We start from the raw sequence: 144,179 nt of genomic DNA, 5'->3' as shown, positions 1-144,179 counted from the left end.
TATAACATCAACCTTCCTCAAAGTTTCAAGGTAAAAGTAGATGATTTTCGTTGGTTAATCATCTATTAACCTGATCAACAAAGTACACTGATACCATATCACAGGGAGGACATTTTCTTCTCAGTGAAACAAGCATTGTTGTAAATTTTGTACTGACATCTCGTCCTTATATATCATTCAATGTTTTCTTTTCGATAGGAAGACAAATTAAAATACAATATCGTAATCAAAGATTTGGTTTGGTTAATACGACACTTGCAAAGGAAAAAAGTCACTGTTCAAATAGAGGCGCCTTGGTCAGATCATCAATATATCAACATTCTGTCATAACCGTCGGCACAAACTTTGCATCATGTCGGCAAAGATTGACAAGGGAAGGCCTCTAAAAGGTAAATGTCTATCATAGACCAGAGCGTTCTATCTTCATCCATGTTTCAATTTCAACAGCATTTATAAACCTTGTTCTAATTCAACAAAATCATTCTAGTTGTGCACATGGTAGAGATCCATAACATAACCAAATGAAAAGGAGTGATTGTCATTTCTCAACCGTTGTTGATGTATCACTGTTCTTTTTCTTATAATTTGTCTGGTCATTGGTCAAGATTTCGGTGAACTTAGAATCATTTGAATGCTACTTATCCAAAGCAGAAACATGTATATATTAGTCATATACTATAAATATGTAAGACTACCGACATGAACATGATGGATATAAAGAGTTCTGAAATATCTTGTTCCACCAACACACACCTGAAACAACCTCAAGAAATAGATCGGTATCGATATTTATGCCAAGAAAATCTTTCTTCATGTTACTCTACTGAATGAAAAAGAGGACACCATTGATTCTTCTAATCTAATTGCAAAACATCAAAGAGAAACGTGTTACCTTGAAATTAATCATTTCATGATGCCTATTTAAACATAAATTCTTTGTTTACCCTCGAAAACTCAAGGGTTTTGAAGTTATACGAAACTCTTCCTTTGGTCTTTTCTGTGTTCAAACTGTTGATCCCACAAGTAATAACCGTCCTAAAACTCTTTCTTAATGTATCCGAACTTATTTAACTTTTTTGGGACAATTTGAACAAAACCCTTACATTTCTCTTGTTAGCACAGCAAGTCTCCTGTTTATATGTTGAGGCTGCCTTTTATGTTTGGATATGAAGAAAGTTATGATTAGCAGAAACATTGTGTGCACTCTAACTTTGGCTCCAGATGCATAGCATATAAGAGAATGGATACACCAGTTATTTGTCATATACTATAGAAGAGCTTAGATACATACATACGAGAGATCCCGAAACTTCTACAAACAGCCAGAAATAGTTTTTATGCATCGAATACAAATCTGCCGCAAAAGTACCCCAAAAGGGCAACAAACCCCACACATGTATAGAATCGTCTATGTATTACTAAGGAGAAAGAAAGACCCATGATCAAAAGTAGAATCCTTCTAGCTAGGTTCCCCCAACTGATTGGACCGTACGGAACTACGGAACTACTACGGATCTAACAAACAACGGATCACATAAACCATTCCCTAATAAAATCGTTGGCATCTCTCACCAAACCCAGCGATGATGAGAGTAACCTTATCTCATTCCTTGACCTTATCCCATTCCATATACACCTCAAAGCAACTTTCCCAGCAGGAGCCTTCAAAACCAAAATCAGCTTCAACCAACAAAGAGGGCAAACCAAAACACAGACGCTGACACAAACACCCACCCACACACACTCAAGCATTTTTCTTTTGTAGGAGACAACAAATATCCTCGTAATCCCGTGGGAGCCGTTATCTTGAATATTCAACATACTTAAGACTGAAACTTATAACATTACTTGTAATCTGGAACAACTTGCGTAGGTTGATCCGTGGTCGCACAAACTCAAACAAACAAAAAAAGAAATTACCTTATACAAACAACAAGAAATCAATGATCAGAGGGTATAGCTCCAAAGGTTATCTCCATCAGAATTGGCAGGCGAATCATCAGAAGAAAAGGAAGTGATCCTAGGGGGACTAACCTGCATTCCCCTGGCCATGTCATCAAGCAAATTCGGCATGTTCAACAACTCATCCTCATCATAGTACTCGTCACGCCTCTCCGACTCCTGTCCCATATCAGGGTTTACCACTTGCCCACCCTCCAGCGGCGTCCTCACGAGCCTAGCCTGCGCTGCTGCCGCAGCCGCCGCGCGAATATCAGTGGCGGACAATGACGCGGGAATCGGGTAGGAGAGTATGGAATTGGGGAAGTTAAGGGGCGTGTCGGGTCCCTTCAACGCGAGAGCCGCGACATCATAGGCCGCCGCAGCCATATCCGCTGCCGGGTATGTCCCGAGCCAAATGCGCTTGGTTTTACGTGGCTCCCTTATCTCCGACACCCACTTACCGCTGCGGGAGCGCGTCCCGCGGTAGCGGAAGCCGGCGGAAGGAGTGGGAGACGGAGAGGACGTGGTTGGGGTTGGCGAAGAGGAGGACGAGTGAGGGAAGTTATCAGGGACTTGTATTGGTGGGGGTGGCACGTTTCCAAAAGGGTTGCCATCCATGTAGAAGTAGTAGTAGTAGTAATTGTTGTAGACAGGCACATAGAAGGAACTCGTTGGTTGGCTGTGGTTGTTGCTGCTGATGTTATGTGGAGATTAAGGAAATTGATGAAAGTGGATGTGGTGCGTGGTCGTTGGTAATAATTAAGGGTTAGAGAGGTGAGAGAGCGAGCTGAAACGAAACCTGAAAGCAAAGGTGGTTTTTTTCTGGATTGGGGGGTTAATAAATTATAGTGATGTAATAATAAAGCGTGGGGAAGTCGCGTGGCGGAGGAAGGGGGTTTTGGTAGGATACGTCGTGCGTTGGGGTGAGGCCACACTATGAACACGTATTAGGCACACAATTGGCAACAAAATTAATTCTAGCTGTTTAATTGCTGGTCGATCATCGGGGATCATGGATTTCACTTTTTTTTTTTCTACACATGGGGATGGGGTCTCTCTTTATGACTAATAAATTTTAATGACCACATTTTGTGTACTGCTATACGAGTCTCACCCTCTCTTTACTTTCACCATCTCTCATCATCCATCACTTCTACACCCTCTTATGTGTTTATCGCTTTTTAATTACTATTTTTATCACACTTCATGCTTCTTAGTTTCGTTTTTCTACCATAACAACGTGACCACCTATTAAAATAGGAAAACTATTGAGGCCAAGTTTTTTTTTTAAACTATTTAATCAAACACTTTAGCTGTCACCTATTCAAAAGCTTGTTTTGACCATAGCTTGTATGTAGGCATGCATTTTTTTTTAATGCAAAAATTGTATTAAGTTACAATTTAGGCTTTGGCAAACTACACATCAAAGATATAAATTTTTAATAGGCTCTTTTCTAAAACTAATATACACTTATATATATACTCATAATTTTTAATATGCACCAAGTTATTTTACATGTTACATTTGATTTTTATAAAACATAATTTAATATGTTATAGTAAAGCACTATATTTCCAAAAATTGAGTGTACACTACACATTCGTATGACTTGTTTAAATGTATTATGAATGACGAGCATGTTAGGCAAACATGTTAATTACAATTGAAAAAAGGAAGGATAAGAAACAGATTATTTTTCGGAAATATTAGCCTACCCAGAGAAACTGGAATTATATTACCTTGACATATTAATTTAACTTATTGTCTCCATATATCGACTAACATGGTATTATATACTAAATGCTGAATTTTAAATATACATGTTTGTCTTTTTTAGATAACCTATATTAATGTATAGATTATACATGCCAAAATATGCCTAAAATATAATATTTTCACTAGCATAAGCAATAATGAATATGATTTTACTTACAGTAATGTATACACGGTTAGATTATGTCCAAGTTTATGTCCCAATTGATATGATTGGACTCATTATGCATCTCAACAGAGCCAAACATAAAATTCTGCTTTAAAAAACCAAAACAATAATGAACAAAATGTAAAAAGTTTTAAATTATTAACATAATAGCACATAAACCTTCGCCAACAACAAATATAAATATGTCAACTAAAGTTTTTTTAATCAGAACCTCTCTTTAAAGTTAGGAGATCATTTGTCTTTGGTCATATATATAATCATGGTAACTTTATTTCCCAATCAAGAATTTCTTTTATTTTTCACCTCGAAGAAGTCGAGGAAGGGAACAAATTAAAAGAAATAAACCTAATCATTGATTAAAAAGTTTATTTGAAAAACTCAATTTTAAGACATGAAATTTAAGTTTGGACTAATTCTTTGATGAATCAGCAGAAGAGGAGAATGATCTTTGAAATAGTGTATTTATTATTTAATTTGCTTACCACAGATTCTGAGAAAACTGAATTCAACCCATATTGGCGTTCCCATCATTGATTGATGGAAAAGGAAAGATGGATGAGTAGAAGTTCAATTGAGAGTTCTAAGAAGAAATTGCCTCTGAACTCTGGAGCCAGTTAGAAAGTAAAGAAATAAAAAAGGAGAAATATCTTTATTCGAATTCCGACAATGAATAACACTTGCTCATGCTTTCCATGCCAAAGATGAAACCCAATGCGTAGTTGAAGGAAAAAGGAAAAAGTAAAATATATATATATATATAACTATTAGTACGTAGTGGCTTCATTTTGAAAATTAAAAAAATGGCCCTTAATAATAAAATAGTCAAATGCAAGTTTCTTTTACATGATGAAGATAAGAATATCATTAATAGTGAAAATCAAATATCAATATTATGAAAAGGAAAATTATTAAGAAGTCATTGGAAGGATGTGAGTAATTAGGATTTATACCCTATAAAGTATTAGGTTTGTATTTCATAGTAAAAATTAGAACTTGTGAACACTCATATAAATATTAGGTTGATATTTCACAGTAAAAGTTAGACCTTGTAAACACTCACTTGAAATCCTATGTTACTGGGACACAGAGGGATATAATGATCCACTTAAATCCTAAGTCACGAGAATATTTAAATCCCTATGGAAAGACTGATGAAAAATATATATGGCAAGCTGTGAAAATGTATGGCCTTATAAGAGGAGACAATTATTAGCTTTTCTTTTTTTATGTGTACATAGTACTATCTATATAGTTTAGAACAACTCATTTGCTTTTATTTAATATATTTATTTTTGTTAATAAAAAAAAAACAACAAAAGGACTGGCATGTTAGTATAATAGAATAATGTGTTCTATTATTTAATTTACTCATGTTACCTGTTTCTTTTACTAAGATTTTTTTTTTCAAATCTTAAATAAATCTGATTCTGACTAATAATCTCTTTATTTGTAAAGATGTATGTGAACATTCACATTTAATTTATAATAATTCATTTATTTTATTTGTTCTACTTTTAATTTTTTTTCTAGTTTATTTATAACCACTAAAAATATTTATTGATTATATATATATATATATATATATATAATATTTTGAAATTTATGAATAAGATATTGAGTGTTTTAGTTTTACAAAATTTCTATCTCTCTACCACATTTTCTATAAGTTCTCTCTAAAATAAGTACATTAAAACTCTACCAAATTGTATATTTAGTAGAAGGAACAAAAAGTTGATAGAAAAAGGAGAAATTCTACTTAATGCTTTTGTAAACGAATAAGTTTAAGTCTATTTATTCTGAAGAGGTTTTATGGGAAGGATTTATATTTTCTACGATTTTTTCGAATTGGATTTTGTTGTAATGATGTCTGAGATTTTGATATATAAAGAGAGTTAATGTTTCGGTCACAGCATTCTTATTTGAGGAAATGAAACAGCAAATCCATATTAGAGAAATTAAATTAAAAAACAATAAGATAGAGATATGCAATTGTCATTGTGACTATCATGTGTTATGTTTGTTGGAACCTTGTTTCTGTACAATTTTGGATTTTTAAGTCATTGTTTAATTGTTTATTGATGATTATAAAGATGAGAAACCAATAAGATTTACATAAAAGAAGTAGAATACAAGATAATTTCTATTTATAAAAAAATTGGAATGTAAATCGATAAATAAAATTTAAAAAAATCATTTTTTGTTTATAATTAGTATATAATTTTTAAACTACCATTAAACGTAATTATAATTTTCAAACTGTTACAAAAATTATAAAGAAATGATAACATTTTTAATGTTTCTATTGTGAAAGAAATAATAATTATATAGTAATGAGGTTAATATTTTCTCAATAAAATTCTTAATTTTGCTAGTGTCCAACAATATTGTGCATTGTCTTCATCACTCAAGTAAATGGGGCATAGAATAGTAGAAGCAAATTAGGGAGAGATTTTGTAGATGAGAGTGGGGAAATCTTCTAGTATATATGCATTAGTATGAGTGGAAAGAAGTTTAATGTGATTGGCTAATTTCATTATGTTGGAAATGTGGTTATAGTGTGCCTGAGACAGTGCTTCTAGATCAAAATGCTTATGTAAAAAACAGTTTTTGGATAATGCTTCTTTAAGCATTTGTCTTAACTATTATATCTTAAAATAATAATTCATAACTGTCAGATAACTTTCTCCTACAAAAATGCTATCTGGTTTTGTTGTTTAGTTTGAGTTTTCTAAGAGAAACATTCACCTTATTTGTTACTCAGATAGATGTCGTGGATAAAGTGTTATATAGTTAATTTCTATATAGTGTTTCCTCTATTCATGTTCTACTTTTTTTCTCGTCTATACTCGGTTTTTATTCTTAATATCAATATTTTATTTCTTATGTAATAGTATCTGTGGTAATTAAAGTATTGTTTAGTACTTGACTTCTTCTTTTTTTTTTTCTCTATTCTCATTTTATTTAAAGATCTTAATGTTACAAACTTTACGCATTCAAACCTTTTTTAGATTTATTTTCTTTGAAGAATCTTTCTTTGACTTTCTATAAGAGAACAATGATGAACCCAAAGAAGGAAGGGTTACAGTTCTTCTTGCGAATTCTATTTACTCTTTCCATATTAATAGTTAGTAATATAATTTTCCCTTTTATATTGTTAGAGTGCATGGCTAATTTATTGTATAAGGGTTGCACTACAACTTCCTTGAGAATCCTATAACTTGAGATTTTGATTCATTTATACTTAATTGGTTACTTTATTTAATTGATAAATGTGTTTTACAGAATATGGATTTTTGAATTGTTTTTAATCCATCAATTTAGCTTGACCAATTATAATTAATTGATGGACTACTAGAAATTATAAACTTTGTACAATTAATCTTAATTTCTATTTCTATTTCTCTTTATATTCGAATTTGTTTTTAGTATTTTTCTAAATATTATTTCTATTTGATTAGTTAAAAACAAATCTTAGAAAAATATCAATATTTATGACCATAAGTGATTAAATCATTGTTTTAAATAAATATATAATACTTATTTAAAAACAAACCTAAACTTTTATTTATGATTTAAATCTTTTAAAAACATTTTTTATTAATTTTTTAAAACTGTTTCTACCTTTTCAAAATCGTTTGAATTATAAAATAACATCTCTCCGAGCAATATCTATATACATTAAGAAAATAATATGTTCTAGTAAAAATATACTTATAAATGAAACGATAATAATAATTTTTTCTTTTTTTTCTTTTTTATATTACTTCATGTGTGATTTGGTAAATATCCACTTAACAACCAATCACACAATATCTTTTTACTTTCAAACAAATAAGACAGTGTTTGAGAAATAATTATGATTAAATGTTTGTTTCTTCACTTCTATTTGATTCTTATTATGAGGTCTAACCAGGACTTGATGTTTTAAAATATGAGTTTTACGATTTTAAAAAATTAAAATATATATAAAGTTATATTTTAAATCCAAACTGACTTGTATCTCATAATTTACTTACGTTAATGTATTTAAAGTTATATATTAAACCTAAACAATGAATGACAACAAGTCTGTGTTGTCTAATTTTGAGGAGTCATTACACTTGTTTTTCTTTAATATGCATCTCTTATGTTAAATTAATAAATTTTTTAAATCATTTTATCATCAAATGAAAGTGCTTATCCACATATTTTTGTAGTGAATGAAAAGAACACTAATTAAGGACGGACAAAGACCATTAACTATAAATGGATAAACAAGGAAAAGACCATTAAGGAATCCTAAACAGGTTTATTGATCTTAAATTATTTAAAGGCTAATCAATCAATCACATCACTATTATACCGTTGTTAGGAAATGCAAAAGCAAAATATCTTTGGGAATATAACTTTTTATTTTGTTTGTTTTGTTGGGTGTGTGTGGTGAAATCATAAAAGATCTGCACTGTACATTTTGCGATGATTTAGAGCTTCTGCAATTGGTTACTGAGTTTTGCCTCCCTGGTCCACAACCAGTACACTCCCATTCCCTTTTGGATTATCCCTTGTCGCTAACATCTTTGCATTTCTGGTTTCACCCCTAGTTTTCACTTTGCACCATCTAACGCCTCATCAACAACAACTAATATAAAATAAATCTCGGTGTTCACAAAATCTAAATTATAAACAAATCACGTTTAAAAAAAAAATCATATTAGCACCTTTTTATGTTTTAAGGTGTTAAAATTAAATTTTAAATCTAAATAAAAATAATTTATAGGTAAAATTTACACTGATATATATACTCTAAATTGATTTTATATTTAGTTGGTGTGAAACTTCCAACAGACATCCTTCACACTAAAATATATAGATATCGAGCATGAGACTAGACATCGATGAAAAGTTCGATAACAAGTTGAATTACATGTCCAACAAACGACAAATATTTCGAATTGTGACACAATAAATAAACTATAAATCTCATTAGAATACTTAACTCAATCTTACAAAACATGTTTGCACTTATATAGAATCTAAATTAGTCATATTAATCTAAATTAGTTTTATTTTTGATTGATATAATATTTTTATTATTAAATAAAAAAATAAGAAACATTTTTAGTCGACATATGTTTTTATATGTTTAAAATAACATTTAATCAGTATAAATTATATCTTACCTGTATATTCTAAAGGTATTTATATGATAACTCAAAATTAAGATAAATAATTAAATTGGAATAATGTGTAGAAATGAATGTAGATATATCTAGTAGTACAACAAATCTGTTATTGCTCCATTGGTAGTGTCCCCTTACCCACACCCTCGTCACGTGGGAGATCACGTATGGCCATTTGACACTAATTAGGTTAAGATGGAGGGCCACCCCAAAGAAAGCAGCAAAAGAAAACAATGTTCAGGTCAAGCAAAATCAGGCAACCTGCGACCTCGCAGTCTTAAGATATCTGCATAAAGTAACCGAATCATCTCTTCAAGAGTCCCTTTTCATATATACTTTTCTATTCCCTTCCATTTCTATATTATTGAATTATTAATATTCGCATACAATTTTTATAATCTATATAAAATCAGAAATTAAATCTCACTGTAATAATCTTCCAGAAAAAAAAAATTGAAATGGTTTAACTATGACAAAGTTTTAAACATCCATTTTTTTTAAATTGTGAGAATCTGGAAAATAAAGATATAATAAAAGAAAATGAGAACTGAATGGCTGAAAATATGGAGAGCCAAAAGGTAAGTTAGCACAGGAGTATTGCGTTCCAACCAATGAGCACTGATGCTGTTTTGTCCGTATCCAAAAATCTCAACCAATTACCAGTTTGTCCTGTTTTTATTTAAGATAAATAATTTTTTTTATAATTTGATGTATTATTTTTTAAGTGATTTTTTATTTTTAATATTTAAAAATTATTTAAAAAATGTCATTTCATATTATAAAAAAAATTGTTAAAATTTAATCGTTAAAATATCATTATTATTTTTATTATTTTTATTGTCTGACCTGATGTTTTGCTTTTAAAACATTGATAGTATAAAATAGTAAAAGAGATATGGAGAGTGAAGTAAATCTAATTTATGGAGAGAATCTAACCAATCATTTCTGTTAATAGTGTGTGGCACTGACTCACTCACCCAAGTGGATGCCAAATTCATTTAGCCACCAAATATTGGTCCACCACCCCAAGCATCTACATTCTTCTTTTTTTCTATTTTCCTTTTCTTATTACAACAAATCTTTTGTCTACTTTATCTCATATATTTTATATTTCATTTTCATGCTTCATCTAACGTGACCATCTCATTGTTGTACTTCAAAAATCAACACTAAATGTTTGTTAATTGAATTTAAAATATAATTAAAGTTTTTAATAAATTTATAAATTTTCAATTGAGTTTTTAATAAATTTTTATAATTTATTGAGTAATCAATAAATTTAATTTTTTTAATTGAATTCTTGTTTTTGCTAATTTAGTAGTGCAGTTTTTGAGAAGCACACATCATTATTATCTTATCATAGGATTGAGTTGTTGTTATAATTTTATTATTTTAAAATTTTAAATTATAATTTTAAATTTTTATAATTCTATAAATTTATATTTTTATAATTTTATAACTCGTGATTCTCTTCTCCTCTATTACAAATCTGTGATGTATCTTTTCACTTAGTGAAGATGAGTGAAATTTGTCTTAGTAAAATTTCTCCAAATTCTGAATGGGATGTTTGCAAATGCAGTACTATTTATAGTATTTTTGTGAATTTTTACGAGTGTAAATTGATACCTTAGACAATTTAGAATTTTGTTTAGTATTTTTTTTGAAAATTCAACATAATAAAAGTATTATACTGTTTTTATAGTCAAAATATCTGTATTGATATGATTTCATCCTAAGTTAACAATATTATTTCGGTTATATATAAACAATTATATAAGATGTGTAGGTGATGAAAAAGAAATAAAGACGTGGAAGAAATAAGAATGCGATGAGAAATTAAGGAGATGAAACTGAAAATAGTGAAATTTTATACACTATTTTTAAAAAAATACTTTCTTTATTATCCCATTAATAACAAAGTAGGAAGAGATGTTTGGATTTGAACACTGTGAATGGAGAAAATAAACTGTAAGAAATATTTGAGATCTAAAGACAGTAAAGGCAGAGTTACATCCAGTCTAATACTGTAGAAAAAGTAATAAATATTTTGATAAATTAATGATTTGGAATAAAAAGACAATTTTTGACACACACTCCCCTTGAACTAGTAAAGGCACACAAATAAAGATATCCGTGTCTGCCATGTTATTTGCTAAAAGAAGATTCAAAACAAAACATGTATTGTATAAAGCCATTTCTTCGTCTTCAGTGTTTTGACCAATGTTTCTGATTCTTCTGTGTTATTGTTGGACAATAAACACAAATTCACATCTCGACCATGATCTAATTAGTTAATTAATTACAACCGATTCAAAAAATAATAGCTAAAGAATTTTATTTTATTTTAGTTTCTCAAAATTCTATTTAGTAATGCTTTAAAACTAAAAATTCAATCAAATCAAATAAAACCATATATATATATATATATATATATAGATATAAATATAAATATATTTTGGAATTAACTAATTACTAACAAATATGAAGGGACTGCATTTTTGTAGGATTGTTTTATAGTCTAATTTTATGTTATTTTAATATATTTATATTTATTAAAATAAGATGAAAATTGTTTTGTGACTTTTAATTATAAAATTACGTAATTTATATATAAATATAAAAAATAAAAAAATCAATGCTGATATATACAGTTATACGAAGTGAATTCTTTTTTTTATCTACATTCATTTTCCAATTTTACTCTTTAAATATTTTTTTAAATTAAAATAATTATTTGAATAATTTAACTTTTTTAAAAATTTAATTAATTTTTTTAAAATTTAATCATTTTTTAATTATAAAATAAATAAATAAAAACTATTCACAATAAAATTATAAAAAACATTTACATTTAAAATAAAATTATAAAAATTATTTATATTTATATTTTTTACTGGTAATTAATAAAAATAATTCACATTATATTCTTTTGCCATATTTTAGTATAAAAGTTTTACATTCTTTTGAAAAAAGTTTAATAATTTTAGAAAAACAAAATTCAGAAGTGCATTCATCAATTGAATTTAGTTTATATTTTATATTAAATTTAAAATTATTGAGAATAGTTTACGTGTGAATCAAAAGTCTCATATTGGATAGATTAGATAAATTTAAATATTATATAAAATCAAAGGTCCATAATCATATTGTTTTAAAATTATCAATAACCCTAAATCACATTATCTTCAAATTTTGGGATAAAAATAGTATTAAATTATATATATATATATATATATATATATATATATATATATATATATATATATATATATATATATATATATATATATATATATATATAAACCCAACAAAAAGTAACCGCATATAGTGTATATATATTGATTTGAATGGTCATTATTTAGTGAAAAACTCATACAAATCTCTCTAATTAACTTTGCCATCTGTGTGTAACTGTGAAAGCCTGTATAATCATGGGAACTTTGTGTACATGTAGAATTTTACAGCGTCATTTATTTACTTATTTGATTTAATGTCATGCTTGTTTATTGAGATTATTAACTGTCTTAATGTATGATGACACGACTCATGCCATCAAAAGTTTAAGTTGTTAAGTTAGAAAAAAATATTATAAATATAAATCGAATTTAACTTGATTTATTTAATATATAGAATAATCAAATTTACAAATAAAATAAATCATCGACAAAAATATGATTTGACAATGTCGACATAATGCATTAGGACATCAAGAATAAAAACATTGGTTTCAATAATTTTAACAATAATATTACACATTTTTTCTATCATATGATCATGTTATATTCCATATTTTTCAACAACTTAGAAATTATTTTCCTTTTGTAATAAAATTATGTAATATTTTTTTATTGGATAACGTGATAAGGAATGAGAGGATATAAAAAGGAAAAAATATATAGTTATTTAATTGAAAAGAAGGAAAATGAAAAATAAAAAAAATTATCTACTATTTTTAATAATTATTAACTATTATAATAAAAAATTCATAATTAATTATGTAAATTCAAAATTAACATAAATATTAATAAAATACCTGTGATATAATCGATCATATTTTCTCATTCTCATGCAAACATTTTGATAAACTATTTAAATTATAATCCATTATATATAGTTAATAATTAGTTATATAAGTTTTTTGTGCTTTTTGTATTCACTTTTACCAAAGTTTTGGTGTTTGTTCTTTAAATAGATATATTTTCATTTTAAATATATTTTATTTCTCATCTTTCCTTGAACAATTTTTCACTAAGAATTGAATTTGTGACCTTTATTTTGATACCAATTAAGCACTTATCATTGAACCAAAAGCTTTAACTAATAATTACAGTTCAACTATTTATTCTTAAGATTATAGCAACCAAAGTGTTATGATTTATGATTTGATTGAGACTTGACCCAACTACCCTCCACCACAAGACAATTAATTCATCTTATCATCTTACAATGATTTAATTAGGTCACATAATGTTAATTTAAAAATATCTAAAATTAAATTATCACAATTTTAAAAGTGTGATCTAAACTATCCACATTTTAATCATTGTTGTCTATAACTATTAACTTTTTCTACCATATTGCTCAAAACAAATAAACAACATTTTTTTTGTATGTTCTCTAGGTTTGAGGCAAATAAAACTCATTATATAAGCAACAATAAAAAAAAATTATTCCTATTTTACGCAATGGTGTTGCCTAATCTATATGTATGAAGAAGATTCATAATGTATACACAAAGAAGATACCACACTTTATTTGTTTTGTCCATATTTTTTATGGACAACTTTTAAAAAAATGTTGCTTAAATAATCAACATTTTATAAAATGTGGCCTTTAGTAGTTTTAAGTCACACTTATATATTTGTGGCCATTTTTATGTTTAGATAACACTTTTATACATATAAGCTAATTCAGTATGATCTAAAATAAAAAATGGTGTAATATTACACTATATGTCAGAGTTAGAAGTCATTTTATCAGGATGATAAATTTAAAATATCATACCATACAATATGCGAATCAACAAATAAGAGTATTTGAAAATTTTTCTAAGAAAATATTAACAAATTTTATTATAAATAAATATTTGCAAGAATTTACTATTAATTTTAAAATAATATTTTTTTACAACAAAATTTATAAAAAATACTTACGAATTTTATAATTTTGTAAAAATAATTATGAAATTCTTAAGAAAAATAATAATAAAAAATTACAAAAATTTCATAACAGAAGAAATTTTTTTATGAAAATACAACAACTTATAGTAATGAATCCATAACTGAATAAGAAAAAGATAGAAGAAAGTAGAGAAGCAATAAGAACCTTTCAAAATGAATAACATCCTTTATCTTGGAAAAGAAAAATAGAGCTTATGGCACCAATATGAAGTTAGCTAAGTTCCAAAAAAAGAAGCATAAAATTATAGTTGGGAGTCATAAAATCCAAACACCGGTTACAGCACCTCACATCTTCAACCATGAAATGATGCTTCCTTTGGCACAACCAATAAGGAAATAATCGTCCTTGTCACGGTCTTTAACATCATTCTTTTCTTTGTGCATTTCTTTCTTTTTTTGGGTCATGTCATAGTGCTTTTCAAAACAATTATTACAACCAAGACCATCATCTTTCAAGCATAAACTTTTGTCTATCTGTAAGACTGTAACCGTAGTCACTATCTTTCAAACTTTGATTCTCAATCAAAAGATAAGAAAAATACTCTTAAATATTGCTTCTTTTCTCACTCTCAGATTCTCAAAGCTAAACTATTTTTATTCCAGGTTTCTGCTCTACCTTGTCCAATGCTTTGTCTTATGTTTTCTTTCAACATGCTATATGTCCGCGTGTGATGCTAAAAGGAAGCACAGAGAGTACGTTGTTGGTAGAAAGTCACATTTCGGGAAAACTTGTGTACTCATTTTGCTGGAACCATGTGATGGTAGGTAAAATATTTAAATTATGTGAATAGTTATAGAATCGGAACATGTTCAATGTAACAACACCCCCTCCGAATCTTAAGCATGTCTATCACATAGTTTTGTAGTATCATCACTGTGGACGGTATCTGTTGTTCTTCTAAATATAAACATCGATCTTTTTCTGTTATTTGCACAACTCAATCAAACAACAAAATGACTTAACATACGAAGAAAGATTAGCGAGAAGATTTTTCTGTGTGTGAAAGACACAGTAAAACCACTAAAACAAAGTTTAATACAACTTGAATATGATTAATGTAACTAAAAGATATCAAAATTTAAAAGACGGATTAATAAGAGATATTAAACCAATATTAACATTGAGAAGTGTGTGTCCTCCAGTGTAAGAATGTGACGTAGGAAAAAAAAACAATGATTTCCAGCATGGGCCTAGTTGATACGATTAAGGCCTAAAAACACGCTATACAGTACATTTAGATAATGCAGAAAAAGAATGATATTACAGAGTAGGTCGTCGCAGCAGAGGATTCATTCTGTGATTTTTCTCAACAAATTACAAAAATGGTGTTAGAATTTACAGATTAGGGTAAGCGATGCATGCATTTTCGGCTTAGAGAGGCATGCGTTTTCAGTAACAGCAACAATATTGTATATGGTATGGAATATTATAACCTCACTTGTAGCAACCATGATACTTTAAATCGAATTTTTAATATATGGGTCTGAATTTTTATGCTGAAACAAGTTGAGTTTTGATACCCATGATTCCTGCAACTTCGATATCTTCGTCTGTATTCTATTACTTATTCGGAATCTATGGTCAATTTAAAGTTAACTATGTTTAGATAAAATTACTTAGATTTCATCTTGTTTACAAACCAAACGGTATGTTCAAAGAGAATATCCTCACACATTCATGAAATCTATTTGTACAGATATGTCTCACATTTAATAAGTTTTATGACATGTTTCTCAATATTTGGCTAACCCTTTCTCTCGCTTCCCTTACTTTGTCGTTAACTGCTATTGGATCAGACTTGCACTTTTCATGGATCCACATGTTATGCCAATGCAAAGAGCACTGTGCTCATTGGGCTTTGTTTCTTCAAACTATTATGCATGAACCGAAGTCTTTTGAAAACTAGATAATATATACATATTATTTAGTGCGAGTCTTTCACAAATGATTAATTTTTATTGAAAACTTTGATTGATCATATTTAATATTTTTTTCTCCTAATATGTATTTTTCATTTGTGAAATTTCAATCTAAAACTGTATCTTTGAATTTAGTTATTTCAACTAATGGCTTCTTGATTATGTAGTCTTTGTTGAAGAAATGATGAATTTGAAATACTGAATTTGAATGGATCAGAGAGAGTGAAAATAAAATTGTTTGGATTAAAGCTTTGTTCGCACCGGTGGATAGTCACAATCCAATGATTTATGAAAATGAAATATGAAAATCTTTTATGCTCCATTGAAAAAATATGTATATAAATACCATACAAGCTCATCCCTTTGATGAAACGTATAATTTATATATACAAATATATATATATATATATATATATATATATATATATAATAACGATTATAATAATGATAATATATATAGATAAACAAACATTTAACTTTTATAATTGCTAAACAGTCAAACATATAATTTATATATATATATATATATATATATATATATATATATATATAATTATTATTTCTTTTAATATTAATAATAATTATAATAATTAGTATTATATAATAATAATAACAATATTATTATTATTATTCAAATAAATGCATTTTATATTAAATAAAATAAATTTAAATAAATGTGGAGATATAAATTAAATAGTCTATATTATAAATTATTTCAGGTTATTAATTATAATATCAATAAATTATATTTTTTTAATTTTAAATAACATTTTTAATTTTATTTTAATATCATTTTTTTCTATTTCCATTGAAGGGTAAAATGGTAATTATACAATTTATTCTATTAAAATTTATAATTTATTAAATTTTATCAATCACATAATATACAAATTTTTATAAACTTTTCACTCATATCCACTGAAATCATATTATCTCTCCCTTAGTTCAAACAATCTCATCTTTACCTACAAATCAACGTAAATTCACTCCCTCAAATCCACACTCCAATCTAGACATAGCATAAGGGTGTGTTCACTTGTGAATATTTTATTTGGGAGAGAGGGAGACGATGAATTTGAGTAGATTAGAGGATGCAATTTGGATTGTTCTTTTTAAGGGGTTTAGATGTGAAAGTGAGTGAATTTAAAAGTAAAGTTTGTGAAAGTTGGTGAGTGATTTGATTGATCTGATAGATTAAAAATTAAATTTAATGGAAGATTACCAAATTACCCTTGACATTGAAAGTAGTCTAAAATTATGTTTAAATGAGTTAGATTTATTTTATAAAACTTATTTAAATGAATAAATTAAGAACTTTTTTTTAATAAAAGTAATAAAACACAATATATTTACTTCTTTAACTTACCTATGAAGGTTTACGTAGGTAACTTGAGTTATTTCCTACAACTATTTTCGTAGATAGAATTACCTATGAATACACATTTCTTAGATAAAGTTACCTACAAGTTAATTACTTACGAAATCTGTTTCGTACGTAATTCATAAATAACATCAAATTATCTACGAAAATTGTCTATTATCTACGAATTATTTGTTTAAATTATAGTAATATTTCTTATAGTGATTGTTGTAAGCGTAATTTTAAAAGCTATATTTTTATATTATTATCATAATTATGCAATATTATTAGTGAATTAAGGAAAGGGGAAATGAATTGAGAGCATAGTTGTAATATTCCTCAAATCATCTCACATGAGTATAGATGCAAAAATAAGGAAATTCCCTTATTCTTTCCTTTCACTCTCTCTCAAATCCTTATAAGTGACCACCTAACTTACCCTCAAATCATGTCTCTCTAATCCTTTAGTAAATCCCTTCAAATAAACACAACGTAAACCTTCGTACACATGCAAAATGAATAATGTTTTTTAAACAAAAACATCTTGTTTTACATGCATTTTAACATTGAAAATCTAACTTCCTTTGCAAATAAGTGCAGATTGTGTTTCCGCCATGCTATCCAAACACACTAGTATTGTGTATTTAACAAGTACTTTCATTTTGGATGATCTAAGTTTTTTCAAAAGGTTTATTTGAGTTTTAAGTATATGATAAATTTAGGTATATTTATTTGAGTTCTTAATAAATATTTTAGTCCATTAAGTACTCAAAATGTTTATATTTTTCATATGAGTTTTCGTTGCTTATTTCTTCTATTAACTAGATGGCATGAATGTTATTTTGTCTTATCATCTTGTTTACTTGTCTTCACAAATTAAAACATGTGAGTTTTTTTGTTTATACAAAATGATATTAGAGACAATTTAAAATGATGGATGACTTTTATTACTTTTATTAACAACATTTTGAATAAAGGGTTTCTCATCTTCTTCGATAATTTCATTGTCATCAAGTAAAATGATTAAGAAACTATTTTCATCACCACAATTCATGATATCTTTACTCAACACACTTTTAATAAGAAAAACAAAAGTAACTAGTTATAACTAAAACTTAGCTAATATTATATATCAATTTAGATTATAATTCACAAACTAATTACAATTTTTTTAAATAATAAAGATTATTTTACATACTAATAATTTTTAGTTTATAAAACGATATTTAATTTAGTCCACATAATGATTAATTATTTTGTATTTTTAAATTTAATTGTTATTTAATTATTTTTTGTGGTGGTTAAAATGCACTTATGTATGTGTCTCGACTAAAATATATGAAAATAATAAATATTTACAAATTCCATTTATATATGTGAGATCCCAGTTTAATAAAATAATTATAGTAGATGAAGCATCACACAATTATAGATAATCATAACACGAGACATGAATTATAGAGGATTAGTTATTACAATTATCCCATATATACTAAATTAGGAGTGGGTACTAAGGCACAAAACAATGTCATCAAACACCTTAAACATAAACAGTTGAACATGAAACCGCTCCTAAAGAAAGGAATTACAATTAAAAAAGAAATGTTCTTCAATAGACTCAACATGTTCTTCATCACCATGGTTATCAACAGGAATTTCCAAATCTGCTCACACCAAAGATGTGGTGATCATCACAAAAAGGTAAACCAAACAAGAAATAAACACAATAAGAAAGGGTAAGCTAGTGATACAAATAATTTTTCATCATATATATAAACAAGCATATTTTAAACAGATATTTCAGTAAGCACACAAGACATGTGATGTGATGGCAAACAATAAAGACCCTCTGACTCAATTATCCGGATAAATATAAAAAGATCGGATTCATTGGATATTTGTACTTGTGGTGACTTGTAATGCTTTGCAAAACCATTATCGATGGGTCTCACCCTACCATGCACAAGGTTAGTCCATAATCATGTAAGGCCATTATCCTGCCAAAGACTAGGACCTTTTGCTACTCTCACCACTTAAATTAGTCTACTCTATGTGAGTATGACCGGTTCTTTAGAGTTTCAAGATGCAACTTTACTTGAATCCTTATGTGATTATATATACTACAACACCACTATGAAATCTTGCCAAGAGTCTCATGGAATTACGTCTAACTCATACCATATCCATGTTTCTCACACCAAATCCACATGTTATCTCAAAACATCAAAATCTCATGCCAATGCACAACCAACCAACCAACCAATTCATGATTTATTTCATACCAAGCACAATAAAAATCTCAGTCCCATTATATCACATAAAACATACATGGCATTGTACTTCATGCTTTAAGGTAAATCACTCAAAATCATGGAAGCAACCAAGTAATTGAAATTATTTTGTTGTCAATCTCGCTTAAGCTAAAGAGCCCTCGCTCAAGCGACAAGAGTATTTCACTCAAGCGACAAGATTCTCTCGCTCAAACGACAAGAGTCTCTCGCTCAAGTCAGAAACTCTCGTCTAGGGGAGATTGCAAACAGAGAGCACCACGAGTTTTCGCTTAAGCTAACTCATCTCACTCAGGCGAGATTACTCTCGCTCAGGCGAAAGGCCTTCCCTTAGGCGACAACTCGAGGCGGAGAGCAGGGACGAGTTTCTACTATTCTCGCTTAGGCGAAAACTTCTCGTTTGGAAAAAAAATCCCTCGCTTAGGCGAGAACAACAGATTCCCACCTGCACTAACACATGCAAAGCCCAAAAACCAATGGAAAACAAACATGCAATTGATTTCATTCCATGCTATCATCAGTTTAGTATAAATCAACACCCAATATCAAGCAAAAATCAGCAAAAACACCAATGTAAAAGCTTTTGAATTCTAGCTTCCCTTAGCTCTTGACTGAAAGACAACTTAAAGAGAAAGAATCTCGTAGCGGAAGGAGCACCATGACCAGGAACAACTTAAGGAGCTGAAAAACAGAACCAAGGGAGACGAAAATGAGACCATAATTGAGACTCACGTGGCACCAGAGCAACCAAACAGAAAAGAAACGAAAGGATAGATATTTAGAGCTCTACTTCCTCGGAGGAAGAAGAACGTTCAGTAAGTTCAGAGGAAGAAGAAACTTAAGTCCTAGCTGAACTCATGTCTCAGAAGAGGAGAAAGGTAAGTAAACTGTTTGGGTGGATGACACAAAATCGGAAGTATGTGGACAGTTGAGAGGGGTCCTGAAAAAACAAGTGGATTGACCTTTGTCCCTCTAATAAACTAGACCCAAAACTTTTAAGACAGAGAGTGGATCTTATCATATCAATCTTGTTTAATGTTATTACTTCAAATTATATTTAAATCTTTGCATAGTATATTATAATTACAATATAGTATAATTTAAAAACTACAACTCTTTATTTGATGAAATCAACCATAAAGTAAATTTAACTAATTTTACAATTTTTAATTAATTTATAATTCGGAATAAATTAATAAATTATAAATTATGTATTTGTTAAAATTCTTGTTTATAAATGTTCTAACTTATTTAAAATATAATAAAAATAGTTTGATAATAAATAATTAAATTATCTGTATAATGTATTTATTTCATCATTTTAATCCTTAATATTGAAGTTTATTTTTAAATGACAAGTAACATAAAAAGTATATAACATAAAGTTGTTATATATCATATATGTTGTTCTAATGATGTGTGTATGAATTTATATCAAATTTTGTTCAACTAAAACAAAAATAATAAAATTTTATATTTCATAAATTAAAGTAAAAAAAAAAAAATTAAGAAGCAAAATGGGGAATACATATCAATAGCCTTCATCGAAATTCACCTCCACAAGCTGCTCTTATCGTCATCACTTGGAAATTGCTTCTCTTCCACGAACTCCACTCCTCAACTGCGATGAAGTCAATCTTCCCAGTTTTCAGGAGCAACCCATTTTCCCTCTCAACAACACCTCTGAAACCCTTCAAGGTTTCCGTGAAACCCCCACCCCCAGATTTTGATTACAGGCGAGAGATTTCGGAGGAGTCCAGAGCCGCCATAGCCGAATCTCACCCCGAGTTGCTGGACTTAGCCGACAATGGGAGCTTGGTCTTGGTCCAGAAGAAGAGGTTTGGCCCAGTCCCTTCTTGGAGGACCGAATTCGTGGAACCTGAATTCATTTGGCTGATAGGAACTTCCCATGTTTCCAAGGATTCGGCTATGGAGGTACAACGCGTGGTGCGCGCTTTGAGGCCTGATAATGTTGTTGTAGAGCTCTGCAGAAGCAGGTAACTACAACCACTGCTGTTATCATATTCCTGCTTCATTATCTTTCATGGAAATCATTCATCGTGTCTCAACAATTAAGGCATCTCTTGATGGGGAATGGTGTATGCGTGACTCTGTGGGCCTGTAGTTCCACAGCTCCGGGAACCGTTTCTAGTGGCGAATTAATCATAGTCTTGTTTTGTGTGTAGTTTTTTTAAGTTAATAACATAGTGGCGTGTTGGTTATCTTATAACATGTAATTAATTTAAACACTGTAACAACTTTTAATTGTTATGTTCAAATTCATTATTTTAAAAGAAAATGTTAACTGTTCGAAAGTTGAAAGATCACAACACAATTAATAAAGATTTTAAAAAATATCATGTTTTTTAAATTCTCCATGGATGGAGAAATTATGTTGAAAAATTAGTATCTACATATGTTCATATTTATGAGAATCAAACTCTCTATAATAATAACACACAAAAATGGCTTAGATCTTGAAACATGGTGTAGGGAAATTTAAGAAAATTAAGAGTTAATAATGAGAGTATCCGTAAAAGATTGACAACATATGAAGCAAAGATCAATTTGTAAGAAATGAAGAGTGAACTATGAATGAAGTATAAATCCTCTCAAAGTAGTTGGGGAGTGAGAATCTAATATTGTGATCGATGAATCGGATGTGAAGTAAGAAAGACAAAAACATGAGTGGAAAATGTATACTACAACCGGAAGAAAACGTGAAACGTGACAACATTACATGTACTAGAAAAGAATGACAAAATTGCAAGTGCAAAGAGAAGATGGAATGAAAATGAATAATAAAAGGTCACAAATGAATTTGCAAATAATTTCTCAGAGATACCATGAGTATACACTATATTGGTTATTACTGGAACTGTACTGATGTAAAACTTAACTTGACAAATATAATATTGTATCTCATATTTTTCCTTTTCCCTTTCTTATCTTTTTCCAAAATCGAATGTACAGGGTTTTCTTTTTCAACTTATACTATCCACATTGTTTATTCCACATCTTAACTTCAATTGTTACAGATCTCATTTCCAGAGCTGGGATCATGTATGTTTCTGACGATGAAGAGCCTAGGAAACAATTGCGTTCTAACATGTTTTCCTTGAGTGGCACCGGTTTTTTTGGAGCTGTTGGTCGTAGCATAAACCTAGGTAACTTCACAATTTTTATCTCTTATAATATCTATAAAAAAAAACTTATTTACTGTTTATCTAAATATCAGGTGGTCAAACTGCATTAGCGTTGCGATTACTTTTGGCTGCCTTTTCATCAAAGATTTCTTCGGATATTAATCGCCCTTTCGGTGATGAGGTAGTTTCAAAGTACTATAGATTTCTAGTACATGGAAGTAGAAAGTCTTTTAATAAATGTAATATCTATAATGTAGTTTCGTGCAGCCCGAAAGGTTTCCGAAGAAGTTGGTGCACAAATAGTTTTAGGAGATCGACCAATTGAAATAACGGTATGTAACTTCAGATTTTCTATCGGTCATAACTTGCATTAACACATGAAAGCTTGATAAGTATTTATGTTAGTTGGGTTGGGTGCAAAAGTGTTGGGAATAGTCCAAGTGTGAGTCAAAAAGTCTCACATTGGATATAATAGACAAAGTTAAACACTATATAAGAATAAAGACCCATAACAACATTGCCTTAAGGTTTTGGTGTAAAAGTGGTGTCTAAGGTTTTATATGTGTAAGACTAATGTCATATAACCATATAGAACCACAATCTCTCAATATCCATAAACATGCTTATGACCATAACCATATTATATATGAAAATATATATAAACCCATCAAAAAGTTATCTTCACAATGAGGCTAACTTGATAATTAGTGAAAGATAATTCTTTAATGATACAACTAAGTGTTATGTGTATACACTCATCCTCTCCCTCAATTAAACTTGATGTATTGATTTCAAACCACGTAAAAAAAAAGGAGTTAGACAGATTTATATGATGGAATTTATGATTAAAAAATCATTTTTCCTTGTTTATTATCTGTTTTGCAGCTTCAAAGAGCATGGAAGGCTATGAAATGGAATGAGAAACTAAGTTTAGTGTTATCAATTTTTCGTGGGATAGCATTTTCATCAAACATTTCTGTAAATAAGCTAAAGGTTAGTTTGTTTGATCAAGATACTACAAGTTTAGTTTATATTATTTTTTTCCATGCTAAATCTCTAGCTTCTATATAATGAATATTAAGGAATGGGAGAAAAAAAGGGACTTTGACATTGTTCTTGCAGATAGCTAACCATCTTATTGAAATAATATTTGATGTAAGAACAAGCTATTTTAGGAATGTCTAAATGATCTATGTATTCCTTTGATTTTGGTTTTATAGTTTGTCGAGGGATTCACAGACATGTGGTGAATCGTTTATGCATTATTTCATTTCTTCAATTTAAATGAAAAACTGAGTCATTGCTCATCTTATGATTGGATTGATATATGAGCAATGATGATTATGAGCAAGATTTTGTAGAGTGGGAAGTGTACAATTCATGCGAAAAAAAAAATTGTACAGAACTAGGAAAAAGAGAAAAAAAAAAAGTGTGTATGTATATGTCTGTAAGAGAGAAATATGCATGATTCATTATGATATTCAATCACACAAATATACGTCAAGGTTTGCCATATAGAAATTATTTGAAAAACTATAGACTGAAATAATGGTAGTTGCAGGAAGCAAGTTCGGATGATGATAAATTACAACTTTATGAGCAGTTGAGTTTTTCATATCCTTCCTTATTGTCACCTCTGATACACGAACGAGATACAGTAAGTGTTTCTTTTTCCTGTTTCACTTGCATGTTTTTTCCTTCAAAGACTAACATAAATATGTTTGTTTTTTAAATGTCATATCCGAAAAATTGGTTTCATGCGCTTAACTAAGATGTTATGTTACACTTTTAGTATCCTTTCATATGCAAATGCAAGTATGAATGGTGTATTATTTTTGGTGCAGTATCTTGCATGGTCATTGAAGAGAAGCAAAGCTGTGAATAACAGTAAAAGGGTTGTGGGTGTGATAGGAAAAGGTCACATGAAGGGTGTGATATATGCATTGTTATGCGACACAGGAAATTTGAGGTTTAGGGACCTTGTAGGGAAAGATTCTTCTGGTGACTGGATCAGTGGCCTAGTCAAGAGTTTAGTGAGGGATACAATCATTGGTATCTTCTTATGGGCCTTATATGAATTCATAAATGGAGGAACATAGAGCAAGCCCATTTATATTTTTCATTTTTACTGGATTGTCCAAGTTTCAAAAGCAAACCACTTTGGACAATTTAGAAACAAAAAAAAAAAACTATAGGTATAAAAAGACCATGGTTGTACATCATATCTTTTATGGGCGTATATGGTAAAGCAGTTAGTTTATATTATCAATGAAATTATTTGATAAAGTTATTTTATTTGTGTTTGATAAGGTGTTTTTTTGTCTACTTATACTTTTTGAACATATTACTTAAAGTTTTTCCATTGTGTTTTTATTGTTACACGTTTTTTTAAATTATTGATTTAATATTACACAACATTTATTATTGTTTTAATTATTCAATTGTTTTTTTTTTCAATAAGTATTTGTTTGTCTAGAAAGGATAACTGTTTTAAATTACAGTGAACAATGAAATATTACTTGAAATTTATAAAAAAATTAGTGTATAAAAAAATTAAAAAATAGAAAGTTATAAGTATATAAAATATTTAACTGCATAATATTAAAAATTATTCAATAATGAATTATGTTTTTATTTATCATTTTGAACTTTTGTTTAGTTTTGTCAAAAGCATCATTTTTCAATTTTTAGCATCTTTTTATCTAACTTTTTCCAATTTGTTAAAAAAGGAAACGGAAGATTGTGTCGGATTAATTGTTTTTTTTTTTCAAATAGACATTTTGTGAAGGAGTAAATCTTTTCAATTATATGAAATATTTGAAAACATAATAAGTTACATAAATTTATTGGCATTTTTATAATAAACTAAGTGATTTAGAATGTATTAATGAAACAGAGATTATCTCATAAAATTATTACATAAATTAAAACAATTAAAAATATCAATGTAAATTTACATCATAATAAATAAGAATATGGTTATAATTATTTACATTTAATTTACTATAGCTGGGCTAATTAACCGAATATTTTTTTAAAGACTAAATATAAGTAAATAAATTACAAATTATTGTGCAAGTGATGGATACTTTAAGGAAGGATTAACGGAGCTATGTATTATTAATAAGAGACCACTTTAATTCACACATAAAAAAAAAATAATATTATCTCCAAAAACCTTTAATTTTGATCGTCACATAAACGGATTTGAGTTGGGTTGAAGGTATGTTCACCTATAACCCACCAACAACAACATTTTGTAGTATTTTTGTCATTTTTATAAGTTTTTCATCAAAAATACTTAATACTTCTAATTATATAGATTTACAATTTGATATTTTTAAGTACTACAATCAATAATATTTTGAATAGTTTTGATGTTTATTTACTTGTTTGTCTGATTATATATGTTAATACTTTAATTTTTAACTATTATTTTTATAATAATATTTAGAGAATATTGATTTGGTAAAGACTTTGATTATACTACTAAAAAACTTGATTGAGTCAATCCACTTTTATTGTAGTATAATAAACTCGCGAATTAACTCGTTAACTTGGACAAGTTTACGTGTTCACCCAATGCTTCTAAGTTTACTCGAAAGCAAACTCAATCTTGGAATAGAATTGTGGGATCGAAGGTGGAATCTATTGAACTTATGGGTTTGCTTTCGATTTGGTGAGTTTTGACAAGATTTGTTTTTTCCATAAAACAAAATCATGTTATGGCTCACTTATCATATTAGGGTTATAAACTTGGTTTTCCTGGTTTTTGCTTCCTTCGCCTTTTGTGAATTCATCTCGTTATTGTATTGTCTTTGTCTCTCATTTGGTGCCAATGTCACTGTCAATCATCGTCATTGTTGTGTTGGTGGTTTGTTTTATGGATCTTCATGTGTTGCCTTCCTACTGCGGTGACTAAGGATAGATAGTCTTTGTGTTTGAGTTTAAGATTTATGTTGCTGACCATTTGGGCCTTAAAGTTAGTTTGTGGATGTCAACGTTTATACATTTTTTTTGTAAAATATTAAATATGTTATATGTTATATGTTGGCGACTAGATCTACGCATTATTTCGTCAAGAGAAGTTCCTATCGAAGTTCACTATGAATCTTTAGGCACCTATCATGAAATTTATGGGCATTATCTAGTAGTAAGAAGTACAAAAAAACAAATTCGTTCTATTTACATTCGAACCAACGTAGGTCATATTTCTTTTTATCGAGAAATCGAAGAAGCTGTACAAGGTTTTTGCCGAGCCTATTCATATGGTATCTAATCATATAGATGGTTGTATCTAAGATAAACAAATTTATGATACTGGTGTAAATTCAAATCTTCATGATTTAACATTTAACAAGGATCTTAGTTTTTTAATTTCTCAATTTCTACACAAATTAAGATAAAGAAAAGGCAGTTTTTCAATCATTGACTCAAATCCATTGTTGAACTGAATGAATCCCACTGAGTGGAATAGGGAGGTACTTATGGCAGAACGGACCAATCTAATGTTTCACAATAAAGTGATAGGTGAAACTGCCATTAAACGACTTATTAGCAGATTAATAGATCACTTCGGAATGGCATATACATATATATATATATATATATATATATATATAATTAAAATTATTATAAGAAAAACAGTTAAGAAAATATAAAAAAAATATAATATGATCAACTAATAATAATAATATTTCAATAAAAATATAAAAATTATTTATGATATCATATAATAATAAATTATTGTAATTTTTATAAATATTTTAATATTTATTTATCTAAATTGAACTCTTACGAGTTTATAATCCAAGTTGACTAGGCTCTCATGAGTTTACGTAAATCATTCATATATAAATAAATTTGAAAAGTAAAATATTTGTAAATAAGTTAACCCACTAACCAGTAACTCGTGGTGAGTCGAGCTAGATTAAAATTTTTTGACTCACTAGAAAGTGAACCAATTTGAGCTAACATTTTTTTAGTTCAAACAGTGATAGGTCAAGTTAACTCACTTTAACATCTTAAATGAACTACAATATAATCAAGAAAATTACAAACAAAATAATTAAAAAAGAAATATCACCTGAGTACTATTTCACAATAAAACAAACACTAGCCAAAGAGCAAAACCCCTAACCTTTTATTTATATTAAAGACTCAAATAATAAAATTGGTAAAATAGTTCTTTCAATTTAAAAGAAAAATGTATTTAAAGTATAAAATTGGAAAACAAATATGACACCGGAAAAAAAAATCTCTCATATATAGGTATAAGTAATTATAAAAAAATTAATATATTATTAAACGTAAATAAAAAAATAAAAAATATATATCATTGAGAGAAAAATAAATAATAAAAATAAAAAGATAATAATGAAAAGGACATTGTGTTATTATAAATGAAAGGTTTAAACTATCTCTTGGTCTTTTTGTCCAAAAATGTTAATTAAGTCATCAAATTATTTTTAGTCTCAATTTGGTAGTCATATTTTAAAATGTGTTGTAATTTGATACTTTTGTTGATATATTACTAACAACATTAATTGATGTGTAACGTGTTAGTATCAAAACTTCATGATTTTCTTTTATTGTTTTTAAAAATTGTCAAGTATTAAATGAGAGGTTCGATCACATGGCAAAGACAGAATGACATGACACTGACAATGTTAGGTGTTATTGCTGACACAAATGTCATGTGAAAAATCTATATTTAGTCTCTGTATTTATTATTTTGTCTCACTTGAGTCACAATCTTTTTATTTTTTTAAACTTTAACAATTTCATCTCTTTTCAAATTGAGATCAAATTTAAATTTTATATAAATGTTATTATGATATTTTTATTAAAATTGAAATTTTTAACAAGATTAAATTTATTTAAATTTTTATTTTACATTGAAATTTATTTTTTTTAATTTTAAATAAAAATATTTATTTACTTTTTTATAAAATTGTTTTAAAATGTTATATTTAAATTTATAAAGTTATTATTTTTAAATTAATTCTAGCATGTACACGTTAATGAAAGTTTGAAAAGTAATCATTTTACGGATGTTCTAAAACTCGTGATATGTTAAAGAAAGTTTCAAAACTTACGGTAATAAATCAGAGTTTTAAAGTCGTACAACTTGATAAAAGTTTTAAAAACTTCATTAAATACTATTGTCATTTTTGAAGATTCGTAAAATTCCAACAAATACATCTTCTAATAATGATTTAGGGTGGGAAATTAGGACCTAAGAAAATAACTCAGCAGAAATTTTATCATTGAGTAATGTAAAAATAAACTTTGTTAAAATATTTTTTCTTGTACGGAAAATTATATTATATTATATATTTTTAATAATAAAATAAATAGATATATATTTACGCACACTTTAGTTCAAAATCTAGTAAAACAAAATAACAAAGGTTAGAGTAGATGGTAGAAAAACATAAAAATATAATTTTGTAAGAAAAATAAGATATATTAGGCTTTTAAATTATATAAATAAATCTTACTGTCTTTTATTATGATAAATGGGATTTATCTAAATAAACAACAAAGTTTTATACATTTAATTGAGTTTGTTTATCACATAAAAAACACAAATTTTAATCATGATAAACGAAATTGTTGTGTGTAAGAGAATATTTAAGGTATTTTACTTTAATTTAAACAAACATATAAATGTGTTATCAAATAATCAGTTAAATTAATAAACGAATCTTCATATTTTGTTTACTAATAAACAAAATTTAGTTTTGAACTTGTTTTTTAAATTCACATGTAGAACTAGAAATACTAAGTAAGAAACAGGAATACATGAAGTTAAATTAAAACTTAGTTATTAAGATGTTAAATTTACTTATTTTTATTCAAATATTTTCATTTTTTAGTAACTCTTATAATTTTAAATATTTTCTAAAAATTCATACAATTTTATTAATTTTTAAGTATTTTTAATAATAACTTTTTTAATATCTTATAATTTATAATATTATTATATAGATTTTTACACTTATAAAACATTTTTTATTCCCATCTTATAATTGCTCGCTAGAATCTGGATTTTCAATTCAGTGTGAATTTTATTTAAATCGGAGGTTTAAAATTGAGTTTCATTCAGAACAATTAAAGTTATTTATTGGTAACAAAGACAAATTTAAATTCTCATCTTTAGCTCTTAATTTATCATGCAAACATTTTAGTTGTTACAAATTATAAAAATATTTCATAAGTAACAATTTAGTTGTAAAGTATTAATTTATTTATAAATGTTAGTAAGTACAATAGAAATGAGTTTTGCATACAAATTAGTTTAAATATTTGTTTTCTTTTTTTTTTATTACAAACCAATATATTGAATATTTCTTTCAATTTATATTTTAAAACCAATTTATTGAATTCTAGTTTATTATGATTGTGCATGTCAAACTTGAATTCTCATCAAATATTTTAGTTGTTAAATTTATTTCATATTTTGTGTAAACCTAAATACTCAATTTTAAATTATGAGTTTTAATATAAGTCTCAGTGAAATTAAATATAATTTGAATAATTTTTTCATTAAAATTAATTATCATATTTATTTTCCTTATTTGATATGTTTATTCCAAAATGATACATATATTTCATTTTACTTTGTAAGTTTGAAATTAATATATTTAATATTATTTGACTGAGCTGTGTAATTTAAACTCGATTTTCATTGTGAACTACTAATTTACATGCTTATACAAGAAGCAAATATGTGTATTTATTAATAATCTTTTAGAACTTATTAAAACTTCAACTACATATATATATATATATATATATATATATATAATCTATAATCTATTTGATTTTTTTACCGCAGTAGTACGCTTTTGCTTTTTAATTTCCCAGACATCACTCCTAATATATACCTCAATAGCATGGTTTTATTTGTAGGTAAAAATTCGGTCTCCTGGGACACGAATTCTACCTTACAAAATGTAATTTTTTTTTGTATCCCGGTCAGTTCTAAAGTAGGTTTTTTTTTCATTTTTTAAAATAAATAAGAATTAACATTTTTTATTTTTTTGAATAAAATATTTTTAAGAGTTAATTTTTCTTTTGTGAAAAATGTTACATTAGAGGAACTACTCATTGGAAGCAATAAATTTTGTCCTGAAGAAGACAAGGAATTTGCCAATTTCATCCATAGTATTGGCCACGTACACCAAGTGCAACACATACTTCACGAAAAGAGGTAGGCAAATAACTGCAATGGTCAATGCTGGTCATGTGTACTCTGAATATGCGACCAACTTCCTACAAGATGCGGACTCCAAGTCAAACACGCACCACGTCGTTGAATTTGATAGAAATACCACAAGATTCAGAGTGGAGGAGATGGTGAATCCTAGAGAAATACGTCCTGCAGGAAAATTTGTAGTCAGATTAGATGAAAGGTGGTGCGATTGTGGAAAGTTTAAAAAAATACATCTACCATGTTCACATGTTATTGCAGCTTGCAAGCATGCACATCACGACTTTTGTACATAAGTCCCCATTATAGGTTGGATGTCGTCATGAAAGTATATGAAAACAAGGGTCACAGGTTTGGCCTCATCCTGCCACAGAAAGAAGCGAGAGGGGTCATCCTAAATCAAGTAGAATTAGGACTGAGATGAACATTAAGGAAGGAAGACAATCTAGAAAGTGTTCCTATTGTAGAACTGAATAACACACAAGAAATCATTGTCCTAATAATCCTGCACTTAGATGATCCATATCAACCACTTAGTTTATGTTGTACTTTTAATTGTGTTCAATAAATTTATACTTGATTCAATTCAATGCTACATATTTTCTTATTATCTTTTATTGTTACTTATTTTACATAAACAAAAAACAAGTAACAAAATTATTTAAATTCCAATAATGAAATGGTTATAAATTATTTTTTACAAATTTTCAATGTTTATAATATACAAATTTTAAAAATTATCCAAAACTAAAACATAACTATAATTTCAATATTTATAAACATCCATTAAAAATAATTAATACTACACAAATTATAAAAAAATTAAATTAAATTTACTTTAATATTTTCAAATTACACATAAAATAACTTACTACACAATACAAAATCTATTTTAAAATCAACAAACAAAAAGACAAAAAAATTATTTATTTTTTCATTGTTTCAAATAATACCTAAAATAACTAAAAACACATTATTAAATATATTTTATTTTTAAAATAATTTTAACCTCTAATGTAATATTTTTCACAAAAGAAAAATTAACTCTTAAAAATATTTTATTCAAAAAAATCAAAAATCTTAATTCTTATTTATTTAAAGAAAATGAAAAAAAAAATAAAAAACCCAGTTCAGAATTCGGGTCCTTGGGACTGAATTCTGACTGGGATACAGAAAAAAAAATTACATTTTGTAAGGTAAAATTCGTGTTCCAGGAAACCGAATTTTCACCTACAATTAAAACCATACTATTGAGGTATATATTAGGAACAATGAGCTGTTTGGGAAATTAAAAAGCACAACCGTCCTACTGGGGTAAAAAAATCTAGTCTATGTATCAATATTACATGAAAGATGTGTATGAATACTAAAGTCTATCTGGCTAATTATTTAAGCAATCAATTTTAGTAAACATGTTTAATAATAGTATTCTTTCATAAGGGATATATTTTTAGAGTTTAATAACAAATGCATAATTTATGCTTTTAATTTTAAAGTAAATTGTTTTTCTTTATCAAATTTTAAAAAACTAATCTATGTAGACATAAAATAATATTTGCAAATTTCCCGTAGTTATTATGTGGTCGGGGGAATAAAAGGGGTAAAATTAGGGAATAGTTTGCAAAACATAGAAAGATAAGGGGCATTTAGGCAGAAATAAAAAAATTGATTCTATATATAGGTATTTTCCTGAGATCCGCATCTTTGTCTTGGTCAACCAAAAAAATATCTGTTACTCTCTGCTCTGCTTAGGGTTCCAGCCCAATACTTATCTTTCTCATGCAAGGTGATCCATTGTTTTCCGATTCATTCGATTCCATCTCCAATTTTTATGTTTCCTCTGCGTCTCTCACTCAAGGTTATTTCTTTTGGTTTTTTCAATTTTTAGGAAAAACCAAGATCTGAGATCTGGAACCAAATTCAAGTTCTCGATCCACTGTTACACTCTGTTCTTTGAGATTCTTGCCAACCAATCGGGTTTGAATCCTTTCTGTTGTACAAAGTAAGCTTCTTTTCTATCTCTTTGTATGTCCATTTTCTCTCCATTAATTAAATTTAATCCCTTTGAATTTTCTTTTTAGATTTTAGATGTAATAGCCTATGTTTCAAATTTTCGGAAGGTTCTTTTCTATGTGTCTATATTTTCATAAGTTTTCTTTTCATTATTCACGTGGTTTAGTGATGGATGTGGTGGTGTGGAAAGTTCTAATGTTTAGGTTCATTATTGCCTTGCATCCCTTGCAGCATAACAATATTATTCATGTAATTTTTGTTTGTTTTTTTGTTATTTATGCATATTCATGTTTGCACATGGTGACTTTGAGTGTTTTTTTAACCTGCGTTCAGGGAAAATGAAGCCTATTTTCTGTGGAAATTTTGAATATGATGCCCGGCAGTCAGAGTTGGAGCGGCTTTTTAGACGATATGGGAAGGTTGACAGGGTGGATATGAAGTCTGGTAAGTTTTTTCTTTTTTAATTCTCTTTTGTATATGTTAGGGTGGACGAGTTATTAGTTTCCATTTCTTTTTGTCGTTGGGATTGGATGGGGATTATCCTGGAGTCAATATTTGAGGTTAAACATGAATATTTAGGTGTATATATAGCATAAAATCTTGAAAGTTTTGAAGACGGATTTTCTTTGAGCAGATTGCAATTTTAAACATTGAGTTTATTGTGTGATAGCTATTTATTTTTCGTGAGTTTTAGATTTGATTGTGGCTTCGTGTGGTTGGGAACTGTGTAGTGAATTAATAACTATATTTTTCCAATTCAGTTATTAAACGTAAATTGTGTTATATTTATACATTCCCCAGAGAAATTCAAACTCAGGAAGAGTAACTTGGTCTAGAATGAAAACTGTCCTGTTATCTGGTAGTAAATGTTTATAATAACCAATTGGTTGATTTATAATTCAAACGTTTAACTTGCCAAGTGGAGAAGTATCTCAATCATTTGTCAACCTTAACATTAAGTTCAAGACGGGAGTAAGTAAACATCCGCAAGTTGCACCTTTGCAATCAGACCTTTAAGACACTCAGCAGCATGGGAGCAGCACTTTTGACAACCTGTGGTTCAGACACTACATGGTGTCTGCTGGTGATTCTGTTTCAGGAGTTGGACCTTGGTGTACAGCTTCTGGTTGAGCATTTGTGGGGGATCAAGATATTTTTGAGTAAAAAAATCATCTTTTTTGGTAGCATCGACCCCCATACTCAACGTTTTCTTTGACGCAGGATTATCTTGGCATATCCATTTTCTCCCAAGCTAATGGATGGGCTTGTCCGAAATCCATTTCCTGCCTGTGATGCACATCTTCTTTTAATGAAGAATTCTTCAATTTGATCCGCAATGACACACCTGTTCCACGTATTCATCAGTCACATTTGCCTTTCAATTTTTGTGCCTTTGCCCAGCCCTCTTTTGGACATGTTTCGAGGTTGAAATATTGCCAACCTCACAGGAGAGGCAGCAGAATGATGGAGAAGGCACTCATTTTCCATTGACCCTCATGAGACATACACTTTTGGGTTCTTGTTCTTGACATCAATTTGTTTACTTATCAAGGTCTGTTGCTAATTCTATTGGTCAAATTAGTTTATAAAATAAGGAGGTTTGCCAAAATTTTAATTTCCGAGCAGTGTTGATTGTGCATGGCAGAAAGGCCGTTTTATCACATCAGACGTCAAGTGTTTGTTGATTGGTGTAATGGACAGAAACGTCTCATTTCAGTTTTTTGATAAGTTTAATTTAGTACCTAAATGAGAAAAGTTTACATGATCTGTAGGATTTGCTTTTATCTATATGGAAGATGAAAGAGATGCTGAGGCTGCTATTCGTGCTCTTGATAGAGTGGAATTTGGTCGGAAGGGACGAAGACTCCGTGTGGAATGGACAAAGGTAACACATAATTAGTCTCTTTGGGTTAGAGTGTTGTTTTGATCCATTATGTTTTCATGACCAATTCACATAATGTATTGCAGCATGAACGTGGTGTTAGAAGGCCATCTAGTTCAAGAAGACCCTCAGCTAATGGGAGGCCATCAAAGACCTTGTTTGTAATTAATTTTGATACATACCATACCAGAACAAGGGACTTGGAGAGGCACTTTGAACCATATGGTAAGATAGTCAGTGTTAGGATCAGAAGGAATTTTGCTTTTGTTCAGTATGAATCGGAAGATGATGCTAGCAGAGCACTGGAAGCTACAAATATGAGGTAATTTAATGTATTTGGTAAAATCATTTTTGTTGCAGAATTCTGCTTTCAAATCTGTCATTAGCCTCTAGTGAATGCATGATTACTGACAAGATATTTGACATTTTTTCTCGGTCTTTCTGTTTATCTGTATACTTTAGCAAGTTAGTTTAACGAATAAATGATGTTTATCTTGTTAATTTTAACTTCCCAGTATATTTTATAATTGGCTTATTAACATTGTTAATAAAAGTTTTTCTTTTTCTAAACAGTAAGTTACTGGATCGAGTTATTTCTGTTGAATTTGCTGTAAAAGATGATGATGATAGGAGAAATGGATATAGCCCTGAGAGAGGACGTGATCGTCAACGTGATAGAAGCCGTGATGGAAGACGATCCCCTAGTCCTTATAGGAGAGAAAGAGGTAGTCCTGATTACGGTCGTGGGCCCAGTCCATATCAGAGAGAGAGGGGCAGCCCTGACTATGGCCGTGACCGAAGCCGTAGCAGAAGCCCCCCTAGGAGGGAGCGAGCTAGCCCTGCATATGGGCGCAGAAGCCCCAGTCCATATAGAAGAGAAAGGGAGGATTCTGATCCTGTTCGGGACTCCAGCCGCAGTCCTTATCACAAAGAGCGAGGGAGAACTGACCATGCCATTTCTCCTTCTCATAGTCCTGAAGAAAGAGGGAGGACAAGTCCTCAAAATGGTCGTGGTTCTAGCCGTAGTCCTCGTGATACTGGGAAGACTAGCCCTGAAAATGGACATGGCTCTGGAAGTCCCAATGAAAAAGGGAATGCCAGCCCTTACAATGGTTATGGAAGGAGCCCAAATGCTGTGCCTGATGCTAGGGACAGTCCTAACTATGGTGGTCCTGAAAGTCCCATGCATGAAAGATATCGCAGGTTTGTAAACATATATTCTGAGAGTTTGTTATTACTGCTTATTTTCTCCTGTTTGGTATCTTCATCGTTTATGTGTTCATTTTTTATAATACAGCCAATCTCCCCCTGCGGACGAATGATTTCAGTCTTTGATGGAAAAGCTGATGGAAGGGCAAACTGATTGTAGTTCCTTTTCATGGCTGGACTAAATTTAATTTCAGCAAATTATTTTAGTGCAGTAGTGATAAAGCTCTGAAACTTGTGTTGTTGTGACAACTTCCTAGTTCTTTATTTATTTGGTTAGTTTAATATTTCTAAATCAACTTAGTATTGTAGAATCTTTGGTTACAGTTAAAAATGGTACTATATCTTTGATCAACAACATCGGCGAGTAACGTCGCTATAATCCTTGTGTGCCCTTCAAGCACTCCTAAATAATTGACTGCTATTCCTTTGTATTGCTCATTCCTGGTATTATTCTTTCAGTTGAATCAGCTGAGGGTGGTCGAACTTCGCTATCACCCTGAAATCCAGTTAATGGTGGATGCGACTAGAAACATGTAGAACTGGTATTTTGTTTTGGGGCAGGGGTATGTTTGGCTGAATCTTTTTAATAACTAAGTGGGACCATGACATATTTAGGAAAGTATTTAACTGAGTCGGTATGTCTTACAATTTTAAGTCCATATTATTGAGTAACTAAGTTTTTATTCTTTTGTATATTTAGGAGATGAATAAAGTCCTGTACTAGTTTGGACTAACAAATACAGTGCTTCTACCCAATTAGAGCATCAAACTTTAACGATGTCGCGGTTTTGCATCCCAACGCGCTGTAAGATAAGAATTGCAAAGTAGATCATAGAACCATTGAGGTAGTTCTTTATTTTGGGTGTCTCTGTTTATTTTCGAAGAGAAGTCTATTGTGTTTAAAATCGGACTTGTCAATTTATTGGTGTGAAGATTGTGACAACCAGTGAACTTATACAAATTTAACAGGAGATTATGGTTTAGAAACGACATAAATAAGCAATCACTCTGTTAAGAAGTTGCATGTGTTGTTATTTAACAAGTTGAATGTTTGAATCCAATTGATTTAAAACAAATATATTTTGAGTAATATTGAGAATAAAGTTTTTTGAATTAGGAGAAAACTTGTTTTTTATTCAATTAAAAATAAAGCCTAGTACTGTTTTGAAACGGAAAGAAAAAGATCAAGTTTTTACTAATAATGTTGAGTTTTGCTAGCATAATTTCTGCATTAATCGCTTAGCAATTTAAATATGCCTAATGGATCGTAGGCAATATTAATAAGTAGTATCTAGTGATATTTTTGCTCAACAAAAACCAATTAGGTTACCAAATTTCTCTTAGCAAAATAAATTTTCACTTAAACGCTTAAAAGAAGAGAGTTACTACCCACAGATGCCAAAAACAAACAACTTAAATTTTGTTTAATACTCCAATATTTTAAATATTTTTGTTACGTATAGTTTATATATATATATATATATATATATATATATATATATATATATATATATATATATATATATATTAGTGTATGAATAAAAATACTTTTTTTTTAAATTTTATTATATTTTAAGAAAATTGACTCGCCTCTCCAAAATCAAATGAAATATATTTACTGAAGATACTTTGAGCTCAAGTCAACCAAGTGCGTCATATATTATTAAACAATATAAAATAGTTAAATTACATCATGTTTATGGGCTTTTACATGATTAAACCCGATGCAAGTGACTAATACTATAATGTGCTTTAGCCATTGTCTCACATTCTTCCACTATTAATAATTTGACCAATATGATGTCGTTTTAGTCGAGTATATTTAGGTCGAGTACATCTCAACTCAAGTGATTTCATAAGTGAAGATTTACAAATATAAAAAGTGTTTTACAATTTTAACCTTATCATCTTTCATCTACGTGATCTTTCACATGAAAGCTCGTCTACTTTATCATCAGCTCAGGTGGTCTCAGAACTATTTTATACTCTTGATTTTTAGTAAAAAATGAGTTTTTGACATTTTTTTTTGACAAACTTAACAAATTTTCTATAAACAAAATTAAAATAGATTAATTTTTTATTTTTTAATTAAAATGAAATAATAAAGTAGTACTTTTTTACTTAAATAAGTAGTTTGTCAAACTTTGTCAAAGTATCATCTTCTTTTTCTAGTTTTGATCTTTATAATTCAAGTAGTATTCGGTAATCTTAAGAGGGTTTGCTATATCTTAATTTTTGAGTGTTTAATGTATTCTATTTTTGGAGAATCGGGATAGTATTTGATGGTCTTGAGAGAGTGTGAGTTTATGATCTTAGAGGAAATTATATATATTTCCAAAGCCAAGCATTGAGATTATTAGCTTATTTATCTAATCTTTCATGGGCTTTTACATAATTAGACTATTAGGCTTGGCTTGACATGCAAACTCATTTATTCCTTTATCGTTATTAAAAACATTACTTTGTGATCGTATAATTAACGCGCTAATTATATTATCATAATTGTCTTTATTTGTTAAGTATCATTGTTAGTCTTAGATTACATAATGTTGCTGTGTTATCCGACCGTTAACTAAAAAGTTTTCGATTTTAAGGTCGAAAAGATCAGTATATTATCCGACATTACTTCCCAAAAATAATCTATGAATACTACAATAAAGTATATATAAAGTATAACTTATATGTATATATATTGCACAAAAGTATATATGTCTGGCCATTAATATTTGTTTTAGCAGCAGCTGAGAGGCGGTGGAGGAGAATTCAAAACCAACAACACATGGATGGTACAGACATATAGCAACTAAATAGACAACACATGCGTAAGGGTTTACACCCTATTTATGGACACTTTCTCACCAATTTAATGAGAATTACCTCTACTCAATAAAATACAAATTTAAGGTCAACATTTTTTTTTTCTTAAAAAGAAAAGTCAGATCATAGACAATCTTTGTGATTCAGTATAAGATTTAAACTACAAAATTATGGAGTAAAAATGCGACCAATTCAATGTACCATTGTTTTTGAATGTGAGATGTAAGCAATGAAAAGACATATAAAAAGCTGTCACAGAAAAGTAAAGAGTAGTAACATTGACAGGTTGGTCCCACGGTTGGATATGACAGAGCCGCCAGATGAAAGTGCGGTATAACAGGACACGTGTCGGCTTGTGGTTGCACCGTCCCTTGTGTCTCCTAACCACCAGTATCCACCTGCATTTGCACCAGATTCTCCTTTTTGGAGTCAGTTTAACTCACAATAATTACTTCCCTCAATATTAGGTTTTAATAAGTTGTTTTTCTTAAACAAGTCTTTTGCAATACTTTTTTAACAGATCCATTATAAACCTGAAAGAATTAACGATCCAACACTTTTGTAATGTTTCTTATTTCTCGTCTTTCAAATCATCATCTTCTTATTATCTTCTAATGTTTTCCTATTTCTCATCTTTCAAATTGTTGTCCTTTACTTTTTATGCAGCAAAAAATTGATGCTTGTTTATTTTCTTTTCATAAGTATATTGGTAATATTTTTAAGTGTTAAGATAAAAAATATGAATATTATCTTGTGATATTAATCAAAGTGATTCTAAGGAAAATTGTTTCAATTGTAAGTATAGTGTAAGTATTAAGTTTGAGTCTTGAGTATAAGTCATTATACCAACCTCATATATTCATAATTCATATAGAGAACGAAGTTTAGGTGATAAGAATAGAAGGAAATCTTTATAGAAACATATTAATTTGAAATATAATCATTATAACTAGGATATATAAGATTAACTCTATTGTACATGTGAGCCAAGTGGAGTTAATGTTATAACGCTCGAATCCATTGTAGAGATTAGTATGACAGGTGCATGAGTGAAGTGTACTCCGTTAGAATATTTGTTATTCTGAAAATTGAGTTTAGATTGTGTTTATTATCTCGCAAAGTATTTGTTTTAATTGAATGATCATATGTATTAAAAATTTGAATGCTTATCTACTATAAGAAAACTCTTAAATAATGATTAATTTTAATGATAAAAATATGTTTAAAGCCTAATTTAGAAATCAATTTCTTAATTAGAGATATTTTTATTTTTGAAGCAAAAATCTTGATAACTAAAAATATTAGCTACCAATTAATAATAGAAACTTTCTTAGTTACCAATTTAGAGACCAATTATAAATTTTTGAAATTATTTTAGTTGCTAATAAATTTTAATTTATAAATTAGTCACTATACATACTAATTATTCAAAAATTTTCTTGTGGTGATTTAAATTGGATTTTAATTATATATATATATTAATATATAAAAGGATATATATGTTTTATATCTTATGTAGTTGAGAAGTTAAATCTAATTAATTAGGTGTTACATGAAATGGGTAATATATAAAAAAAAAACTAAAAAAAAATTGTTTTAAGATTTTGTAATAAAGAATAATGTTGGGTTTCTTATATGTGAATTCATTCATAACATGATACTTATTATATTCATAACTTCTATATTTTATATGGACTCTATTAGGATAAAATTAACAAAAAATATCTTTAAAAAATCATATTACTTTTACTTCTTTCAAAATTTAAATACTTTTATTTAGATTTCTTCAAAATTTACACATGACTTTAAATTTTTATTAATACACAACTAAAAATTATTAAATAATAACTAATTTTAAAAATTAAAATAATTAGTTATTATATTTATTAATTTAGATATATTTTATAAATTAAAAATTATACATATCTAAAATAGTCTTCATTGTAAATAAAATCTATAATTAATTTATTGATAAATGTTGGATCTTGCAAGGATCACTGTGAGACACAACACCAATGAGATATGAATTTAACTCACACATAAGGATTGACACCACTCTTAACCCAAAACCTTAAGAGTGTGTTTGGATAGAGTATTTTAATGAAGCAATTCATTTTTTTGAAGAATTTAAATTTTTTTGTAATGAAATGCTTTATTTGGATAGAGAAATTAAAAAGCATTTCAAATGCAAGCATTTTTTTGAAGGATTTCAATGAGCTAAATTAGTAGAAATTCAAATACCCTCAAAATAGGTGAAATTTGAAATTCTTCTCACTCAACCTCACATTCTAGACGATCCAAACGGGCATGACAACTCGGACGTACCCGACGACTCGAACGGGCCCGACGACCCGGACAGGCCCGACGACCCGGACGGGCCCAACGACCCGGACATGCCCGACAACCCAGACGGGCCCAACGAACCGGACGGGTCCGACGACCCAAATGGGCCTGATGACCTAGACAGGTCTGACGACCCAAACTGGCCCGACGATCCAGACGGGCCGGATGACTCAAACAAGTCTGACCTAAACGGGCCAGAAAACCCGGACGACCCCAACGACTCGGACGGGCCCGACGACCCGGACGAGAACGATGACTCGGACAAGCCCGATGACCCGAACGGTCCTGACGACTCGTACGGGCCAGACTATCCGGACAGTCCCGATGACCCGGACGAACCTGATGTTTTGAATGGGCCCGTACGAGTTGTCAGGTCCGTCTAGGTCGTTGGGCCTGTCCGGGTCGTCAGATGTGTCCAAGTCGTTGGGCCCAACCGAGTTGTCGGGCCCGTCCGGGTCCTCGAGCCCATCCTAGCCGTCGAACCCGTCCAGGTCTTCGGGCCCGTCTGGGTGTACGGGCTCGTTCGGGTCGTCAAACCCGTCCGAGTATTCGACCCTGTCCGGATTGTCGGGCCCGTCCAGGTCGTCGGGCCCGTCTAGGTCGTCGAGCCTTTCCGGGTCGTCAGATGTGTCCAAGTCGTTGGGCCCATTCGAGTTGTCGAGCCCGTCTGGGTCCTCGAGCCCATCCTAGCAGTCGGACCCGTCCAGGTCTTCGGGCCCGTCTGGGTGTACGGGCTCGTCCGGGTCGTCAAACCCGTCCTGGTATTTGGCTCCGTCCGGATTATCGGGCTCGTCCAGCTTGTCGGGCCCGTCCATGTCTCGGGCTCGTCCAGGTCGTCGGGCCCGTCTTAATTGTCAAGCCTGTTCGGGTCGTCGAACCCGTTTGGAGTATTGGGCCAATGACCTAGACGGGTTGGACCGGGCCATATTGACGAACTTGACGACACAATCGTGCAATATGGGCCGTCAGGCCTCTAGATCATCGGGCCATCCAGCCTGTCTGGGCTTCCCAGTCGGTCCAGCTCAGGTGGGTCATCGGGTCTAACCAATCCGGTTGCGTAGTTGGGTATGCCTGACCCATCTGGGTTGTCGAGCATGTTTCCAAATTTATCATGAACTAAAAACATAATTAAGCGTAAAATAAATATTGTTAAAATTAAATTTTATCTCACAATAAATTCAATTTTTTTTTCAAACAAGAAATTGAAATGTCAAGTATTTTAATTTCCTTATCCAAATAAGTTATTTAAAAAATGAATGGAATTTAATTACAAGCAATTCAAATACAAAGCATTTCAATTTCTAAGCATTGTTGAAATGCTCCATCCAAACACAAGGTAAAGTAATGGTAATATTATCAAGATTTTTGTTACTAATAAATTAATATGTAAATTAATCTATGATTATTTTTAATTCTAAATTATACATTTAAGTAAAATTACTTTTAATTATAAAAGTTGTATGTTTAAGTTTCTATATACATAGTAAATAACAAATAATTATAATTAATTTAAAACACATGAATCTTTCCAACCAACATATATAATATATTTAAAGTTTTGCATGACACATTTTACCCTAATAACAATTATGTCTGTCATAAGAGTACCAAGGAAAAAATGTTACCACTAGATTGCTAATGATGATTTTCCATGATGGTAGAATGAAAGTTTGTGAAAACTTCCAATTATTCTAGAGAATATGTAAATAATAAAGGTAGAGGGTTGAGTACCACTAGGTGTGAACATGATAAAGTGATATTTATAATATTTTTTTAATAGAAAACTTTTAGCGATTACTTTTTTTTCCCAAGTAGGTTAAGACTGTAGACTTTTGTGACGGGTACTTTATAAAGAAGATTGATATTAACATTTAACATATAATTATGTTAATATTTTAGTAATTGAAGCGTTACATGTCTTACTTGAGTTGATTTTAATGGGATATACTTTTTTCTTTGATAGGTCGATTAACTTGTAATGAAGTTATTTAACTTATTTCACATGTGATATTAATGAAGTTATTTAACTTATTTCACATGTGATATCATCGAACATTAGTTATTTACTTATCTTTGAAATAGTGCATGATACATTAAACTAAAGGAGTAGAATATTATTTATTTTCAACAATGTGAAAATGTGAAAATTACTTTTAGGTATGAGTATGAAACTTATGGTGTTGACTGCTATTTTAACAACTGATTCGTTGTTATGTGAACTAGAATCGCAATAAAGTTGCTTTCTTTATCGTATTCAAATTTGTCACAGAAAGTTGATGTAAATATTAACTTTAAAACTGACGTGTTATATATGAATCCCATCAAGACCAAAATGGAGATATCATTATCGTGAGAAGTCAAGAACACGTGAAAAACTCATGCTAATCTAACAAATTGACATGATTATCTGATAAAGAATCATGGTTAACTTTACATTAATTATTTTAGAAGTCGTTCGAAAATTTTAAATACGATTTTTATAAGTGTAGATCAAACTCTTTAACCATGAAGCTTATATTTATACCTTTAAAAAAAAATAATGAAAGTGCTTAGTTTCGATATACATTGATATATCATATAATAAGAAAAAAATATTATTTTGTGGTATTTCGGCGTTTTCGGTTAGGATTTGGGTGGGCTCCAAATTACATAGTATGGTGGTAGTAACGAATCTGGATCAGTCAACTTTGGCCCACGATGAATCTTCACGGTCCATTGTTTTCGGCTTTTACCCATGATTTTTTTTTTCTGACCAATGCACGGAAGATTATGATCAAATAATAATAATAATAACTTGTGGAAAAGAGAGACCATTAGATGGATGTTTATGGAAAACTTTTGTAATTATATAAAATAAACATATTTAATGTTAGTCATACAACGCACATCAGTATTTTTATTGTCTGGTTGTTAAATAATGAAAATGAATACGATATTATTCGTATCTATGGAATCTGTGAATTGTTAATATAAAAATAAACACACATATTATCCTCTAAATCAACTCTAAATTTTATTCTTTAGTATTTCATTATAGTTTTTGACAATAATATTATTATATTGATTGTTAGCATTTTTTGTAACATTTTCTTAAGGATCAATTGATCAGAGGAAGTTGTTGCATAGGAAAAATTCAATAATTTCATTTTTTTTCTATGTTTTTTCAACGATCAATTGATCAAAGTGAAGTTCACAAGGCAAATTTCAATAATTTAAGAACTGGGTTAGAGTTATTTTTACTGATTTGTGTATTCTTATTTAGAGACTTGTGAGATTAAAACGGATTTATAAAGATTAATTTTTATAAAATTTATGCTCCAAATTTACGTCAAATTATATTTTTAAGAGATTGACTTTATTTTTAATTATTTTTCGAATTTAATTTTATTCAGATTGTTATTTTATTTGAGTATATTTTAAACATGTATTTGAGAGGAAAAGGAATTTTATTTTTCCGATGGAATAAATAACCATTACTCAGTGTTGGTCTAACCCTAGGCAATATCTTCCTTTTTACATTTTTTTTCTTTACAGAAAAGAAAGAAAATCGCAAAGGAAAATATGAACAAGTCATTAATTATATAATAGTTGAAGATCAAGAAATCTTATTTAAATATAATATTATATATTTAAAACCAATTAAGAAATGAGAAATATACATAAATTGTTTAGTTAAAACTATTTATTGATTGTATTTTATTTATAATATATTTATATTTGTTAAATATCCTAACGCATTTATATTTCAATTTTAGCAATAAAATACATTTATAAATACAAGAAAAAGTCAAAGTTATAAATATTATAATAATATAAAAAATTTGAAAACAACTTTTACTTGACAATTTTTTATTATAAACTGTTTAACTTTTTTATAAATTTTTTTTTTTACAATTATATATAATAGTTGTGGTTATCAGTAGGAAAAAATGAAAAGAAAATGCATACGGGAGTAAAAATAACAATAATAATGATAGAAGTACAAAGAGAGGATTGAATGTCTTATTTTATTATGTTTTCTTGGAGTATATAGTAATATCTAACATGATTTATTTTGAAGTTTTATTTTATTACTTCCAATAAATGATAGATTTGATAAAAGAAAAATATGAATATTTTGATATTATGTTTACAAAAGAAAAAACTTTAGAAATTTATGTGTGTAAGTAGAAAAAAATCGTGGTGGCATATAGCCCTAAGAAACTCTGCCCGTTCTTGTAATTCAGCTTAGGATAAGAAATGAACACAATAACTGCATAACCTGATGAAAGATTATATATGTCAGTGTTTCAAACCACTAATTACTGCATAACAGAATAATTATTCTATTTTATCTTATTGACCATCAAATCAACAATGAGGAGAATACAGCTTAATCATGATTACTCATGAAAAATAAACCACATAAAATGGTAAAGGTTAACAGAAACAAAGTAGGGAAAGTTCTAACTATATGTTTACTTTTTAAAGTTTGAAATGATGAGTGAAAAGTCAATTATTAAGGTGAAAAAGATACTAGTTACATTCTTGCATGTCTATCAGATTAATTTCACTTCTTTTAAGTTTGTGATATCTAAGAAAATTTTTAGATAAATGAATAATTTTAATGATAAAAAATAGTTAACAATCAGTGATCAATTTATATACCAATTTATAAACTATAGCATTATTGATAACTAAAATAGTTTCTAAATTAATATATAAATTGGTCATTACATTAGATTTTGGCTATTAAAAAAATTTATATCTAATAGTGACCAATTTAGATATTGATTCATTTGGTAGCTAAAATCTTAACAATTAATATATTGAAGAACGCATATTCACTGGATCAAGATTAATGCTTTATTATGTTTTATCGTGTGAGAATCATAAATTTTAAAGATCCTTAATTAGTTTTACACTATGAATTCCGAAAATATTGAGTCCCATAAATGATTAAAATGTATTTATAACAAACATTTTAGAAAATATGTATATAAGTTTATCAATAATTAAAATATATTTTATAAAAAATATGCATGAATGATATTTGTGGATTAAATTTTAAGAAAAGAAAAGTATTTTTGACAAGACATTGTAAGGTGACATTCTCCAAAAACAATTATTTGCATGGAAAGAGAGTTGGCGAAATGAAAAATAAATAAATAAACAAATGAAAGTGATTTTCATTTCAAGTGTGCAATGATTTGTATTGAGCAACGCCACCATGGTAGATACCCACTTCATCGCATATTTGGACCCTGCCACTTCTACCATACTTTGCGGAAATATGAAAGTTTAACGTTAGTTTTTTAGATTCTTTTTTGCTTTTGGTTTTCAAAATAATTTAGAATTAAGAGCTTCTAGATTGTGATTCCCGTGGTTGCAGAAAGTGATCTTGGTTGATGAGGATTGTGTAGAGTGGGGGTCTATGACACGTACGTGTTGGCAACATGGTTTCCCAAAAGAAAGTGTAACTGAAAATTCGTTGACGACTATGCGTGATTGTCGCTGTTTCTTTTACCGAAAGAGAAAAAATGCAATTCTAAAATATGGATTGCACTAGATTTGGGATAAGCCCTACCACCTCCTTTTGTTTTTCACTGTTTTGTATTTGCATACGAAAAGGAAGAGCCACATGAAACCGCTCCCCCCTCCTTATTTTACGTCCATCATCGTATATCGTCAATGGAATGGGAGGAAATAAAGAAAATAAGTACCACATATTTCCATGCAAAAATACAATTTTTTCTTCTTCAATAAATCCATTTATTTATTTCTTTTCAAATAAACATTATCAATATTATTTACCAAAATATACAGGTTTACTAGAGAGAGTCAAATTCACATGGTGAAATAATATAACAGATTCAGTTGGAATTTGTTTTGTATTTTTTCTTCTGAACTTTTTATCTCTTTTCTCATTAATTTTTTGTAAAAATAATAATCAAATATATGATTGAAATTGTCATCTCTCTAATGCATGAATTCATGGTGGATTCTACTATTCACAGTTGGGAATTTATTCAATTTTTTGGAATCAACTTCTATCGGGTGAGTTTCCGCCACTCACCACCACTCGTCACATAGACTTGGAATTTTGTTCACTTCATGGAATTTGACTCTTGTTTACATGGGTTGAAATTTGGCTATGTTTCACATGGGTCGGTAGAAATCTCATATATCACACTTAAAAGTATATTTATTAAGATGATATTAAAGTCATTCAAAGTGTATTTTAAAAAAATTGTTATTATTATTGCAACTATTATTTCGTTATTGTCAAAATATTTGTTATTTATTTGACCTATCATGTCACTTATTATCGAGTTACTATGAAACACTATTAATGTTTAGTTTCACATTCAATATATATATACCTTGTGAGGAAGTGTGTTGGAATAGATAAGATGAGTTTACAATATATAATATGCAAATCACACCTTATACATTGATTTTATGAAGTTGTATTAGACTTAAAATTTACTTTTTAATATAGGTCAAGATAAAAAATGTCTACATGACCCAAAAGGTCACAAATAGTCAAATAGGTCGTTCATGTTAGGTCTAACTCATATCGAAGGATGAGGTGTATCAGTCTGAATAGAAGAACAAGTTAAGTCGATCCAAGCCAAAAATCAACCTAAATTGATTATACATAGAGTGAATTTAAGTCAATCTAAAATCAAAATCTAAGCCGAATGTCTATATACTAGTATTATCAATGCTAAAATAAATGTAAACTTTAATGATATAAATAATTCATAACTGAAATTTCCTTTAATTAAAATTAAAATTCATGTAAAAAGAATTTGCTTGAGAAAGTCACTATCAAAAGAGAATCTTGCATTATTTAGGTTTTTGTTTCAGAGACCAAACTTTCACTTCAATAAAATATTTCAAATGAGAGTTCTTTTTTATTCAAATTTTTTGTTTGAATATAAGTCAAAATCAGACAAAAATCCAAAAGATGCTACAAATATAAAACTTGCCCAACATTGAACAGAGCCATTTCTCACCAACTCCAATTACTATTAACAAGTTTAAACCAAAAAATCAACAACTTTTTAAATCATTCAAAATATAGTTCAATGAAGCTTTTTCAATTAAAACCTTCAATATAACATCCCATCCAATTAAATTATCCGTTCTTCAGGATTAAAGTAACAACATTTTTAAAAGCAAAAACAATCTTATTTAAATTCAACTCCAAAATCCTACTACAACTAAAATAAAGTATAATTGCATTTAATCAAACTTATTAACTTCTGTCATAACTCATTATTATATATTTTAATTCGCAATAAAAACATATCAGTGTAGAGTTAAACTCTACAGATTCCAAGAAAATAACTAACTCAAAAATATAATTTAATGGGTTCACATTGATTCAATCTCTATCATCTGTTAAATTTGACTTTTATTAGAGAATGATGTAAAATGATACCATAACTCCTAAGAAAGTTAGACAAAATTTAAGAAAATTTTTCTTGGAGATATGATAGAGTTTTATAAATAAAAACAAGTGATTAAAATTTTAAAATACCCATATCAAACGTATCTTAAATTTTAATTCTTATATTTTTAAATATTGGATTTTGAACATAAAACCGGGTATTACACAAAACATAATTCTATACTAATTGAAGTTTTTATTAATAGAAGTTCGATGAAAGGTAGTACAAAGTTAATCAAGTACTCATAACTAGTTATAAACAATAATTAACCATAATATTTAGATTTTAATCTTAACTGTGTAAATATAATCTCACAATCTCTAATTAATACTACTATTTTCTATAATTACCATAAAGTTCTCACGTTATCTACTTCAGAAGCATATGTTACAATAGTTCCATCATCTATAATTTTTAATATGGTATTTACCTAACAAACGCAACATTTGCTGAAGTGATGACCTAACATCACATCTGAGTCAGACTCGCAAACCTTTCAGAACGAAATGGGAATGGCTTTTTCTAATGAAACTAAGAGACAAAAAAGTGGCAACAAAAATGCCTTTAATTATGATGACCGAATCAATGTAATTTTAAGATCTACACTCCAGAAAATTCAATGATGTAAAAACAAATTTTTTAATTAAGTTTTAAATTTACTGTAAATTTGATTATTTTTTATGAAGTGTGTAATAAATTTGTTTAGACTATTAGATATTTAAATATTTCATATTTTTAAATGTATTTTCATGGTTTAACTCTTTAGTTCATTTTTTTATTCTATTCGTTATTTTACTTACTTATTTTTACATATTAAAAAAATATAAAATTTAATAGTTAATTTAAGATTTTTGCCATCACCTATATCAAAAGTGTGGACAATAATAATTGTATGGATGTCTAGATAATGATGATACAAAAGTTATATATTAATCAATAAATTGTATTTTTTAAATGTTTTAATATATAAAGGGTTAAGAAGGGAATTTCAAATTTAAATTTATCTTATAAAATTAAATTGTAAGGTGATATTTATATTTATTTATATATTCTAATTTATTCACTTATATATTTTAATTTTTTTATCTCACGTGTTAGATTTGTAACATACTCCTTCCATTATGATAATTATAATAAGATGACAAAATAAAATAATATTTAGTCTCTCAAACAACAAAATTTAAATATAAGATTTATAATACTCAATAATAATAATAGTGATTAACAATAACTTAATTAAAAAAATATAAATTTTAAAAAAAGTTTAAAACTTAATTAAATAAAAACATTATTAATAACAATATTGAAATTTTGAGAAGTGAAAATCTTGGATAACATCCCTTAGTTCGACCAATGAATTTGTGACATATAAGATCCCAACTAATATTTTTATATCATTCTATCTTTGATTTTCTCGAGGATTAGAAATGTGTGAACAACAACTTTGTAATAATGGGCAAAACTTTCGTTAAGTTTATCATCTTCCTAGGAAACCCTTGGATATGTCTTTTCATTTTTATCCCCTTTCAACGTTTAACACTAAGGATAAGATTTTATGGCTCACACATGTGGTTGAAAGAAAGGAAATAAAAAAACTCAATTATTTTTCCAACTCTATAAATTAACTACATTTTAAACTTTATCCTTTAGATATGAGAATTCAATCAGCTTTTTAAGTGCGATGACGTACGTCTTAAGCTCTAATTAAGATTATCATACAAAAAGCAAGATTCTTTACATACTTATGTCGATTTTTTAGATGTGAAAAATTAAAATAATGATATCAACTCTTTATAAGCCAAAATAATTTTATATGTAAACTAAAAGTCACATTTTAGAAAAATCTACGCACATAAAGGTCTAATAATGAAAAAAAAAAAAAAATTCCTCCAACAAATTTGGAATCGCCTCTTGATTTTTGGTTTAATTATTGATGGGTAGTTTTATATGAGTCAATATTTTTAATGTAATTATATATATATATATATATATATATATATATATATAAATTAACCAATACTAATGTATAAATATTCTCAGTAAATACATCGGCAACTTTGATCGTAACCCTGTCAACAATTTTACTTTTATTTTATTTATAATGTGTTTATTTCTAACTCTCTCAGAATTTAGTTCACGGAAAAATGAATTTGAGACGACTATAGAACACATCTTACTTTAAAAATTATCATTTTTTAAAAATAATAAAAAAAGATAAAAGAGTTTAAAGAAAAATAATCAAAAAATAAATTCAAAATTTAATATTGGAATTCTTTTTCTTCTCAATTTAACAACATTGCAATTTCTTTAGACTTAAGGAGGTGTTGAATTCTTCTTTGGTCTAATTAGAATGTTGCAAGGCTTTTAGTAAATATATATTATACATAATAGAGAACGTCTTGAGTGGCTTGATCTTAGATCATTTTGGTTTGCATCTATTCGGACAATATTTCGATCAAGACATAATAACACTCTTAAGCATGATTAAATTAAGGTAATAATTAAACTCCTTAAGTAGACTACTAAACAAGTTAAAGTAATGAATCATGTGAACCATATTCATCTAGGTAAATGTCTACAAACACAATAACAATAATAGTACCATTCAAAGTTAAATTAATTGTGTCATATTATTACTGTATTTATTACATACTGATGTATATTATTTACTTGAACGTCAAAAATGTCTTCTCAAGTACACCCACTTTCAACTTTGGAGAGACTTATATCTAGGATATATAGACTTGAAAGTGTGAAATTATCCATAAAAATCTTTGCAAGATATATTAAGTTAGTATGTATTTTATTTATCGTTGTGGGATATGTATAATGTAACACCCCTTTTAATCAAGAGGGACATGTTAGGTCTGCAGCCCAATACACCCCAACCCCTCACCCCTCAGACCACACAAGGACCACCAGGTAGGTTGTTGCCAGTCGGGGTCGAACCCCAGACCTGACCTTTAACACCCTCTCAATTGATTAAGAGGGGTGTTACAAAAAAGTGCAGCACAACTGGTGACATCTCTCTTGTTGAGAGGGTGTTAAAGGCCAGGTTTGGGGTTCGATACCCACTGACAACAACCTGCCTTGCGAAGCATGTAATAAGTTAAAAACACTTCTAATAGATGTTACAAAATAGTTTTAAAAGTCAAATAAAGAATTCTGATAAAATATTATTTTTATTTTTGACAACGATATACCAAGCATGGAAACTGAAGTAAAGATATTAATAAAAAACTGGACCAACGAACCTCATTTGACATTATTTTTCCTTCCATAGATAAGGTGGTTGGCATATTACTAACCAGCTCCGAACCTGGGAACAAGCTTTCTTTCACCTTTGCTAAAGACCAATCTGCATTAATGGAGTTTTGGTTTATATGTAAACGATTTTTATTTTGTATAGTATACTTTTGTATACTATATATATGTAAACATATTTATACTTTTGTATTATCTAATAACGCCAAAAAAGTAAAATTAATCCGAGGGATAGAAAACGGAATGCTTCTTACATACAAAATAACATCTGATCCATGCATTGGAACATGATGCATGCATGCTTTTCTCTCTCAACCTCATGCGTCGGGACACTTGAAATCATGGCCAACTATTTCAACTAACGTAAACAAACACCTAGTCATTCTTAGAAAACCTTATTTGCTAATCCAATTTGCTTTTTTAAACATTATCGAATTTTTCAAAAGTTTTCTAATACATACATTAATTGTTCCTTAGATTATGGTCGGAGGATTAGTTGTGAAGAAAGACCTTCCTTTTACTTGTGGAAAGCCACTAGGTTCATCCACTTGTTCTAATTTTCGTGCTATATGTGTATATATACATATAATCTCAGCAATCTTATCTGGAATTGGGAATAGGAAACCTGGTATACAATATTTAAAACAAGTGTTAAAGAAGACTTTACATAAACATTATAAATAGTTTTTGCAAAGATATTGAGGGCGAAATCATTCCCAAAACGTGAAATTAAATTTTCCTTTCCTGTTTCTAATTATGTGGACCCTCTGAAGATAATGGAAATCAATTGTACACCTTCCCACCTTGAGCCAAGGTTTCCTTCTCCCTCCAATTATGTTTGTTTGATTTACAAAAGAAAGTTGAACAAAAAGAAAATAGGCACGATGATATGATTTCTTATATCTCAAGGATGCATAACTAAACTGTCCAAGGACAACCTTTGTCTGGAACAACAACACTAGCCCTTAACACAACAAAAATGCACACCATGTCTTTTAGCATTTGATTTTGATCTTTCAAGAATGAAAAATAGGTGCATATGTATGATCTTTAGATTTTGACCTTCTGATGTGGGCATGGCCTCTCTTCACACCGCTCCCCAAAAGCGCGTTGAGGTATCTTTTATGAGTTTCCCTTTTTTTCAGCAAACAAGTAAATAATATAGAAATAGAATACCTGGTTACGTTCTTAAAAAAAGGTACGTAATTATCTACAGCTATATATTCCCTTTCCCACCGAAAATCACCTATAAAACCTGCCTGAGAAGCCTTTGCCCAACCCTTCAAAAACCTCTCTCTATATATATATATCGAATTCAACCTTCACGTGTTCCCTAAACCACCACTCTTCTCTTGACACAAAAAGGAGATACTATGTGTCATCTAACTCCCCACCTCCCCTGCAAAGCCAATTCAAACCAAGAGTATCTAGTTTCAATGAAACTCCAAGAGACAGAGCAACCGGGCATGACGATCACCAGCCCCTTGATCCACAAGGACTCGGCACCAATGCAAACCCATGTTTTCAAAGAAGTCATTTCCATAGCCAAAATTGCTCTCCCCATGATCCTCACCGGTCTCTTACTCTATTGCCGCTCAATGATCTCCATGCTCTTCCTCGGCCACCTCGGAGAGCTTGCCTTAGCCGGCGGCTCACTCGCCGTTGGCTTCGCAAACATCACCGGATACTCAATCCTCTCCGGCCTAGCGGTCGGAATGGAACCCATTTGCGGACAGGCTTACGGTGCCAAAAAGTTCACCCTCCTCGGTCTCTGCCTTCAAAGAACCATTCTCCTCCTCCTCTTCACTTCTCTTCCTATCTCTCTTCTTTGGCTCTACATGAAGCGTATCCTTCTCTTGTGCGGCCAGGACGAGGACATAGCCACACAAGCACAATTCTATCTTCTCTACTCCATCCCCGACCTCATAACACAATCATTTCTTCACCCTTTACGAATTTACCTTCGAACCCAATCCATTACTCTGCCTCTCACCCTTTGCGCCACTCTCTCAATTCTCCTCCACGTCCCCATCAACTACCTCCTCGTTTTCCACCTCAATCTGGGAATCAAAGGCGTGGCTCTCAGCGGGGTGTGGACCAACCTCAACCTAGTTGTTTCCTTGATTCTCTACGTAGTCTTCTCCGGCACGCATAAGAAAACATGGGGAGGTTTTTCTGTGGAGTGCTTCACGCAATGGAAGTCGCTTCTCAATCTGGCCATCCCGAGCTGCATTTCCGTGTGCCTCGAATGGTGGTGGTATGAGATCATGATTTTGTTATGCGGGTTGCTCGTGAATCCCAGAGCAACCGTCGCCTCCATGGGGATTTTGATCCAAACCACTTCCTTGCTCTACATTTTTCCGTCGTCGATAAGCTTCAGCGTGTCTACGAGAGTTGGCAACAAACTGGGCGCGCAAAAGCCCTCAAAGGCGAGACTTTCTGCCATAGTTGGCCTCTCTTGCAGCTTCGTGTTGGGGGTTTTAGCTTTGGTTTTTACCATTGTGGTTAGGAACATATGGGCCAGCATGTTCACCCAAGACAAGGAAATAATAACTTTGACCTCATTGGTGTTACCGATTATAGGACTTTGCGAGCTTGGAAACTGTCCTCAAACAACGGGGTGCGGGGTGCTGAGAGGCACAGCAAGGCCTAAAGTTGGTGCTAACATTAACTTAGGTTGTTTCTATCTTGTAGGAATGCCTGTGGCCGTTTGGCTTGGTTTCTTTGCTGGGTTTGATTTTCAAGGGTTGTGGCTTGGGTTACTTGCGGCTCAGGGGTCTTGTGCGGTGACCATGTTAGTGGTTCTGAGTCGAACGGATTGGGATGCTGAAGCTCAAAGAGCCAACAAACTAACCAGTGTTGTTGTTGTCGATGATGATGACAGCAAGAAGTTTGGTGCAGAGAAGCCACCCAAAGCTGAAATCAAGGAAGATTCTTTATCATCATTAGCGGAATCAGATGAAGATAAACAATCGTGGGTTTAACTTTTAGTAATCTCGGTTTTTTGGACAGAAACAAAAACCAAAATGGAAAAATCAAAGAAGACAGGGAGAGAGAAAGAGATCTATAAGCGATTTGTCTTTAGCTGTATAGGGAAGGAGAGGTTAGTGACAGAGGATGACTTTTTTGTTTTTATATAATTTTAGATCACATGGGACAATAATGTTAAAATTTTTCACGTAATTATCGTCGCTACCTCTTTTATTCGTCAATTCAAATCACTTACAAGCAGCTGTTTCAGTTAATTAACTTGCACGTTATATACAACTAATATTGCTTATTTAACTCGAGGTGTTTCCTAAATGTTTTGTCTTCTTTCCTATGTTTGGGGTAAAAATGGCACTGTACTGACAGCTACAAGTACACTACACATACTTGTTGCTTCACCAACCTATTCTATGCTCTTCTGTTTTCTAATGAGCAAAGTACAACAATAAAGATTTCAACAAAACCCATACTTAAAATATGTCTTTCGCTTCACCCAATAGGAATTTCTTAATGCCCTAAAGCTGATTTGGAATTTTCCACTTGTTTTATCAATTTGATAAGCGCAAGCTCAAGCACAGCTTTCTGTATATGTTTGGTAGCGTCAAGAGCAAACTCAAGTTCATTCCTTCGATGAATTAGTCTTGATTTCCGACTCGGAGATCCAAGGTTAAGAAAGGAGTAATATTAATTATATCCATGTAATCTACGCCACCGTGCAAACGCGTTTCTCTATTTTAATTTATTCTCAACACTAGCAGCCACTTTTAAGGCATGAATCACTCATTATGGTAACCCTGCACGTCACAGGATATGAAATAGGACATTATCTTACCAATGGAAAGTACAACCTTTTTTTTTTTTTTTCACTTTTTTCAGTTTGTCACCCATTCAACTGCTGATTTGTTTCTGCAAAAGACTAAAGGAAAAATGAATCTTTCATCTTTCTACGTTTCACTCCATTTTCATTTATATAAATGACTGTGTATTAGAGCTATGACAATGTGTCGATGTGATTTGTGATTACAATTTTGAAAGAGGAGATAAGAAAAAGTATAAAGTGAGTGTGATAAGTGTGAAAGAATAAGAACTCAGACTAAAAATCTTTGGTCCTACCATCACAATGCCACGAAACTTTAAGCTGATACAGATTAGTGCATTATTACGTGTAAGAAACTGCTGAGAAAACTTTGCACCTCAACACATGGTTGATGACAGAATCACATAGAAAGCACGTCAAAAGAGAAATGATAGACATCGAATTCACATGATACGGTACCTCACGTTCACTACCACAAAAATAATCAAAAACAAAGATTTATTACTCAAATAAAGGTTATAAACCAAAGCACATTCTTTACAAGCTCCTTGAGGGAAATTAATTAACCTTCGAATTTTGAAGACATTAGAAAATTGACACCTCTTCATTAAAAAACCGAAAGTATTTCTATTACAAGAAATAACCACAAATATTAATATAATATATTTGTATAAAACGAAAAAGACAAGAATATATATCCTCCTTGTACATACTATTTGGACATATTGGTTGCTTTTAACCCAACAGAGATGGGAGTGAAATAAATTATGAGGGATATACAGTGAGTGATTTCAGATTTGGGCCATTTGGCATTGCAGCCAGAAATATCTCATCTGCCGAATCTTGTTGGGAAAAATAAGATGGTGGTCATAGCAGAAGTGGGATCACGGACAAGGTAGAGTCTTGGGGCAGAGAGTTTGACCAGTTGATGTAAGAATTTTGTATTTGTTCAAGGCTCGCCATGAAAATGACATTAAATGAAGTACAATATGAAAATGTGTGCTTCAAAGCTCAAGGGGAAAATTTTTGTCGCCAAGTTAACAAGTCCAACTAGTCTCCCAGAGTCATTTGAGAAAGATAAGGTTGTTTTTGTAGAACATGTTTAGAAAACTTCAAATTCAACTCTTCCTCATGGTTAGGTCAGCAACCAGCAGAGTATTCTAAGCACAAAATTGGGTAACCATTGCCGGACGCCGGCTGGTAAAGTGACCTCTCATGACTTACTTTCCTATCTATAATCTATGGTTAATGTGCCTTATGTGTGTGATCATGTGTTATACTATTATTAATGTATAGAATAAGATAGACATGATTTGCTGTTTTTATATTATTAAAATATAGAATAAGATGCATCACAAAACCAGGGATTGTACACAAAATGAGATGTCAAACTTTGTGGATATATATAGCAACAGATTCTGATAGAAGATTAATTAAGCTAAATCTGCTGCAAAACTAAGACAGAAAAACTATGATGAAGAGGCCTTTTCTGTTGTTGGAGATCTAGCCATCTACATAATATGTAGTGTTGGAATATGGGAATCAAATTTAACAATTGCTTTCTTTTATCTGTTACTTTCTCGAAAAGACACTGAAGATTTTGAAGTAGTGGATGATCGATTATGCTAATTCCTTTTCTACGGAGCTCATGCGAAAGGACAAGTATATATGCTTTCGATATACATTGGCATGTTATATGATCCTAATCATTTGGTTCGGTTTGGTTTGTTGTCCCTTTTGTAAAGTTTTTTGTGCACCAAGTATTTACAAAGCATCTCAATTATATAAATAACGAAACTTTAGTAAGGTAAATTGGCTAAAGTTTGGTGTAAGTGGTGGTTCTGGACCATGTGCGATAAAAACAGTTATTAATTTTCTTTCATATTATATTTATGGACTTTGTCCGCCATCAAACGACAACACTAGCCTGTTTTAATCACAAGGTTATCAGTCACATGAGACTGATAAGGTAATGACGTGGAATTTTTCTCATTTTTTAAACTTCCTAAATCTTATCAGAAACAGAAAATTGTTAATGTGTTTTTTTTATTAGCTATAGAAATTATGAGTGAAAGCATTAAGTAAGAAATAAGATTTAACTTTATGATTTAAAACAAAATTTAACTATTAATAACAAACAATATAAATGAAAAGAGTCTACTAGAGTGTAAGAAACCAGTTGCTGCTTGGGAAGATTAAGAAACACGTAGAAATAGTTTATTTGTTGACTTATTTTCGTTCCAATTTAATATACTATAACTACTGGTACAAAAATAATATGCGGTGCCTGTAAATAAAAGAGTCAATTAAATATAGACTTATATAATATATTTATCAGATATAAACGACAAAGAAATTCGGTCCAATGATTGCTTCGAAGTGGTTGAAAAATTACAGATTGACTCTTGGATTATTTGTTTTATGGCGATGAATACAAATAATCTTAGTCATTCAGCATGCTTGTGTTGAAATTAAAAGCCTTCTAACTGAAATTAGGAGTACTGTGACATTCTAGATTTCATTTTTGACCCTGACAACAAACCCAACAATGGAAGGTCAAATACTACTTCCATTCATAATAAAAAAATGGATGAACCAAACCCTAATAAAGAAAAAAAAAATTCTTTTCAGAGAGAGTTATTTGAGATTTTGATATCAAGGATAAAACTTTTAATGAAAGATCGTTACACAATATTAATAAATACGAATCTAACTCATGCATAAATAAAGAATTTTATAAACTTATATTTATATTTCGAACATATTAATTATAATATTAAAAAAAATCATACCTAAAAGTTTTAAATATTTTTTATGGATACAACTTTTGTAACTCTTTGAAGAAATGCAACAATTAATTACTTTCAAAAGAAATTTAGTACTTTAATGTTTTTGACCATTGCGGAGATGATCTAATTATGCACTCCTATATTCAAGTAAGGGGAAAAACATACTGGAGTCGTTGAAGTGACAAAGGAATTTTTATTCAGTTCAAAGTCAATGACAACGGCAAGAGATTAGTTTTCATCACTATCTACGTAGAGCTTATAATTGCGAGGTAATTAAAAATCATTAAATATATAATTATATGATAGTTATTATACACATAAATATTTTAAACTTCCAAACACACATATTATCCATACATGATATACACATAAATATACATAGATATAATTAAAGACGGATACTTATGACATCCTTTAGTACCATGTTGTGAATAGACAGATTTAAAATTGAAGATTTAACAATATAAAAGCTATAACATATTATATTTTTATTTTGTTACCGTCCTACTAATATATATATATATATATATATATATATAATATGTAGAGAAAGATATTCTGATGAAACAGCAATTTTTTAGTGTTTCCATGAACGGCAGAACGGCTTTGGCTGTTTTCCAGCTGCCAAAAATAAGACATCCAACCTTTAGATTCATTTGTTTCTATATTCATTTCTCTAATATATTTATTCATCCTAACAATGGTCCAATAAATAAAATATCATTAAATTAATATAATATAATATAATATTCCTTTTATTTTTTTTATGTATTTTTTAAGATTGTTTGTTATTCTTATTATAGTTTGAGATTTTTTTTTCATAAACTTGGAAATATAATAAAAAATTCATTTTAAAAAAATATTTATAATTTTTATTTTTACATCGCTAAATAGATTAGTTAAAGATGAATGAAAGACAACAATATAAATAACAAAAAGTAATTACTATTTTTCGAATTTTGAAAATAAAAGTTAAAGAAAAATATTAAACTAAAAAAAATGAAAAAGTAAATAACAAGTACCAATTTGAAGACTCCCTTCGGATAACATGCATAAAATGTAGAACAGTGTAAAGAAGAAGAAAAAAGTACAACCTCACCCAATTGTACAAATCCTACTATCACATCCAAGTGAATTAATTCACATTTCGACTCATAAAAATTATCCACCTATTCCCTTCATTTCACTCTCTCTTGTACCATAAGATAAACGAACAAAAATATAAAGGACCCAATATATTGATATTAAATTATTTATTATTCCTTTTTATGTTCATTTCAGAAGTTTATTCTCGTTTAATTTAAAATCGAGATTAATAGTTTATTATTCTAATAGTACGAATTGACATATTTAATGGTATTTGTAAAATATTAATAAAAAAAAACTTGATTGTATCAAATTTTTTTAAAATAAAAATTAAATTGAAATAAATAAAATAAATTGATATTTTTTTATGAAAATTGAGATTAAAAATATAATTTAACCTTATATAAATGAATTAGCTCTATGTAGGCCCAAAGTTTATTTTTTTATCAAAACAAAAATATAATAATTCTATTTTTTCAGAAACAGAAATATATAAATGAATTAGCTCCATGTAGGCCCAAAGTTTATTTTTTTATAAAGAAAATATATAATAATTCTAATTATCCAGAAACAGAAAATAAGCAATCAACGTTGACTTTCAATACAATTTATTATTGCACTAATGTCAATTTATGTATGTCATCAATTCAATACCGGAACAAACTTAGGAGCAATCTTGATTGTTAATTATCCATAAATTTTAATTCTTTGACCCCTATTTTATTGCAGACTGTTTCTATAAGATGAATTAATTAATCAATTATCATATTAAACATTGACTTTTATAATTAATGATTATCATAAGAAGTCAATAAAATTATGATTTCATAATTGATTACCCTTGCATGTACTATTTTGTTTGGATGTAAGATTGGGGAGGTAGAGATAAAGTGAAAAGTGGTAGAAGACGCAAATGTGTACGTAGATGAGGATCTGTGGGTACCCTTTAAAGCTGAAAACAAAACGTGATGTTTTGACTTCTTTTTGACACCTCGAATAGCCGCAATTGCATTGTCAACTTCGACCTCTTGGTACTCATCAAAAGCCAACATTTGTATCTATATATAATCTCCAAATTACTCTCTCATCTCTCAATTTTTCGACATAACTTCCTTATTGTCAAACATAAAAAAGAAAAAAACAGAGTTTAAATTGTAGTTCCTCGTCATATGGTGGATGTGTCCCTGCTAGCTAGACACAACACAACACCACTGTCCCTTCATCTCTTTTATTTCTGTCTCTCATCTTAGAATCCCTTTACTATTATCTTGAGCTTTCATTATGTTTCTCATACAAATGGTCATTTCTTTATCCTTTCACCATTTTGCATAAGTGAATCTATTCTGTAAAAAAATATGGGGTAAACATTTGTCTTTAAGATAAAGAAAAAAGGTGAATTTATGCGTTTTCGAAATGTGGTTAATATTACATTCATTAGTAATATTTAACCACTTAACTCTGAATAGTCAACTCTTGAAATTCTAACTTTAAAATTATTTTAAGCATTACTATTTGTACGGTTGAAATTATAAAATATTTCACTATATCTTATAATATGTTAAGTATCGATTAAAATTAATAATTATAAAAGCCATATAATGGAATGAAGAATAAATAATTAGAGATAGTTTGTGGAGATAAATTATATAAAGATGGAGGGGTACGTTGTGCATGTGAAGGAATCCCAAACATAATGCCCCGTATTTAGGAAATAATATTATGATTTTGTTTCTTATACGAGACCGTACACCTCACAGTTATTATTGCATTAAAGCAACACACGTGCAGAATGCAGGTATGTGCGCAAGCACATGCTGATTACTGATTGGTGTGTTAACTGTTCCATACACAGTGTCAGTCAGTTATGTGTAAAATAAAGGAGCAACCTGTCACCAATGTTCTTCACGACCATAATCAGAAATAATTTGTTCAAATAAAAAAAAAATCGTATCTACATCTTTTATTGCTAAATTTTATACTTTTATAAAATTAGGATTAGTATTTAATTTTACAAATTTTATTATCTGAATATTTAAATGATATATGTTTTATTAGTTATTAATACTGATGTAGTATATATGGACACCTATGAAAAGTAGAATATGTGTTATATTTTAAATTACATTTTTTTTACTTAGCTTTAAGTGTTTTATTTTGTTTGGATGAGTAAATAAAAATAATATAAAAAAGTAAATTAGAAAAAAACGGCATTGTTTAAATTTAGCGAAAGATACTTAAAAAATTGAAAAAAACAATTAATGAAAAGATTTATATTGATATGATTGATTTGAATAAAAATAAATTAGTCGGTAATTCTTTATATTTTTAGGCTATTTTTATTCCGATAAAACAAAAAGAAGTAGTCAGTAACTTGGGTATCAATTTATTAATAGTGTCATAGCATTGCCATTAAATAAGGTAAGAAAGTCAAGTATAGTAATATGACTAATAAATTAAATGAAAATACTTTTAGATGATATTACTATGCAAATAATTATTTGCATAACTTAATTATCTCTATCCAAAAGTAATATATATATATATATATATATATATATATATATATATATATATATATATATATATATATATATATATATATATATGATGTTATTTTAATAAATAAAAATAAAAAATTTCGTGAGACATAAAAAAGGTATTTTATATCAAAGTTTATACTCATCGGACATAAAGTTCTTTTACATAAGATTATGACAAATATGACATAAATCTCTTTTAAATTTCAAGATAACCTCCTTCTTATTTATCTATGTATAAGAAAATTGTTGTGTCGTAGATTTTCTTTCTTGGCAACAAAGCTATGCGTGGTGGAGGTTGCATTACTGACCAAAACAAAGATTTTCTTCATCTTTTGTGGTGAATTTTTCGTGGGTCAATTTTTCATCCGATTATTGAGGTTGTTTTGTTCAAATTGTTGCGATTATTTTTGGGAAACTCATTACAGTTATAGATGAATGTCCTATTTAGTTTTTGTTTAATGTGTTATATGTTTAACAATTTTTATTTGTATAGTTTGAAATTTTGATGATTGAAAATCTTAAAATTAATTTATTAATATATATTTAAGTATATTATATTTTAAAAATGGATAGAAAAAATAGAGAAAATTAATTTATTAGTATTTATTAATATTTATTAGGTTTGTAAATTTAACTTAGAAGTTAAGAATGGAAAAAAAATTATTGAAATTATATAATTGTGTAAGTTAATACATTTTCATGATAACAAATGATAAATATGTTTTATGGATGTGAATCTAATTGAGATGTTAAAGTAATAATGATCCATCGGATAAACTTTACACAAAACTAAATTATCACAACTGTAACCACCTCTCTTTCTCCAATTCTTTATCATTGAGTTTATAATGAATTATAAACTATTATATAATGAAAACAAATAATTATCCGTTCATAATGAATAATTTAAAAGTCAATCAACAATAACTTTTCTTAATGGTTAAAAGTAGTATACAGTAATGCAAATTAAACTAATTTATGAAATACCACATTTTTGTTTAAGGGTTTAAGAACATTGGGGTTATTAGAGCAAAATACTTATACTTTTGCGTACATTAATTGTTTGCGAATTCATGCTTATCTTGCGGAGAACATAAGCATATGATTACAGCAAAACATATTGAAGCCATCATCATTAAATGAGCCAAATTGACACATACTAGATTGCAAATATCAAGTTATCAATACTGATTACCATGAATTATAATAATCATATTTTTGCTTCTGCTTTATTCCTGGGACACATGCTATGTGCTATAGCTTTATAGGTCTTAGGCACCTAATATATAGGTACACACATATATATATTAAAAATAAGAAGAAAAACTGATATTGGAATTCCCCATATGAACAACTTTCTAAGTCTTCTAGTTCCATCACACCACCATGAAATAAGAGCCACATGTACACTTTTTGATGAAGTCAAATAATTAATAAAAAAAACAATTTCACAATAATTAAGAAAATTGATTTTTTTTTAATTTTAAGAAATATATTTGTTAAACTACCTGCAATAACATTTATTTTAAATAATGTTTAATTTAAACATAAAACTATTCTTAAATACGATGAATAATAAGATTAAGTTAATTAGAAACTTATTATAGTTAGATGGCATTATTTACGTTTCAACTCTCATAATTACTTTCATAAATGATGGAAGAGTGCTAGGATTTAGTTTCGTCAATTGTTCATGTAACAACCTACATGTTACTTTGTTTTTAACATCAATCACTACTAAAATTGTGGATTTTGAATTTGATTTTCTTAACCTCATACAACCTTATTAGTTCTCAGCGAAAAATGATGTTTAAAGGATCCAAAAATTGATGTTTTATATCTATTGAAGGTTCAGTATAACCAACCAATTGAAAAATTGAAAATTATAGATTAAATTATCCTTTTGGTCCCTCTATTTATCATGAAATTTTATTTTGATCCTCATGTTTTTTGTTGTCTCAATTTGGTCCTCATTTTCTTAAAAATGACTCAATTTGGTCCTCACCGTTAGAGATGGCAAATAAACTCGTCCCCGTGGGTATTGCCCGAACCCGTCCCCGTTTTGACGGGGAATCCCCGCATTGACTGGGTATGGGTATGGGTATGGGGAATCCCCGACTTTTTCAGTTGGGTATGGGGATGGGTATGGGGATGTACATATACCCGCCATAATACCCGTCCCCGCCATATCTCCATTCTCGTTTAAATTATTAAAATATTCACAATTAATCAAGTAACCCCTATATATATATATATATTTTTTTTTTTTTCTATTTTTTTTTCTTTTAATTATTTCATTTGTCATGAAACTCATTCTCATCTCCAATATATTTTTTATCTTATCATAACCTTTATGTAATTATGTTAAAATGATGTATGTTAATTAAAAAAAAATTATGCTTCACATTCGAATATTTATATTATTTTTTAATATTTTTATTTATTATAAATTTTCCTTTCACATGAGAATGTTTATACTCTCAATTTAGGGTAATATAAAAAAAATTATTTACTTATTATTATTATTAATTTTTGTTTAATTTGAAGAACTCTTTTGTTTCATTAAAATAATTTTCGTTATTTTTCAACCATTAAGTATATATGTTGATATTTGAAAAGTTTTCTTAATTCTCTAAGATATTTTTCGTCTTATTATACCTTAGTTATACATTTGATTTGTTTTTTTTGGATAGTCTCTCAAATTATTTCTAAAACACACATTTGTTAGTTTTTTAATATTTTTATTTATTGTTTTTATTTTCATCATGTAGAATAATATTTTGATATATTCTATCTAATTATTTTTTATTTTATAACTTATTATTAATCATAATATAATTTTTTCACTTTAAATTCTGTTTGAAGTGGTTAAAATTATATATATATATATATATATATATATATATATATATATAATGATATTTAGGAATAGTATATGATAATTCACTACAAGAAAAACATGAAATGGTGACTGATTTAGTCAGTAACCCATATCAGTCACTATTTTATTTTTCGTCATTGGTGGTAGTAGTTGATTTATTGTCTGAATCAATGACTAAATTAGTGACCGATTCAATGATCGAATCGGTACTTGATTTAGTGACTAATTTAATTACTAATTTATTTGTAATTTAATGACAAATTTTTTGGTCACTAATGATATTTCTATTTAATTTTAACCACTTCAAACATAATTTAATAATTAGTTCTCGAAGGTATTTTTCATTTTATCATACCTTAATTATACATTTGATTTCCTTTGTACGATTTCTTTCGATAATCTCTCAAATTATTTCTAAAACACACATTTGTTAGTTTTTTAATATTTTTATTTATTGTTTATTTTCATCATGTATAATAATATTTCGATATATTCTATCTAATTATTTGTTATTTTATAACTCACTATTAATCATACTATAATTTTTTTCACTTTAATTGTATAAATAACTTTTATTTACTACAATATAAAAATTTAATGTAATTGCTATGAATATTTTTTTGTCACTATCCAACATATATTGAAGTTCAAAAGATACAAAATCTATGTCAAAATTTTATTATTATGTTTATTATTTGTTCTTTGTGTCATTTTGATCAAGTGATGTATTATAACTTTTATTAGTGTATAAAAAAGAGATTCATTATGATTTAAAAAATTGAAGTAAACAAACATTTAAAATATATTTTAATTTGAATATTTGTTTTCCTTTTATTATTATGTTTATTATTTGTTCTTTGTGTCATTTTGATCAAGTGATATATTATAACTTTTATTAGTGTATAAAAAATAGATTCATTAGAATTAAAAAAATTGAAGTAAACAAACATTTAAAATATATTTTAATTTGAATATTTGTTTTCCTTTTATATTTTTTTGAAATATTTTTTAATTTTATCAACTAAGTTCATCAATGTTGTAGTTTGCAAATTTAATAAATGTTTTGGTTCACATGAAATTTTATTTGGTATTCTAATATAAAATGTAAACAATTATAATTTATTTTAAGGTATTTGGCATCGAAGAAAATCCTCCTAATATTGAATATTTCATAATATTATGTTTTCTTTACTGTAATTTTTTTTCTTTTATAAAAATTAATATTGAAGTAGTTAGAACACGGGTACGGGTATGGGTACGAGATTATACCCGTTACCCGGTGGGGATGGGGATGGGAAAAAAGTTTGATACCCGTTGGGTTTGGGTATGGGGATGGGGATGAATTTTTTATGCGGCGATGGGTATGGGATAGCGAAACCCGTCCCCGCCCCGCCCCGTTGCCATCCCTACTCACCGTCAACTTTGACCAGACGGTGTTAAAGTCAATGTCACGTGTCAATTTCTGGTTTTTTGAATTTTTTTAATATTTTTTGAATTTTTTTTTTGATTTTTTTGAATTTTTTTTTGAATTTTTTTTTTGACACATGTCATTTCACAATTGTGCCACGTGTCAAAGTGACTCAATTTGGTCCCTATATTTGTTTTTAGTTTCAATTTAGTTACAATTTTTGTAAAAATGGAGCAATATTGTCCCTCCTTAGATTGAGACTTAATTTAATCTTTGTATACAACTTATGATGATATTCTTAATAAAATTGACATTTTTATTAAATATTTATAGAAATATTTTTAAATAATTTTTTTTGTTTTATTATTAAACAAAGTTAAACCCCAAACTTAATTTCAAAAATCAACAATTTTGTCATCATATATAAAGACATCAAGTGTATCATATTATACAAACTTGGTAAAGATTAAAAATCAAATAACTTGTCACACATAAATTTAGGAACTAAATTTCAAGTTCAAAACAAAATCAAAGTCGAATGTTTTGTGTAGAATTTAAAGTTAATTTAAAATATTTATAGAAATATTTAATAAAAACGTTAATTTTAGTAAGAATATCACCATAAAATTTATAAAAAAGTAAATTTAGTGTCAATTTGAGCAAGGACAATATTGCTTCATTTTTACAAAAATTGGGACTAAATTGATATTAAAAACAAATATATGGATCAAATTGAGTCACTTTGACACGTGGCACAACCGTGAAGTGACACGTGTTAAAAAGAAAAAAAATCCAAAAAAAAAATTCAAAAAATATTAAAAAAATTCAAAATAACCATAAATTGACACGTGACATTGACTTTAATCCCTTCTGGTCAAAGTTAACGGTGAGGACCAAATTGAGTCATTTTTAAGAAAATGAGGACCAAATTAAGACAACGAAAAACGTTAAGACCAAAATGAAATTTCATGACGAATAGAGAGACCAAAAGGATATTTTAACCAAAATTATAACAAAGTTTTACATTTTTTTTATAACAGTGTGAGTACTTTACGTAATTTATATCATCCTGTGTTGGATCTCCCTTTACTTTGTCTCTCAAATTAAAAACGTTCAGGTCAATCACACTATTTTTTGTAACATTCACATAATTAGACTGAAAAAAGCATAAGCGTGAAAGTTCTTCTACTAAGAGATACTTTAACGTTTTTCTTCTTCTTAGAACTATACAATTTTAGAAATTATCATTTTACCGTATTATTTCATTTACTTTTTTTATTACTATTATTACTTTAATTCTAAAAAAATTGTTAAATTATCGATATAATTATCTTTTACTAATTACCTTGAGTAAGGCAGAAAATATCTTGAATCTATAGTGACAAACACTGCATTTCCGATGTATTGTCCGCTTTGGAACGTGAAGTTCTTTAAAAGACATCTGAGAGGGTGGAAGGAGGAAAGAATATTTAAACTGTATTTGATCTCAATTCTTAAGTAAGGTTAAACTTATTAGGTGTACCAGTCAAATTTTACCAATAAATTTTAAAATTTTAGTTATCAATAAAAATACTTGTCAGCAACAAATTGATCGGCAAGATTGATCTGAGAATTAAAATTTTATTAAATATTCACTAACAATGTATATGTTAATACACAACATCTTTTAGAAAATATGTTGATAATTTACAATATATATTATCGATGAATATTTTTATCAATAAAATTTATTGATAAAACAGATGTCAAAGTTGTCATTTTGACCTTTGATTTAGTCGTGGTAAAATTCATCGATATCTCATTTTTTTAATTCATCAATAAATTAGTTTATAATTGTAATTTTTTTAATCATCATTAATTTCGTTAGTAAAACAAGTGTTAAATTTTCTACTAAATTCAGTGAAATATTTATTATAAATTAATTGTAAATGAATGAGAAGAATAAGAGAAGAAGTAGTAGAAGAGAAAGAAGACTCAATCACCTTACTTTTAATATAAAATTATCATCAAATTTTGATAATCGGTAATTATCAACGAATTCTTTTATTCGTTGAAAAAATTTATCGATGAAATTATACTGACAAATTTTGATCTTTGGTATGTTGTCAATTATTTTGATTTTATTGATAAACTTTTATGATTACCAACCGATTTTGTTTGTCAATAAATCTATTATTTTTTTATAATGATCGTAAAGTAAATGTGGGTGAAGAATTAGTTATCGAAAGATAACTTTTCTTTAACTTAAAAGGGGAAAATCCATCCATATTTATTTTTCAAATAAAAACAAAAGTACAATATTAAAAATAAAATCAAAGCATAAGAGTTAAAACTTATTCTCTAATCAATCACTAAAATATAAAGAAAAAATTCCAATCTTAAAAAAATGAACATGATAAAAAAATTCGAAGATAAAAAATTGAAGTTAAACTCATTGAACACTCATATTCCTTCAAATATGTGTAATATGAATCCAGTTTACGTAAGGTTTTCAATAACTTATAGAAAATGAGAAAAAAATAATAATAAATCAAGTTTTTACTATAATTTAAGTTAACCTATTGAACTCAAAAAAATTTGGAAAAGATAGCTTGAGTATATAAACTGATTTTAATGTATGGGTAAGGTGAAACTTATTTCGTTTTATTTTAGTATTTATTTAAAAAAATAATTAGATAAAATCATAATTATTCTATGATTAAAAAGAAAAGAAAAAAGTAATATGTTAGAGTTTGTGCATGGCAGCAGAAAGCCAAATAAGCCAAAATGTACCTAAATATGTAGGCACAATTACATTTAGCAAGCTAGTTATGATTTCTTAATTGTATTAATCTAGAAGCGTATTGTATTAAAAGAAAAAGTGATATTTGAAAAGCACTAAAACCTAATAAGCCAAAATGTACCTAAATATTTAGGCAGCATTAGTGATATGTGATTTGGTAAGAAAACGTAGACAGTTAGTTATAGCAGTGTAGGGTTTGATTTAAGTATTGATTCTGGGGGAAAGTTTTTGAGAGAGTTGAAATAATGAATGGATGGTTGTAGAATTAGAAGAAGATACGATGCATGTTGTGAGGAGCGGAAAGGAGACAGGAGCATTACGGGATAAGTGGCAACAACGTAGGTAGTGGCTTCCTTTGATGCAGACAAGGTTGGAACCTTGGAACCAACATGCCCAACTATCAATGGTGGTCGATAAGATAAGGAACGAGTGGCCTTTCAATGTGAGACAGATGCCCTTTCCCTTTCCCTTTCCCTTTCCCTTTCCCTTTCCCTCCTCAAAGGGAGCCACATATAACAAACACCTTTTTCTGCTTTCTTTATGTAAGTTAGGTTATACATAAAATAATCAAAAATCCTTCTCTATCTTTTTGATGACTTTTGAAGAGGCATACTTGGAAGTTTTGCATTTAGTTTTTCTTAGAAATTATGGATACGAGAATAATAGAAGGGTAGAAGCTTGAACTTACGGAGATTATCCTTTTTAACCATCATGGAATACTATATTAGCAGTAATAAAAAATGTGTTGTGGTGTCATCAACCAGAGTTTATTGGATAAACTATATGCTTATCCATAGAGATCCAACGTCATCAATTAGAGTTCATTGGATAAACTATATTCTTGTTATCAGAAACTGGTAGTAGAAACAAAAAACTTGGGCCAGAAAGTGAGACTAAGGATAAGTTTCATTTGACTTCTCTTCAACTTATTGGGTTTAAAAGCATGATGATTAAAATAGTCGCTGAGCAAAGAAAGCAGAAACAGTGATCATGACATTATAGTTTTCATAATTTATTTCATGCATACACATAAGAGATAAGGATATGTATTAGACTTTTGGTTGAATGAATGGTTGCAGAATTTGATCTTACTCACGCATATACATACACATATATTAGAAGGTTCCAATTAGAATAAATATATAACTCGAGAGCATTGTGGAGTGGATGGAATGTATTTTCCCTATCAAACATGCTGAGTGTTCCCGCACATTCAACCAAAGCTTCACTATATTTTAGTGTCGGCTGAACATGATGCATGCAATATATTTTTCCTTTATGACTAAAATTAAGAATATTCACGTTCCACATGTGCACACTTCTCTTATAAATATATCCATCCACATTATTATATAGAGAAAGGATCAGCAGTTGGAAGTTGTATTGAATTAGCCTTCTTTATATCTTTTAACTTTATGAATCAGTATGTGTGTGCGTGTATTTGGTCCCTTTTACCTTTTGAGTCAAATGGGTCAGCATAACATGTGTTAGTTATTTATTTATCTATCTTATATATTCTTGTGTACGTGACATCAAATGAGAAACTATGCACGGTGTTTATCTTCTTTGAAAGATTCAATTAAAGCAGTGCTGCGTGTAAATAGTTGTTGATAACGTCCTAAGACTTTGAAGCATAGAGTTATCCATTGATACATGCATGTCTGCGATACCGGCGGCAAAAAGTGTGTATATGTGTGTGCTGAGGCCGAAAGGAAGAGATGTGATGGTAATCGAATCAACGTGCACCAACTTGTTCACAACGATCACAATATATGTTAGAATAAAGGCAACACCATTTTTTAAAAATCAAAATATCTACTCAAGAACTTCAAATTCCAATTCTACTTTCTTGTGTGTTAACACGATGGATTTGGATCGGATCAAGAAGACTCAGATATGAAAAGTGCCTGCAAGTTTTTTCTTAAAATCAAATAAGTCGGTCACTTTTTTTTTCTTTTTTATATTGCTTCTCCAGATAAAGATGAATTATGTTTAAAATAAAATTAAAGTTGTAGGTTAGATTCTTATATGGTTCTCCTTTTTGAAAAAAATATTATGACACTAGCTCTACAGTTTGCTTTCGTAATGTGTAAAATCTTGTTCATGAACCGATGTTCTTGGGCTCTTGTCTTAGAACAAGGCGATTGCTTCTTACACCCGATAGTTCCTTCCGCACCTCTCCTGGGTGTTGGAAAAGTAAAATAATGTAGAAAAGATATTCCATGTTGCAAAATCTGAAATATATTTTTGATCCACATATACATTCTGAATTAAGCAATTTAAAATAGTTTTTTAAATCTAAATGTATTTAAATTTTTGGATTCTACAATTTATAATGACTTTTCATATCTGAGTCTTGATCTTGAAATATATTTTGTATTATATAATGCAGAATGCATTTCTTGATTATACTTTAAAATATAGTTTTACATTATGTAATCCAAATATAAGTACCTTTCTAAATTGTGTAATTTAAAAAATATTTTTAAATCTGAAAATATATTTTAAATTGTACAGTTTAATATATATTTTCAAATTTTGTAGTTAAAAATTTATTTTAAATTTTAGATTATACAATCTAAAATAAATTTTTAAATTATACAATTAAGAATATTTCTAACGTAATTTATCCGGCAGATGCAAGAAAAGGTCACGGAGGTGTAAAAATAAATTGCCTTATAAACATAATAGGCCCAAGAGAAAAAAAAAACATTTATGAGTTTTTTGTCTTGGCCTTTCTTACAAATGTAAAACCCTTTCCTTTCAACATGGGCTCAATGGACTTTTGCGCTTCGATGTCACCGAATCTCGATGAAGTAAAAACTCGTGTGTGATTTGTACAATTTAATATAAGAAAAATGTACATTAAAGATTAATTATGAAGAAACATATATTAAAAGATAACATACATGTAGTAGTATTTATTTAAAAAAAAAAAAGGCTATTGAACTTTGCTTAAAAAAATGTTATATTTTGTATTTCCTTGTCGTTGTGGGCCATGATTGAATTGACCAGTATCAAGCCACCCAACATTGCAACATTAAATTTAACGAAATTTAAGTTACTAAAATTTAAATCAAACTTTAGAAGTACGGTAAAAATTATTTAATTAGAAAGATGAACTGTTATGAATAAAATGGGAGAGCATATTTATCTGGTTTTTCTTTTTGAAGGTAAAGTCTAGTATAGTATGAAATTTGGATTTTTCATTTCATTCATAGATGGGCCCGCTATCTGACAAACATTTGTCACTATATCCCTTCCAATTAAGGGTCATAAAACACCCAAACACCTTATCTATCAAAACATTGCCATGATTATACTCTACTCCTCAAATATATACTCTTATCTTCTTTTCAGTAGCCATGGCCTCCTTAAACTGCCACTTTCATACAACTAACTTGTTGAATTCTAAGAATGTCAATAGCAGAAAGAAGAAACGTTTCATATTTTGCTCAGCGCAGCCCACACAAAGCAATATTAAGGTATAAGCTGAAATGTAATGCAATATAAAGATTCAACTTTTTGATTCGATGCAACACACCCTCTGTTGTAACAGGTTGTGATTAATGGAGCAACCAAGGATATAGGAAGGGCCGCGGTAGTTGCAGTGACTAAGGCTCGAGGAATGGAGGTTGCAGGAGCTGTGGATACTTGTCATGTTGGGGAAGATATTGGAAAGGTTTTTTTTTTTGCCTTTGGTGTTATTAGCCAAACCAACTCAACTTTTTGAGTTTTTCTTTTACCTTTTTTAGATAGTTTTCAATTCTTCTAGGTCTGTGGCATGGAAGAGCCCCTTGAAATACCTATAATAAATGACCTTACTTTGATTTTGGGCTCTATATCTCAGGTAATGTGAAGCAATAACACATTTCCTTCTTTTTTTTTCTCCTTTACGTCTTCTGCTTGAATTATGTTTTGATTAGCACTTTGCAGTCCAAGGCACCGGGAGTTGTAGTTGATTTCACTGACCCTTCATCAGTATATGACAACGTAAAACAGGTTTGATTTGTGGCTAGCTATAGAAGCTAAATTCGATTTACAAATATGCTTGTGTTATTTTGTAAATTGTGAACCAAATGCTTATTTGGTATGTTTCGGCTAAATTCGTCATGACTTGTAACATGAGAATTTATATTTTGATACTGATTCCACTCCACATGTGCCAAGTGCTGAACTTAACATTGATTCCTTCTTCATTAGGCAACAGCATTTGGCATGAAAAGCATAGTTTACGTGCCTCGAATCGAATTAGACACGGTAGCTGCATTATCTGCACTCTGCGAGAAGGCCACCATGGTGAGCACGGGGTGAGACATATAAGAACAACATTATATTTACTTGACATTGTTTCTTTACTCTTTTCTGTTGTATGATGTCTTTAGTTATTGCACACTCCGTATTTGATGAATAGCAAATGTTGCAGCATTAGTCTAAACTTTTTCCTAAGCCATTTGTTCATATGTGGGTTATGTATGATTAACTTTGATGTCAGGGTGTTTTGGTTGCACCAACCCTTTCCATAGGATCAATATTACTGCAACAAGCTGCGATTTCAGCTTCTTTCCATTACAGCAACGTGGAAATTGTGGAGTCCAGGGCTAATGCAAAAGTAAGATTTCTTTTTATGTTTACAGTTGTAACAATGTTGAGTTTTTGTATGAGTGGGAAAACAAGGCATATACGAGTAATTAAGAGTGCTTTTTTGTAAAAGGTTTAAAAGCTTTTGTATACTGAATTGGTCTTGGTGAACAGGATCTTCCATCGGCAGATGCAAACCAAATTGCCAACAATCTCTCCAACATAGGTCAAATCTATAACAGAGAAGACTCTTCAACAGATGTTCTGGTAAGGATAAAAACAGCTTCAGTTCATGCTCCAACTTATACAAAATCAAATACATAGGTAACATGTTACTTTTATTTGTGAGGCTAGGCAAGGGGTCAAGTCCTTGGAGATGGAGTTCGTGTTCACAGCTTGGTCCTTCCAGGACTTCCTTCTAGTACAGCAGTTCACTTTTCTGGTCCAGGAGATGTATGTTCTATATAAATTGAACTCATTCCATTCAATCTTGGCCATGAAGCACTATTTTTTCATTTGTTTGACCATCAAGTCCCTTGTTGTTGCAGGTTTACTCTGTGAAGCATGATATCACAGATGTGCAGTGTCTCATGCCAGGCTTGCTATTAGCCATTAGAAAAGTAGTGCGTCTCAAGGTACAACCTACCTAATCACATGAATTTTTTGCATCATTTCAGCTTCATCTGGCTCAAGCTTTTTTATTGTCACTTTATGAACCTTGCAGAATTTGGTATATGGTCTGGAGAAGTTTATATGAACTCAATCTCCTTGCCAAAACCTTAACCTGGTCCAACTCAAGGGCCCTTCCACTCCAGCATGTTCACAAACATCACATAGAAGGTTTGAAAATAAGTAACAAAATAGATACAGGACCTTGTTCCCAGATTGTTTTCTAGGAACCCAATTATTCCGTCACATCATTTGATGAATTTTCCTGTTGGAAATATTTTTGTACACCCGATTATAATTCAGATGTATTCATGGCTTCTATGTCAAAACGATCTACCCATTTTAATCTGCATTACTTTTTTAAATAAATAAATAAATAATCATCCCACCTACGGATATAAAAAATAAGTTATCTAAAATACTGTAAATCCACGTAGTTAACGTAAAATCTCATTCCTAAAGAGTATGATTAGAACTTTAATCTTAAATATGGGTATAGAAAAATGTTTGGTGAATCTCTTGAATAACTTAATATTTCAAGAGATAAGTCACTAAATATATTCACATTGAATACTTCGTAATCCATAATCTGTCCAAATTTTAAATCGATAATTTGACTTGAATTCAAGTAATCACAAAAATCATATTAAACATCACTTTTAAAATAATTGTTAAGAAAATCAATAAACAGTGACAACCTATAATAACTAAATAAAAATATTAAAAAAATAGTTATACTATTAATGCACTCAAATTAAATTGTATTACAACTAACACAAGGAAGTCCCTGTGACTGCACTAGTTAGCATTATTATTTCACGTTAGTTAGTCATTCCTACACGTAATTTCCAAAACAACACTCAAACCCACCTAAAAACGAGGGCTATACTTGAGTACTTTCATCTAATACCAAATTTCTGTTAAAAAATAAATAAAACAATGCCTTTTTTTTCTTTTACACAAGTGTATAATTAAACTGTGTAAATTATAACTATAATAATTAACTAACTTTTTTCTAGTCTTTCTCTCAACCGCGTTGGGCAGATGATAGCAGCATCTACGCAGAGCCCACCTTTGGTGTGAGTACAATCAATTTGGGCCAAGGAGAACTTCATAATTGTTGGTTCATTGGGCTTTTCGACCACGAAATCTCCGACATGATAGTGGACCCATTCCCCAGGTCCATGCAAGTAACACTCTGAGAGTGAGTGCTGGCCGTCCGATGTGGAGAGTTGGAATCGAACGGGTTTGATGTCCCAACCATGAACTTGATCAACGTTGCAGACTCGCCGGCCCAATCTCTTTGAGGCCTTGCCCAATTGGAGTCTGAAAACTAAGCTGTAACTCCCCACAGGGAATTCAAACTCTAGCTCCCCCACCACTTCAACCCACCACATTTGTTGTAGATATGCAACACTCTTGAACCTGCACGTGCAAACACAATCACCATGTTTAATTTACATTTATCAAAAAATAATTTCTAAAATGTTTAAAAAAGCACGTGTTAGATTTTGCATAGATTCCAGTAAAAGTGAATATAAGTTTTTTAAGAATAGCATAATGTAACTGAGTGGAGTTTCCTATGCCACCAAAAATTCGCATAATGAAAAAACAAGCATATATCCCATCCCAAGTTGTTTAATTTATGAGGAAAAGCTACTGAGGCAATAAATAAATAAATAAAAATGTGAAAAGAAAGCTTTTGTTTGAAGCAATGAAGCTAATGACGAATACCACATTGCTTCTCTGACTTAGACATAATAGATCTATATTATTTAACATCACTTTCACTTCAACACAAGTCACTTTCAGTGATTAGGGTAGTATTTTTCTTAGCCACATTTTTTCTTCACTTCAATTACCTATAATAAGATATTAATGTCTGAACACGAAAGGTTTTGTCTGCAAGAATATGGCATTACCCATAACCTTTTCCATTCTTTAAATATTCCAATCTAAGAGAATCTAACCATGAGCTGATTGTTGCCCTCGTAATTCCTCAAAATTTCATCTCTGTAACTAATTATGGAATTTTTTAAGCTGCATAATTATTAACTAAGCACAACGGTGACAAAGAACTTGTTCAACACGCCAAGCATTGATTTTTCTTTCTGGTTAAATGTCTTCAACACGTTTTACATTAAATAATTATTATTTACCTTCGTAAAATATTAAGTAGTTGAACTTTTCTTCAGGGATTTATTTTAAAATAAGTTGACATTGTTCTTGATTTTTAGAAATAAATTATTCAACTAACTATGCATATTTTTTATATATTTTACTCTTTACATTTCTTGTGGCGTCGTAAGCAGATTTTCTGAATTAAGAAAAGTTTTTTTAGTTAGGAACTTTTCATAAAGTGATATATTCCTCCCCGATATTTCTTTTGTTCAAAAACGACTTTTACTTCTTATGACAGAAGAGTTATTTTTCCACGGTAGTAAAAGACGTCTTATTTATAATGAGTGGTCACACTTAATAAACTTAATACCTTCAAACTACACTAATCTAACCATAGTTAGTTTGCGAAGAGAATTTAGCATAATTGAAATATCAATGACTGGTTTAACAAAACAAATATTAACTGGGATTTATATTTTAATGTAGTAAGTGCTTTGTTTTTATTAAAAAAAAAAAATCTCCTGAAGCTATAAAACTTGGTCGTGTCATGAAAATAAGAAACAAAATATTTAAACCCAATTTCTCCACTAAATTAAACAGGCAAAATAAACAAAAGACTTCTCAACGAGCTAATAATTTTTCTGAAAACAGAAGCAATTATAGGGGAAAGCAGAAACCTAAAACGGTGCCCGGGTCAGGACACACGATTTGACCACAAACATTTCAAGACCTCAATTTTCAATCCATGTTTCAACATAAATGAAGAACAAACAGAAGAGAGAGAAAAGAAGAGGTCCAAAATCATGTAAAAGTCAAAGAAACATCGAAGCAATTAAAATAAATATCCATTTATCCCTCACCTGGATTCTTCGGTCGGAATATAATTCCAGTATCTTCTGTCATCTATTCCTGTAATCTTCAACGACTTGGATGACATGAACAAACAAACTAGCCCACTACATTTCTCCAACCAAACTTCCTACAACAATCATAAGAACAAAAACCCATCAAGAATGATAAACTCAAAAGTAATAGTTACTAATGAAGAATATGGATCCATAGCATGAGATTAATAAGTAATCAACTTACTTTGGCGCCGCCATCAAAACGATTGGGTCGGGTGAGTTTTGCATAAATCTCTTTCTTTGTGATGGCAGCAATATTTTGTTCACCAAGAACTTTATTAGCAAGAAAGTTGTAACTTGTTGGCAGCTTTGATTCCCACACAAAATCAGCAGAGGAAGCTCGGTGAAAGGCCCTATTGACCATAGCCAATTTGCATATATCTGGTGGATCAAGATTCATGAGCAAGGAGGAGATGCAACTCTCTGGGATATCACCAAGACTCGGTCTTGATGATTGAGAACCACACCCTTCTTCATCTTCAGCTCTATTAGGTGAAGAAACACCAGCCCCCATCACAGTAAAGGAAAATAAATAGACAAGTTTGAAAAGAAAAAAAAAAGTGAAAAGGAAGAGGGTTTATTGTTGTGTTGTTTACAGGTAGAGAAGGAGGAGATAAAGTAGGTGGGAGATTGAAGGAGAAAAGAGTGATGATGATGAAGGAGAAGGTGCAAATTCTTCCATTTTGATGGTGTGGATTAAGGAGAAGGGAGTGGCAAAGGCACCATTAGGTTTCTGCTTTTAAAAATGGTGCGCGTGTGTGCGTGTGAAGGAAAAAGGATAAAGTGAAATTCTTCGTGTCCCTTAAATCTTCAGCGTTCCAACTAAGAAAGGAATTTCTAACGAAGGGGACGTGGAAAGAGTGTGCATGGACATTGTTTCGACAACTTTTTTTTTTTTTTCTTTCAATTTTCTCGCTTCTTTTTGTCACGTGTGGGATCACGCGCCTATAATTTGCTTCCACGTCTACTCTTCATTTTCTTCACACTTTTTGTATTTTTAAAATCTTGTATTTATTTATTATTTAATTTATAATAAAAAAATTTATGTGAGTTTCTTAAATTTGCAGAGTATTTGTAGATCACCGATATTTAATAAAAAATATATTTTATAAAATTTTAAAATTAAATATAAATTAAATTTTAATTTTAAATAAATTTAATTTAATAAAATATAAAATAAATATTAATTTTAATTAAATTAATTTAATGAAATAAAAAATAAATTTTAATTTTTAATGTGATTAACTTGTTTGTTAATATAATGATATGATATCGCACCTAACTCATTTATAAGTAAATATTAAAATATATATTTACATGTACCAATTATGTACTATAAATAAATTTTATATTCAAATACTCACAAACACATATATCTCTAATCTTGTTTATCAAAATATCGTATCATCATCGTAGCTCTTCAATTCCACTAATTCACATGGATACAAATGAAGCATGATCTTCCATAAATGTCAAATATTCGTCCTTTCATATGCATATATAATTATACAAGTGGCTTAAAAACAGTATTTCATTATGTTACAATCCGCAACTATTAATTATTATTTCCATCAATAATTCCTAGTAATACTAGTCATAAATATTATGTAATAATTATCTAATCGGATATTTTTTATTTATATTTGACTTTTATTTTTATCTATCGTATCATTCATTCCATATCTTTATTATTACTTGTTTTATTTCCTTACCTATTGCATCTATCTTTTTTTAAGGTATAGACACTTCTTTTTAAGAAAGTAAGATTTATTTTTGTAACTGCACAAATATAAGCTATTTTTAGGGAAAAATATTTTATTTATTTTTATAAAATATTCAAATATAAACGATGTCAGCATCCAATCATGAATGAATGTACGGTTTCTTAGAAATACACTTTATTGTGTCCTTTATGCATTTGATACAAAATAAGTGTCCATGTTGATTACAAGAAAAAAAAAACTGTAATTAACCCTCATGTCCAGTTTTATATGTCTAATAGGAACAATTTAAAAAAAATATATATATATAAATAATATAATTCCTGGGTGTTACATTAACAGAATAAAGGGGACAAAATGAGAGATTGTTATACAATCTTTTATAACCAAACAAAGAAATCGTAATGTGAGAGATGCTTTTGGGTTGTTTTAAGCCACTCTTCCATTACAGTGGTCCTATGTAACACTACAAAGTTGTTTTAAAATTTTTTCAATTTCTTTTCCAAGCAACTCAATTTTAAAGAAAACAAAAATTCCAATCATTGGAACAATAAATTTTATTATAATTAAGTCTAAATTAAAATATAAAATTGCGAATTGTTTAAAATTTATTAGAATTTATTTTATCGGAGTAAAATTAGTGTAAAATATTTAATAACGATGTGACACAATAAAATTATATATTACATGTATAAATTGCTTATGCATACCTAAAATGAATTTTATATATATATATATATTAAAAACTAAAAGTAATATGAACATTGAAAATAACCTTGACCCTTTTTCTCTCTTTCGTTTTCTATATTAATGCATAACTATTATTATTTATTTAATTATTAGTTCTCCTAATTGTAAACGTTTTTTTTTCCTCTGTGTGTGGGTACCTACAGTGGGGCTACGAATGTTATTTGCAATTATACGAATGGATGAAATAAAACTAAATTGTTTTGAGGTAACGTTTGATCGATAAATATTTTGTCTCTACGGATATTTATAGATAAAACTTGTAAGGATATATTAAAGGGTTGTTTTTAATAAATATATGCTAATAGTAAATATATATATATATATATATATATATATATATATATATATATATAAATTCTTTATTTGTTAATAAAATGGATACATATTATAGTATTAACTTACATGCAGGTATTATGTTATTGATTGTTATTAATTTTTAAATAAAGATATTAAAATAAACGTATGGATGAAAAGAACTTACATTTTTTTTATGGACTTAGATTTTTATTTGAACTTATGAAATTAAATTTATTTAAAGACAAATTAACTTTATTTTGATTTATATTGTATTGTACAAGTTATTAAATCTGGTTTTATGAAAACTAATTTCATGATATAATTTTATTTAAATTATACTTTAAGAATATTTTTCCATTTAGCGTCAGGGCTTGTTGTCATCTCTATTAATTATGCCATACAAACTCTGCTTAAACCAAGGATTTGCTTGATTTAGAGAAAAGTTATACAAATGATAAAAAAAAACAAATAAAATAAATTATTTAATTGTTGATAAAATAAAATAGAAAAAAAAATTGAAGAGGTGTGATTTGATTAATTTCATACAAAAATAAGAAAAAAGTACAAACCTAACAAAGAAGGGCTATTGAATGTTCCGTGTCCTAAGGAATTTAATGTTAATGTGTAATTTGCATTTAAATTCACCTAATGAATTAATGTTGTTGATTGAGAATAAATGCTTAACTTTTAAAAAATTAGAAAATTCGCCAATTCAGTGAAAAAAGTAAAATTAAAATAAAATTTCTATATAAAATATATTGTAAGTTTAGCATCGATTAGGAATAAGATAAATTTAAAGTATATAAATGGGTAGAAACTTCCATTTTAAGTTGGTTTAGTAGGATTGAATTAGGTTTAAAATTTACTTTTTAATATAATATTAGAGTCTTGGTTTATAGTCTATGTTAATGTGATAGATGTGTTGAAAGTTTTACATGAACTAAACATAAAACCAATTTAATATATATAAATGGATAAAAACTTCACTTTAAAAGTTAGATTTTATATAATAGAGTTAGACTTAAAATCTAATTTTTAACCGTATGGAATGAAATTTAATGTCAACGTTCCATAATATTTCAATAAACCAAATTTCTTTACATTCTTGCATTCTTATATATTAAAATAACAAAGTTTCTTGAATCAGATACTACGGCTATGTATCAGGTTTAAGATTTGAAAGATTCAAATACATGATAGTTAAAGCTCTAGAAGCTTTTCCATTGGAAAAGAAAAGTTTAATGTTATTGCTCGTGATATGACCGAAAGCTAATGAAGTAGACTTGCATGCACCGACCCAAAATGTTTCATTGATTGCGCTCGGGTAATGAATGTTCTTTTCAAAAATTGTCAATAAGCAAACATGGTGGTTAAGATTGCTGATTCATTTTATTACCTCCAATTCCAAAACCCTCTCGAGAATAACAGCAAAAATATTAAACCTTGACAACATTCTTCCCTCTCCTTAGTTTCCAACGAAGGTTACAAGATACTTTTCCTTGACCCACATAAATTTTTCTTCTGGTGCAGTGGTTGGAGATATTAAAACCCATTTAATGATCTTAGATCAAAGATTGAAGCATGATCCACTTACCCTGTTTTCTAAAGTCTATGCAATTTAAAAAAGATTTGGTTTCGTGTCTTGTCCATAACATAAATTACAAGTTGAGATGATGTTGATCGTGATGTAGCTGGCAAATGGAGAATCACGTGGTTACCCATTTTATTTTCTAATTAGGGACTATTTTACAAGGCTCCAGCACCACGTGATTCATATAATTTTCTTTCATAAATTTTATATCATCAATTTTCTTCATTTAGAAGAATGGGTTATCAAATCAATAATATAAAAAATGCACATGGAAGCAAACTATCACTTAATTCTTAAACTAGAGGATAGCAAGGTATGATCCTGAGTGAAGAGTGGACACTGAATAGTCATCGATGTTGACCCTTCCACATGTGGTCATAACTACTTATTTATGAATATATACACTAAAATTTGAAACTGTGGGTCCGAGCAACATGTTAAATTTTCCTTTTGATTTTCTAACACATGTAATTAACACCAGCATTGAACTCAAACATCAATAATGTCGCTTGAGTCAAAACATCCTTTTCATGCTTTATCGCAGTGGGAATCTTTAATATTAATCCTTTTATAAGGTAAAAGAGCTGTGTCCAACAAAACATAATTTTTTTTCAACAAACCGCAACACAATCTAATTTGCATTCTCAAATGATGATTATGTTTCCTTAATCAAATCAAAGAGCACCATCTGTAGCTATGGCCATGGAATTGGCATCGACATTGCCAAATCATAACTGCTGCGTTTAACCATCGGAAGCAAATGTGAAAGAACCGTTCTTGTCATGCTATAGTGCCACTAACCCACTTACTCTCTCACATCAACCGGTAACTTTCCCATATTTCAAAGTTTGATGGATTTTGACAAAAATTATTTGTTTGTTTTATAGTTTGGACTATTAGTTTTGATAAAATTAATATAAAATTAGAATGTTTGTTTAAAATAATGTCAACAAAATATTTTATATTGAAACATGTGTACAACAACAAGAATTGATTATTTGGGTAAAACAAGTAGGTCGTACATATATCGTTGCATCCTTTTCATAATTAGGGTATAAAATCGAGTACTTAATATTTGAAGTAAAAAGAGAGATAATTTTGGAATTGTTTCCTGAAAGAATCCCTGCAATGCAAATCCAATCCAAATAGAAAATCCTCAGAAAAGTTTTCCATGCATTTAGGGAATATAGATGAGAGAATAAGAATCAGGCTAGAAACACGACTCTGGTTTTCCGGAAACTAAATTCGTATTTCTCTCAAATTTGAGTGACGAAAGAAAGATTGTTTCATAAATTAAGGTTATAGACTACTGTTCAAGTAATTGGAAAAAGCTTTCTCATATAATTCTTATTATCTGCTTAGATGACAAGGAAAACTGTCTTGTAAAAAAATTAATTTATCTTTGTTGTTCTCAATTTTTATAACAGAAAAGTTTATGAAAAAAGTTTATCCGAAGTTTGTGTTGGAAAGATCTCAAAATTAATATATAAACAACCTGAAATAAAATCCATATCAAATCTTTCCTATATAAAATAATATGTAAAATAATAAAATGCATGAAACAAATAAGTGAGGAACCTGCAGACACTAAAACTTTTAACATGAACAAGTATCAATATGGTAGAAAAATCTACGGGACATAGTCCAGTCAAATATTCCACTAATAATAATTAATGAGCATACCAAGATTCCAATAATTAACATATCATTATTCTCTTCACCAAAAAGTTGGATAACAAACTCCAATAAATACTTAAATAAACAACAGAAGAAACATTTATATGACATAAGAAATAAAACATTTTCCCAAGATAGCTTCTCTGCAGAGACTTGAAGAGGATAAATTGGTTGTTCTTTTTTTTTTCTTCACTCTATCTAATGGGTTATTTTATTTTTTTATCATAGACACTCACAACTTTTGTCCCTCACTCTATTTTCTCTTATAACAAACTCGATGTAATAGTTACATATTTAAATTACATAATGAGTTAAAAATCCATAAAAATATACTTTTATTTTAGTTTTTTTAATTAAATTCGTGTGAACCCAATAACTCAGGTTTGTTAACTCCCACTTGGGTAACACATGTTGCTTAGAAAAAATCAAATGAACAAAATCAATCACTTTTAGTGAGTCAAAATACAACATTAATATCAACTGTTCGGACACTTTGGCTTCTTTTTCATTTTCAAACCACAAAGAAAAAAGTGTACACACAGTAACATAATGCCTGTTACTAGACTTCGTTCGTTTTCTTCTGGTTAATTGTCATCTCAAGCAATAATAAACAAAAACATCAACAAAACCTCGACGGTTTGGTAATACTAAAAATGCGCCGTTTTCAAAATTCAGCATTCCTCTACAATAACATTTGAGCATTATGGGATTGCATTTTCTTTAATTAATAGAAGAGTGCATGTATACACAGATGCACATTAAATTCGAATTCAACCGATAAAAGCCAAACAAACATAAATCAGCATATATCATTTCCGTTGCTATTAATTATTAGCTATCGGGTCATAATACCTAATTAGTCGTACTTATCAAAAGATTGGAATAGCTTGTACGAAACACATATGCTTAAAATTTTAATTATATTGAACTTGTATCTTCAATTTGTTTCTTTGAAAATTGCGTCCATAAAAAATTTACAAAAAGGATGTGGAAGAAAAAGGATTCAACTTAAAGAAACAGTTCATTGCAGCATGTTTCTGACAATAAATATCTGGATTCAGAAGCAATGTTATGTTACACTCTAAAACCTGTAATATTGTTCCAACCTTTGAAGTATCATTCTTTCACCGGCATGATGCTTATGTTTTATTCTGCTTCTGGGCCAAAAACCTACTCTTCCATGATCTTCATTTTTGTATCTTAAATAATATCTACCTCTGTTCATATACAGAAGAGAAAGGGTTGATGACTGAATTCCTAAAAACTGAAATTAAGATAATTGTGACCGTTCGTTATACCTTGTCCTACCCTGTATACAATTCTGTCACTGGGAAAGGGTATTATTGCAGTTGACTTATCATAATGACTTTGTGGGTAGAGAGGTTCAAGGCCATGCATGACACAGTAATTAAATATATAAAAAGAAATTAAATCATATACTAAAACGCCAATAATTACAATGTACTTTTCTTGTTTGCATAAATATTGAGGTGGCGGATACACAATAAATGTTAATATAATATGAAGAAAATTGAAAACCCCCTTAAATTCAGACTTTGGTGGTGAGTATGATAGCTGTTGCACTGTTGCCTGGCAGTAAGCATTTGCTTTGATTAAAGATGTTTCAACATTTATCACGTGTCTCTTCATGGGTTTGTCTTCAGTTTTAAACAACTCATTCATTATAATTACTCGATTAATTATTTTAATATTTATCTAATATTTATAATTTTTTGCCAAACATGATATCCAGCCGTTATCAACAGTGAACCACCGACGGTGTACGACCACCTTACATAATTCCCTTCTCTGTATGCCATTTTCACATAACAGTAGTGTTGGGATTTTTGGGGCTTTTAAAAGTACGAGAGATATAAAATATATGAGAGATATATGTAATATGTTATACGGAGGAACATGTTTTTGTATTTTATTGATATACTCTATATATAGAGCAAAATATAACAAATATCAAGTATAAAATATTCAGAATATATCACTCCTAATCTAAAATAATAACAAATTTCTAAAACTGACACATATCTCTAAAACTGAAATATTTTCTAAAAACTAATTTAAATAAAAAAGATATTAAGTATTATTCTCAACATTCCTCCTTGCTTAATATTTGTTTATTTTATTTCTTCAGATTTGATTCTCCATCTTTTGATGCTTGATTTTCTACTCTTTTTGTGCTTGCAATATTTGTTTTTTTTCTTCTTCCATGGCATCACATCTTTCTTCAATTTGGCATCATCCTTCATATTTCTTCTTATATCATCATCATCTTCTTTTTCTTTGTTCGGTGTGGATTTCATTGGAGTGGCATTGGACCTTTTGTGAATATTAAAATGTGAACCTCCATCTACTTTCTTCACTTGAACATCTACTTTCTTCCAAAGATATTTATCTTCTAATTTTGATCCTTCTTTCATGCTCACTTTCTTTTTATCAAATTCCTCCTTCATAAAATCCAGCGCAAATCTGTTGTCTTTCATGTGGACTTTGAATACCTCTATGTTGTTAGTATTTTTGATCACACATACTTTATTTTCAAAGGAGACCTTATAACCTTTCTCTAACAATTGAGCAACACTTAACAAATTCTGGGTAATCTCAGGAACATATAAGACATCAAAAATTAATTTAATACCTGAATGAGTTTTAATTGAAACTGTTCCTGTACCTTTCACAGCAAGTTGTTCTCCATTCCCAATTCTTACCTTGGAAATATTTGATTTATTCAGCTCCTTGAAAATTTCTCTATCATGAGTCATATGGTTTGTGCAACCACTATCTATAATCCAATCTTTTGAAGATTCGTTGGTTGTAACACATGATGTTGTAAAAAGTAGATCTTCCTCTGATTTATTCTCCACAATTTGAACATCTTCTTCAGAATCTTTAGATTTGCATACCTTTTCCACATGTCCCAATTGACCGCATTTGTGACATTTGACATCTGGCCTCCACCAACACCAATTGGGTTGATGACCTTTTCTCTTGCAATGGGGACAAGATGGAAAAACCTGTGTGTTGTTGTATTTGCTCCTTCTATTTTTCTTGACTATGAGAGCATTATCTTCCGTGTAATTTAAATTACCTTCAACCGCCTCATGATCTTCTCTCATCAATCTTCGTTGTTCTTGTGCTTGCAAGGCATGTATCACCTCTGTAAAGGTGATTGTAGACAAATCTTTTGTGTTTTCTAAGGAAGCAATAGATGCCTCATATCTTTCCGGCACCGTCATCAGAATTTTCTCAACGAGTCTGGAATCTGAAAACTCCTTTCCCAACAATTTTATCTTGTTGGCAATACCCAACAATTTGTTTGAGTATTCTTTAATCGTCTCTGACTCTTTCATTCTTTGCATCTCAAACTCCCTTATCAAGTTCAAAACTTTCATGCCTCGAATCTTCTCGTTCCCTTCATATTCTGCTTTCAAGTATTCCCAAATTTCTTTGGGAGACTTTAGAGTCATGATCCTGGTCATAATCATTTGTGAAACACCTGCGAACAAACATGATTTTGCCTTTGCCTTTCTCGTTTTCTTTTCTTTATGCGCTTTCATTTGAGCGATGGTGGAATTTTCAGACAAGGGAACATCATCTTCCTCCACAACTTTCCATAGATCTAGCCCCTCTAGATATGTTTGCATTTTTACCGCCCATAGATCATAGCTTTCACCATTTTCACATAACAGTAGTCATACTTTAACTATCCACTTGTAGAAGATGGAATATGCATGTGTAAAGTTAATCATGATGAATTCAAGTTTCAGAATTAGTTTATGTATATCCACTTTAAAATAATTACGCACTAATAATATTTCTTAATCTATTACATAATAAGATATTATAATTAATACTATTTCTTTTCAATATAATTTATTTTTAATTTAGATACCTTAAATTCTTTTATTTAGTTATATGCAATGTTATAAATTATATATTGCGACAACAAATTATATTAATTCGATCTTATCTTGCATATAATCGAAATTTTGATGAGATTCTGTTCATAGCTAAATAAATAAAAAAAATCTTAAAAAGTGTATTAAATAAATAGGGATTAAGATGAATTCATCCTAATCCATCAGCACCATGCATGGGGAGTAACAGTACACCATTGGTTTTGCTAGAAAAACTAAGCCATGCACTGTTCTTAGGACAGTCAAGCGAAGAGATCTCTAACAATAATGTGTTGTTTGCCAATACCATTGTTATTTCTGATTCAGAGCATAGTCCATAATAACGGCCCAAAAGCCCAAAATCCTCTGCAAAATAAACTACATCAGTTGTTGGTTTCTACCCCCAATAACCTCAATACAGCTTCATACAGAGTGCGTTAGCGCCTACATTTCTCATTTGCTTTCCATACTAAAATTTAATATTCTGTCATAGATTATTACTGTTTTAGCCTTTAAGAAAAATAAACTCTTTCCTGCACAACTATCTGTTACTTCTGATCATATAGGTGTTAATGGAAATATCCAAATCCACAACTTAATCGTTCTAGTAGTGGATTAGACAAACACTTCTCTGTTTTATCAGAGCAAGAAAACACGATAGCACAACTGTCCCTTATACAAGTTAGAACTAAGCTCAAAAGCACAAGTAGCAGGAACCCAAAACTAATACGTCGTTATAAGCACAAGTAGCAGGAACTAAGCAAGTTTTCAAGGTGGCGGAATCCTAGATCAGTATCAACTATCAAACGTGACAAATCAAATATAGAAGTTAGGAGGGCACAAAATATAGTCTCCGTTACTCCTCTCTAAGCATGTCAGTTCAACCATTAATCACCACCTACTTGCCTCTTCCAGGAGTCTTCCACGATCAGTTCATCAACTCCCCAATCCTCGTAGCTGCGGGAATTGTGAACAATAATAGTAAGTATGGCATAAAAGGAACTACCTAACTTGTATAATGGAAAGTATCTACCTTCCATCAGGCAAGTAACGCCGGATTGTAAAGGGTATTTTACGCTCACGGAGTTCCTTCATAGCAATCTGACATATGGAGAACACGATGTTACATGTTATATAACAGCTTACAAACAAAACATGTATAGCGCATGAATCAAACATTTGGGATAATTGCCATGAAAAGAAAAAGCTCAATGTATATTCATGGCAAGTAAATTGCTCAATAAGTAAGCCGTAAAATAGACAATATTGCACAGGTTCTTATTGGTCAATAAAAATCAGAGACTATATAATCAACTTATTCCTGGAATGGTGTGCACAATGCACTCTTCAGGAACCAAAGAGCTTTAGAATAAAAAACTTCACTGCCACAGTACAGTCTCGCCTAAAGGAGATTATGTAAAATCCTAAATGAACATATGACTGATTCAATATTTTAAGACTGAATCAGTTCGTATTACTAGTCAGTTTAGGTTAATAGTTTAGCGCCGGAAGTAGATATTGTGCAGGTAGAGACTTAATAAATAATTAAACTAAATAACCAAATATTAAAAAGAGTATGTCATTGTCAAATTAAATAATAAACCAATCTCAGTTATGCCCAGCACCGATAACTTTTTCTTAAAGGGAGCTAGAGGCAAAGAAAGGCAAGCTATAATTGGGGAAAGTAATCAACAAGCAGATTAAAAAGTTATAACTATAATATTTCCTATGTAAATTGTTCTTCCCAGGTTAGGAATCTCTATTAAATATAAATTACAAAGAATATATTACAATGGCATAATTTATTCTGTTATTCATGCAGCACATCTGTGCAACTGCGGGGTTCCGTATTAAACCAAATTTCAAGAACACCCCATTCAATCAAGGAACCAGGTGATCACCAAAGTAGTTAAATGAAATATTTCAAGAAAATAAGGTCAAACTGACGTATATTTGAAAATTAAAAACTACAAATTTAGCAATGAAATAATCAGTGAGCTCAAAAACAATAACTTAACCAAAACAAGTTATCAATTGCAAAGAGAAAAAGAAAATACCTCAAGTGGATCAGTTTCCCCCTCCAATTCGACCATGACAGGTGCATTCATACTGTTCAGCCAGAAGAATGGTAACATGTTAGAAATAACTAATAAGCAAAATCTTAAGCTAACAAAGTCCTGAACCAAACCTGATTTGAAGAGCTCGGGTGCCCAAAATCCTAGCACGCTCATACTTAGTCATATATTTCGACGTCTTTCGAGGGCGGTCCACTTGTTCCTCGTCCTTATCCCCGGTGTCAATAGGATCTCCAGTTAATTCGTCATTTTTGTTTTCCAAATCCTCCTCCGCACCTTCCTGCAAATGAATAATTCCATAAATTCATCCAACAACATATATCAGCTGAATAAACAAAAACAAGGACACAAGACAGAATTATTTACCTCAATCTCAGGCTCTGGTGGCTCATCCTCGTACCTGTATGAGCACACTTTAATCAATGAAAATCATTCAATAGAAATAAACAGGTTACAAAACAAACTCTATCTCTGCAATTGAAGCATGAAACATATTTTATTGGCGGACTCTTGGAAGAAAAAGACAAATGTGATCATCAAACACCACATATGAGCATTTGAAATCATTCAATAGAAATACGCAGGTTACAACACACGCTTGAATATTCACACAAAAAAAAAAAAAAAAAAACTACTACAGCTTTCCATAAACCCTAATTTCAATACACAAATTGATTTGGTAAAATCCTAGTTAGTCCGTGAGTGCAAATGAGTGAGACATTAAAGTAGAGAGAAAGAGAGAGAACCCCATGTCCATGTCATCATAGTCTTCGTCGGCCATGGCGGGAGGCAGAGAATAGAAGCTACCCTTTTTCTCCAAGCTTAAACCTGTGTTTTCTGCCTAAAACCCTCACAGGAAGTAACTGATGTACCAGAACTTTCAACTATCGGTCTCGATGTAATAAAAAAAAGTGATAAATATGTTTTTATACTTCAACGAAACTTTTGAATCAATTTAATTTTTTAATTTTAGAAAAGTATATATTCAATTTTTTAAACTAATGTTTTTATAAAATTTATTTAACATTTTAAATATATTTTTTATTATTATTAAAACGAGGGTTGAATAATATAAACAATATAATAAAATATAATTAAAATATTAAATAAATTTAATAAAATTTTATTAAAAAAACTAAATCAACACGTTAATTGTAATTTTTACTAAAAAAAATAAAACAACCAAAACATATTTAACCTCGAAAAATTACATGTATATTCCTTTCTTACCGTTATTATGTTATAAGATCTAATTATTTTCTGTTTTGGGTGTTTTGAATTTTAAGATCTATTCCGTAAGTCATGATAAATTTACTTTATTTTTATTTTTATTTCTAATATGAAAACGGTGTATCTTTAAGTATATTTTTTTTGTAATATTATCTTTATTTTTTTATATTTCAATAATTGTTATTCTACATGTGTAATTTTCACCCCAGTGGCATTTTGTTCTTCAGGTTGCAATAGTATTTTACTATCATGTTTTTCTATTTTCTATTAGAATTAATTGTATTTATTATTAGTGTTATCTTTATTCGTTTTGAAAAAAAAAATGTTATAAATGTAATGTATACATTTTATATAGTAAATATTCATCAACATTTTATTACTACTGTATATCAGTATGACAATTAAGTTTTCGTACTTAAATGATTTTAATATTAAAGATATTGAAATATTTTAAATATTATACATAAATTAAATTTTAAAATAATTTGATGTGAGAAACAAAAAGAAATATAATCAATACAAAAACGTGAAAGATATTTAATCAACACACTAAATTATTATTTATAAAAAATGTAATATAATGTAGTATTTTGAATGTTACAAATATTTAAAAGAAATATTTTTGAAATACGAACACATAGTTTTTTTCTTTTTCTATTTGATACCAGAGAAATCATATCCAATGATATTATTTCAGTCGATATATTTCATTCGATTTGTAAAAGTATTTATAATAGGCTTTGATATCAAATGCGGGCTAGGAATAAATGCAACAATGAGAAGTTTATTGGTTTAATTGGGTCATTAAATTATCTAATGTTTTTGTTACAATTACGTGATGTTTTTGATGAAATTGAATAATAATAATTTAATATATTAGTCATATTATGTTGATGATTATTTTTTTTTAAATTTGCTTAGGCTTTAATAATAATATGATGATTTTTTTTAATTTGACAATGTGTTTATAGTTAAAAGGTTAAGTAATTTTTTAATTATAGTATTATGATGGGTTTTTTCTTCAACATTGTCAAATTATTTAGAATTTGTGTTATGTGTTATATATATTTTTTTTTAAAAGTCAATGTAACTTATTTAGTAAAAAGATGGTAACTGTTATAATATATTAGTCACGACATAAATAATAAATGACATGTCATAAGTCAAAATTAACTTTTTAATTAATAAAAAAAAAACGTGTGATATAAGTAACAAATGTTAATTAAGTAAATATTTAAGATAGTCAAAGAAAATTAATAAAATCGTCACCATATCAAGATAAAAAACAAAAATCTTATTTAATTTGACTAAAATTATGTTTTGGTGTCAAAACATTTGATGGTTGAAATAGTGATAAAGGATTGTTTCTTTAGGGGTTTAGTATATGGTGCAAGGTTGATAAGTTTATATTTGAACTTAGATATATAAAATCAATTTTGTGTTATTAAAGTTGTATAATGATGACACTATTTTGATATTTATGACCACATGGAAGATAATACTTATTATTAGTCATATTTATGTATTTAGTTTCAGGTTAAGAATTGAGAATCATTATTGACTGTGATCTATTTGTCAAGTATATTCAAACAGCTATCATACAATATAAGATTTTGTAGGCCATTTTTTTTTTTTGAACAATTAAAACTTTAAAAACACCATACATGCCTTATGCTTTAGATTACTAAACATATCGTTCTCTTCGATACACTATTCATTGTATATCGAAAATAAATATTTAGAAATAAGAACCAAGTGAGCGATAAATATAATCACAAATGAAAAAATTATTTTAATATATTTTTGTTATAATTATTTGACATATTTTCATCATTAAAGTTAAATAATCTCTCTACATATATTTTTATGTTTTCATTTTTATCCTCTGGTCACTTCAGGTTTTATTCAAAGACATTCTCCATTTTAAAGATAGTATTTTTTTTTATTTATTATTTTAAAAATGATTTCCCCATCTACTAATACCTTCTATAAATTGTACGATATATGATTCTAAACCATCCACAAAATGATTAAAGTGGCGTTTGTGGTAATAATTCGTCAATTTTCTTCCTTAAACAACATTTAAACTTTTCTAATGGATCCAACATCTACTACTCCCTTTCAATTACCGTTTCACAACTCTTACGTAAAAACGAGCCAGTCTTATGATGTTCGGTTTTAATGAGAGGATAGATACAAATTAAATTCATTAATTTTTCATAAAACAATGCCATTGACGCGTTTGATACGAAACTATTGAATTTAATTGGACTTGAATGAGTTTGAGTGATTCCAGTGACAGTACGAAGGCATCCATTTCACTCTTTTTTCAAAAAGCCGTTTAAGGTTTACTGTAATGACCAAAAAACATAAAACCTTTTTTTCTTTTTACGTTAACAAAATCTTGTAAAATTCTTTTTTTTTTTCACTCCACTTTTACAATAAATAATATAGATATAAACTAATTAAAAATGAAGTGGATGATAAATATATAATCAACAAAAAACAATTAATTTATTTTTAAAAAATGATAGTTAATTTTTTTTAATAAACACTATACTTAAAAAGAAATTAAAGAAGCGATTAACTATTTTTATACTTGTGAAGTAATAAATATTTCTCTTTAACATTAATTTGGAATTATGTTTCACAAAATTATTAAAAGTACATTTTCTTTCGTAAGAGTTTGCATTAATAATTTTCATTTTCTTATGCAATAAATGTATTTACATTTCCAGTTTGCATTTAAGATAGATGTTACACAATATTTTATTTATGTTAAAATAATTAGTTACATTTAATATATACGATTTTAATAAATAAAAACTTTCCAAAACAAATATTACGCGTAAAGTAATAAAAAACTTATTTTTTATAAACAACAATACTTTTTTTAATAGAATAATTATAAATAATAATTTTTTTCCTAAGAACATTTTTTAACTCAAATTTATACACACTACAAGAAAATATTTTATTAACAATCAATTTTAGTGACTAAAAAATATTAATTACTGTAATCACAAATTTAGATACTAAATCACAAAATAAAAAATTATTAGTTATTAAAATAATTAATCTTTAAATTAATTTATAAAATTTAACTAAAAGATTTAACTATCAAATAAAATTGATATAAAAAATATTGATTTCTAAATTAATTTTTAATTAATTAATAATAAATTTAACGAATATTTATAATTTTTTATCCATAATAAAATAATAATATTTTTTTTATTTTATAAGTCAATATTTAAATCAATTATGATATTGTTTAATAACTTTTAGTCACTTCAAAATTTGTTATTAATAAAAAAATGTCTTGCCGTATAAATGTTCAATTCGATTACTTTCTTCTTCTTCTTCCTTTTCTATTTTCTTTTTGTTGAAAAATATTTTGGAAAAGAAAACTATCTTAAAAAAAAAGTGTATATTTGAAAGCGCGATACCAATTGTGTAATCATCTAAAAGAGTATTAGCCAATCTCCCCATATATTAACCATTGAATTTACCAATCAAGAGTTATTAAATAAACCCAATTTTCAGTAAATATTTTCTTTATTATTATTTTAAATATCAATTGCAAAATATATATTAAATTTAATTTTAATTCCCTTCAAACTCTGATATGTACGGTGATTCTGATCCTTCTATTTTAAATTTTGAAAATTCATTATTTTAATAAATATAATATTGATTATGTTTTATTTTAGTGCAATTAACCATAAATCTTCTGTATACAGTTCAAGTATGAATAAACAAGTGGTCCCAAGTAAAAATTTATGACACAGTGTTCATTCAAAAATCTCTAAAGGTATTAGTAATTTCTTTTATAAATATGATTAGAAAAATACAACAAAAAATATTTAACTAGTTAAAATATGAAAATTGAAAAGTAAACGCTATAAAACTAAAAAGTATATATTTTTTTTCTTTTTGAGAGGTATATTGTGAATAAAAAAATAAAAAAATTATATATTTTAAAACAGTATATAATTTAGTCAAGAATATATGAAAAAAAGTCATAACATAAGAAAGTAATTTTAATAACTGAGGAGATGACCTGAGTTGTCTTGTGTTACAAAGAAAGATACATAGGAAGAGTGAATTAAATCTTGTTTTTTACTGCGCTTGCTTGCATATATAAATGCACATCATTACCATCTTTTCTATTACAAGAATCCAAATAGCCATGGCCAACACTGATTCTTCTTCCCCCACCATTTTCAACGTAAGAAAAACGCCAACCTTCTTCATCATCATTGCTCTTCTCTGCATCGCCTCCTACTTCCTCGCCGCGTACCACCAAGGAGCGCCCCTCCTCACCACCGCCACCACCGCTTCCCTCTCCCTCTCCGCATCGTGCAACCACCACACTGCCCAGTCTTCTAGAACGTTCCCACGCTGCAGCGCCAACTTCAGTGAGTACACGCCCTGCGAGGATCCTCAACGGTCTCTAGGGTACAAGCGGCACAGAATGATATACCGAGAGAGGCACTGCCCCGAGGAGCCCTTGAAATGTAGGGTTCCTGCCCCTCACGGATATCGAAATCCCTTTCCCTGGCCCGCGAGTAGAGACCGGGCGTGGTTCGCTAACGTCCCCCACCGTGAGCTCACCGTGGAGAAGGCCGTGCAGAACTGGATCCGCTTCGAGGGCGAGCGCTTCGTTTTTCCCGGTGGCGGAACCACCTTCCCCAACGGTGCCGATGCTTACATTGAGGACATCGGAAAGTTGATTAATCTTAGAGACGGCTCCATTAGAACTGCTCTGGACACTGGCTGTGGGGTAATAAACCTTCTCTCACTGTTTTCTCCCTTATTATTTTTAATTTTAATTAATCAATTAAAATTAACTTTGCTCATACTTTTCAAAGTAACTCTTATACAAATTAATGATTATTAGCCATCTGTTTTATTTTTGGACAATAGATTTAATATTGTAAAAAGTTGCACACATTCATACTGGTTACATTTGTTAATGGAAATTTGGCAATTCAAATCTTAAATACCTATCTTGAATTTGATTTATCTTCGTCATACAATTCAACCTATTTAATTGATTAGGATGTATTTATACTCTTCTTTATTGTATCCTTCGTAATTATTGTTTGTTTAAATAGATATTAATTTTTTTTTTCTAGAGACACGCTTAATAATAAATATTTTTATAATTATTTGATGAACTCATAATAACTCTTTTTGCGTAATAGCTTTACAGTATGCATCATGTAATTAATAATAAAAGGATTTATTTTGTGTGAGTATTTATTTAAAATATTAAAATAGTTATGATTATTATACTAAAAAAAGTAAATAAGAGATAATTTGGAAAGTTAAGAAAAAGTTTAAGCGTGTACGTCACAAGTGAGTTGGTTCCGAAATAAGAAGTGAGATAGCATTTGCTTCTAATGTTTATATGCGGAGTACGCGTTGGATATTGTGTAAAACTAAGGCATGTTCCATTCACACGTTCTAAGTTATTTCGAGAATGGAGTCAACTAAAACTAATTCTAACTGCTATTCTTTTACCTCAACTGTTTATATTTAATACTAAATTTCCGACCAAACTTTCCACACTTCGGTTTTTTAAGCTGCATTAGTATGTTACAGCTCAAAATATTTATTATGTATCGACCGTTTTATTTTTATGATTTTTTTTTATTTTAATATTAATAAAAACTTTATTATAAAATTTCAATTATTAATATTTAGTTAACAATAAAATCGTAAATAAATAAACATTGACAGTTTTCATTTATACCTAATACATTTTACAGTCAATATACAATCTATATAATTAAAGAGTTTTTTTGAACTTATAAAAACAGTTTCATTGTTATATTTTTTAAAAATTAAAAGACTTAAAGAGTCATCGTGTTGAATTTTTTATTAAAAAAGGTAATTTTCAATAAAATAAAGGTATAGGAGAAGAATGAAGTAAAAAACTTCACATTATCCATGAAGTAAGAAAGTAGAAGACGAAACTAATTGGATGTGTTGGACAAAATTTGTTTTGGCTTGGTGATTTTCTTAAAGCATATAAAAAATGGGTTGGAGCCAATGGTTGTAGTTGACCTATTTTGGTTGTTTAAAAACATTTGGAAATGATAGACGAGAATGTTACAGTCTTACTAATGAATAGTGTACACGCAGGTGGCTAGTTGGGGAGCGTATCTTCTCTCACGCAATATACAAACGTTGTCAATTGCACCAAGGGACACCCACGAAGCACAAGTTCAATTTGCCCTTGAGCGTGGAGTTCCTGCACTCATTGCAATTCTTGCCTCTAAGAGGCTACCTTTCCCTTCAAGAGCTTTCGACATGTCCCATTGCTCTCGCTGCCTCATCCCATGGGCTGAATATGGTATTATACATGCTACATCATCAAACCACAAACTATATGATATATGTTTCGTTCAGACCTTGGGTTAAGTTGTATTTTTGACTTGTTGAAATAGATGGAGTTTTTCTGAACGAAGTGGATCGAGTTCTACGCCCTGGCGGGTATTGGATTCTGTCTGGGCCACCAATCAACTGGAAGAAATACTGGAAAGGGTGGCAAAGAACGGAGAAGGATTTGAACCAAGAGCAGACCAAGATTGAGGAGGTAGCCAAAAGCCTTTGCTGGAACAAGCTAGTGGAGAAGGATGATATAGCTATCTGGCAGAAACCCAAGAACCATTTACATTGTAAGCTCGCACAAAACCGCTCTTTTTGCACTGCACAAAATGACCCTGACAAAGCCTGGTTAGTCCAACCTCCTTGCATGTCTTCTGTTTACCGTTGTTGATCGTGGTGCCATGTGTTTTTGAATTTTCTTTTATAATATTATTTTGGTCATCTTCAGGTATACCGATATGCAGACATGTTTGAGTCGTCTTCCTGAAGTGTCAAACAAAGAAGAGACTTCGGGTGGGGTGGTGGATGATTGGCCGAAGAGATTGAAATCCACCCCACCCAGGATTTTCAGGGGTACCATAGAAGGGGTTACAGAAGAAACCTTTTCAAAAAATTATGAGCTGTGGAAGAAAAGGGTATCGTATTACAAGACAGTGAACAAACTACTAGGAACCGGGAGATACCGTAATATTTTGGATATGAATGCTTATTTGGGTGGATTTGCTGCTGCACTAATTGAGGACCCTGTTTGGGTCATGAATGTGGTTCCTGTTCAGGCGAAGGTTGACACACTTGGATCAATATACGAACGTGGCTTGATTGGAATATATCATGACTGGTAATAGCAGAAAAAAATATCTCCTCGCATGTTTGATGAATGTCTCTCTATATATAATATGCACGAATGAATTGTTTGGTTGTGGTGCAGGTGTGAAGCAATGTCTACTTATCCTAGAACTTATGATCTAATTCATGCTGATTCAGTGTTCAGTCTTTACAGTAACAGGTAATTAATATGTTGGTTAAGAAGACATAGAAGAGGTTTTGACAACGTAAAATATGCAACTAACAAAAAATTGTGTGTTGTAGATGTGAGTTGGAAGACATTCTGTTAGAAATGGATAGGATTGTTCGACCTGAAGGATGTGTTATCATACGAGATGATGTTGACATGCTGGTCAGAGTAAAGAACATTGTGAATGGATTGGAATGGGACAGTATAATTGTCGACCATGAAGATGGGAATCTTAAGAGGGAGAAACTTCTATTTGCGGTCAAGAAGTATTGGACGGCTCCACCACCACCTTCCGACAACAAAAATTAACTATTTTTTTTAATTGATTTTTTGCTTTTAGTTTCCTTTTTTAAATTTATTTATTTTTCCTTTTTTACTTATATTTTTTTCCGGGAAGGTAGGGTACATGCAAGCACACTTACTTATTTACTATGCAAAATGTAACTGTGAAAAGTGCAACTTGCAGTTATGGTTGTGTTATACAATTATTGAGTGACTACATATAATTCTATCTTCACTATTTTTTATTTTAGAAAAATGTAAAAAACATTTTAATGACCATTCACCGTATAAATATTTAAAACTAATAAATGAGATGAAAATAGGATAATATTTTTATAATTTGGTTATTGAACCAAAAAGCAGTAGTAGTAGTAGAGTCAGCTGTCTTTAATTCAACTCGTATGTTGTGAATGAAATCCCATGAAAAAACATCAAACCTTCTATTCAAACTTTTCACTATAATTAAATCCGAACAAAGAGCATAATTGAACAAATTACAGTGGTATAATATTCTTATGATAATTATATTATATGATTTAATATTTATGAATAATAATAATTAAAAAATAAACAAAAAAATGTAACACACAAAACTATAATAATACACTAAAACTCTACATTTGTATTTCAAGCATATGTTTTATTTTAAAAGGTAAATTTAATAACTCATAATACATTCGATCTATTAAATTTGAAACAAAAATGTTATGTATATCAGAATTTCATTGTCAGAAATGCGAGTTTAAGTTTCACATTGAATAAAAATGAAAAAATTTAAAAAAGATCTTATAAATATATTATCTTAAGATTCACCCAACAATACAAAATTAAAATGTTATTTAATTACAATTTTTGTGCATAACAAATTTGTTCATAAAAAAGTTATATAAAAGAAAACATTTAAATTTACTACAATAATTTAACATATAAATAATGTTATTATTATTTTTAGTAAACATTCTACTCTCAAGCTAAAATAAATAAGAAAGACAATATTTTTTAAAAAAAAATCTACATATGCCATTCTCAACTATTAAATAAAAAATATTAGATAAATAATTTATTCTATACAACAAGAATTGATAGATTTAATTTTTAGTATGATAAAGAAAAATATTTGTACTTAGTAGAAAATTTTTAATTTTGTCAATTTTGTTTGAATAGTTTTTAAATTCGATTATTTTGTTTAAACTTCATTGTAATATTATAACAGTTAAAATATTAAATGTTTTATTAATAATTATCACATGTGTTTATTAAAACAAAAATTAATATTAATATGTAATTAATAATTATTAATTGTATGTAATAATTTTAATTTTGGTTGTGACAAATTCTAAATAGCAAAGCACATTATTATAATAAAATCATTAAATAACAACTAAATTTAGCCATAAATATAATTAGTCATTATATTAATTAAATTAAATACAATTTTATAAAAGAAAAAATAGTATTTAAAATAATTTTTATTGTTAATAAAAATTTATAATAAATTTTTTTTAGAGTTTAAATTTGTTTCGACATTAGTTAATAAACATTACAAGAAAATAATATATTATTGATAAACACAATTTGTCAATAATAACAAAAATATGTTGGTAAATCATTTATCAATTATTAGAGAAATTCGTGAGTAAAGTAATCATTATTAAATTTTAAGTTTAATTCGGATGATGTGTCAATTCGGTGTATGTTTTTTAAGAGGTGTCACTAGAGTCTCAACCTTTGAAAAAATTTCTCAATTATATCCCTTTCAACAAAAAAAAAATTAAGGCAGTTAATTTTATTTATGATTTTTACCACTAAATTTTAATATAAATATAAATATTTAATTTTGTAAGTCATTTTAAATATCAATATCATTAATGATAGTTACTAGTTTTTTTCTAAAAGGAACCTAATATAGATATTTTTTTAAAAAATTAAAACTCAATTTACATTTTTTTTAAAAACGAGTATCAAATTGACACATCCAAAAAAAAAATGAATACAATCTGACTAATTAAATATAAATTATCATTAGAGAAAGTTAAAAAATGAATACAATCTCTTCATAAATTTCTTTCAATAAATATCATTAATAATTACACACAAGTTCTATTTGTTAGTATCATTCATCGATAAAATATGTTACCCACAAATTCTTTTTGTCGTCACTGCCATTGCACCATTATTGCCATCTTCTGCTCATCCCGATCCTCCTCTCATTTCTATTCCTCTTTTTTCTAATAGTATTATATTTGTAGTAATTCTGTGAAAGAATTTATATTTTTTTTATTTAAAAAGTTTTTAACAAAATTTTTAACGAATTAGTATATTATTTTCTTTGGATGCATATTATATTATTCTAATACTTATATAAATAAACCAATTCCTTATTAAATTATATTATATATTACATATAAAATATAATTGTTATTATATTATATTATATTTATTTGATGAGTTATGTAGAAATCAATTCCTAAAATATATTTTAAATGAAAAATATATTCCAAAAAAATATAATGAAATTATATTATATATATTATATAGAATATACATTTAATATAAGAAGAGAGTAGAAGGAGAATAATCTAATAAAATATCTTATAAAAGAGAAAAAACAATTTACTATAAGGACATTAGATGTTCTAATTACTCTTAAAAAATTTTCACCGTCACAACTGTAAATTTTCTATGAAGAGAATCAGAAGGGTTTCAACAGTAGTCTTCTCCGATTTTCATCTTGTTAGGGTTTGCAGGGTTGCCATTTCATGTCTTTCTTCGCGATCACCAACTCTCGGGGATGGAAGCACCAATAATTCACATATTTCTGCAATTGTGTGTATTCGAATGCGTCTTTCTTTCGATTCAACACATAACAATTTTTGATTCGATCATATCCCAAAAAGGTCATGGACCGTCTCGTGCCTTCCTTACATGATATCTTGCTTCTTCCCTGGATCACTTGCTCCGTCTCAAACCCTAATTGTGCTACAACATCTTAGGTTCCTCGGCTACTTAGTTCGTCTCTCTACTGGTAAGGTTTCTTGCACTGGAATAACAATAGCTGCATAATGTTTGATGAGCACGATTGATGATAAATTTTGATCCAGTCAAAAAATTACAGTGCCACCTTTTGATCTTGACTCGGGATAAAGCTACATTTGATTGTAATTCTCACAGTGGAACGTCATTGTGCAAATTGCAAAGTGAAATTAAGTGGATTTTGAAACAATTATTTGTTGATTTAGCATGAACTTCTCACAATTGTTGGGTTTATTTCGTGATCCATATTTTTTTAAAGAGCTAGGCAAATTGAGTTAAAAATAAATTCTGTATGCATTTTTTACACTATCATTCAATCAGTATGAGTGAGTATGGTGAGTTAGTTGACTTTTATAAAGGTTTATCATTAATTTGCTCGTCTCCCAATTGGTTGAAGGTTTTCAATGGACGGGGATGGAAATGAGTTGGGTATTTTGCATGAAGTTGGTGTTGATGTTGGACCTCAGATGTCCAATAACTTGGACTTGAATGTGGAGCAGAACTATTGTAGTCCAAACATTGCTCATGCTAGTGACAATCAATCTTGTCCTCCATCAAAAAATGTACTCAGCACAAATACTGTGTTGGGAATTGGTACAGAATTCGAGTCTGATGATCATGCATACCGATTCTATAATAAGTATGCCAGATTGGTGGGTTTCAATGTTAGAAAAGATTGGATAAATAGGAGTAAGGTGCATGGTCAGGTGGTGTCTAGGAAGTTTACCTGCTCCAAAGAGGGATACCGCAGGAAAGACAAAAGGGATGTCAATGTGAAGAAGCATAGGAAGGAAACGAGAACTGGCTGCTTGGCACATATGATCGTCACTCGGCAGCCAAATGGAAAGTACCAGGTCACCCATTTTGAAGTACAACATAATCATGACAATGTAAACCCTAACAATGCTAACGTGGTAAACTTGCTAAATGAATTTAGTGTTGCTCATGCTGTGGAAGCTGAACCAAACAATAGTTTGGGACCTAAATCAAAGTCAGCATTAGATATGTTGAATAAAAAAATAAGTGCACGTGAATCTCTTGATATACTTTCAGTGAATTATGACAACTATCTTCACTGTGCAAGGGAAAGAGATATGAGGGAAGGAGAAGCAGGGCATTTGCTTGGTTACTTCCAAAGGCAGCACTTTGAAAATCCGACATTTTTTTATGCCATACAGCTTGATGTTGATGACAAGGTTAGCAATATTTTTTGGGCTGATGACAGTATGGTCGTGGATTATGATCACTTTGGAGATGTCATTTGTTTGGATACAATTTGCAAAACAAATGAAGATTTTCGGCCATTTATACAGTTTTTAGGTGTTAACCATCATAGACAAGTATTAATATTTGCTGCTGCTTTTCTATATGATGATTCCATTGAATCATTTACTTGGTTATTTCGAACTTTCATTAATGCTATGTCTGGGAAAAAGCCAAAGGCCATTCTCACAGAACAAGAAGCTGTAATCATTGAAGCAGTCAATACAGTTTTACCTGACACAGACCATTGTACTTGTGTATGGCAGTTGTATGAGAACACTTTGAAACACCTCAACCATGTTGTAAAGGATGCGGAATCTTTTGCAAATGATCTGCGGAGCAGTATTTATGACCCCAAGGATGAGGAGGAATTTACTCATTCTTGGGAAACTATGCTAGAGAAGTATAATCTGCAGCAAAATGAATGGCTGAGATGGATGTATAGAGAAAGAGAGAAATGGGCTGTTGTCTTTGGTCGGAATACATTTTTTGTAGACATCAAAGGCTTTCATTTAGCTGAGATTTTGTCTCATAAGTTTAGAAGTTATCTAAATCCTGACCTTGATGTCTTTCAATTTTTTAAGCATTTTGAAATGGTAGTAGGTGAACAACGTTATAAAGAAATAGAAGCTAGTGATGTAATGAGCAGGTCTTTGCCAAGGCTAATGGGTAATGTGGTTCTGTTGAAGCATGCAAGTAATATTTATACACCAAGAGCGTTTGAAGTATTTCAGCGAGCATATGAGAAGTCTTTGAATGTTATTGTTAATCAACACAGTAGAAATGGATCATTGTTTCAGTACAAAGCAAATACATTTGGGCATAATAGACAATATAGTGTCACCTTCAATTCCTCTGATGACACAGTTGTCTGCAGTTGTATGAAGTTTGACCGTGTTGGATTTCTGTGTGATCACGCGCTTAAAGTTCTTGATCAAAGAAACATAAAAGTAGTTCCACCTCAGTACATCTTGCAGAGATGGACTGAAGATGCGAGGATGGGAAATCGTAGAGAGATTAAGCAATGTAAAATGCAAGATAGTCCTAAAAGGGTTGTTGCTAGCTGTTACAAAGACTTGTGCCACAGACTGCTCAAGTTGTCAACAAGAGCGTCTGAATCCGAGGAGGCCTATCAATTTGTTATGAGGCAACTTGATGAAGTGATGGTAGGAGTGGAGAAAATCTTAACACCGAAAGCTGAAGGTGAAGTTGTCACCTCACTTAATATTGATGCAGATGCTTCAGAAAGTGAGCCTGCAAAGATCTTTCCGAATGATCATGTTATTGAGGATCAGGATGAAAGTACCAGCGCAAATAGTGGAAAAGACAGGAGAGCCACGTCAGGCAGGGGGCACTTAACAACCGTGACATGTAGTGGAGCTGATTCTGACAGGATTTTGAATGTAGAAGAATCACCGCAAAATACCGATATCTGTATTTCGAGGCCCCCCTCTACATATGTTTCATCTCAGCCTGCAGCACCAAATCCGATTCTGCAGGTCATCTTTTATCATTTATCAGATATGACAGTTTATACTGTGATCAATTATTTATTTACAATTATCAACATATTCGGTGCTCAACTTTATGAGATAATAAGTTGTCTCTTTTTATATCTGTGTATATACTACATACACGCGCCAAAGAGACTGACATTTGTTGATTCTTTCATTTGTGATACAGGGTTTGTACAGTTTTGAAGGCAATCAAGTGGTGCACTGCATGTGTGAGCAGACTAATCTTATGGTGGACAGTCAATCTAATTCTACCATGATGCAACCGCAAGACATCTTTTCTAACCCACAGGATTCTCCTGGTCAATCTCAACTATTGCAGGTGTTCAATTTTGTAGTCATCCAGTGTTTTTATCATACGTGGAACATCCATGTGTATATAATATAACATTTTAAGAAATTTTTACTCAGGAGCCTATAATCCAGAGCACGTATCTTGAGTCCATGCCGAGCAATAATCAGATGCGGCAGGTAAACACTTCTTGGTCAAAACCAATCAGCGTCACCCCCACCCTGAAAAAATAGAAAGATTTTTGGTAGGAAGATTCATGTCAGCTAACTTTTTAAATCTGCTCTGGGCATATTGGTTGCAGGGAATGGATCTTGACATCCAAAATCCTCATTCGTCGTCGTTCTTGCTGTATGACCATAGATACAGAAGTTCTGAGTCTGCATGAAGTACAACGGAATAAAATGGTTAAATCATTTTCCTCTAATGCTCTTCTGATTGTACCAGTGTGTTTTTCTGTACAGTGCGGATTGATCTAGTCGTTAGCATTGAAACAGAATCATTCTTCCCTCTTTGTACATAACCAAACATTCATCATACAATATTGTGTAGCTCATATGAACATTACATAATCGAATGCGATGGCTACACAAATTTTTTGAATGAAAGTTAACAAAAATCTACAAATACATCCATATTTTTTGGTAGATAATACATTCCTTTTTATCCTCTTATTACTTGAAATGAATTACTTTTGTTCTGTTGCTTTTACAAGGAATACGATTCAAAACATTTCCTTGCTAATCTGAACGAGAAAAAGTTTTGGAGGCCCTAGAGATTTTCTGCTTGATGATTCTGAAAATTCTTGATACATTTTTCTTTTAAGAAACTTCTCATACACTGTTAAGTTGATGTATAGTAAGAGTAATTATTATTTTCATAATGCGAGAAATACAAATTTAGACTATATAATTAATATACACATGGAAAATATTAAAAGTTAACTGTGATCAAATGATCATTTAAAAAAGTTGCATAGCTTTATATTTGTTCTTATTTATCTTGCTAATCCAGGGTTCTTAATTGGATAACTCTATAGCACGATATGGTTACATTACTAGTGGATCTGGATCCTCTCGCTTGTGACACGAGCACATGACTTTGTTATATTAAGTGATACAAATTCAAGGTGGGACATTGTGCCGAAACTCGGGACCCTGTCCAAATATTGGTCATTTAGATCATTGACTTGTGTTGTGTCTGTAGTCTATTATATATCTTTCTGAATTTGGTAAGGAGATATTTCGTTATCGGAAACCACCAATTTTCAGATTATTTGCTCCCCTCCCCCTTCATCTTTTAGAAATTTGATGGGTCTCGGATCTCCATGTGTCAGTTTGCCCCAACTGTATTTTGAACATGATTCTTCGATAAATTTGTGTAGCGATATAAAGAATTTGTACCGATATTTAATTATAAATTGTAGTATGAAAAGTGTATTAATTTTATATTAATTATTTTTAAAGTTATGGTTAATTAGTTGATATATATATTTTTATACTGATATTGTATAGAAATGTCATTCTTTTTTAATGATTTTACAGTGGTTTGAATTTTGATATCATTTTAACGAATCAATTCATGACCTTTCGGGTGCTGTATTTTCCTGCTTCCACGCATGTGTTATTCTAATTTGACTACTTTACAGTTCTATTATATAGTACACTACCTTATTTAATTTTGTTGACTTTCCAGATACAGAATCTTCCTATAGCCAAGCCACATTCATTGACTTGACTGCTTATTGTGTCTTTTTATAGCGTTTGTATTTGCCGACTTTTCATTATTGTGCTTAACCAACGTCAGAACTAAACGGTAAACTGGTATTTGCAAAACTCAACTTCCATACCAACCATATTAACCAAAATGTCTTGTTATTTTTTTGTATAAAGTGATCACGACTAAAAGGGCCACACGATCGCCTGAATTGGCATTGCAAAGAATGTTTTTTCTTCCATAAAGAACTGAAAAAGATAAAACAAAAATTATGATAATTATTGGCCAATTTTAGAGAAGCAAGATGGTACCATGCCTCTCTCCTTGCTTGAACTGAAAGAATAATTATTGCCCAAAACATATGTTTAGCTAGTAGAAAATAGAAAATAAAATACAGAAGCACCTTTATATTTATTATTCTGGTAGAGGGTAATACATGGACCTTTCCTATTTTGGTTAGATTATCTGTTTTAATTTTTTTTTTCAATCGATAGCGTTATACAAATAAGTTTTAGGCAATATTTATTCAGAGTGAGGAAAGATAATGATAATTCTTATCCATGTATATTGTTTAAAACATACAAGACATAAGAAAATATAAAATAACATTAGTTTTTTTTCTTCTTATTTTGAATATAAAACCTTAAATGGGTGAGATATAAACGTGAGCATAACAAACACTAGGGTGGTAATGTGCGCTTAGTCCAACAGATCAGTCCGCAGACAAGTCAAAAAAACATAGGGTGGGTCGAGACACGGACGACTCAAGAGTTTCAGAGGTCTAAAAAAAATTTAAAAAATGAGCCATTTTATTTAAATTTATTTTTCAAACATTTTTTGATGTAAAAAATGAGGCCTTTGAATATAATTTGATAAAGGAAAGTTCCTAGAATATATACCGTTAAGATAATCTATATCATTGATTGATCTTAATAGAACCCTTTTCTACCAATCTCTCAAATATGTATCAAATATTCTTCAATTTGCTTGGATCATATATATCTTTATAAAGAGTATAATCAATCTCCTCCTCATTACCATGGATTTAAGAATCATAATTAACCTTATCACTAACTACTTCTTTTTCCTTCCTTTTTTTCTATTGTTGATTTCACTTATATATATATTGTTATCATCTGTTCATTCAAAGAGCATTCACCTCTATTTTCTAATTCATTTATTTATCTATTTTCATAAATTTATTCATAGATTATTTCATGATGTAATTAAAGCCTCAATTTTTTTTTTCTTCTCAAATTTTGAATAGCCTGATTCAAATTTTCTAATTGACATATGTATATATTTTTATATAAAATAAAAAATTATAATATATTAAACACTCTTAAAGACAAGTATATAAAATGAATGAGTTAAGACAATAAAACCTGGTTCTGGTGGTTGTTACGAAAGTGAACTTGATAGTAGAATTGTAGTGTCTTGAAGTCTCACGTCTCTTTTCCTTCTCAAGTCTCAATTGTTTTAGAAGCATTTTTTAAGATTAATAATTAATAAAAATAATTTTAAAAAAATAGTGTTCTTCTCAACTCATAACAAGTCTTTTTTTTTTCCTAAATTTGAATTATTTTTTACATAAAACTCAACTTTGAATTATTCCTAACTTAATCTATTATCCACACAAAAAAAAACTAAATCTTATCTAATTAATAGTTTTGTAGAAAAATTTCAATTCCTCGTCAAGATATACGCAAAAAATCACTCGAAATTCGTAAATCTAAAAACACAAAAAAATAAAACTGGACAAAAGAAACACATTTCTAATTCTAATACAAATCCAACAAACGAAGTAAAAACACATAGCAACACAAATACAAAGAAAAATCATACTAACCGAAAATAAGGATGAAAAAGATTAGTAAACACGAGCAACATTTGATTCAAGGATTGTAATTTGCCAAAATCATAACAAAAGAACTCTAGATTAGAAGATAGCAAAAGAAGGACAAGAGAAGTCACATAGAAGAAAATAGAATAAATACTGATTATAAATAATTATAGATAACTAATTATTATTTTTTTTAAACAAAATTATAATTTACTAAAAAAAGGTTTTAACTCATTGAATATCATTTTTATTATTAATAAAAATTAACCGACACTAATAATAATTTAATTAAATTTTATTCTCAAACATAAACTTATAATTAATTTAATATAGCTATATTAGTAGTACAATATTCTCAAACATACACTAACCGACACTAATAAATACTGATTATAGATAATTATAGATAACTAATTATTAATTTTTTTAAACAAAATTATAATTTACTAAAAAAAGGTTTTAACTCATTGAATATCATATTTATTATTAATAAAAATTAACCGACACTAATAATAATTTAATTAAATTTTATTCTCAAATATAGACTTATAATTAATTTAATATAGCTATATTAGTAGTACAATATTTCTTTTTTAGGCCTTTTTTTTCTTAGACATAATTTTATAATTAATTTAATAGAGGTATATTAGTACTAAAAAACTTTTTTAGACCTTTTTTCTTAAATATAATATTATAATTAATTTAATATAAAGATACTAGTAGTAAAAAAATTTTGAGGCCTTCTTTCTTTGGAGGCTTAAAGTGAGTGCTTTCCTTGCTTTACCATGAGTTTGCCCTGGATCGAGATATTGAGCATGTTTGCTCGCAAAAGTCCGACTTGCATAACTCGCAGTCTGCGCAGGCCAGTGGCTGGACGGGGTGGACTGGCACGCAACCCGCATAAAAAAACTGTACTTGTCGTGTACGTTGGTTACTTTCCTTCTTGACTTTTGCATGAACAATATAAATTCTTGTATGAGTGAAAAAAACAAGTGTCATGTATTTATGAATGTGCTAAAATTTGAAGAATTTATCGTGTATGTCAAAATTTGGATATGAATACGATGAAAATGTTGGATTACCAATTTATTATTCAACTTCCTAAAATCTTTGTTTAACTTTGTGAATTGTTGAAGATTTTCATTTATTGACACTGAAAACTTTATTATAGAAAATAAAAAATATAAAAACAAGTCAACCTGTAAGCTCACAGAACCTATATGAGATAAGTTAGACTTTTGAGTTCGCATTTTCAAAATAAAACGAGTCGATCGAACTTGCATTTTGAAGATCAAGTATCAGAGAGACTTAAACAAACCGTACTGACTCATATTATCATTTTAACATGTAACTTAATGCGTGTAGTTCATTTGACAACCGGCCCAACAGTTTTTCTCAAAGCACGAGTCATGTTTTATTTGTTTTGTTCGACACTGCAAAATTCTGAAGCATATAGCAACACTTTTCTCTCCATTCGTTACCAAAAGGAAAGCAACTCTAGATTGATAAAAGGAAAAAAAAATGCAATTTTTTTTATAGAAAATGTTATTATCCATTTCTCTTCTTTTTCTTAAAGAATATAAATACATTGAAAAACATTTTTAATTTGTAATGCTAAAAGAGTTTAGTCTCAACGTGTCAGTCAAATCCTTGATCTTCTTCCACGGTCACCCCAAAATTAGTTCGCCAGATTATTAAGATATTAAATTCCACGCGTCTACTCTGAATAGACAAATATAGATAAATGTCTCACAGTGTTTATTAAATTCATATCATTCATTCATTCTTATATACAGTCTATCGGATCAAATAATGGGTTAAACTCTATTTTCTATCGTTTATCTTGATTTAAAGTTTCAATTTTATAATAATTTTAATTTATTGTTTACTATAATATTTTTTAACTATAATAATTTTGGCAAATTTTGTTATGATATTTCTTACCGCTATTAAAAACTAATAAGTTGGGAAAACAAAATACTAGAGACTGATGCATTATATATATATAATCATAATTTATTTTAATCAAAAAAATTACCTTTGTATATAAAGTTATAATATGCAGTAAAAGTTAAAATTGAGGTAGCTTGATCCTTATATTTTATTTCTGAGAATATCCGTTTTATTTATCGACTTATTCTTTTAAATCTGTATCTTTTTCTTCTACAAATACAGGTGCGAAAATGTTGCCTATAGTGTAGTAATTACGTCCAATTCGTAGGAAGATTGTTAGAGGAGTTTAACAATTTATAGGATAGAAATGTAAAATAAATAAATTTACTTTTATAAATTAAAATTAGTTCATAGTAGCAATTTATGAAAAAAAATTATATGTTTCTTAGAAGACGTTACAAATAAATTCGTCCAAACTGTAACGTCCCATTTAATTTATAAATGCAATTAAAAGAGACACCACACATAAAATAGTATAACAACGCAGTCCTAGGGTTCTCAACATCATCCCTACAAAACTAGGCACAACACGATGTCAACAAAGCAGGATAACGATTCATCTAAAAGTTTACAATCTAATAACCACGAATACAGGGGCCACAACCCTAAAGAAAGCATGGAGGAAAGAAGTATGAGATCCAGCCCAAATGGCTAAGTAGCGGAATCGCCGTTCCCTTGTTGACCACGAGAACCTCGCCTATCTGCTCCCATCAACCAAGTTGATGATCATCGCAAGAAAGAACAACCACATACAACATAACCATGTAACAAAACGGGTAAGCTAGAGCCAACAACATATGCATCATACAGTCAAATATATGTTCATCATCTCACATCCATATAACAACCAAACATGTTATGACTCTTTATTCAATACACTACAACTCGACTCGACTCATCCGGATACGTATAACTTAGGCGGATTCAGCGGATGCTTGCACTTGTGGTGGATACCTCTGCTCAACCCCGAGCTGCTCGATCCTGAGCCATGTAATACAAGTGTTATGATGAATCAAATTTCCCTCACCACAAGGTTAGCCTTTAATGGATTTCAGGCCTCCTGCTACTCTCACCACAGGAGTCAGTCCACTCTAGGTGAGACTAACTGGCTCCTCAGAGTGTCAGGATACAACCTTACCTTGAATCCTTACCTAGTTATACAGATGGGGCACCACCATGGACACCCACTAACAGGGGCCATGGGATTACGTCCCGACCACTAAAGCGCAACCCTGAAAGTCTCACCTAGAGACCCCAAGGAATTATGCACTGACACAGATCGACCTCATTCATATAACCAAAATAATTACCACGCATAGATATACATCACTCGTACCAACCTTTGAAGCCAATGCCTTTCGTGATCCAGACCCAACTCATTCCAACACCTCATAGTTTATCCATGTAAGTAAGATCCAACTCATCATGTTATCATGCCACTTTAATATTATCCGTTTCATTTAATTCACATGCCAATTCTCATACCAACCCATCATCTAAAATTCATGAATCATGCAAATATACTTCATGCTCCATTATATACATATCACTCATCATACAATCATACTCAACCAAAACAAATCATTTAGGAACCAATAGACATCCAAACACAGCCCTGTCTCGCTTAGCACCTCGCTCAGGCTGAGGGGTCTCGCTCAGGCGAGAAAGTCTTGCTCGGGCGAGTTCCCCCTCCGCCTAGGCGAGGGCACAAGATCAGGGGCATGAACAACGCGGGATCTCGCTTAGGCGAGACCCCTCTCGCCTGGGCGAGTTGCCTGCTCGCTCAAAATTTTGAGCGGGTCGCCTGGGCGACCTCTCGCGTAAAAGGAGTTTGGGCGAATCCCTGATTGTCTCGCTTAGGCGAGACTGGCTCGCTTGGGCGAGATTAACAGGTCTCGTCACTGTTTCGCCTGCAACAACCATGTTTTGTGAACCAACCAAGCATACAAGGCATCCTCACACATCAAATCGAAGCATTCATTCATAAAATCAGTAACTAACTCAAGAACGACCAAAACAACATCAAAAGCTGGAACCCTAACTTCCCGTACCTGAAAATGGGTTCGTACAGGACGTTCGACGCGTAACCGAGGAGCACAGCAGTTCTAGAACGCACTAAGGAGCTGAAAACAGAAGGTACACGGAACCAGGGCAGATTAGTACCAAACCCTAACTGCAAAAACACAAGGGAAAGCAAAAAGGGAACTCCGATGATCTAGAGGGTACTTACGTGGAGTAGAAACTGATTCGGAGCTAGCTCGAAAGACTTGGGGAGGAACCCTAGCAGAACTCTAGTGCGGAAGGAGAAGGTGACGGTTGCTGAGTTTTTGCAATAATGAGAGTGAGTGTAGAATTAGGACAGACCTAAGGACTTTATACGTTGGACCGGCCTTAGGCCCACTTACAAGGGCAGCCCACCAACTTTAGAGCAGAAATAAAATGGAGGCCTTACACAAACAATCTATATGCATAAAAGATCTCAAAAGGAAACAATATAATATAAAATTTAGTGATACAGAAAAATTAATTCACACAAGTTAAATTTAAGAGAATACTCATATTGCACTAACAAAATTTTAATCCGAAACCTATATCTAGAATTCAATTCTTACCAACTCTACTAACTTTATTTGGTGGTATACTACATAGTATGCAATAAGGTTTGAGCGAGGAAATTAATAAATTTATAAGACAATCAGTGACAGGAGCGTGGGTGAAAAAAACAAAACGGGAATTGCGAGTGAAGAAGAAGGTGTTGCAGAGGCGCGTGAAGTTAATGGAGAACAAAATGAGACGTCCAAATCTCCGACACTCTAACTACAAAATCCAAGTATTCCACTCTTCTTCAGCAACTTCCATTATCATTCCCTCTCTTTCTCTAACTAAACTCACTTAACTTCTCTCTCCACCCATGACTTGACTTCACCAATGGGCTTTCTCCGTCGAATTTTCGGCGCCAAAAAACCCTCGGACTCCAAACCCCCCAAGAAAAGATGGGCCTTCCTCAAGCCCACGCCCCGGAACAAGTCACTCCCGCCGCCACCGCCCCCCTCTGCCTTCAACACCCACTTTGATTCCTCCACTTCTTTGGACGCCAACAAGCATGCCATCGCCGTCGCCGCCGCCACCGCCGCCGTCGCCGAGGCCGCGCTGGCCGCTGCACACGCCGCAGCCGAGGTTGTCAGACTCACGAGCGGCGCCACCGCCGCCACAAGTACCAGTAACAGCACAAGACCCGCTGCCACCGCGGCGCGTGTTAGCCAGTTGCGGTTGCCGGAGCAAACTGCCGCCGTTAATATACAATCGGCGTTCCGTGGCTACTTGGTAAGTTAAAAAAAAAATACCAAGACTAGACAATTGTTTTCTTCATGGGCATACCTTTTTCCGAAGTTTATCTGACTCAGTTTATATTTTTTTTGAAAAATATTCTTCCATGGTCATATATGACTCGATTTATTTGACTATTTTTTTTTATTGAAATGGAATTTTTTCCATGGATTTCCTCGGGAACAAACGATGGTCAAAATTGCTTATTTTTCAATAATTAAAATGTTTTTCTAATCTTTAAATAAATTTTTGCACTGAAAGCAACCTGTTCCGGGGACATAGGTATTGGTCCCCTTCCACCTCCACACCCCACCTTTACTTCCTTCCAAAATCCTATATGAATTCATTGTTATTATATAATTAATTAATGACTTTTTTTATTATTATAGTAAGATTCTGGAAAGTATTTGTTCTCTCTGTCCTCTCAGAGTTGATACTGCTACTGAGTGCTGACAATTTGCTATATGTATATATTATCTCATCATATTCAAATTGCAGATTCCTTTTATTTTACTATTCTAACCTTTTCTATGCACAGTTTATGTTTGACTAATGATAATTTATATCCTTACATATGATGAAGAAATTCATTTTTTCCTTGTCTGTTCGCATGACATGATTTTTCTCTTAAATAATAACAAATATTATTACATCTTCTTATCACGTGCTGTGCAACATTTAATTAGATTTATTACTTTGAGTCATATCTTCCATGTGCGTTTGAGTGCTTATCTCATAAACTTGGTTCTACATCTCGAGAATGTAATGTTGCTCTCTGTTGAATATATTTTTGCCTTATTTATTAGTTTGATTGACAAAAACGAACGACACTTTAGATAAAGTTAACGAAATTATAATGAGGAATAGCATAGGAAGGGAAATGAAGTTGGGTACCCGTTTGAGAGAGTTTTGTTATGGGTAAAGATTTGCAAGTGGGAAGCAAGGTTCAAGTTTTTTAAGAAAAAGTTCCATTTTTGGGATTTGAGTGTGTGGGAATTGGAGGAGTATGTGGGGGGACTGAAAAGAGGAAAATGGGACGTGTGTGAATAGCATAAGAGTGGCCCACATAGTTGGTGAATGGTGAGTTATGATAGTTACCTTTGCAAGAGGCAAAGTAGAATGACCCTCTTCCCAAAAAACATCAAAGGTTAGTGGCCCTGTGCCAGCCCATTTTCAACCACATCTAAGGTCATGACCCTAACTACTCATTGGTGGGGGTAGCCATTAATGTACTGTAATAGGAGAGAGAAGAGCAGGTTGGTAACCACTAATCTTGTTTTTGCCTTTCTATGAGGGTAGTATTTGTGATCATGTCATTGTCTTGCCATATCACAAGAGCAAAATACCACTCCTTTGTGAGAAAAGAAAAAGGGGTTTCACCTTGCTTTAAGATAAACTCATTCTAGCTTTAATCAGAAACAAGTAACTCTAGTTAAGCTCACTAACCGACCATAATGCGTTCTTTTGTCTGAAAAGGATTTAGAGAGAGAATGATGTTACAATTTTCATTGGGCTAATGAACTTAACTATTTTTATCTTTTCTGCTGCTGGCTGTGCTAACCAAACCCAAGGGGAAATTTAGCATAGGAAGGTTCAAGGAATAAAGAGTAGTGATGAATCTGCAACAATATAAAATGATGGTTTTCAGACGAAGGAAATTCAAAAAATATAAAATGATGTATAAAAATAAAAAAACAGACCTTTAGATTGAATTCAAGCGTAAATTTTTGTTGGAAAAGAAAGGAACATGATTATAGGATGGGTTTTGACGGTGTGTGTTTGTTTAATAATGATTGTGCATGTGAGATTTCCTTGCTAAGGTCCGAAACTAAACATGTAGCAAACATGTTTTCTCGGGTTTGGATTTTCTCCTTCATGGAAATTGATTTTGTTAGTGGTCCTCTCAAGTAGGGATTGGGTGAATGTGGTAGTTATAGGATGGTGTGTATAAGAATATGATGGGAAATATTTGAGAAAAAAAAAGTGTTTGGATGAAATTGGAAGGCAAGGAGAGCATTGAGAGCACTAAAAGCATTGGTGAAGCTGCAAGCATTGGTTAGGGGCCACATTGTGAGAAAGCAAAGTGCTGATATGCTGAGGCGCATGCAGACATTGGTGAGACTTCAGGCCCAGGCACGTGCAAGCCGTGCGCACTTGTCATATAATACGCCTTCTTTCAAGTCTTCCCTTTCTCACTACCCTGTAAGCAAACACTTTCTCTTTTTCCATTTCACAACTCTTTTTTATTCTCAGGCCAACTTTTTGGTTTAACTACCAACTTCAATGCTACTATGTATTTCTTCATACCTCTCTGTCACTTTTATAACCTAACTTTACGAAATTACTTTCCGCCGAAATTGTAAAATATGAAGGTGCTTAGTATAGTATGCTGTTTTAGGTTGAATTCTGATTGCCATTTAAATGTGGATTATCTGTTTAAAAGATTGGGTACTATTATTGCTCAGCTATGTATGGCTCATCAACCATTAACTTCTCTGATTGATTAATTTATTATTATTATTATTATTTATACTTGTAGGTCCCTGAAGAACGTGAGCACCCACCTCGTGTCCTCAATACAAAATTTGATGGATCCTCTATCCTTAAGGTGCACGATTCTTTCCCATTTAAGCACCATAGATAAATAATATTGACCTTTTATGAAAATACTATTTTAAGGCCTCTATCTTATTATGAATTTTATTAAGAGATAAACTTTAAGTCTAAGTCAGTCCCACAAGACTGATTTGTAAAATAAGGTTTGCACCTAGATGTATTTTTCTCTCCTTCATAGTATTAAATCAACACACAAATGTATTTCTTCTCTTTCATTTTGTTTGTTAGGCACTAAGTTTCATCATATGCTCCTTAGGATCGAAAAGAAATGTTAAATGAATTAAAAATAAAATCATCATAAATTATTAAAAACTTTCAACAAGTTTGCTTTAAGCTTATATTGACGCATTGGACCGGCCTAAAGAGGAATCAGTTAGGTGTTGACATAACTTGAAGAAAAGTGTTCCTCTCTTAATTCTCTCAACTTTAATGGCATTTTCTTTGTTTAAAACTTGCAGAGATGTAGTTCCAATGCCAACCTTAGGAACGTTGACTCGGAACGAGCCCGGTTTGATTCGAATTGGTTAAACCGTTGGATGGAATTAGATAACAAGAGCAAGCAAACTGGAGATGCTTCAGTGAGAACTGGACGCCCAGATGATGATAAAAGTGACAAGATTCTGGAAGTAGATACTTGGAGGCCACACTTCAAGTCTCACCACAGTAGCAGCTCCTTTCAGACAGCGCATTATTATTTGAGTTCTGACAACAACAATGATAACTTTATGGCAAATGAGTCTCCATCAAAACGTTCGGCAAAGGCTCTGAACCAAAGTTTCTCATCAAGGGAGGTGTTGCAGCTGAACTCTCTCAAGTTTCAAAAAGGGAAAGAAGAAGCAACTTCAAGAACTGCTGACAACAGTCCACAAGCTTTTTCAGCCAATTCTAGAAATGGAAGTGGTGCAAGGAGGGGTCCCTTCACACCTACCAGGAGTGAGTGCTCATGGGGTTTCTTCAGTGGCTATTCGGGTCACCCCAATTACATGGCAAATACTGAATCTTTTCAAGCTAAGGTTAGATCACAAAGTGCACCAAGACAAAGGCTGGAGTTTGACAGACACAGTTCCACTAGGAGGCCTGTTCATGTGGTGGGGCCTAATTCAGACCAGGATTCAGATTTAAGAAACAAAGTCTTACCTGCTTCTAACACTGTCAACAGAATTGGGAGTAGTAATTTAAGGTGACGTTGAGTGTTTTATAAGAAAATCTTCACTTTCTTCCATAAAATGAAGAGACATATTTGGTCTTGTTTGAGTTTTTTGTGTGTGGCAGCAGTTGAGAATGTAATTATATATTTTACCTGTATTCATTTAGTCCATACACCATTATTCTCTCATTGTTGACGTTTTCAGTGTGTGGATGTGTAAATGATGACTTGGTTTGACTGTTTGCTTAGTGGAGTGCATGTTTTGAATCATAACTTACATGGAATTAGTCCCTTCATGCGAACAATTAATGATGGATCCTAGCAATCATTTATCGTTAGGGACAAATGCTTGGCAGTTGGCACATCATTATGTGTACGACAAAGACTTCGGTTTTTTTTAATTCAGAAAGGGAAAATGTACAGTTTGATGTTCCGATAATAACACTTTTTCATTAACTTTACTGTTTTTAATTTATGTTACTATTTTGCAAAATTTTGCAAAATCAAAGAGTTTTCAAACTCTAAAACATATCTACTATACGCAATGCATTAAGTGATCATACCGCAGAAATTTTGGGGTAGATGTTGGCCTGTGGGGTATGCACTTTTTCCTTTGAACGCTAAAGCTGTTATCAAAATCCACTAATCTGGTTTTGCTCCTGTTGATGATTTCATCACTCTGTTCCAGAAAACGGGCTCAGATCACATACCGTTTTTGCTATCAACTTGTTAAGGTCTTCATCTTTTTATAATATATATAACTTGCAGTGTAATTTTGTCTTCCCTTCAAAATGAGATGATGTATCATAATGGAACTAACAACCATCTTATTTTCTCTATCTAATTTGCATGGATGCAACTTTGAATCCGTATCCTTCTTCTCTATCTATACCATTGTGCATAAAACAATAAATTTTACAAAACCTTGCCTGAGGGTTATTTAAAGAATAACTGTCATTTTTACTTAGTATTCCCATTTTGATTTATTCACTGTGAACTCACGGAGATTAGATCTATGCTTTCTCAGTAGTTTAGTCTTTCGGTGGTCCATTTTGTCAGACAGTGACAAGAAACATGAGGACAAAATAATTCATGTATGACAGCATTACTCACACCTTTGGATCTTTCCCTTATCTTGTTCTGGTCTAGTTTTTGTTTTTGATGAGACTACGAATTGGAACTGTGTCCTTGGATGCTCACCTTAGGCCATGCAGTTGAAATCAAGCGATTATATGGAGCTATTCGTGAGAATGATTAATCTACAACTAATCTCACTAAGACACCCTACTCCTTTTATAAGATGCTTTTATCAAATGCCTACTTACGCACTTTCCTTTTCCTGCTTTTATAAAGTGTGACCACCTTCATTATGCCAAAATCATTAGCTTTTTTCCACTGATGCAAAAGTTGTAAAGGAGTAACAACTTTGAATTGAATCGAACCTTTACAATAAAGAGGTCAGATAGCGGAATTCTCCTGAATTAAAAGCAAGAGAGATATATAGTTTTATGGTTGACATCGGTCATTATGAATTAGTTGAACTGATTTCACTCTCAAACATAAAATACTAGAAAAATGGGTGCAATAAAACATTGGAGCGACCTTAGCTTCAAGTATATATCCAACGACAACCACCACACCACCCGACATAGTGGTGTGGGTCACTAACATGGCTATGGCTATGAACATCTTCATATATGTTGAGTGAATATTAATGGTGGTAGATGAAGACCCTCTTCTATCTTATTGAAAGTTGAACTCTAAGTAGATTATTATACAGCAAATATGGTATAAAAGTATAAAGTTATAAACTACAGTCTGCATTAGGATCAATATTGAATCCGAAAGAGATACCACATAAGCCTGGTAAGATACCTATGGCTGAGGCATTTGAACTGAAATTGTCGATGAGATCCATTAAGCACCTACAAACATATTGCCTATTATCAGCGGTGTTAGCAATACTGTTGACTCCAGACATAGCATCACAACAAGGGGACCCTGGAATGGGGTCTGGGGTGCCATGGGTGATGAACAAGGAGCATGCTGAGAAAAGCTGAGTAATTATGGAGCATTCTATAAATGAAGATACAATTGGAGCCCAGGACAACAACATCGCCAACCCAATTATCCTTAAAGCCTTGTTGCTTCCCACACAAAGTTCCATCACAATGTGCTTCTAAGGAAGGCTTTCTCTTCCTTAAAGAAACTTTTAAATTTAGTTAAGTGGAGTCCCTTCATTACATTATAAAGTTATATGATATATCAGAGGAAAATGATGGGTTGGTGTGCAATGTGAAGCATGTGGTTTTACATGAATTTTCTATGAGCTTTGAGACCTGCATGACGTTACCATTTGAAAAGATGTCATCGCCATATAATAATTTCTTATTTGCACAACCAATGAACATGAAACGGTGTCGTGGTGTAGTTGGTTATCACGTCAGTCTAACACACTGAAGGTCTCCGGTTCGAGTCCGGGCGACGCCATTTTACCTAATTTTTTTAACTTTTTAATTATACTTCTGACGTATGGAGAAAGTGGATGGGCTAAGTTATAAGTGCTTTTCAGAACCCAATTGAAGGTGTTAAGAAATCCCCGTTTGTACCAAAGCAATGGGTGAGCCCAACCAAGTGTACAGTATAAGTAATGAACAGCTGATAGTCTTTGAATACAAACACAAATTAGGTGAACCCAAAAGGGTATAGTTAAAGGAATGAGTGGTGATTCTGGTGAGATGTCAACCTATTTGTTCTCACCAATTGCTTTACTACCTAATTTGTCTTTTTCTTAACACATTATCTGTTTGACGGATAATTTTTCTGCTCATTGCTTCTTATAACAAATTGAGTGTTGGCCATAGTTTAAATTCCACGATGCTTGTACCAAAATTGTGTCCTCCTTCCATGTGAACAATGATAACTGCTTCAGAATTCTCGAATTTAAATTCCAAGTCCATGATTACTTTATATTCATATACAAGATGGAAACTGAGTTCATATACAAGTTTCTTTGTATATCATATACTATGTAAAAAAGAAAGAAGTTAGCATATATCCATAAAGGCAAACAGATTATTTGAAGCAAAAATGAAAAAGAAAGAAGGAAATGCACAAAACAACCAAGTTTCTAAGAGCTATGGCTATACACGTAAAAGAACTTGCAAGTGAACACCATTTTCCCAGTCTCATTTAACTGCCATTGCTGCATTCCCATTTAGAGGTCGGAACACATGTTAGGTAGCGACACCAATGGCAGCGATCATACCCTTTCTCACCCCGGAATAGCATCACCAATGCAATTGTTAACCTGTCATTCAATAAAAAATCAGTGATTTTAGCATGAATTTGTTTAATACATTTTATGCATTGATTCACGAGATTATATCATGATTGATGACAAACGATTAATAGACTATATAGTGTCAATTTAGCTGAAATGTCAAAGTTTACAATGATGTTTATCATTAGCATAAGCTTATTTGGAATTCATGAGACTATATCAACATGTAACAAAGACAAAGAAAAATTGCCTACAAGACCCTATACTACACTTACATACCAAATTAGAAAAATATATTAGTTCTATTCTATCAACTCTAGCAAAATCCTTATGAAAATAACAACATTGCTGGTGAGGATTTAAGGAAGGAAGGAACTAACCCTGCAGTCAACAGAACAAGAGACACGACCCATAGAACATATTGATAAGCTTTGTACTTAGACTTCACACGAACACCGCCAGGAAGTCGACGCTGCTCTAACCATCCAAACTGAGGACGAGGCAACAAAATAAAACCAAGGAGAAATCCCACCAGCAATCCTCCAATGTGGGCAAAGTTATCCACGTGCGGCAAAATGCCAATGCCAAGGTTAATCACAATGATCACTAGAAGGGTGAGTAATGCCATTGCCTACAAAAAGATGCACAGGAATGAGTCAAAAAACAAAAGTTTACATTTCCCATATCAATCTAATTTAAAGGAATGGTACTAATTGATGACAATGAGCCACGACGTAAGAAGAAAACTAACAAAGATACACAAAACCATAAAGAATTAACTACACTCACTTTGTTGGAATATATAGTCCAGTTTGTGATAAGTTCAGATAGCATTGCGCCAAGAAGTCCAAAAAGGGCACCAGAAGCACCCACCGAGGTATGGTCTCTGATAAACAGAGATGACAGAACACTTCCACCAAACCCAGACACCAGGTATATAACTCCAATCCTCACTGCCATGAATTTGAAAAGGAAAATGTTAGATCCATTTACAACGTAAACATTTGCCCAAAAGAGAAATTAAATTAAGTTTCGTAGGACGCAAATGATAAACTCAGAAGTTCTGTTTTCCTGATTGTACGTGACATTTTACTTATCTGCAAGAAAAACATACCAAACCCGAATTGCTGTTCCAGACGAATCCCAATGAATACCAGACTCAACATGTTAGCAAGCAAATGAATAATCCCAGCGTGTAACCAAATGCAAGTGACAAGTCGCCATCCTTGATGCCGGTTCACAACATTATCCCACCGAAGGGCTCCCATCTTGGTCAATCTTCATAAGTCAATGAAACATCTCAAATCAATAGATTTTCTCCAAGAAAAAAATAGGCTATCATGTGCATGCAAGTTACAATTTCAAGACTGGAAAACCCACACCCTCGTTGCTGGATAGATAAATATTTTGCTTTGGCCCTTTTGTAGCTTCAATAAGTATCCAATAAAATTGAAATGTTGATAATGTACAATCCATTTCACATTTCTTAAGAATGACAACACGAAACCAGTCAACAAACCAAACTGAGATACAAAAGGAAAAAAAGAAAGAAAGAAAAATAAAGCCTTTTCTGAATGAAGCATTCAACCTGAAACAAAGTACAGGTACATAAACCAGTTTTAAAGAAATCCTTGAACTTTTCATTGTTAGGCCCTTATAAAGGGTGATGGAGAAAGCGGTATAAAAAAACTTATACCGCCGCCATATCATACAATAATAAATAATGAAATTTAAAAGAATATAATTCCATAGCGTTGTGTATTGTGGCTAATTTTTTAAGACCTAAAAAATGACATAGTCCTATCCAAGTCAAATGGTTGTTAGTCACAAAATGCGCCCAACTTTCTGAGTTCAGTTGAGGCACTTAAGCACGCAAAGAACGTTTACGTTTCACCCTACTTGGCTTTCTTTCCTTTCCTTCAAATGCATGAGTAATTATAAAATATCCCATGAAAGTGTTACTCTGTCCATAAAGTGTTTTATAATCGGCGATAAGATCAAAAATCAAATGAGAAGTATGGATATTCGTCGCAAAAACAAGAAAAATATGCGAGTTCACCAATCTCGACCAAGGCAGACAGTTGAAAAAAGGCAACGATGAGTGAGTCGTTTGAAATTTGAAATTCATCTCATAGAGTAAACATAAAAAATTACCATAAAGAAATCGCTTAGCATACACAACATAATAAAGGACACAACCAATTGACTAAATTGAGCAAAATTTTCCAAAGAAGCTAAAACCAATAACACCCGGGAAAAAAAATCCCAAATTGGGTTCTATCGAAAATGAGACACCCAATAAAAGCGTATCAAAATTCCCCCAAAATAAAAGAATAAGAGCTATTAAAACCAGAAACGAAAACAATCAAATAAATAGCACATGGTATTAAATAAAAAACAAGTCAATTGAACTTACGTTGAAGAAGAAGGACCAAGCAACGGATTCTCCTGCATAGGTTGGAAGGAGAACCTTCCAAGGAACTTGGCCACGCAGCCACCTTGGAGGTTATTATTCTTGGGACAATTGTTGATGTACATGGCAATAACAAAAACAGCAATATTAGCAACCACAAACATAGGAACGAGCCATGATGTCCAATGGGTATCAGCTTCGTAAAGATTAGAAGATTCATGCGCAGTGTAGTTTTCCTCTGTTCTGCTGTTCTTGGTTCTCCCACCGCTACTCTCAAGATCTCTCCTGGCCATAATTTCTGTCTCTCAATCAAACCCAATTTCCAAGCCTCAAACTTTATTCTGTAAGGATGCTTTATAGGAGAGAAGAAAGAAGTGGAGTTGGTGAATGGGTATAAATTGGGGAATGAGAGAAAAAAAAAAAAGTACATGTTAGTGGGGTGAGCCATTTCACTCTGTCATTCGTTGCTAACCGCCACTGTAAGAACTTCCCCTTACTCACATCAAACTATTTATTTGAGTTTCTAATCAGTCCCAATTTTTTTTTTATTTTAGTTAGATAATGACTCTATAATTTCTTTAAAAGAAATATTCCACAATAAATATATATATATATATATATATAAAAGATTAGAAAATATATTTAAAATATAATATTAACAAGTAATGAAGATATTTTTATAATATTGTCAACAAAATAGTCAAACGACCACGCGATTTTGCGCTGATTGGACTTGGGATGATGTGGCAGGTTTTGGTTGGTAAATAGGTTTAGATATTGTGGTGGTGGGAGCAGTGGATGAGTTCTGTGTAAAACGCTGATAACCTATTATGTCGATATAGACGAAATAGGGCATGAACGGTAAGTGTAAGGTACAATTAGGAATAGCAATCCCCGAGCGAGCTTACCGTAATATTTCATTTTAACAACTTAAAATTAATAAAATGGATATTTTGTTATAATATTTAAAATTGATAATTGGTGTATAAAATATATTATTATAATTTTATAAAAAATAGGACAATAAAAATATATCATCTTAATACTCAAACTAAACGAGCAATTTCTATATATAAATTAATCATTACCGAAGCTTATCAAAAAAATTTACCTACTATAACCGATAACTCTTTATTCTTCATAGATATTTTTAAATTTGTAAATTTATTTGTTCCCACAAAATAAGTGATATTCGCAAAAGAAGAGACAAATAACATAAGAAGACACAAAAACACGTAATAAGGCAAGCTATTGTACAAAATAATTATTCATACATATATTTAAATCATATGAAAAACCTACAAACATGGTGTAAAACATTTGTATGTTTATAATCATGCAAACAATTAACATTAAACTTAATTGTCCAAATACATGTCTTTGATATAGGGTACACAAAAAGTGTGTCCAATGGGTTAGTACCAAACCACACACAGGTAATCCCGTTGTTGTTCCATCACTGCCCGCCACTATCCAAAAAATGGTCGTCATGGACCGTCACAGGAAATATGTTTAATTACCAATTATTTTGTCTTTTTTCTTCATTTATTCCACTTTATTTTTATAAAATATAAATTTTCTTTGTATATTATTTTAGTGATATTACAATATAATCACCTAGTAATATAATATCATATATATTTAAAAAATATGTATACATAAGCACAGTAACACCTATGTTTACACTAGTTATAATAAATGAAATATTTTTATGTGATTGCGATTGTAAAATTACACTAATGAGAATAATTTAGAAAATAAAAATAACTATATAAAGAAAATAAATAACAAATAAAAATATTAAATAAAAATAAAAATGATCAAACAATTTGATATTCTATTGAATAAAATTGTAAAAAATGTAATGTTAGGGGTATGATAAGATGAAAAACATCTCATAGATTACATAAAGCTTTTCTAATATCAAATAATTAAACTATTGAGAGCTACAAAACAAAAAAATTTCAAACAGAAAAAGAAAAAGATAAAAGAAAATGAAAAATATTAGTTTTTATATTACATAGTAAATGAATCTACGTATATTATTAAACACTATAAATAAAAATATTAAGAAGGAGTAAATGTATCAAATGTGAGACCTAAAATCTATTTAATTGACAATACATTTCAACATAACCACACCAAAAATAAAATTTGTGTAATCAAAATTATGATAAGAAAAAAAATACATAAGAGATATAAGTAAATTGTGTAAATATAAAACAATTTAAACAATTACAATAGATGAGGAAGAGAATAATACAAGTATATATGTTTTGTTATTTAATAAACTATTGGTACTTTGATAATATAAAGAGGGATAGGATAAAGATGAGATATGTATGGGCTCGATATAAAAATGGGAACGAAATCAATGTGTATATATTGATTGACATCCTCTTGTTCAATTGAAAATATCATATATTATATATACCGTACCATATACACTAAATAAATTTAATTTATTTATAAAGTAAATTTAAATGAATTACACTAAAATATAAATTAAAAAATAAAAAATAATTAAATTTCATAAATATAGATGAAAAATACAAATATATCAAATTAAATTTTAAATAACTATTTATGTTTAATATTTTTTTAACAAATAATTTTATTTTTAATTATTTAATTTAAAAAAATTTCAAATAAAATTTACCACTTGATAATTAAATATATGTATCTTTATTTACCTATAATTATTGAAGATATATATTTAACAACTATTAGAAATTTTATTTATAGATATTCAGATTTTTTTTATCATTTCTAATCTGGAACTATTTACATTAAGTATTTATAAATTTTTAATAAAAATCGTTTGTGATAATCCTAAATCTTTATGAAATTTTGATATTAAATATATTTTTTAAAATTTATTAAATAAATATTATATTTGTTAACCAAAACCATCTAATAAATTTTAAATGGACTGTTTATGCATCAAAAATAAATTTTAATGTTTTAAAATATATTAAAATGAGAGTATTTTAAATATACAATAGAAAGACAGTATGAAAATAATCATTGAAAAATATATGGTGTACCATTCTCAGTTGCAAAATCTAAAGCCAAAAACTTAGAGAGGGAGAAAAAAATGTTTAGCTTAATTTTTAAATTTTTTATATCTATTTGAATAAAATTCATAGAAAGTACTAATTAAAAATACTACAAAATTTCACTATTCAAGGAAAAAACATAATTATTTTTTGTTATAATGCGATAAATAATAGTTACAGCATCCACATGATTGTCATTGGACCCTGTCCCCTATAGTGTAAAGAGTGTCCGAAAAAGTGTAGGCAATTGGTGCCTCATTAAACAATCACAAGTATAATTCCACTCTTTTATTATTGGATCTAACATTCTCCAACTCCTATGTTCAAAGTCCAAGTCCACATCTTAATTGCAAAATTTTAATTGTAAATACCACAACCTAACAAATGTATAAACAAATATTCCATAACCAAACAAAAGGCAATACTTAAATAACTAAAATTAATGAGTGATGAAGCAAACAAAGTAATGGTAAGAGGATTTGGCCTTGCATTCATAAATTCAGTACTTGCCTTAATTTTATTCATCTGCCTAAATGCCAAGTTTATAAGTTGAATGCGACTATACTCATATAAGTATTAGACGCATAAGCTTTCGGGAAAATGTGCTCTAAAATTGGCTTCTAAGATTAAACCAATAATGAACCTTAAATAAGTGATTTCGGAACCACACACTCCAAATCACCGTTCAAAGAAAACATTTATTTTTGCTTTTCAATTAGTTGTATTCAACTGTTGCAAAAGGTTAATTGGAGAGTATAGTCTTAGTACATTTTGTATTTACCGTTGTGGGGTTATCACTAATAAGTGAGAACTTTAAATGTTGTTTTAAAAAAGTGAAGTCCTCTTTTTCAGGTGTGCAAAGATAACACGAAAGATATAATGTTTTTTGTTTTTTGGGGGTTGAGAAGTCAAAATAATGTTTAAGAAGTTATTCTCTAAGCAGAAGCAACCCTCATCTGGTGGCTTTCTGGATCTTGCCTGAAAGGAAAGAAACACACAGAAATTGAATATGTTAGTGGAATCCTTAAATGTAACCAAAACAGTCATCAAACAAAAACCTCATTTGCCCAAAACAGATGTTCTTCAACAAAAACTTATAAAACAATAAATGTAGAAACTCAAAAAGTCATAGTAAACCCATAATCACAAATCATCAATTTTGGTTGGTGCCTTCTCAATTCTCATCATCCTTCAATCAGAAAAAAGTACACACTTCTACTTTTATGTACTCCACCCATACTTTCCTTCTTTTCAAAACACTTTTATTTCCTTTGCGTTTCCATAATCACACAGTTTTAATGCCGTAAACTATTATCACTCTCTTAATAAGTATTTTTAGGAAATATTATTGATTTTTTTTCTTTGGAAGTACTCTTTAAGAAACTTAAATGAGTTGTAGAATGTAAATACCAGAAAGAGTATCGTGGGAAGTATTTTTTACAACATTATCTCTTTACACCCTGAAACGTATTATCTTAGTTTTTTGAACGCGTTTTTTTATTTTCTTAACATTTGAGAAAATACGCACTTTTTTTTTTCATTTTTATATTCAAGAATGTACTTTCTAAAAATGTTAAGAAAACAATATATGTATATGGAAAGTTAAAAAGAAAAATGTTCTGGAAAGTATAATTTAAAATTGTTAGGATCGAACGCTTACTACTAGTTAATAGTTAACTTTTTTTTACTTAAGTGTGTAACAATTCAAGCACCACAATTCAATGTGACCCGACCCACTTGGTCTCTACCACGGGACAATTCTTTTCACAATATTCGGTAGTTTTGCGTCGTAGGTTGCAGCATGGTTCCAACAAAGGGTGTATAGTGTTTATGCGCGAACATTGACTAATATTTATGCAAGGTGTGTGGTGATTATACACGGACATTGGTTAACATTGATGCAGGGTGCATGGAAATTCTTGGGATGACTTGATTCGAAGTGGAAATTCTTTGAATTGTTTAATTTCAAGTGGACATTTTTGGGATAGTTTGATTCCGAGTGGAAATTCTTGGGATAGTTTGATTCCAAGTAAAAATTCTTAAGATGGTTTGATTCAAAGTGGAAATTCTTGGGATAGTTTGATTTCAAGTGAAAATTATCAAGATGACTTGATTTCAATTGATACTCCTTATGTTGAAGTATGATTGCTAGTATAGACAATGAAGGTGTGTTTATTTTAATCAGGGTGAAGAAGGTTGGAATGATGAAAATAACATGTCTTGAAAAAATTTCACATCGCCTAAGATAACCAAGGAGGTGATTGTTAGTGACTATATAATGTGTTATAAATCCGTGATATTTTTTGTGATATTCTTTGCCCAAAAGACACTTTGAGTTAATGTTTGACTTTTCTTATCATCTCTTGTAATGAGTCCACATTTTCTACTCTTTTTTTTTTGTGTTGTTCTCTGCTGAGCATTAAAAATACACCTTGTTAATATTTTAATATATTTTAAAACGTCAAAATTAGTTATAATCAGTGTATTATAAAGATACAATAGAGAAACAACACAAAAAAATCCAGCAAAGAATCTAAGTTCCTCTTGTAATAGAGTGTTGTGAGATGTAGTTAAATTTTTGCTTTAAAAAATATGAGTGTACTTGGAGTCAAAAGGTATGGGAGAGTTGTCTATATATTTTCTTATGTTTATTTTATTTATCTATTAATAAATGATTCTCGATATTAATAAATGATTATTGAGAGTTTTTTCTAACCAAAGTGTAAAAAAAAAATGAGAGAGCCTAAATGAATAACTTTTGGAATTTGAACCGTTTTTTTTTTCATTTTTTATGTTTAACATTCTCCACTCCTGTGTGCAAATTACTTTCCAAAATGTTAAAAAAATAAAATCTATTTCAGATAGTGGCTTTTTGAAATGTTTGAAAAAATAAAAATGTATTCTAGGAAGCACACTTGTGAAAATGAAAAGTTTTCTGGATAACACATTTCAAAATATAAAGAGAGTGCTTCGAAAAGTACTTTCTACAGTTTTTTTTTTCTCTTTTTACACTTGTAGTGTCATTTTTAGAACAAGCTTTTATTTTCTATAAAATGAAATAAAAGAAGGAGAAAGTAAAGGTATAAATGTCATTTTAAATAATAGAAACAAAAGGAAGTGAAATTACAAAAAAACTTGGGAATGCAAATTGCAGGAGGCAGTATGTATATCACCGAAAGCCCAAATTTGAGCAGGCCCAAAATCAATAAAGCCCAAATTGAGCAGACCCAAAATCAAGAAGGCCCAAATTCATAGCTGAATGTGACGCAGATAATCTTTAGATCACCTAATTATTTCACGATTTCATTTATAAGCTTCTCAGTGGATGCCAAATATAAGTGCTATGTGCATGAACATATGAACCATTTATTACAATTACTTATCCAATAAAGTAACATAAAAGCACTTAAAGAGAAGAAAAAAAATGACTGCATAAATAAATGTATGATTTAAAACATATATAATTATTTCAAAACTGTAATAATCAGTATTTTTTTTAAAGTGTTTTGAAAAATAATTTGAAATAAATTGTCATCGAAATTAACAATGAATAAGAAAGCAAATATTTCATTAAATCTTGACAACTCTTAATAGGCCAAAGTCGGTTTTCTAATTGAAGAAAATTGCATAACAGTCATGAAGGAAGACAGAAAACCAACATAAATTTGTTCCTTGAAAAAATTATAATTATAAGGTGATTTTAGATGTTAACATTTAGTTTCAATATATGTCATAACTTATTGAATGAACCATTTTGACAAATTAAAAAATAAATTTGACATCATATTCAGTTTAAAAATTAATATTTTTATAATATAATCGAATATTAAATGATTTATCATCTCAAATACACTCAAATTTTAATTAATAAAAGTAAATGTTTGTTTGATATCAATAACTATTGGTCTATCTTTAAACTAAGGGAATTTAATATATATATATATATATATATATATATATATATATATATATATATATATATATAATAAAAATTATTCATAATAATTTTTTTTACTGTAAAAGGAAAGTATTTTTAAGTCGTCAAACTTATTTATTTCTTGGATTGTTTAAGAAAATTCTCGTCCAAACATGATCTTAGATAGGTAGAGATTGTGTTTATTCTGGTATTGCCAAACTCTCGTTCCAGCACCAATATTCTTAACAAACTATTATTTATATTAATTATATTTTATTGCATTTGTATAATAATATCTCTGAAAATGGACGTTTTTATAATGTATATAATAATCATTTATGTCTAATGTTGGCCATAAAATATTTTAAAAAAGTCAATTAATGTATGAATAAAAATAATTAATGTATATGTTTGTAGTTGGATTGTGCAAATAAATTAAAAAGTCTTGTGGAGTCATGAACTACATTATATAGTGTACTACTTTCTTAATAATATCTCACCTGTGAAATCAAAGCTATTTAACCATCACATATCTATCATTTAACCCCATTAATTAATCATCAAAAACTCCATCATGCATCCTTTTCTTCAAACTTTAATTCCTTATTGTCTCACTTGTGTAATGTGGAAAGTGACAATAATTTTCTAGTTCTGCAATCTACTTATGCAACCCTCTCTTAAAATAATGCACTAAATATAGTGCAATAATAATTACTAACTAAAAATTCTCATTCTTTAGTTAACTTTTTAATCATCAACTGGTTCATACACATCATTTCGAAAATATGTTTGGAAAGTGAAAAAGTAAAAGAAAACAAACAGAAGGGTGATGAGCATGTTTCTTATGTAATGTTTTGATCATATGAGTTGTTTGCTCTTAAAGTTAAATAATTCAAAGATATTATTGGAATAAAATAAAAATTTAAGTTAAAATGGAAGTTTTTGTGTAAATAGACAAAAAAGAAAACTCGTTAAAATACACACTTAATAAAAAGATGCAGATTTTGGTTGTGATTTTGTTTTATATATATTTTATGGAGATTGCCTTTTTTTGTACTTGGGCATAAAATACCTTAATTCGCAAGAAAAATAAAATTCATGGAAATGATTTTCATGGGGTTCTAGGATATCTCTTTTTTCACATTTTTTTAGAAAGGAAAAAATCAGCTTTTGCGAAAAATTGTGAACTTATTTGGAAAAGTATTTTTATTTATAATAATATGTTTTCATGCACTAATTAACAATTTAAGATTTTCTATCTGAGTTTATAATTTAAATAGTGATGTTACATAATTTTATTTTAAAATTTACAATAAAAAAGTGTCAAAGATATCACCCATAATAGTTATTGTAAGTAACCATTCTGACTTGTTATCATCTCCAGATGTGTTGTTGTTACAAATATTGTATACTTTTAAGAAGAAATAGTTTTCTAATATTTATACTTTAATTATTTTTGTCTTGATATGTTTATTTTTTCAACTCTGTCCAGATACGTTGTAACGTCCGGATAGAAAATTAAAAGATATCAAATATTAAAGTCACTATTTATTTCAGAGCCTAAATTTATTTAAAGCATAAGACAATTCATATCACCTATAATATTAACTATAATACTAATTACATAAAAAGTTTCCTGGCACAGTAAATAGAGTCCGTGAGACTTTATTAAAAGTGAATCGATATATAAAGAAAAACAATTTTATATTCTTAGAGAATAAAAATACAAAACCGCCATATAATTCTTGTACATTCAATTACTTTTTTCACATATTTTTATGATTTTGCAATTAGTGAAATGAAATAGCAAAGAAATGTATATATTTTTATGTTTACATTGAAGACATGGTCCCGTGAAGAAACGCAGTTGGGATAAATGCAATGAAAATAAAAATAAAAATAAATACAGTCTGGATTCCCGAGTATTGAATTTTTGTTAATGCACTGATTGTCTAAAATTGTATTTGACGCAACCACATAAATAAGTTAACAATAGCCACGTAAGCATAGCCCCATTCTCTTTTTCACATTCATTTTATTTATTTATTTATATACAAATCATATTGAAGATTTTATAAATAAAAAATTCTCTAAGTATATATTACACAAACTAAATCTTCAAACTGAATATTATCAATTTAATTCAATTGTCCTTTTTTTTTTAAATTATGATCTATGGAAAAAAGCGAAAAGAGGTAAATCCATTTCAAGTATGGATTGAAGGTTAGATTTGTTGTGACATACACAAGATCCAATCCTTAAATCCTTCGGTCACGAATCTCATTCTGTTGGGAATTAAGAGAACATAATACCTCATTCGTTAACGCAAAATAGATACCACAAAAGAAAAATAATAAGAGTAGAACAGAATAATAGTAACAGTAGTATTAATATGCAAAAGCTCAATGTAAAACAATTTGGAAAGATAAATATAAGTATTTTTTTTTTCAAGAGAATTTATTGCATAACCTAATCATTATAGAGAATTATTTTTCAATTGTTATCAAGGGTTGGAAAAATATAACTTTTTTTTTCCTAGGAGAAGATTAGTATAATTTTTTTACTTATTTTCCTCTTTCTTTTAAAGAAGATTTTAACTAGACATGATGGAATTAAATGTTTTGCTTATTTATAAGTGATAAAAAAAATCATTTATGTAGAACGGAACATAATTTTGTATGAAGAGATATTCTTCATTAATATACTTGTCTATTTATAGACGTATGATACTTTTTTTACGAAGGAATATCACTTTTCATGAAAAATATTTCATCAACTGAGAAAAAGGTTCCAACGTATCTTTTTGGGTTTCTTAATTACAATTCCTTATTTTGTCAACGTCTTGTTACTTATTTGAATATTTTTTTTTCCTTCATTTAGCAAATAGTATGCAATAACATGTCAACATTGATGTTAAGTTGTCGATATGGGAAAAATTGTTACCGGTGATAACTAATTTTTTTTTTAACCTTTTAGGAAGAGAACCAAGGAGTAAACATGTTTGGAAAACATCTTCAATTTTTATTTGTATCTCTATCAACCGGTTTGTCGATCTTTTAAATGTTAAGATTGTTTAAATTAATAACAGCAGTAACATCAACAATTTTAACATATAAGAAAAAGTTAATTATGATATTTAATTTAGTAAAAACAATGAAAATGAGAATACAAATAGTCTCTATTCTGGACTCTCAAATTACCAATTATCTACCGGTTTTCATAAATTGTAATGAAAATATACTTTTTCTTTATTTGAAAGAAGATTCTTAACCTATATACATTTTTTATCATATTCCAACTTTTTATTCCTCTAATGTTGATAACTTTATGACAATATGAACTCTATTCCTAAGTATATTCTTCTAAATTATATATTCAAATTTTGCAATTAATCTTATACAATGACACAAATTGATACATATCTGAACAACCTTCAATCAATAAATTAGTTAATTTTTGTAATCATTCTGTAATATAAAAATTCCCAATCTTTATCAATATTTTTCGTTGAGTTGCTTTGATTTATAATTAACATTTTGTAATTGATGATCTTCTATCATTGACTACCAATGAGAATATGCTTTTAGCTAAAAAAAAATTGGATTATAAATATTTTTCCTTTAATTGAGTTACACATATTAAAAGTCTTCCTAACAAGATAACTTATTATAACACCTTTCAAAATTAATATAACAAATTCCTTTTTTTTTTATGAATCTAAAATAGTCACCATGGGAAATAAATTAATTACAGCAGTAACATCAACAATTTTAACACATAAGAAAAATTGATTATGATATTTAATTTAGTAAAAACAATGAAAATGAGAAGACAAATAGTCTCTATTTTGATCTCTCAAATTACCAATTATCTACCGGTTTCCATAAATTAATTGTAATGAAAATATACTTTTTCTTTATTTTAAAGAAGATTCTTAACCTATATATGAAATAATATAATTTCCTTATTTATAGAAGATGGAAAATTTTTACAAAGGAAGAGAGATAACCTTTCTTATTTATAGAATAAAAATATATAACTCCTCTCAAATATTCATTACTTTTTTTTTTTCATGAGAAATGAAGGAATCCTAACACATTCATAGACTGACCTTTAAGTCTTGGATCCAGAAAGTGCCTTAATATCCTGAATTGACATTACAGTCCTTAAACCTAGACACTCTTATTGGCTGTTGTCGGATCTTACGGTGGAGCGGAACACATCGGAAAAAAACACCATTCAAAAGGACAATGCGAGTAGATTGTAGTTGACAACAGTAATAGCGGAAGCATGCGCGTGTGCACGCGCTCCATGTTGAGTTGTGATTGGTGGCGGACATCACGAACCCCTCTTTCTAGCGTGGACCCCGCACTCGTATGCTATACATTGAAGATAGAAAAATAATAAGTGTGTGCAGAGAGTAACCAGAGAGAAAGATCTGGTTGAAGAAGCAGCTATGTTATTAACAGGAACAGGCACAAAGGGGTTTGGAATCTAACTTGGATTCGATTTCAAAGCAAAAGCCGAAAGGGTTTGTTTCATTTAGGAAAAACACAATTATCTTAGTGCAGAAAACCATTGACTTTCTCATTACCCCCATAGTCACTGTAAGTCAGCTCCATCTTTTTTTATTGTTAATCAATCAGCATTTCATATAATTATAAACCATTTTATTTTATTTTATCTGTCCCTTTCTCTTCCACCAATCTCAATAGACGCAGCATGTTTCAATCTTTAAGAAAAAAAAAAAGAAATAAAAATAGTAAGAGAAAGAGATTTTTACCTTTTAAGATTTAATGTTTTTGCTGTCAAATTTATCAACCACGAATTGGATTATTTAATTTAAAAGAGAAATCATAACTTTCTAGGCTGTGGAACCCAGCGGCTCTGTTTGTTTTTTTGGCTCTTTTACTTTGCACACTGTCAAATTAAAAGGTATCGTTTTCTCCGTACCATGGTTGGTTTGTATACCATCTAACTTTCTCCATTTCTCAGTTTCTCACTTATATCATCAGTAACGGGGTGGAGAGAGAAGAGAGAGAATGACGGGGGTGGTGTCAACCGGTTTTTTTAGCTTAGATTTGGTGTGATGCATTTGAAAAGTCAGGGTGGTGTGTGAATATGACTGAGATAAGATACTTATGAGAGAAGTTTTTCTATTTCTTGTTGTCCTTTTTATATTTGTGTGAAAAGATTCTCAATCTTTGTTTTTTATTCTTTTTTTTTTTTCCTGAGGGACGTTTTGGCCTTAGACTTCTTTGGATTTTCTTCTTGCTGGGGTCTTTTTCAAAATTCTCGATACTGACAAAGAATCGGTCAAGTGTGAAATATAGGAAAACAAGGGTTCTCCTTCTCATGTCACTGTTTTGTGTTTTTTCTGCTGTTGGGGTTGCAGACATGTTATGCAGGTGTGAACCTTGGATCAGAAAGGAAGGGGGATTTTTCTTTGTCTTCTTGCTCTTTCCATCTCTTTTAGGATAGCCTTTTAGCTTTCTGCTGGAGAGAGAAAGGGGTGTCGACAAGGAAACAACTTTTTGGCCTTGTCTACTTTTTCACAAAAAAAAATTTCAATCTTGTCAGTGCTTAGCTCAATCTGGTTTAAAGGTCAAAAAGTAAGCGTATTAAGGAGTCAAAAAACTGAAAAAGCTTCTTGACAAAAGTGATAGTGACAATTTCGGGTATAAAATAGAAATAACAGGAGAGACGAACATGAGAGTCAGCGAGGGAGGGATAGAAGCACAGAATTTATTGGGAGATAAAAGGGAGAGGGTCAATCCAATTTTTTAAAACCTTTTGTGGGGATTGAGCCTTCAGGGTTTGCTGTTGGGGTGCAAGAGTTGTTGTGACTGATAATTATTTCTCAATCCGTTTCCTCTTCAATGCAAAATTCATCTTCCTTCTCCTACTCAAATGTATGGTTTTGGTCTCCATCTCTAGACATCTTATTTTTTGTTTATTTCTCTGTTGGCATTGAATTTCATTTGTGCATCTTATTGTTCATCCCCTTCTCGTTGCTGATGAAGTTATTATTATGTTCTACAGCAAAGGAAAATGGAGGGCCCCAGTGAGATGGGTCTCATTGGGGAAAATTTTGATGCTGGTTTGATGGGGAGGATGAGGGACGATGAGTATGAAAGCCGCTCTGGAAGTGATAACTTCGATGGTGTATCTGGTGATGATCAGGATGGTGGTGATGATCAGCCACAGAGGAAGAAAAGATACCACAGACATACTCCTCACCAAATTCAGGAGCTTGAGTCGTATGACTTTATAAAACTTAGTGGCTTTGTAATTTATTTACTTTTTGCTAATTTTCTTCTGTAATTAAGTAAGATTGTTGGTTTGTGGTTTTTGGGTTTTGCTTTTGTTGGTTTTTAGTTTCTTCAAGGAGTGTCCTCACCCTGATGAGAAGCAAAGGTTGGATCTCAGTAAGAGGCTTGGGTTGGAGAATAAGCAAGTCAAGTTCTGGTTTCAGAACCGACGAACCCAAATGAAGGTGAATTTAAGGACAGTAATGTAGAATTATTGCACTTGAATGCAGTTTGGTGATTGAATTTAGATATAGTGCTAATTGAAGTGATTTTCCTTGAATCAGACCCAACTGGAACGCCACGAGAACATAATGCTTAGGCAGGAGAATGATAAGCTCAGAGCTGAGAACAGTCTGATGAAGGAAGCAATGTCAAATCCAGTGTGTAACAGCTGTGGTGGCCCAGCGATTCCTGGCCAAATTTCATTTGAGGAGCACCAGATTAGAATTGAGAATGCTCGACTAAAAGATGAGTTGAACCGTATATGTGCCTTAGCAAACAAGTTCCTCGGCAAGCCAATCTCATCAATGACCGGTCCCATGGCTCTACCAACCTCAAATTCTGGTCTGGAACTTGGTATCGGAAGGAATGGGCTTGGTGGTTCAAGCACTCTTGGCACTCCCTTGCCAATGGGACTTGACTTGGGAGATGGAGTGTTGGGCACTCAAACTGCAATGCCTGGGATTAGACCATCACTGGGGTTGATGGGAAACGAAGTTCAGCTTGAGAGATCTATGCTTATAGATCTTGCGTTGGCTGCTATGGAGGAATTGCTAAAGATGACTCAGGCAGAGAGCCCTCTTTGGATTAAGAGTTTGGATGGTGAAAAGGAAGTGTTTAACCATGAGGAGTATGCAAGGTTGTTTTCTCCTTGTATTGGTCCTAAACCCACTGCTTATGTAACTGAAGCTACAAGAGAAACTGGGATAGTAATCATCAACAGTTTAGCCCTTGTGGAAACTTTGATGGACGCGGTATGTCTATGATCATCAACTTCCTAGCTTGGCTTCAGTGAAGTTTAACCAATTTTACTTTTCTGTAGTGAGTGAATTGCCAATGATGCAGGGATCAGAGCAATGTATTACTTGTTAGGATAACACTTTGATTTGGTGCTTCTGATCTTAATTAATGAACCATGACTATTATTTAATCTAGAATTGATGCAGGTATGTTTAATATCTTGTTTTAATTGGTTATTTCTTTGAATAGAATCGATGGGCAGAGATGTTTCCTTCTATGATTGCTAGAGCTATCAACCTCGATGTCATATCCAATGGCGTGGGTGGAACAAGAAATGGTGCTCTACAAGTGGTTCGTTTCTTTGCTGTATATTTGCTTCACTTTGTCTTATTAGTTGGTGGGACTGATGACTAGGATTATGCATTTCAGATGCATGCTGAGGTACAATTGCTTTCACCACTAGTCCCCGTTCGTCAAGTGAGATTCATACGGTTCTGTAAGCAGCATGCAGAAGGTGTATGGGCTGTGGTTGATGTTTCTATTGATATTGGTCATGATGCTGCTAATGCACAACCATTCATGAGCTGTAGGAGGCTTCCTTCTGGCTGTATTGTGCAGGATATGCCCAATGGTTACTCCAAGGTAAGTGCTGATCTAAGTTCTTTTTAACACTATTTTCTTTTCTCTTTAATCTGTGCTTCAATCTGTTTGTTTTTTTTTTTTAGCTTTTGTATTTTTAAAAAAAGTTTATAATATCTTCGTCCATTTTTTTAATGAACGGGGTGTTTTGGATATATCTGATGTATACTAGTTTTGCAAGAAGTTTCACTTGACTTCTTTGTCAAGTGAACTTTGTTTTGACTGATACAAAATGGAATAAGGTTGAACTTTGCCTGCGAAATCAGTCACGTTGAGTAGTTTTTTAATTTGGGAGATGCTTCCTTTGTTAAATTGTATTATAATCTCCAAACTTCAGAGAAGGGGTTCTTGTTGTCTGTATTTAATTTGTCCAGTGATACTCCTAGAGAATAGTGAATCAAGGTTTATATTGTTTACCAATATTTTGAAACTTCGTTTCTGTTTCGCATCTTTTACCATTTATAAGTGCATGAAAATTTTAAATCTTGGATTGTTCAGTCCTTGTCGTATAAAAAAATACACTTGATACTTCTATTCCTATCTCCTTTGATATAGAACAAACTATTTTTTTACTGCATACGAGACATTGATGATCTGGATCCAGTCATATATTATAATGTTTGCAGGTGATGTGTTAATCCGTGCCCTTTAATATATTAATATAGGTTTTATAATATTAAAAAAATTCCATGATCTGCTAACTTTGTTGGGATTCGCCAATGGCGTTGACATCTGCTCCGACTTTTATATTTTACATAATCCTCTACACACTTCTTACCTGAGGTATTAATTTATAATTAGCCTAGGGTTTTATGTCAAACATTTTTTATGTATGTGGAGTTTTACGTAAATTCAACAACTACCCACCCTTCTAATTTTATCCATGACCACGTCAAAAAACTGTTTGATTCTTATAGTTATGTTCCGATAAAAGTTGCAATGCACATCTGAATTCTAAAACACAAAATAAAGGAAGGAAAAATTGTTATTTTTTTATTTTGTGCTCCTCAACTAGCATGCAAGCATTTACTCCATTGCTTTGGGAATCTCTACATGACAGAACCTCTGCTAGTTTTGAAATATTTTTTTTTTGTTTTGGTTTGATAGAAGATAAGTTGCACTGTTTGTAGGTTACTTGGCTTGAGCATTGGGATTATGATGAGAGTGGTGTTCACCAACTTTATCGCCCATTGCTTAGTTCCGGTGTTGGATTTGGTGCTCATAGATGGATCGCCACTCTCCAGAGGCAGTGTGAATGCTTGGCCATCCTCATGTCCTCTTCCATTTCAAGCGATGATCACACAGGTGCACATGCATGCCATATTTTATTCACCCTTTCATCTCATGTAACGTTGTCACAGTATCATTGTGTAAACTTTGGCACTATGGTTTTGCAGCATTAAGCCAGGCCGGTCGGAGGAGCATGTTGAAATTGGCACAACGCATGACTAGTAACTTCTGTTCGGGGGTTTGTGCGTCGTCTGCACGCAAGTGGGACATGCTTCACATTGGAACTCTTGGTGACGACATGAAGGTGATGACTAGAAAAAACGTGGATGACCCTGGTGAGCCTCCGGGAATCGTGCTCAGTGCTGCAACTTCTGTTTGGATGCCGGTGTCACGGCAAAGGGTGTTTGATTTTCTGCGTGATGAACGGCTGAGAAGTGAGTGGGACATCTTGTCCAACGGTGGACCGATGCAGGAGATGGTACATATTGCCAAAGGACAAGGACACGGAAACTGTGTTTCTCTTCTCCGTGCCAACGTAAGTTGTTTTCTTATGCACACACACGTTTCATTTAACAAAAACATTAAACACTTGGTTTTTTGTTGTTGATATAACTGTATGGTGTCTCATTTGCAGGCTGTTAATGCGAACGATAGCAGCATGCTGATCCTGCAAGAGACATGGATGGACGCGTCGTGCTCGGTGGTGGTATATGCGCCGGTTGACGTGCAATCACTGAACGTGGTGATGAGTGGTGGAGATTCTGCATACGTTGCACTCTTGCCTTCAGGCTTCGCCATTCTCCCCGATGGTCACTGCAACAACAACAGCAGCAGTTGCAATGGGACAATGCAGAAGGGTGGCGGAGGCGAAGACCGCGGCGGAAGCCTTCTGACGGTGGGGTTCCAAATTCTGGTGAACAGTCTCCCAACCGCAAAGCTCACAGTGGAGTCGGTGGACACTGTGAATAACCTGATTTCATGCACCATTCAGAAGATCAAAGGTGCTCTGAGAGTTGCATAAAGTTGCATAAAGGAAGTTAAGTTACGTTACCTTACCTTATTATTTTGTGGTAATTTTTTTGTTCTAAGGAGAGGGAGGGGTTATATTATTTATATTTGGTTGGGTGTATAGGATTTAAATTATATAGAGTAGTGGAAGAGGCTGAGGCACAAAGGGTCGCGCAAGGAAGGTTTCGAGTCAAGAACGAACCGCGATGGAGGAACTTCATTCTGCTGCTTTTGCATGCACTGGAATAACCGCTCTGCGTTTTCTGCTCATAGTGGTTCGGGTATTGACTCGTTGACCTGCGAGTTAGTCTCAGTATCTTGTTTCGATAAAAAAAAAAATGTGCGTGTGTTTCTATTTCATTATTACCAGTGTCCTCCCATATACACTTGCAAATTGCTGAACTAATCTATTTTACTTTGGAATGCATTTTCACATTTCCATATTTTGGCTTCTCGTTGCCTTTTCATTGTCATCTAATTATTACACCGTAATTATAGTAAAAATAGATAAACTTAATATATAAGATTATTTCTGATTGAATTATTATAAGTAGAAAATCAACTGGACAGGAACAGACTTTTATGTTACTTAGATATTAAGGTGTCGTCGTATGCTCTCAAATAAGTATGAAAAGTCCATGATCATAAATATCAACATTACAAAAAGATTTTACGTAATAGATAATAGATCTCATCACAAAACGCGTGTTGCCGACTTGGAATAAAAGGAGAAACAAGGAAAATAATGGAAGGCATAATAAATAATATGATGTAGGTAAATGCAAGTATTTGGTTTTGAGAATTATTCGGTTTTTTATCTTAGCATCTACACACATATATATCTTAGCATAATGGTTTTGAAAATAATGGAAGGCATAATAAATAATAAATAGGACGTCCATGTGACACTTTCTCAAACAATTAGAATCTACACACATATATATCTTAGCATATTCGGTTTTTTTTTTTTTAACTAAATATTATTAACTACTTGTTCAGTTAGCAATTATTTTTTTTACATAAGCTTTGTAATACCATTATATAGAGGATAAATAAATTTTGTTTTACTTCGTATATCTTCACGTTTTTAGTTATTTTTGTTTTATTAGATGTTGCACTATTAAATCTATCTTTTTCTTTCATTTTTATGTTTTTTCCTAATCTTGTTTTACTTTTTCTATTAGTTTCATAATGAATGAATTCCATATTTAAGATCAAGCATTTAATGCACACACTGTTTTTATCTCGAAGAAAATTCTAATATTAAGTTGTTCTTGATTCAATAAATTACAATTCATGAGATTCGTACATGCTTCGAACCAAGCTCTTCATTCTATTTGGAAAAGATGCAAAATATAATTGTATCATAGGTTTGTGCACTTTGTTTCACATTCAATTTGTTAGAACAATTTATTACGACGATGCTTGCGATGACTTGGAATAACAGTATTCACGAGGAGATTTGTGAAGAATCAAATAATTGCATCAAGATATCGCCTCAATCAAGCACGGTAATTATTCTATAATCCATTTTTTACAAAATTATGCATTCTAAAAGTCTTGTCCTATAACAGTGTTTAATACTTTTAATTTTCTAAAAATTATACATTCAATCTACTTTTTACTTTGTTCTTTGCCAAATAATAAATATCTATAGGTTTCAGGTTTCGACAAACAAAAATCATAAGATGCGTCGATTAAAATTGGAATACCGTTGTATTAATTTTCAAAACAAAAAATGGTATATTTTGAAACGATTAAATAGGAGTCTTTTGCAACATTTTATTTGGGCCAAGTATTTGCTCTTACTCGTTGACAAAGGCCTCCAAATATATACAATAAAACTCAAGCCCATGATATATATTTACAAATGCACCACAAAAATTCACATAATTTAATAATTGCACATAAGTTGTGCTTATTTATCGAAAACCCCCTTCTATGTGATTATTCGTTCATTCCTGCAGAGCGTAAACAACGACCAAGTTTAGCAGCAAACCCAAAGTACGAATCTTGTTTCCACATGGTTCCAATGTCATGTCATAAATATTTCTTCAGATGAAATTTTATAGATGCATTCATATGCAATTACTGGGCAAAAAGAAATGGTAATTAATTTCAATGCTCAAAAACTTGATTTTGTTAGTTTCATGCAATCATATGCAATGTGCAAACAGTGTGGCATAGAAAGAAGTAGCTGTCTGGTTTTTTTCTTCAGTGCAGATGTTATAATTGACTTTTCAATGCTCTCTCGTTATTGTATATTCTTAACACAACACATCTGTAATATTTGAACTCTGGTAAGTAAGTCTGAAATATGTTGGGTGGAAAATCTGTACCACAACCAACCCTCCCAGTGATAACTGAACCAATTTAAAATATTGACTTTTTTGGTGAAGAAAAACCAGGGTTTATTCCACACATGGTCATGTCAAAAGATATAGTTTTCTTGTTTAAATTGATCGATCTTCCAGATAGGTTGACATATTTATTTCAGTTGACACAAACTCATGCTGCTTTTGCCAGCCGAGGTACCAAAAAATTGATTCAACAAGCATAAAAAGCTAGCTGTCATCTGATGAACTCACTAGTAGCAGACTGATACACTCTTGAATGATATTGGTTGAGTTGGGTATATGCCAAAAATACGAGAGGTGGAAAATGGCAATGATATGAATAATATGATCGTATATTCCCTTCAAAATTAAAATAAATTGCCTTTTACCATCTGCCTATTTTAATTCCTACCGAACACACCAACAGTGTTTGTGATGTACAACTTGATATATTAAGAGATATAGAATCACAAAAAGATGCAGACATGCAGATTTGACATTGATGATGTCCCATTGAACTACACAGGCGAACAAAGTACAAGCAATGACGACGTGAGAGATTGAAGTGTGGAAGATTTGATTATGGTAGATGGGTTCACAGGTACAGAAAATAAAAATGTGTGGAATTAGAGAGAGATGAATGAGAGAGTGAAGTGTTTGCAATGATGGTGAATAATTTTTGGCATTTGAGATAAGAGTATTAATGGTTTTCCCACACTCTGACTGACATGTTGTTGGAAGTGAATAGTAAGGCATGGAAGGGGCTTCAAGTTTCCATCTGCAACAAATAATGTGTTCGAGTGGTTTATTGGGGGGGTTTGAAAAGTCTGGTGTGATGTGTTTTATGTGGACCATATAATCAGCAACAAGTTGAAGGTTAGCATTCAAAGGATGGAACCATAGCTTTATTTGTTGGGGCGCTGAGATATTATGATCCTTAAATGCACTTACCTGTCATCTAAAACCCAGCTACCTCGTGTGCTTTGTGTTTTCAATTCATTGCAAGACTTTTACGCTTCATCATCATCATCATCTTTCATTGCCTACTCTTAATATCAGGTAATGACATTACTGCTGCTAAGACATCATAATCTACGTCTTTTTTCTAGAGTCCGTTTTATGACACTATTTACTGTTTCAACATGATTTCGTTGATGAAACGTTGTTCATAGGATCTTTGGATGGAAATATTAACGTTTCCGTGATTGTTACTCCCTCATACCAACTACTGTGTTCATACGAAAAGACTCGTTGAGGAATTTACAGGGACATCACAACACAAGTGTGTTCATACCAAGTGAAGATGTGTGTGAATGATTGACTTGAATATAGTTCACACTTGTCTTTTTACTGGGTCCTGTAGGTATGTTTTTCGAAAGTCTTGCCCCAACTAAAGCTTCACCACATTCAAATTATTTTTCTAAAATAATTCATATCAAATCATTTTTTTTAAATAGTTTCAACTCAGCATTCATTTCAAAGATCACTCAGTTAAACTAAAATTGAATTTCGATTCCCTTTGTGTTTACTTGTGGATTAAAAAAAATATAAATAAAAGAAAACTATTTTAAATAGTTCATCAAACAAAATAACTTTTTTAAAATATTAATATAATTGTTATAAAACGTAAAAGCCACTCTTAATAATAACTCTAAATCATTGTTTAACATCATCACAGATCACAAT

The 144,179-nt window shown here is 30.4% G+C and overlaps 12 protein-coding genes, 1 non-coding gene and 1 pseudogene across 18 annotated transcripts; 9 read left to right on the top strand and 5 right to left on the bottom strand.

The window, feature by feature from the left end:
* Positions 1-1,233: 1,233 nt before the first annotated feature.
* Positions 1,234-2,765, bottom strand: LOC114190062 (Integrase-type DNA-binding superfamily protein). Its single transcript, XM_028078827.2, has one exon. It carries the CDS (start codon positions 2,557-2,559, stop codon positions 1,948-1,950), a length of 612 nt encoding a protein of 203 aa, XP_027934628.1. The 5' UTR covers positions 2,560-2,765; the 3' UTR covers positions 1,234-1,947.
* An 18,569-nt stretch (positions 2,766-21,334) lies between these two features.
* LOC114190711 (TraB family protein) lies at positions 21,335-25,230 on the top strand. Its single transcript, XM_028079691.2, has 7 exons — positions 21,335-21,788; positions 22,843-22,958; positions 23,030-23,118; positions 23,195-23,269; positions 23,823-23,930; positions 24,499-24,594; positions 24,782-25,230. The coding sequence occupies exons 1-7, from the start codon at positions 21,418-21,420 to the stop codon at positions 25,034-25,036; spliced, it is 1,110 nt and encodes a 369-aa protein (XP_027935492.1). The 5' UTR covers positions 21,335-21,417; the 3' UTR covers positions 25,037-25,230.
* A 7,543-nt stretch (positions 25,231-32,773) lies between these two features.
* LOC114191098 (serine/arginine-rich splicing factor RS41-like) lies at positions 32,774-36,697 on the top strand. Of its 2 annotated transcripts, XM_028080269.2 has the most exons (8): positions 32,774-32,941; positions 33,044-33,157; positions 33,502-33,612; positions 34,390-34,720; positions 34,941-35,053; positions 35,137-35,372; positions 35,624-36,253; positions 36,348-36,697. In XM_028080269.2, exons 5-8 carry the CDS (start codon positions 34,958-34,960, stop codon positions 36,370-36,372), a joined length of 987 nt encoding a protein of 328 aa, XP_027936070.1. In that variant the 5' UTR covers positions 32,774-32,941; positions 33,044-33,157; positions 33,502-33,612; positions 34,390-34,720; positions 34,941-34,957; the 3' UTR covers positions 36,373-36,697. The 2 variants fall into 2 exon arrangements, with proteins under 2 accessions (XP_027936070.1, XP_027936069.1); XM_028080268.2 differs by lacking the exon at positions 34,390-34,720.
* A 16,511-nt stretch (positions 36,698-53,208) lies between these two features.
* LOC114190111 (protein DETOXIFICATION 49 pseudogene) lies at positions 53,209-55,407 on the top strand (annotated as a pseudogene).
* Positions 55,408-72,711: 17,304 nt separating this feature from the next.
* Positions 72,712-74,992, top strand: CRR1 (Dihydrodipicolinate reductase, bacterial/plant). The gene is made up of 10 exons (XM_028081635.2): positions 72,712-72,898; positions 72,973-73,095; positions 73,189-73,263; positions 73,350-73,415; positions 73,617-73,712; positions 73,909-74,025; positions 74,169-74,261; positions 74,349-74,447; positions 74,543-74,629; positions 74,719-74,992. Exons 1-10 carry the CDS (start codon positions 72,779-72,781, stop codon positions 74,749-74,751), a joined length of 909 nt encoding a protein of 302 aa, XP_027937436.1. The 5' UTR covers positions 72,712-72,778; the 3' UTR covers positions 74,752-74,992.
* A 391-nt stretch (positions 74,993-75,383) lies between these two features.
* Positions 75,384-78,474, bottom strand: LOC114192065 (F-box protein PP2-A13-like). The gene is made up of 3 exons (XM_028081636.2): positions 77,874-78,474; positions 77,645-77,763; positions 75,384-76,088 (listed from the first exon to the last, which is right to left on the bottom strand). The coding sequence occupies exons 1-3, from the start codon at positions 78,201-78,203 to the stop codon at positions 75,668-75,670; spliced, it is 870 nt and encodes a 289-aa protein (XP_027937437.1). The 5' UTR covers positions 78,204-78,474; the 3' UTR covers positions 75,384-75,667.
* Positions 78,475-88,251: 9,777 nt separating this feature from the next.
* LOC114190629 (DNA-directed RNA polymerases II, IV and V subunit 6A-like) lies at positions 88,252-90,611 on the bottom strand. The gene is made up of 6 exons (XM_028079589.2): positions 90,458-90,611; positions 90,078-90,111; positions 89,825-89,991; positions 89,694-89,745; positions 88,670-88,737; positions 88,252-88,593 (listed from the first exon to the last, which is right to left on the bottom strand). The coding sequence occupies exons 1-6, from the start codon at positions 90,490-90,492 to the stop codon at positions 88,524-88,526; spliced, it is 426 nt and encodes a 141-aa protein (XP_027935390.1). The 5' UTR covers positions 90,493-90,611; the 3' UTR covers positions 88,252-88,523.
* Positions 90,612-95,006: 4,395 nt separating this feature from the next.
* Positions 95,007-98,840, top strand: LOC114192438 (putative methyltransferase PMT16). Its single transcript, XM_028082156.2, has 6 exons — positions 95,007-95,727; positions 97,095-97,305; positions 97,400-97,688; positions 97,789-98,178; positions 98,269-98,346; positions 98,430-98,840. Exons 1-6 carry the CDS (start codon positions 95,089-95,091, stop codon positions 98,662-98,664), a joined length of 1,842 nt encoding a protein of 613 aa, XP_027937957.2. The 5' UTR covers positions 95,007-95,088; the 3' UTR covers positions 98,665-98,840.
* Positions 98,841-101,285: 2,445 nt separating this feature from the next.
* Positions 101,286-105,371, top strand: LOC114192087 (protein FAR1-RELATED SEQUENCE 5-like). The gene is made up of 5 exons (XM_028081666.2): positions 101,286-101,662; positions 102,068-104,432; positions 104,617-104,769; positions 104,859-104,918; positions 105,041-105,371. Exons 2-5 carry the CDS (start codon positions 102,075-102,077, stop codon positions 105,122-105,124), a joined length of 2,655 nt encoding a protein of 884 aa, XP_027937467.1. The 5' UTR covers positions 101,286-101,662; positions 102,068-102,074; the 3' UTR covers positions 105,125-105,371.
* Positions 105,372-112,968: 7,597 nt separating this feature from the next.
* On the top strand, positions 112,969-117,615 carry LOC114190953 (protein IQ-DOMAIN 23). Of its 2 annotated transcripts, XM_028080048.2 has the most exons (4): positions 112,974-113,572; positions 115,580-115,777; positions 116,115-116,183; positions 116,650-117,615. In XM_028080048.2, the coding sequence occupies exons 1-4, from the start codon at positions 113,177-113,179 to the stop codon at positions 117,373-117,375; spliced, it is 1,389 nt and encodes a 462-aa protein (XP_027935849.1). In that variant the 5' UTR covers positions 112,974-113,176; the 3' UTR covers positions 117,376-117,615. The 2 variants fall into 2 exon arrangements, with proteins under 2 accessions (XP_027935850.1, XP_027935849.1); XM_028080049.2 differs by lacking the exon at positions 115,580-115,777 and having other exon boundaries at positions 112,969-113,572.
* Positions 117,616-118,801: 1,186 nt separating this feature from the next.
* On the bottom strand, positions 118,802-119,544 carry LOC114192814 (Bifunctional inhibitor/lipid-transfer protein/seed storage 2S albumin superfamily protein). The gene has a single exon (XM_028082635.2). The coding sequence runs from the start codon at positions 119,503-119,505 to the stop codon at positions 119,143-119,145; it is 363 nt and encodes a 120-aa protein (XP_027938436.1). The 5' UTR covers positions 119,506-119,544; the 3' UTR covers positions 118,802-119,142.
* A 210-nt stretch (positions 119,545-119,754) lies between these two features.
* Positions 119,755-119,828, top strand: TRNAV-AAC (transfer RNA valine (anticodon AAC)). The gene has a single exon. It is a non-coding gene; the product is annotated as a tRNA-Val (tRNA).
* A 452-nt stretch (positions 119,829-120,280) lies between these two features.
* LOC114189597 (RHOMBOID-like protein 2) lies at positions 120,281-123,442 on the bottom strand. The gene is made up of 5 exons (XM_028078206.2): positions 123,038-123,442; positions 121,736-121,899; positions 121,411-121,574; positions 121,002-121,252; positions 120,281-120,648 (listed from the first exon to the last, which is right to left on the bottom strand). The coding sequence occupies exons 1-5, from the start codon at positions 123,325-123,327 to the stop codon at positions 120,531-120,533; spliced, it is 987 nt and encodes a 328-aa protein (XP_027934007.1). The 5' UTR covers positions 123,328-123,442; the 3' UTR covers positions 120,281-120,530.
* Positions 123,443-134,429: 10,987 nt separating this feature from the next.
* Positions 134,430-140,600, top strand: LOC114189797 (homeobox-leucine zipper protein HDG1-like). 4 transcript variants are annotated; one of them, XM_028078489.2, is made up of 10 exons: positions 135,000-135,921; positions 136,052-136,269; positions 136,388-136,505; positions 136,605-137,294; positions 137,530-137,631; positions 137,710-137,922; positions 139,050-139,224; positions 139,317-139,684; positions 139,784-140,185; positions 140,282-140,600. In XM_028078489.2, exons 1-9 carry the CDS (start codon positions 135,889-135,891, stop codon positions 140,168-140,170), a joined length of 2,304 nt encoding a protein of 767 aa, XP_027934290.1. In that variant the 5' UTR covers positions 135,000-135,888; the 3' UTR covers positions 140,171-140,185; positions 140,282-140,600. The 4 variants fall into 4 exon arrangements, with proteins under 4 accessions (XP_027934291.1, XP_027934292.1, XP_027934290.1 ...); XM_028078490.2 differs by lacking the exon at positions 135,000-135,921 and adding an exon at positions 134,430-134,616 and having other exon boundaries at positions 139,784-140,600; XM_028078491.2 differs by lacking the exon at positions 135,000-135,921 and adding an exon at positions 134,927-134,944 and having other exon boundaries at positions 139,784-140,600.
* Positions 140,601-144,179: the final 3,579 nt, after the last annotated feature.

This window comes from Vigna unguiculata, chromosome 7 (assembly GCF_037176805.1).
Source record: "Vigna unguiculata cultivar grain cowpea cultivar isolate G323 ecotype 2 chromosome 7, ASM3717680v1, whole genome shotgun sequence".
In the NCBI taxonomy this organism is placed as follows: Eukaryota; Viridiplantae; Streptophyta; class Magnoliopsida; order Fabales; family Fabaceae; genus Vigna; species Vigna unguiculata.
This window is presented reverse-complemented; position numbering and strand designations above follow the sequence as displayed.

Excerpts from the sequence above, each read along its gene's own strand:
- LOC114190062 (XM_028078827.2), bottom strand. The coding sequence starts at position 2,559 with ATGGATGGCAACCCTTTTGGAAACGTGCCACCCCCACCAATACAAGTC.
- LOC114190711 (XM_028079691.2), top strand. The coding sequence starts at position 21,418 with ATGAAGTCAATCTTCCCAGTTTTCAGGAGCAACCCATTTTCCCTCTCA. Across the intron at positions 21,789-22,842 it reads GTAGAGCTCTGCAGAAGCAG|AGCTGGGATCATGTATGTTT; the intron begins GTAACTACAACC and ends TCTCATTTCCAG. Across the intron at positions 23,270-23,822 it reads ATCGACCAATTGAAATAACG|CTTCAAAGAGCATGGAAGGC; the intron begins GTATGTAACTTC and ends TCTGTTTTGCAG.
- LOC114191098 (XM_028080268.2), top strand. The coding sequence starts at position 33,507 with ATGAAGCCTATTTTCTGTGGAAATTTTGAATATGATGCCCGGCAGTCA. Across the intron at positions 35,373-35,623 it reads CTGGAAGCTACAAATATGAG|TAAGTTACTGGATCGAGTTA; the intron begins GTAATTTAATGT and ends TTTTCTAAACAG. Across the intron at positions 36,254-36,347 it reads ATGCATGAAAGATATCGCAG|CCAATCTCCCCCTGCGGACG; the intron begins GTTTGTAAACAT and ends TTTATAATACAG.
- CRR1 (XM_028081635.2), top strand. The coding sequence starts at position 72,779 with ATGGCCTCCTTAAACTGCCACTTTCATACAACTAACTTGTTGAATTCT. Across the intron at positions 72,899-72,972 it reads CCACACAAAGCAATATTAAG|GTTGTGATTAATGGAGCAAC; the intron begins GTATAAGCTGAA and ends CTGTTGTAACAG. Across the intron at positions 73,416-73,616 it reads TATATGACAACGTAAAACAG|GCAACAGCATTTGGCATGAA; the intron begins GTTTGATTTGTG and ends CTTCTTCATTAG.
- LOC114192065 (XM_028081636.2), bottom strand. The coding sequence starts at position 78,203 with ATGGGGGCTGGTGTTTCTTCACCTAATAGAGCTGAAGATGAAGAAGGG. Across the intron at positions 77,764-77,873 it reads GTTTTGATGGCGGCGCCAAA|GAAGTTTGGTTGGAGAAATG; the intron begins GTAAGTTGATTA and ends TGATTGTTGTAG. Across the intron at positions 76,089-77,644 it reads ATTCCGACCGAAGAATCCAG|GTTCAAGAGTGTTGCATATC; the intron begins GTGAGGGATAAA and ends TTGCACGTGCAG.
- LOC114190629 (XM_028079589.2), bottom strand. The coding sequence starts at position 90,492 with ATGGCCGACGAAGACTATGATGACATGGACATGGG. Across the intron at positions 90,112-90,457 it reads TATGATGACATGGACATGGG|GTACGAGGATGAGCCACCAG; the intron begins GTTCTCTCTCTT and ends GTGCTCATACAG. Across the intron at positions 88,738-89,693 it reads GGGAAACTGATCCACTTGAG|ATTGCTATGAAGGAACTCCG; the intron begins GTATTTTCTTTT and ends TCCATATGTCAG.
- LOC114192438 (XM_028082156.2), top strand. The coding sequence starts at position 95,089 with ATGCACATCATTACCATCTTTTCTATTACAAGAATCCAAATAGCCATG. Across the intron at positions 97,306-97,399 it reads CATCCCATGGGCTGAATATG|ATGGAGTTTTTCTGAACGAA; the intron begins GTATTATACATG and ends TTGTTGAAATAG. Across the intron at positions 98,179-98,268 it reads ATTGGAATATATCATGACTG|GTGTGAAGCAATGTCTACTT; the intron begins GTAATAGCAGAA and ends GTTGTGGTGCAG.
- LOC114192087 (XM_028081666.2), top strand. The coding sequence starts at position 102,075 with ATGGACGGGGATGGAAATGAGTTGGGTATTTTGCATGAAGTTGGTGTT. Across the intron at positions 104,433-104,616 it reads CACCAAATCCGATTCTGCAG|GGTTTGTACAGTTTTGAAGG; the intron begins GTCATCTTTTAT and ends TTTGTGATACAG. Across the intron at positions 104,919-105,040 it reads GCAATAATCAGATGCGGCAG|GGAATGGATCTTGACATCCA; the intron begins GTAAACACTTCT and ends TATTGGTTGCAG.
- LOC114190953 (XM_028080048.2), top strand. The coding sequence starts at position 113,177 with ATGGGCTTTCTCCGTCGAATTTTCGGCGCCAAAAAACCCTCGGACTCC. Across the intron at positions 113,573-115,579 it reads CGGCGTTCCGTGGCTACTTG|GCAAGGAGAGCATTGAGAGC; the intron begins GTAAGTTAAAAA and ends TGAAATTGGAAG. Across the intron at positions 115,778-116,114 it reads CTTCCCTTTCTCACTACCCT|GTCCCTGAAGAACGTGAGCA; the intron begins GTAAGCAAACAC and ends TTATACTTGTAG.
- LOC114192814 (XM_028082635.2), bottom strand. The coding sequence starts at position 119,505 with ATGGAACTTTGTGTGGGAAGCAACAAGGCTTTAAGGATAATTGGGTTG.
- LOC114189597 (XM_028078206.2), bottom strand. The coding sequence starts at position 123,327 with ATGGCCAGGAGAGATCTTGAGAGTAGCGGTGGGAGAACCAAGAACAGC. Across the intron at positions 121,900-123,037 it reads CTTGGTCCTTCTTCTTCAAC|ATTGACCAAGATGGGAGCCC; the intron begins GTAAGTTCAATT and ends TGACTTATGAAG. Across the intron at positions 121,253-121,410 it reads GGACTATATATTCCAACAAA|GCAATGGCATTACTCACCCT; the intron begins GTGAGTGTAGTT and ends ATCTTTTTGTAG.
- LOC114189797 (XM_028078489.2), top strand. The coding sequence starts at position 135,889 with ATGCAAAATTCATCTTCCTTCTCCTACTCAAAT. Across the intron at positions 136,270-136,387 it reads CAAATTCAGGAGCTTGAGTC|TTTCTTCAAGGAGTGTCCTC; the intron begins GTATGACTTTAT and ends GTTGGTTTTTAG. Across the intron at positions 136,506-136,604 it reads ACCGACGAACCCAAATGAAG|ACCCAACTGGAACGCCACGA; the intron begins GTGAATTTAAGG and ends TCCTTGAATCAG.